The following is a 112,663-nucleotide window of genomic DNA, read 5'->3' as shown; positions in this document are numbered from 1 at the left end:
GATTTAATTGCTCTATAATAAAAAATTAATGGTTATATAATATATTGGTAGGAAAATATTAGCTTTTGGGTTCATTTGAGGTAGTTATATAGATCCAAATCACGAAATGGTAACATTCAATAGTGATCTATGCAAAGCTATGCTCGTCTCTCAATTTAGACATGTACTGATACAATTAAGTGATCAATTCAATGATGACGATCGCCGATCGGAGTCACGGCTATAAGGATATTCGATGAATGATGGTTAAGTTTGATATCCTTGATTTGATCGTAAATCAACGGTGAGAACGTCTCAACTTTAAATTAGTATAACTTACTGCTTTATAAAATAGTTAGGAAACTTTTATTTTTGTCTAAGTTCTTTACACATCACATGTGCCCACTTGTAGCTCCAAACTAACCGATTTGATATATGGTCTCGATGATTCCATCCAGGAGAGATGTCAAGAACAATCAGGTGAATACTTTTTTATAGCCTCACAGTGGATGACCCCACAAACGAATGACATAAAGTCCATTTAATTAATTAGGCTACTTTGAAGGTGATTTGAGTAGTGGGGCTTGATAGACTAGGGATATCGTTTGGTCTTCCTGAGTATAGTAGAAATGCCGATTTGACTTTGATTATTCTTATCCATTGATTCTTATGTAATTAAGGTAATTGGTTAATTTGGAATATATTGATGGTATAGTTCAGATATTGCCCATTAGTCATCTTAGTTTGAGGTGGATTCTCACTATGTTTCATTATTTTGATTAATTGATGATGGGTTGCTTAAATCTTGGTGTTTGATTGGGCCCACAACTTAAGTGCTCAAGCATATTTATTAGGTTATTAGGAGTATCTAATTCATTTTATACGATTCTCTAGTGGTAACACCTATGTATATGTTAAAATTAAAGTTACTTAGTGTTACACTCTAGCTAGGGGGTAGCACCGAGAAAAAAAGATAGTGGATGAGGTGAGACCCTAGACTCACCTAAGACGGTGCGACCCTTACTATGGGTTCCACCTTAATGTGTGTATTCTATAGTCACATCGTCCATCTATTTTTCCAGATCAGTTTAAGGCATATCTTAAGAATAAAGCCAATTCAGTTATCAGGTGGACCATACCATAGGAAACCATCGTGATTGAACATTAATGGGCCAAAAAGTTTTGGATCAAGTTTATATTTGTCTTTTACCTTCATCTAAGATTATTTAAGCTTATCAACAGATTGGATGACAAATAAACAATACGGAGACATTAAAATGTTCTTAAGAAATTTTTAATGGTAGGAATTTGAATCATTACTATGTCTATAGTATGGTCGACTTAATAATTGGATTTGCTTCATTTGGGAACAATGGCGTAAAATGATATGAAAAAAATAAATGGATGGACATTGTGTGTCACGCCCCAAACTCGAAAATCGGGCTCACAAAATTTTCAATTGCCGAATCCGGTGCCGACTATAAGCCCCGTATCCTAAACCGTACCGTTCCGTAGACTTTCGCGGTCTTCCCAGTCGAATTTCGGTAACCTTCAACCCTTAACCGGTATTTGCGCGCGACCCTAATCCACACGCCGTCAACCCAAAACTTGTACCCTAGCGACCGCGCCGTCGCCACGGTTCCGATGCCGGGTCTCACTCGCCGATCCGATACTCTGGCTAGGAGATGTGGGCCAGCGTTCGGTGCGAGAAAAACGCCGCGCGTGCGAATTCCTAAAAAATCTCTACGAGATATCACCTCAATCAATCAATCAATCAATCCCATCATGTCAAGTACACATCACCTCTCACCCTTTCCCAAGCAACCCCAAAGTCAAAAAGTTCTTACACCACCCATGCCTTTCTTACACCAAGCAACCACAAAAGTCAAAAAGTTCTTACACCCATCACTCACCACATCCATCACCCCATCGCTCCTTCACCCATCTCTCTTTACAACTCTCTCTCTCCTTCATTTTCAAATCACAATCCAAGCAACCCAAAAACCTCCATACGTCCAAGCTCTTCTACTCCAAGAGAGCCACAAGTGTGGCCCACCTTTCTTACCCTTTCATCTCTCATCTCAACCATCCAAACCTCATCTTCTCCGTTGAAATCAAAGCTAAGGAGCTAAGGAAGCCAAGGGAGCAAGAAAATCGAACGGTGGGTGCTTCTATAGGCTAGTTTTTCTTGTTTTCATGATAGGCCAAGTGAGGCATACCGATCGATGGTATGGATCTTACTTTGGATCTTAAGATGTGGCCAATAGCCCACCTTGATTATTAATATCATTCCATGATGGGACCATTCTCCATGGACCCCATCATGACGTTACTTTCTAGTTTGAAAATGGGTCATCTAGACCATCTATTTTTCTGGAGGAGGAATCTCCATCGTTGGATTCTTTTTTTTAATTAATGGGCCCACATATAATGGGACCCACTTGATGTATGATTGATTGCAACGGAGGGCCCATAGTGTCGAGGTCCCTCCATCACACACGTGTCCCACTCTCTTTTCCTCTCTCTCTCTCCCTCTTTTTTTCTATTTTTTTATGTGATGATGATGTGGTTGTGTGGCCCACCTGGATGGTCCCCACCACGAGATATGTATTTTACACAAAACACTTAGAAGTGGGGCCCACCTTATATGTGTTGTACCCACACCCTCCATCATTTGGTGGCCCACCTCTGTGCATGTGTAACGCCAAGCCGTCCAGCGTCCCTAGACGCTGGACAAAAAGGGAAAAGCACAAATATTAGCTTGTTTCCAAGCTTATGGGGTGGCCCACTTATATAGGCCCCACCTTGATGTATGTATTCAATCCACGCCGTCCATTCCTTTTCCAACCTCATTTTAGGCGTCGAACCAAAAAACGGAGTCAATCCAAGGTTTTGGCGGGCCATACCATAGCAAATGGTGGTTTTCATCGTTGAAATCTTCCCTGATATTTTTATACACCAAAAAATACTCAATATTGGACTCATATAGCCTGTCATGAGATATGGAATCTAATGGCTGGGTTCGATTTTCTGGATGTGGACCCCACCTGTGAAAACCCACAAGAAAACTAAAAATAAAAAAATACATATCACAGCAGCAGCCTACGGGCCCAGCCGTGGGCCTCACCATGATGTATATCTGTCATCCAACCCATTCATTGGGTGGGCCCCTTCCTGAAGTGGGCCCCCTCCAAATTTCGGCTGCATCCAGCGCTCAGGTGGCCCACATCATAGGAAACAGTGGAATTAAATGTCTACCCTTGAAACCCTTTTTTGGGTCACCGAATTTTCGGACTCAATGTGAAATTTGTTTTTACTCTTTATCCAGGTCTCTGTGACCGTATGGACAGATTGGATGGCATACAAATGTTGTGGTGGGCCCCACTTGGGACCCACAATGATACATGTGTTTTATTCCCACCACCCAGGAACGGTGGAACCCACTATGGGGTATGTGTTTTGGTCATGTCGTCCACCCATTCTAGAGGGACAGGGGGTCCCACTGCTGTTGACATCAGCAGGGTCTGTGAGACCCACCATGATGCATGGGTTACACCCAATCCGTCCAACCATCTTAGAAGCTCATTTTTATGGCATGAGCTAAGGAATGAGTCAGACCTATAGATCAAGTGGACCCCACTTTGGTATATGTATGGGGCCCATTTTAAGTTATTTGTGGCAGTCCATTGAGACCCCACCTTGATATTTGTATAAGGCCCATCTTGGTTTATTGGTGCGACCCATGTGATTAGGCCCATTGTGATGTATTTTAAGGCCCATGGGCTATGGCCATTGCAATGTACATAAGGCCCATTAATGCGGCCCATTTGATGAATGTAAGGTCCATTAATGCGGCCCATTTGACGAATGTAAGGCCCATGTGATACGACCCATTTGATGTATTGAAGGCCCAATGGGGTGCACCTAAGGTCCATTGTAATGTATGATCTCAATATGGTTTATGTAATGATGTTTACGACGGGCTTTGCCTTGGGAGCAATATTGGTTTGACGTCCACATTGCAAGTATAGTATTGGTTAAATGTCCACATTATGACTCTCTCTAAGGCCCATTGTTAGGCCCGTACATGTAATGTATAGGCCGTCTAGGCCCCTCTTCGTTGCGAACAGAATTCATCGCCATATAACATGCTTAGTATAGTCTCATGATTCATGCTTATAGGCACCATATGTATGCTTGATATGAGGAGTGATTGATCATAGCATATGCCTTTGGGCAGATTGTTTATGAGCTCCCGGATAGGCAGTGCTGCCCTACATGAGCACATGATACATGCAAGATTGTCGCATGATTGGATAGTGTGATTCATGCATTTCGCATTGGGTGATATGGTTACTGTACGCCTTAGCGACATCAGGGTCGTAGCTTCCACATGCATATCGTGGTTGGCAGGATTGGATATCAAAAATCTTATTCTACATGGGGTGCTATAGATATTCCTAGGTGAAAGTCCCTAAACCCTTATGGTACCAAGAGGTTGCTCCAACGTCTAGGCCGAGTGGGTGCATGAGCGCCGAGTGCCGATTACCAGACGGTTGCGCTTTCCACTGTGTCGTGGTCAGTTGAAAGGGGGTGCGGCCTTACCCGCCTGAGAGGAGGGGGCAAAGCTAAGCTGAGTTTGACCAGCTCGAGGAATAGGTCCGCTATCGACGAGCCGAGCCTGATATTGGCAGGCGGATAGTGAGGTCTTTTCCACTCACCTTATTGTGCGCGATGGGGCGGCAATCTAGCTTGGAGTGTACTAGACCCTGGTGATATTCTAGAGTTGAGCTGTATTGATATGTGGACTTAGATGAGGATTCGTATGCTTGAGTTGTATTTCGCACCGCATGACATTGGTATGGCCGACATCATCCATGCCTCGTATCGCATAGCCTCGGTATGGCTCATGGCATTCATGAATTCATCAGCATATTCCGCATTACTTTGATATTGCATAACTACTACCTTGCGCACATACTTTCACCGCCCTCTAAGCTTTCTATAAGCTTATGCATGACCGTTGTGTGCAGGTGACGTTGGAGCGCAGCAGCGCTGAGGCAGGAGCGCTTTGCAGATCATCTTGGAGCTTTTTGTTTATTATCATTATATTTCCCTTTATGCTCATTGTACTTTTAGAGTTTTTTATCATAGTGAAAATGTGATGGAGTTTTTGGTTGTTGTTTGTGAGTTATGCTTATTACGAATCAAACTGGTATTGAAAATCCTCCTCATAGCATCCCACGATCGGAACCTGGTGAATGAGCGCTGTGAGCCGAGAATGGGGTTCTATGGAGGCTGTCGGCGCCGGATTCGGCGATCAAAAATTTTGTGAGCCCGATTTTCGAGTTTGGGGCGTGACACTGACAGCCTCCATAATACCCCATTCTCGCCTCCCAACGCGCATGTGCTAGATTCCGATCCTGGAATCATACAAGGAGGATTTTTCAATGTATATTTATCTCGTAAGAAGCATAACCACAAGTATACCCAAATTACAAGAGCAACATCATCACTACATATCCACTAATATAATCATTCAAGTATATTGCTGAAATGGAAATACAATATAAAGATATTAAAAAAACTCCAAAAGCTCCACCGCACGCTCCTACCTCAGATTGGCTGCATCCTAACATTACCTGCACGCATTTATCGTGCATAAGCTTATAGAAAGCTTAGAGGGTGGTGAAAGTGTGTGCGTAAGGTAAGTGTCAAGCATACTAATACAATGCTATAAATCATATAATATCGGAATAAGAATGAAATACTGACAAGATCATGAATCATACGATATCAGAGTAAGTGGAAATATACTGGTAAGTTCATGAGTGCTATCAGTCGTACCAAGGCTATGCGATGTAAGGCATGAATGCTAACGACTATATCAAGGCTATGCAATGCAAAACATAATAAGACAATAACAGATGACGAGGATGCGATGTAATATACAAATCCTGACGAGCCACGAATACCATCAACCCCATCTAGGCCATACATCAAACCTGTACGTATCACGTGATCATGTGGGGATAACTTTATCTCACAAAGAGTCCCATAAACATCTCAGCCCAAAAGCATATACTTTAATCAATCATCCATCACAATATGCATGCGAATGATGGGGGTCCACAGAAGAACGGCGGATCTAATACAAATATCAAGATAAGCTCATCACTGATTTAAAATGCGTCTCGATAATTAAGGAAATAATCCAACTTATAGCTACCATAACATCGGACGATGCAACCGATGTGGGACAAAGTTCTACCTTCATTGTGTGTATAGTAGCATGCCAGCACAATAGCCTGCATATCACTAGTAGCTCGCCCAGGCTCCTCTGGCCCCGCCCACATCAGTGTCCACCCACGTGCGCCCACCCACGTGTGATCACAGTGATGGAGCATCACAATATCCCCCACCGAGGGCAGATCCGAATCTAAGTGCAATAAGTGGGCTTCCTTACCCTCTCTATCGCACAATAAACTGGACTTTCTTATGGGCATAATATATACATAAGGTGGCTCTAAGGTGTAGGTATCGTGATGTTATGCTGTCATATACTCGACAATCGGCATCGATGATCGGCCTCAATAATCAGCCTCGATAATCAGAATTGGAATTGGTGAGAATGGGCCTAACAAGGCCTAAGGGAAGGTCACAATGTGGACATCCAACCATCATTGCTCATCAATGTGGATATCTAACCAACATTGCTCCCAAGGAGTGGCCTACATATAGAGCCAAAACATATAATGAGCTCGTGGCCTCACATAAGTGCCATATACACATCGCATGGGCCACATCGCATGGGCCTTGAATACATCACATTGGGCCTCGCCCACGGGCCTTGAATACATCACATTGGGTCTCACCCACGGGCCTCGAATACATCACATTGGGCCTCGCCCACGGGCCTTAAATATATCAAATGGGCCTCAACCCATGGGCCCTAAATACATCACAATGGGCCTCAACCCACAGGCCCTAATACATCACAATGAGCCTCAACCCATGGGCCCCAAATACATCACAATGGGCCTCAATCTACGGGCCCTAATACATCACAATGGGCCTCAACCCATGGGCCCCAAATACATTACATCGGGCCTCATCAAATGGGCCCTAAATACATCAAATGGGTCGTATCAACGGGCCGAATCAAATGGGCTTCATGTATATCAATCGGGCCCACCCTTATGTATTTTTGAGATCCAACCTATTCATAAGTTAACATAGAGGTAGATGAAGTAAGAGCAAAAACATCAACTTGATCAGAACTACTGTGGCCCTTGCGAAGTTTTGAACGGTGGACGTCATTGTCCACTACTTTAAATGGTGGGGTACACTTGAACTTTAGATCTGACTTATTTTTAGTCTCAAGCCTGCAAGACAAGCTTGCCAAAGGATTGGACGGTTTGGGTGCAACACATGCATCATGGTGGGTCCCATAGGGATGGACAACATAGATAAAGCACAAGCCTCATGGTGGGGGTCCACACTATTGGAAGGAGTGGATACAATACATACATCAGTGGGTCCCACGTGGGGCCCACCATAATGTTTATTTTCCACCCAATCTGTTGGTAAGGTCACGCAGACCCGGCTGAAGACGAAAACAAATTTCATGATGATCCACACTTCCGTGAAGCCCAATGGGTTTCAATGGCAGACGTTCGATCCTCCACTATTCCCTGTGATGTGGGCCACCTGAGCACCACATACGGCTAATTTTGGGTGGGGGCCCACTGCCCTAAGGGGCTACCAAATGCACGGTGTGGATGTTCTCACACATCACGGTGGGGCTTACATTTGGGACCCACGTCCCTACCCTTTCAGCGCCTAACGCAGCAGGACGCTAGTCCTGCTGCCTATTTTTTTTTTTTATTATTAAGGTTTTTCTTAGGTGGGGCCCGCATCAGATGAATCCACTCCAGCCATTGCATTTCATGGCTCAAGACCGACTAAACAAGCCCAATATTCAGTATGTTTTGGGTCAAGGTGGGTCCTAGTCGATTTTAACGGTAAAAATCAATATTTCTATGCTATGGCCCACCAGAGAATCGGATCGGCTTCATTTTTCGGCTCAACACCTAAAATGAGTTGGGAAACATGATGGACGGCGTGGATCAAAGCCATACATCAAGATGGGGCCTACATGAACAGCCCTCTCCAAAGCTTGTCGAATCAAGCTAATATTTTCATTTTCAATTCACGTCCAGTGTCCCTGGACACTGGACAGTTTAGGGCACACCACATATATAAGGTGGGCCTTGCTCAGGTGTGCCACCAAATGCATGGATGGTGTGGATAAGACATACATCAAGTGGGGTACATCTAGGTGGGCCACACGGCCACATCATCACATAAGAAAAATGAAAAAGAGAGGGAGAGCGAGAGAAAGAGGCACGCGTGTGATGGAGGGACCCTACCACTATGGGCCCTCCCTTCCATACATTACAACATAAATCAAGTGGGTCCCATTACATGTGGGCCCACCGATCAAAATTCAACGGTGGGGATTACCTTTCCACCAAAATGAAAGGTCTAGATGACCTCTTTAAATATAGAAAGTAAACATCATGATGGGGTCCATGGAGATTGGCCCCATCATGGAATGATCATGAGAATCATAGTAGGCCATCGGCCACATCTAGGGTCCAAAGTGAGATCCATACCATCAATCAGTAGGTCCCACTTGGCCATCATAAAAACATGAAATATAGGCCTATAGAAATACCCACCGTTTGATCTTCTTGGTCCGATGGAACGCCAATCTTCTTGTGTCTCACTTTAATGGAGGGTGATGAGATATGAAGGGCTAGGATGATAGATTTTGGGATGGGAAGTGGGCCACACAACTCACTTTTCTCTCTTGAAATTGCTTGGACGTCCACCATTTTATTGCTTAGAAAATGTGTTGAGAAAGAGAGAAAGAAATAGTGGTTGTAAAGGAGAGGTGATGTGTAAGACCCTTGTCCTAGTCCGTACCGTACCGTTGGCTTTCGCGGTTCTTCCGGTCAAATTCCGGCAACCTTCGCACCGTATCCGACGTTTGCGCACGATCCTAAGTCAGGTCCCGCGCACCGATGTCGGCTCGATCCGAAAGTTGTATCATAGCGACCGCGTCGTCGCCGCGGTTCCAATGCCGTGACTTGCGCACCGAACAGATACCCAGGCTAGGAGATGTAGGCCAGCGTTTGTTTCAAAGAAACATCGCGCGTTGCGAATCTCGAGAAAATCTCTACGATATGTCCCATCAATCAATCAATCAATCAATGTCAGGTACAAGTCAAGTCACACTTTACCCAAGTACAACAACCCATCCCTCTTTCTCCACAAAGTCAACTCTCTCTCTCTTCACCCATCCCTCTTTTACCCATTTTTTCAAACAAACACATGCTTCATTAATTACACCCATCACTCCATCACCTCATATCACCCATCACTTCTCTCTCTCCCTCATTTCTTCTAAGAAAAAATTCACACGTCCAACCCCTCTCTCCCAAACCACAAGTGTGGTCCACCTTCTCATCTTCCATCTACACCTTCTCATCTCTCATCCACACCATCCAAACCCCATCATCCACCGTCCAAGGCAAAGGCAAGGAGCATTTGAAGCCAAGGGACCAAGAAGAAGGAAGATAAGGTGGGTGATTTACCATTATTTTAAATTTTAGGGCCCACTTGTTGATGGGACCCATTTGGATGTATGTGATTTAAATTAAGAGGGCCCATAGTGGCGGGGTTCCTCTATCTCACCGTATATGTCTCTCTCTATTTCTCTCTCTCTCTCTCTCTTTGTGATGGTGTGGATCCCACTAATATGTGTTATATCTACCCGTCCATCTACATCAGACGGTGTGGCCCATCCTATTGTAGGTGATGATCCACACCATCCACTGTTTGGATGGACCCAATACATCCTTCTTTCTATATATTATATTTTATATAATATATATATGATATACATAATATATATGTATTGTATATATATAGAATATAAAATATATACCTATACATATAGGTGGGCCACGTCCAAGTGGGACCCACCATAAAAAAACAAATTTCTTTCCTAAGAAACTGAATCAAACAAATGCTTTAAAAATAAATAAAAATAAAAATAAAAATAAAAAATCAGCTTTTGAGGTGATTTAAAGATAGAGATGGTGGTCACTAACCATTAATAGAATTGAATAAAAAGTGAAATTTTTTAGCAGAGATGAATCAATCTATTTACCTGGCGGGCCATGGTATAGGAAACAGAGTTCCTACCTTTGAATTACTCCCTGATGCTCCTGTATATCTGAAATAGCCCAATATTAGACTCCATGGGATTGTATCGATCTACAGGGACCAGTGGCTGGGTCGGATCGATTTGATGTGGGCCCTACCCCAGGAAAACCATGGAAAAACTGGTTTTCAAAAAAAAAAAGAAAAAGAAAAGTACAACAAGCAGCAGCGCTGCTGCTGTTGTCAGGAGCACGCGCAGGCAATGCGCCTGCGGCGCTGGCGGACGGACGAACGGACGAGGCAGGCCCTCACGGCCCAACCGTGGGCCCCAACTTGATGTGTTTCGTCCATCAGCACTGTGCATTTGATGGGTCCCCACGGACCAGCCGTCCATCCCAAAAATCAACCGTATACGGAACTCAGTTGGGCCATACCATTTAAAATCATGTGAAGACATGCTGAAACATATAAAATCAGTTGGTGGGGCCTACCTGATATTTGGATGCAACTGAAAATTGGTCTGAACGGTTAGCCAAGTGGGACTTGCATAATGGGTGGGCTGGATTTGTGAACCACGTTTCGGTGGGCCCCACACCCACCGCCAGGTCCAGGTGACCTTATAAATAGGTTGGACATTAGAAGAAAAAAAAAGTGTTTCGGTGGGCTCCTTGCCCACATGACCTCACCAACAGGTTAGATGACAAATAAACATTACGGTGGGCCCCTCCCTGACCGCGTGGCCCTGTGAACGGGTTGGGTGCAAAATAAACATTCCAATGGGCCCCTGGTCCACACGACCCTATCAACAGGTTGTATGGAAAATAAACATTACAGCGGGCGCAAGTTGAGTGGAAAATAAACATTTCAATGGGCCCCATCCGAGTGACCTTGTTAATGGGATAAATGGAAAATAAACATTATAGTAGGCCCACTTGGGACCCACTTAAGTATGTATTGTAATCCACACCCTCCATTAGGGTGGGTCTCACCATGATGCATGTGTTTCATCCAAACCGTCCAATCATTTGGAAAATATTTTTATGCCATGTGATAAGGCCCATCTTAGTACGTTTGTGGGCCACCCATTGAGGCCCATCTTGATACATACAAGGCCCATGCGACTAGGCCCATGTTGATGCATTTGTGGCCCGTCATTGAAGCCCACCTTGATATGTATATGTGAGACCCATGTATGAGGCCATTTGTTGTATTAGAAGCCCATGGGTCGAGGCCCAATATGATGTACATAATGTCTCTTGTAGTGTGACTCCACCATAGCATATGTATTGGCATTTATAACTGGCCATGCCTTGGGAGTAATGCTGGTTTGACGTCCACATTGATAATGTTGGTTAAATGTCCGCATTATAACTCTCCCTAAGGCCCACTGATAGGCCCATACTTGTGGTAAGTAGGCCATCTAGGCCCATCTCCGTTATACACAGAGATCATCTCTTTATGCATGTTTAGTATAGATCCATGATTCATGATCATCCGCATCACATGTATGCCTGATATGAGGAGTGACCGATCATAGCATATGCCTTCGGGCGGACTGTTTATGGGCTCCCTGATAGGCGGAGTTGCCCCATATAAGTGCATGGTACACACAGGATTGTTGTATGACTGATAGTGTGACTCATGCACTTGTATTTGTGTGATTGTAGTTACTGTATGCCTTAGCGACATCAGGGTCATAGCCTCCATAGACACATCGTAGATGACAGGATTGGATACCGAAAATATTTAGTTCTAGCATATGGGCGCCATAGATGTCCCTGGGTGAAAATTCCTAAACCCGATGGTACCAGAGGATGACTCCAACGTCGAGACCAAGTGGATATATAAGCGCATGAGGGCCGAATACCAGGAGGCCGCGTCTCCCATTGTGTCGTGGTCGGTTGGAAAGGAGTGTGGCCTTACTCGCCCGAGGGTAGGGGGCAATACTAGGCTGAGTTTGACCAGCTCGTGAATGGGTCCGCTATCGACCTGCCGGATAGGTATTGGCAATACTAGGCGGATAGTGAGGTTTCTTACGCTCATTTGGACTGTGTGGCTTGGAGAGCGGCAGTGCCTCTTGGAGTGTACTAAACCCCGGTGATTATCCAGAATGAGAACTGTACTGATACATGATGAGGATTGGCATGCTTGAGTTGCATTTCGCATCGCATGGCCGTGTTATGGCCGATAACATTCATATCATGCACCGCATAGCCTTTGTACGGCTGATTGCATTCATGTGCTCATCACCATGATTCCGCATTACTCTGACCTTACATTTTGAGCACGCTTATATTGCGCACATACTTACACCACCCTCTAAGCTTTTCATAAGCTTATACACGATTGATGCATGCAGGTGACGCCAGGACGCAGTCGCAGCCGTAGTTGGAGCGTGCAGCCGAGCTTCTGGAGTTTTGTTTCTTTCGTTTGCATTGTATTTCCCCTTTCAGACGCATTGTACTCAAAAGTTTTTGATCATAGTAGATTTTGTGGTGGTGTTCTTGTGGTTATTGTTCATGGGTTATGCTTTTAGTTATGCTCATTATGAATAAGACTGATGATTATAAATCCTCCTTGTAGTATCCCATGATCGGAACCTGGTGAATGGGTGCCGGGATCCGAGAATGGGGTTATACGGATGCTGTCGGCGCCGGATTCGGCGATCGAAAATTTTGTAAGCCCGGTTTCTGAGTTCGAGGCGTGACATGATGGATGTGAGTGATGAATGTGAGGTGATAGGTGTACTTGACATGTATGGGTGTGTAAGAGAGAGGGTGAGAGAGAGTTGACTTTGGAGTTACTCTTGTACTTGACATGAGGTGATTGATTAATTGATGAGATATGTTGTAGAGATTCTCTTGGGATTACAAACACGCGGTGTTTTCCTCGAACTGAACGTGGGTCCACATCTCCTGGCTAGGGTATCGGATCGGTATGCAAGATGCGATGTTGGAACCGTAGTGAAGGTGCGGTCTTAATGGTACAAGTCTCGAATTAAGCCGACTCAGATCTACGGGATATGACTTAGGGTCATGTGCAAACATCGATTACAGATCGCGGGTTACCGAAATTCGACCAGGAGGATCGTAGAAGCCTACGGAATTGTACGAGCTAGGATACGGGCCTTACAACTCTCTTCTCCTAATAAAAATTTTATGCTCAAAATTTAAAACACGATACAACTAATACAGAGTTCACAAGGGAGGGAAATCCTATCGCTATAAATATAATCATCAAACACCTAAGAGATGGGGGCAACGCCTACAAATATCAGCCTCTTACTCGCAAGACGCCTCATCAACACTACAATGACCTCATAGAACATCGGATCTCGGATCAAAAAAGATCGAAATTGAAATACTAATCAGCCTCACGATCTTAACGGTAGGGAGGTATGTCAGAAAATCTCTTAGTTATTCGAACTCGGGAATCTAACCATTCTAAGTTCTCAGCAATCATAAAGTGAAGGGTAGCTATCAGCAGATATGTGATGTTATCTTCAGGTATTCCCAAGTTATGCTTTGATACCATCTTCTGTCATACCCCAAACTCGAAAATCGGGCTTACAAAATTTTCGATTGTCGAATCTGGTGCCGATAGCCTCCATAGTACCCCATTCTCGGCTCCTAGCGCGCATGCGCCAAATTTCGATCCTGGGATCCTATAAGGAGGATTTTCTGACATACATTTATCTCGTAAGAAGTATAACCGCAAGTATACCCAAATTACAAGAGCAACATCATCACCACATATCCACTAATATAATCATTCGAGTACAATGCTGAAATGGAAATACAATATAAAGATATTAAAGAAAACTCTAAAAGCTCCACCGCACGCTCCTACCTCAGATCAGTTGCATCCTAACATCACCTGCATGCATCTATCGTGCATAAGCTTATGGAAAGCTTAGAGGGTGGTGAAAGTGTGTGCGCAAGATAAGTGTCAAGCACACAAATACAATGCCATAAATCATACAATATCAGAATAAGAATGAAATACTGACAAGATCATGAATCATACGATATCAGAGTAAGCGAATATATACTGGTAAGTCCATGAGTGCTATCAGCCGTACCAAGGCTATGCGATGCAAGGCATGAATGCTAACGACCATATCAAGGCTATGCAATGCAAAACATAATAAGACAATAACAAATGACGAGGATGCAATGCAATATGTAAATCCTAACGAGCCACGAATACCATCAACCCCATATAAGCCATACATCAAACCTACGTGTATCACGCGATCATGTGGGGATAACTCTGTCTCACAAGGAGTCTCATAAACATCTCAGCCCAAAAGCATCTACTTTAATCAATCATTCATCACAACATGCATGCGAATGATGGGGGTCCACAGAAGGACGGCGGATCTAGTCCAAATATCAAGATAAGTTCACTGATTTAAAACGCGTCACGATAGTTAAGGAAAGAATCTAACTTATAGCCACCACAACATCAGACGATGCAACCAATGTGGGACAAAGTTATACCTTCACTGTGTGCACAGTAGCCTGCCAACACAGTAGCCTACCAATCACTGGTAGCTCGCCCAGGCTCCTCTGACCCTACTCACATCAGTGTCTACCCACGTGCGCCCGCCCATATGTGATCACAGTTATGGAGTGTCACAATATCTCCCACCAAGGGCAGATCCGAGTCTAAGTGCAATAAGTGAGCTTCTTTACCCTCTCTATTTCGCAATAAACTGAACTTTCTTATGGGCCCAATATATACACAAGGTGGCTCCAAGGTCTACGTATCATGATGCTATGCTGTCACATACTCGACAATCAACATCGATGATCAGCCTTAATAATCGATCTTAATAATCAGAATCGGAATCGGTGAGAATGGGCCTAACAAGGCTTAAGGGAAGGTCACAATGTGGACATCCAACCATCATTGCCCATCAATGTGGACATCTAACCAACATTGCTCCTAAGGAGTGGCGTACATATAGAGCTAAAACATACAATGAGCTCGTAGCCTCATATAAGGGCCATATATACATTAAGTGGGCCGCATCATATGGGCCTCGAATACATCACATTGGGCCTCACCCACGGGCCTTAAATATATCAAATGGGCCTTAATCCATGGGCCTCAACCACGAGCCCTAATACATCACAATGAGCCTCAACCCATGGGCCCTAAATACATTACATCGGGCCTCATCAAATGGGCCCCAAATACATTAAATGTGTCGTATCAACGGGTCGAATCAAATGGGCCAAATCAAATGAGCTTCATGTATATTAATCGGGCTCACCCTTATGTATTTTTGAGATCCAACCTATTCATAAGTTAACATAGAGGTAGATGAAGTAAGAGCAAAAACATCAACTTGATCGGAACTGCCGTGGCCCTTGCGAAGTTTTGAACGGTGGACGCACTGTCCACTACTTTAAATGGTGGGGTCCACTTGAACTTTAGATCTGACTTATTTTTAGTCTTAAGCCTATAAGACAAGCTTGCCAAATGGTTAGAGGGTTTGGATGCAACACATGCATCATGGTGGGTCCCATAGATGGAATCTGTGACCTATAATCAACGTTTGCGCGCGACCCTAAAACGTATCCCATAGATTTGAGTCAGCTCGACCCAAAACTTGTACCATTGCGACCCCACCATCACCGCGGTTCCGACGTCACGTATTACGTGCCGAGGCAATACCCAGGCCAGAGATGTGGGCCTGCGTTTAGTTCGAGAAAATACCGCGCGTTTACAATCCCAAGAGAATCTCTACAACATGTCCCATCAATCAATCACTCAATCAATCAATCAATCACCTCATGTCAAGTACAAGAACAACCCCAAAGTCAACTCTTTCTCATCCTCTCTCTTACACACCCATACATGTCAAGTATAACTATCACCTCAAATCCATCACTCACATCCATCACCTCTCTTACAACCACCATTTCTCTCTCTCTTTCTCAACAAAAATTTCACGCAAAAGTGGTGGACGTCCAAGCCTTTCTAAGAGAGAAAAGTTTATTTTGTGTGGCCCACTTCCTCTCCCAAGATCCATCATCCTAGCCCTTCCTTTCTCATCATCTTCCATCAAAGTGAAGCACAAGGAGATTGGCATTCCATCGGACCAAGAAGATTAAACGGTGGGTGTTTCCATAGGCCTAGATTTCAATTTTTTTATGATGGGCCAAGTGGGGCCTACCGATTGATGGTATGGATCTCACTTTGGACCCTAGGTGTGGCCGATGGCCCACCTTGATTCTCATGATCATTCCATGATGGGGCCATTCTCCATGGACCCCATCATGATGTTTATTTTCCTTGCATGGATAGGGTCATCTAGACCTTGCATTTCGGTGGAGAAAGGATCTCTACCGTTGATTTTAATCGGTAGACCCATATGTAATGGGACCCACTTAATGTATGTTGTAAATCATGGAAGGGAGGGCCCATAGTGTCGGGGTCCCTCCATCTTACTCTCTCTCTCTGTTTTCCCTTTTTGTGATGATGTAGTTGTGTGGCCCACTTGGATGGACCCTACTTTGATGTATGTCTTATCCACACCATCCAACCATTGGTGGCCCACATAGGTAGCCATCTGTAAGTGGGGCCCACCTTATATATGTGTTACCCAAACCGTCCAGTGTCCAGGGACGCTGGACGTGGCCATGCACGTGGAAGTGTGGACTGACAGCATGGTGTATGACGCTGGGATGAAAATAAAAAAATTTATGTTAGTTTGATTTTTAAACTCTTTTGGTGGACCGCTCATGCAGGCCCCACCTTGATATATGGAACTAATCCATGTCGTCCATTCCATTCCCCAACTTATTTTAGACGTCGAGCTAAAAATGAACCCAATCCGAATTTTCTAATGGGCTATAACATAGAAAAACAGTATTTTTACCATTGAAATTTACCCTGATGTTTCTGTACATCAAAACATGTCGAATATTGGGCTTGATGGGTCTGCATTGGGCCATAGAGACCAATGGTTGGGTTGGATTTTACTTATGCGGTCCACACCTAAGAAAAACCTCAAAAATTAGGTTTTGTTTTTAAATGCAGGTGCAGCAGGCGCTACTGCTGTGTTGAGGATGGAAGCGGGTAGGGATGACGAGTCCCAGCCGTGGGTCCCACCGTGATGTGTGCAGACATCAACACCGTGCATTTGGTGGCCCCCCTCCTGGCTGTGGGCCACCCTAAGGATCAGCCGCGTATGGAGTTAGGTGGACCATGCTGAAAGCAGTGGTGGATTGAACGTCTGCTATTGGAAACCTCTGGTCCTTGAGGTTTTGTATAAAAATAAATTTTATTTAATTATTTTAATGGGTCTGTGTGACCTTACCAACAGATGGATGGGAAATAAACATCATGATGGGCCCTACATGGGACCCATCCTTGCCGTCTGAAGCAGCAGCCGCTGCCAGCTACTGCTGGTGCACTTGTAGCAGCAACACGTGATGCATGTGCCACCTACGGTGTAAATTCACACCATCCATTAGTTGGTGGGCCACGTGTGTGGACCCCACCATAATGCATGTGTTGCATCCAAACTGTCCAACCCTTTGGCAAGCTCGTCTTGCAACTTGAGACTAAAAATGAGTTAGATCTAAGTTCAAGTGGACCCCACTATCAATGTGGACAGTGATGTCCACCGTTCAAAACTTCTAAGGGCCACAGTAGTTCCCAATTAAGTTGATATTTGTCTTCACTTCATCTATCATTATGTTAACTTATGAATAGGTTGGATCTCAAATACATCACGGCGGGCCACACCGTGATGTGTCCAGCCCTTTGAGCAGGTGGACCACACTGTAAAGAAATAGTGGGATTTGAACGTCCACCATTAAAACCCTTGGGCTACAGGGTTTGGACCTATATGATATTTGTTTTCCCCTCTTAATCCAGGTCTTTTTGACCTTATGATTAGATTGGTTGGGAAATAAACTTTATAGTGAGCCCTGTGATTTATTTAACTGTGAAATTATTATCTCCATTGCTATTTTTGGTATGGTCCAAATGATCCTTCAATATGATTCATTTTTGAGAATTTATAAGGCCCATTATTGAGGCCCACCTTGATGTGTACAAGGCCCGTTGTTGAGGCCCACCTTGATGTGTATAATGCCCGTCCGTTAAGGGCCACCTTGATATATATGAAGCCCATGTGATGCGGTCCATTTGATGTATTTGAGGCCATGTGATATGGCCCATTTGATGTATTTGAGGCCCAATAGGATGTATATAAGGTCCATTGCGTTGTGTAATTCCACCATGGTTTATGTAATGATGTTTCTGGCAGGCCGTGCCTTAGGAGCAATGATAGTTTGACATCCATATTGTAAGAATAATGTTGGTTAAATGTCCGCATTATAACTCTCCCGAGGGCCCATTGATAGGCCCATACTTGTTGTGTGTAGGCCGTCTAGGCCTATCTTCGTTATGAGGATAGTTCATCACCTTATAACATGCTTAGTGTAACTTCATGACTAATGCCAATACGCATCATATGTATGCTTGATATGAGTAGTGACTGATCATTGCATATGCCATTGGGCAGATTATTTATAGGAGTCATTGATAGGAGTTACTCACATGAGCGCGTGGTACGCATGAGATTGCTGCATGACTGTACGGTGTGACTCATGCATCTCACATATGTGTGACTTGATCATTGTATGCCGTAGCGACATCAGGGTCGTGGCCTCCACAGGCACATCGTTGATGGCTAGATGGGACATCGGAAATACTTGGTTCTAGTACTGTGGGCACTTAGGATGTCCTTGGGTGAAAGTCACAGAACCTCCGAGGCCAGGAGATGCCCCAACGTCTAGACTGAGTGGAAACATGAGCGCCCAAGTGCCGAATACCAGTAGGTCGTGTCTTTCACTGTGTCGTGGTCGGTTGGGAGGGGGTGTGGCCTTATCCGCCCGAGTGAGGGGGTTGTAAGCTAGGCTGAGTTTGACCAGCTCATAAATGAGTCCGCTATTGACGAGCTGGGTAGGTATTGACAGACTACTGGTCAGGTGAATAGTGTGGTCTCTTCCACTCGCTGGGTTGTGCCGCTAGGGAGGCGGCAGTTAGTGTGGAGTGTAATAGACCCTAGTGATTCCCCAGAGAGGAACCGTACTGATATGTGGACTTGATATGGGGACTGACATGATATTATGACACCCCATCACTATTGCACATGTGGGCGGGTGCACGTGGGCGGACGCTGATGTGGGCGGGGCTGAGGCCTGGGTGAGCTACCACACTGGGCGAGCAACCAGTGGTTGGCAGGCTACTAAGTAGGAGTTGCATACTCATTCATTTACCCATTCACTATCCACTCGAGCTGGTGGTGCGCAATTATTTGTTACGTGTACCTTCGCAATGGCTAGGATTTCGGTTGGGGCGCGCAACTAACCTGAGATCAGGAGTTTACTACATTGTGTTTGACTATCCAAATTTAGGTATGAGACTGGTTTAGATAAAATTTCCTTGTGATGGACCCCATAGCCTGCGATACTTCGCACTATCATCCCGACTTCACTCCAGCTTGGTCATTTCATTCACATCGCATATTACATTTCATCTACGGCATATGGCATTTTGGATTGCTACGTTTCTACACTTATATGGCTTAGACGGACTTAGCAGGATCTGCATATTGCATTGCATCCGCAATATATGATAATTTGGCTCATTATGATCTGCATTGCGTGCTCTAATATTATATGACTCATGAACTTTTCAGTATATTTCCGCTTACTCTGATATCATATGATTCATGATCTTTTTAGTATTTCCGCTTATCCCGATGATGTATGATTTATGGGCTTTAATGTATACTTGACACTTACCTTACACACACTTTCACCACCCTTTAAGCTTTTTAGAAGCTTATGCACGATAGATGCGTGTATGTGGCGTTAGGTTGCAGCAGCGTTGAGCTTGGAGCGTGCAACCGTCTTCTGAAGCTTTGATTTTTGACATATGTATTTCTCTTTCAGCATTGTATTCAATTGTTTATATTAGTGGATATGTGATGATGATGTTGCCTTTATGATTTGGGTATACTTGTGGTTATGTTTCTTATGAGACAAATGTACGTTGGAAAATCCTCCTTATAGGATCCCAGGATTGGAACCTGGCGTATGGACGTTGGGAGCCGAGAATGGGGTACTATGAAGGCTGTCGGCACCGAATTCGGCAATCGAAAATTTTGTGAGCCTGATTTCCTGGTTTGGAGCGTGACACCAAAGGATTGGACGGTTTGGGTGCAACACATGCATCACGGTGGGTCCCATAGGGATGGACAATATAGATAAAGCACATACCTCATGGTGGGGGTCCACACTATTGGAAGGAGTGGATACAATACATACATCAGTGGGTCCCACGTGGGGCCCACCATAATGTTTATTTTCCACCCAATCTGTTGGTAAGGTCACGTAGACCCGGTTGAAGAGGAAAACAAATTTCATAATGATCCAAACTTCCGTGAAACCCAATGGGTTTCAATGGCAGACATTCAATCCTCCACTATTCCTTGTGATGTGGGCCGCCTGAGCACCACATATAGCTGATTTTGGGTGGGGGCCCACTACCCTAAGGGCCCTACCAAATGCACGGTGTGGATGTTCTCACACATCACGGTGGGGCCTGCATCTGGGACCCACGTCCTTACCCTTTCAGCGCCTAACACAGTAGGACGCTGTTACAGCAACAGCAGCAACGCCTGCTGCCTATATATATATTTGTTATTTTATTTTATTTTATTAAGTTTTTTCTTAGGTGGGGCCCGCATCAGGTGAATCCACTCCAGCCATTACATTTCATGGCTCAAGACCAACCAAATAAGCCCAATATTTAGTATGTTTTGGCTCAAGGTGGGTCCTAGTCGATTTTAACGGTAAAAATCAATATTTTCTATGCTATGGCCTGCTAGAAAATCGGATCAGCTTCATTTTTTGTCTCAATGCCTAAAATGAGTTGGGAAACATGATGGATGGCGTGGATCAGAGCCATACATCAAGGTGGGGCCTACATGAACAGCCCTCTCCAAAGCTTGTTGAATCAAGCTAATATTTTTATTTTTAATTCATGTCCAGTGTCCCTGAACGCTGGACGGTTTGGGGCATAACACATATATAAGGTCGGCCTTGCTTAGGCGGGCCACCAAATGCACGGATGGTGTGGATAAGACATACATTAAGTGGAGTACATCCGAGTGGGCCACACGACCACATCATCACATAAGAAAAATAAAAAAGAGAGGGAGAGTGAGAGAAAGAGGCACGCGTGTGATGGAAGGACCCTGCCACTATGAGCCCTCCCTTCCATACATTACAACATAAATCAAGTGGGTCCCATTACATGTGGGCCCATCGATCAAAATTCAACTGTGGAGATTACCTCTCCACCAAAATGAAAGGTCTAGATGACCTCCTTAAATTTAAAAAGTAAACATCATGATAGGGTCCATGAAGATTGGCCCCATCATGGAATGATCATCAGATTCATAGTGGGCCATCGGCCACATCTAGGGTCCAAAGTGAGATCTATACCATCAATTGGTAGGCCCCACTTGGCCCATCATAAAAACATGAAATATAGGCCTATAGAAACACCCACCGTTTGATTTTTTTGGTTCGATGGAACGTCGATCTTCTTGTGTCTCACTTTGATGGAGGGTGATGAGAAATGAAGGGCTAGGATGATAGATTTTGGGATGGGAAGTGGGCCACACAACTCACTCTTCTCTCTTGAAATTGCTTGGATGTCCACCACTTTGTTGCTTGGAAAATGTGTTGAGAAAGAGAGAAAGAAATGGTGGTTGTAAGGGAGAGGTGATGGATGTGAGTGATGGATGTGAGGTGATAGGTGTACTTGACATGTATGGGTGTGTAAGAGAGAGGGTGAGAGAGATTTGACTTTGGGTTGCTCTTGTACTTGACATGAGGTGATTAATTGATTGATTGAGTGATTAATTGATGGGATATGTTGTAGAGATTCTCTTGTGATTGCAAACACGTAGTGTTTTCTTCAAACTGAACGCAGGCCCACATCTCCTAGCCAGGGTATCGGATCGGTATGTAAGACGCGGTGTTGGAACCGCGGCAATGGTGCGGTCGCAATGGTATAAGTCTCGGATTAAGCTGACTCAGATCTATGAGATATGACTTAGGGTCGCGCGCAAATACCGATTATAAATCGTGGGTTGCCGGAATTTGACTGGGAGGACCGCGGAAGCCTACGGAACAGTACGGGATAGGATACAGGCCTTATAGTGTGGATATAGAATATTTTAGGAAAAAACATGACAAGTCTGATAAGTCAGTTTATATCAGAATGACATGGCCCAGACTTACTAGGCACCGAGCCTGACCGAGGCCTACATGTCCAATGCCTTAAGGCGAGACCTCTAAGGAGGCCGAAGTACCTTAAGGATCCCTCGGGGGATTCCCAAGGGCCAATGCATACCAACTCATTTCATGGGTCGACCATCATTCAGGCACAAGCTGATCAGGCATAAGCCAACCTAGCTTTGGCTCGACCTCAGTTCGACCTACCTTTTAAATCGGTCAATAGAGCAGCCATCGACCAACAATAAGTCGATTATGGATCGACCGAGTCTGACTAAGAGTCAGATGAATGGCAGAGAAAGGGTCGACCGGTGCCCGAGAACATCGACGCTCCGGGGTCGGCCAATGGCTTGCCGAGCTACTTATTCTCAGCTAGAGGCTTATCATCGGATCTCGCCCTGAGCCAAGCCAAGAATCGGCCAAGAGTCGGCCCGTATTAAAAATCTTCCTCTAAGATCTTCGGAAGATAATCTCCAATCGCCAGAATACAGGGAATCGAGTATTCTCAGGATCTATCCCATTTAGGAAGGATCTCAAAGTTACACGGGATCGCTTCTCCTTTATAAGTAAGAAACGCCTAATGGTGAAAGGGACACACACATATTCTCACCCCTGAGCTATTACCATATTCTTAGACCCAGAATCCAAGTCTGACTTAGGCATCGGAGGGTCCCCTGAATAAGTCGGGGTTCCTTTGTCTTCTTCCTGTACAGGTGTCCCAGTAGTGGAAAGGGGGTGAGCAAAAAATAGCATCAATAGAATACATACATCAAGGCGGGCCCCACAGTAACAGTCCCATCGTCTTGGGTGAGGCTAGGCCTCAACTAATTCTCTCCCGAAAAATGGATTCTGATTATGATCCTCTGCCAAACCATTGCTATCCTGAGGCAGTTGCAAACTCAGTGGGCCCACCATGATGCATACATTTTATCTATGCTGTCGATCCATTTTGGATCATTATTTTAGGGCATGATCCCAAACATGGGGCATATCCAAATGTCAGGTGGACCATATTATAGGAAACATTGGTGATTGAACGACAACATTAAAAAGTTTATAAGCTAGTGATTATTTTGGACCAGACAGTTTTGGATCAAGCCGATGTTTGTGTTTTCCCTTCATCCAAGTTTGCGTGACCTAATCAATAGGTTGGATGACAAATAAATTATGGTGGCCCAAATGCAGTTTTTAATAGTAATTGTTCAATTGATGATTTTTTCTGTTGTGGGGTCCATCTGATTTTTAGATCTTCCTCATTTTTGTAGCTTTTGCCCTGAAAATTTTATCCACAAAGGATGGACAGCGTGGATTAAAAAAAAAAAAGAAAAGAAAAGACACTGTGGGGCCCACAGCATGGCCCATGTGTACATTAGACTCCACACCATCATCCCATGTACCATGGATTCCGCACCAGTTCATTTCATTCAAAAGAAAGGGTAAATTGGTCTCTTTACAGACCAACAGTGTAATTCGTAAGCATTCTAGTAGTCAAAATCAAGCCAAACGGATTTTCGGCCATATTTCAAAAGGTTGAGTGAGTCTTAGAAAGAGTTTAAAAGGAGGCCTGTTTTTAACTATTGTTGAAAATATAAACAGCCTTACTGCAAAAGCTCTTAAAATTGTAATTCCATATGCACACATAGTGCTTGTTTTACAAAGAGAGCACGCATGCTGATGCTACAATCAACATCCCCTTTCTATTGAGGAAAGTTGGTTTATTTATCAATGGGCCTCCACATGGAATATACGCACGGCTGATTTTTCTCCTTTCAGGTATTTGTGCCATGTTAGGGCATGCCAATTCACGTGACTTTCCTACCGCACTTATTACATGGAGTATGTGACAAAAATTGTGGGCCCACTGTGGAGTGCAAGAGTTAATTTGCAGTACTCTTCTGATATGCGATATGTGCAACGTGCGTGTACCAACATATCATAGGAGCCCCTGAAGTATAAAACTCTTTGGGCCCACCATGGTTACCATGTGTCATCTACTCCATCCATGAGTTTCTCGAGCTCATGTTAAGATGTGATCTTAAAAATGAAGCATATCAAAAACTAAGGTGGGCCTCACCACAAGAAATTTTAGAGATTGAACATCCACCATTGAAACATTATTTAAATCGATTGTGATGTTTATATGCCATTCCATGCATTTATATGGTACTTCCTACTGGGATGGAGGGAAAACACATATATAAGAATGATTCCAAACTTCTATCCTCCCCGAGCGATCAATCTCTATTTTAGAATGTTATTACTTGAATGAATTTCAGATCTACCTTATTTTTAAGAATATATCTCAAACATGAGTTGGAGAAATTAGTTGATAGAGTAGACGTCAGACAGCTATCACAATAGGCTCTATAGAGTTGTGTTACACGGGCTCCATGTGACTAGTTGGTATGTGCAACCCATTTCCCATTTATCGAATCGAATCGAATCTCTGTGATGGGCCTTTCTTATATCAGAGTTGGTCTACTTATCAATTGGCCTACACGTGTGCAACAGACATGATCTTTGTGCCATTTTATATTGTAAGTTCTGCTTGATTGTAATTATCATTGGAGAAGTAATTCTTATGATAAAAGCCATGGAGTAATTAACTTGGGTATGGGATATAGACAATGAAAGCCTAGAGCAAGGATTGTCAACTGGTCGGTCCAAACCAGGAACAATTCTAGCTCGAAATCCTCTAGACTAACCCATGCCTGGCCCATGTCTACAAACAAATAAAAAACATTTTCCCATGCCTAACCAGTATGGCAATGCATGTATGTGACCAACCGTTCCTAAAAGAGGCGTTGCAGAAAAACAGGAACGGTTCAGAACCGTTTTGGGCGCTGTTTCAAATTTTAGAGACGGACTTTTAGGAACGGTTTTAAACCGTTCCTAAGGTTGTAAACGATCAGATTTGAAATCTCAGGAACGGTTCTTAATGCTGCCTTATTTTAGGAACGGTATTTTTCATTATTTAGAAATGGCCAATAAAAGCTGTACATTAATTTTTATATTTAAAACCCAAAGAATATTAAGTACAAATAAAAATTAATATTAACCAAATATAGTACAACTTTATAATAAAAATTATATATATTTACAATGGTCCGAATAGTTAATAAATAAATAAATAAATCCTCCATGATGTGCTCCACTCCTAGAGAAAACATAAGGACTGAATATATCACTTGCACATGCTAAATTTGTAAAAATAAAATGTAGATAGTAAAATTTAAATGAGTTATCTCAAATTATTTCAATACAAGTAAATATAAAAATATTACAATTTTAATTCAAGCTAATCATGCATGTTATATCACTCATGCATTATACTATATATAGTAGATAAATGACCCAAAAGGTCAAAATCTCATTTTGAGGGAGTACTTCTAATGTGCTATATATATACATTTACCACAGCCCTATGCTCACATATAAGCCCCACCGTTAACATAATGCATATGATATGCTGTGTGTGTGATTAACGATATATGGCTAGCGGAATTGGGTATGGCCGTAGCCCAAGGTAGGTTAAAAAATATTTGGACTTTTATATCTAAGCCCAAGCCTATCCCACAGGACTAAGCGTGCCCAAATCTGCACCAAGTACTTGGCCAGCCCGAAAGCCTACAGTGGGCTAGCCGAATTGGGTTTGCTAGAGGAAGCCCAAGCTCGGCTCATAATTATTTGGGCCTTTATATCTAAGCCTAGGTCCATTCCATAGCCGTTATTAAAGGGCTAGTGTTAGAGATGTACACGAACTGAGTTAGCTCAATTAGCTCGCTTGAAAAACTTTCAACCTGAGTTCAAACTTGCGCGAGCTCGGCTTGACTCAAATCGAACCCCAACTCGAATCGAACTTGGATCAAACTAGTTCGGTGACTCGGTTATTTTAATATTGATGTTGCTCAAAGTGTTTGATGAAACGACTCAACAAAGTGTCGGTTAGTGACGAGTAAGGTATGTATATGAAACAAATACCCTTGTATGTTGATTTTTATGTTGCTTGCTGAGTATTCGATGAAATACCTGTAAATCGATACTGCTGTTTTACATTCCGTGAGAAATTGAAAATGCACTCTATATGTTTGAGAAAATGCCACATAGGCTCGATCTTGGCTCGAATTGACCCAGGCTGCTGACTGAACTGAGTCGAGCTAGCCAGTCAGGCTCGAGGATGGAGCCAAGTTGAGATAGGCTAGTGGCCGAGCCAAGTCGAGCTATGCCAAGCTCGACTCAATCTGACTCGTGTACCGCTCTAGCTAGTGTTCATTTACGTGCCATCACCGTCTAAACACTGAATTTTTAAACTATGGTTCAATCACAAACAGAGGGACAAGATGGATGGTTTCAATCTATATAACGTGTGCCACGTATTCCGAATGACATCGAGGCACAAAAAATGTTATGCTCGAATGTGCTTGGTTCAAAAATTTCATGATATTAGGTACAACCAAACACTCTAAAAAAAATAAAATCTGTTAATAGAGCAAGCCATAATTACAAGTACTTTTTTTCCCCAACAATCGATTGTACCTGCATCCCATTCTCCTAAAACTGAACATGTATTACAGGGAGACAAGGAACTCTGAGAGAGAGAGAGAGAGAGAGAGAGAGAGAGAGAGAGAGAGAGAGAGAGAGAGAGAGAGAGAGAGAGCAGGATGGATGGGGCCACTTGAATTGGTAGGAGACCTTATGAGTGCACTTCACTGGGACCCTCTTGGGTCTCATTATCTTCCAATGATCTCCCTGTAGTTTCAGGGGTGAAAAAGTAGGTCACAACAGCCCCTAAAACACCAACCCCACCAAGAATCATCAAGGAACTGTGCATCCCAATCCCAGGATCTCTAAGTCTCTCATCGGTACTCTGTGAGGCCCACAAGAATCCAACGGCCCCTATGATGGCCCCCAATTTCCCAAAGGCCCCACTGATCCCATGACATGTCGATCGGAACCTCGCTGGGAAGAGCTCAGCCGGCACGATGAATGTAGTCGTGTTCGGCCCGAAATTCGAGAAGAAGAATGTGAGACCTAAGAGAGAGTAGAACCCCGGGTCCGGGTCCTTGTACCAACGATCGTTATACAGGCGGCCGAGCACAAACAAGCAAATGGAGATGATGAGGAAGCCCATGATCTGGATCTTCACTCTCCCCATACGATCAATGAAAAGGACAGAGGCCCAGTATCCAGGGATTGTCGAAGCGACGGCGATGATCGCCTGGAGTTTCGCAACGTCAAAGGCCGCATCGTAGGCATTAGGTGGAGTAAGCTTACCAGGAGTGGGCGCAAGGTCTTCTTTATAGGTCTTAAACTCGGCACTGTAGATTAGCGACTGGAAGAGGTTGCTAGTGTAGAAAATTACATCGACCAAAAACCATGCGGTCGAAGTGGCGAATAGATCACGTCCATGCTCACAGATGAACTGCTTAGAGAAAAGACCGTAGGATGGCGGTTCTGGCGCACGAGAGTTGGACTCTTCTCCGATCTGATGCAGCGTCATGTCGAGCACCTTCTCCATGTCCCTGACTGCTTGTGGGATGTTCTTCTCTACCAGTGCTGTGTATCTGCAAAAATTAAGTTTTTATTATTTAAGGATTCCTAATAATGAAGCATGATTGATGTTGTAATTCCTTAAGTAAGCAAAATCTTGAATCTATAATCCACCATATTAAAAAGGAAATTGGAAGTTTTATTATTCAATGATCCTTAGGATTCCAACTACATCGATCAAAACCAATCCTAATTTAATTAAACTAGAATTTTAACTAAATTAGAATTTATCTGAAATAGTAAATTTTACTAAAAATGGATAATTCTAAATTAAGTATGTAAGATGATTTTTAATATGATTATAAGCAATTCATAAGAATGTTGTATAATGTAAAAATCTAAAACAAAGAAGATGCATCAAAATTAAAAGTTATTAAAAATAATATTTTTTTTTCTTTAAATCACAAATTTAAATGGAAGGAATCATTTTCTCATGAAGTAACAAATTAAAAGTTATGGCCGATTTATAATTCACATTTCGAACAATAATTTCTCTATTGAAATGAATTTCTTCAAAACGAATACACTATATCATACCTTATGTTGGATTAAGCCCTTTCAGTCTAGGCATGCGAAGAATGTATCTATGCCACATCCTGCATCAATGATCTCAACCATCAATGGATAGGAGATTGTGTAGAGAATGGCTTTGATTCACATTCAAAGTGGGATTGTTGGGTGTCCCACTTCAAGTGTGCATAGAGATTCTCAGCGCAATCTCTACTCATCCATTTCAGGCCACACTTATAAGCATAGTTTGAAAACCAGGTGGGTCAACCCGGAACTCGGCCGAGTCAACCAGTGTTGGTCAGCAACCCGGTCCCTGCTTCAGGAAAATCAGGCCCGTACCACGTCAGGAAACTAAAGCATGCTTTGTTTTTGTGATTTTGTTATTACTTTCTCTGAGGAGGAAAATTTCTTTTTCCTAGTTATCCGTTGAATAATTTTTTATTTTTTTTATATAAAATAATAAGAAGAAAAAACTGTAGCTTTATTTTATTAAAACAAAATTATATTTTAACCCACCTGGTAAACTCACCAATTCCCAGGCCGACACAGATCTGGTGAATGGCTGAGTCCTGGTTGGCAAACTATGGGTATATGTTGAACGTGGAAACATTGTCAAATGGCAAGCTAGTTTAAACTACCTGTTATATTTTACAGGTGTGGCCCACTTGATGAGTAGACCAGCACGATACTTTCTCAATGAGATGGGTCCTCATGCAGCTCTCAGCAGGGCCGTCATAATCAACACGCCGGGCCTGACAGGCTGGTGGGCACATTCAAAATGTGTGGTCTGAGCCTGGCCCATTGACAGCCCTAGCCCCAACACATGCCAAATTGGCACATTTGCTTTATGTAACGGTGGCTGTGGGGGCGAGAAAACCCCTGCAAAAAACTTATGCTAATGGATCAGGGTCTGTTAATGATGCAAATTGCCGATACGACGGGCCTCGATGTTGGTAATGGATACCCAAAAATGATATAGAAGCATTTTGACTTTTTTATTATTCCAAATATTAAAGATCAAAGGGCTAAAATATTTCAATTTAAGAGATTTCATATTTTTGGTTGTCCTCCATCCAAGATGAGGCCCATCTTATCAACAGTTTGGATCAGCAGAAGATAACAGATGATCTCACCTATTGCAGCATGTCTCAATGTAATCTAGCAAGAGAAAAACTTTGATACTCTGGGAGAGTGTGACAGATAATGCACAGACACCAACAAATTACTTAAAAAAATCCAAACGTCGAGTACATGAAATTCAAATTAAACTGTGTCTAAATTTTGGATACCGGTTTAGATAGACACACTTTGTGATTATTTTATTATCTGACCGTCAAATCATTGACATTTATTGGATGGTTAAAATGAAAAATATCCAGCGGTCTTATTTCAGCAACCAAGCATCTATAAATCAGAGTGAAGATTGTTCAAATAATCTGATTTTGGACAGTAACTTAGCGACAAATGGCACAATTTAGTATGTTTAATTTGAATTAACATATGAGACATGTTGCACTTCTATGTGGCTGCATAGAAGCGCCACACAAAGCCAGAGTATCTAATGACTCTCTTTGTAGGAAATATTGGTTTGCTTTGATGCTAGCCTAGGCATAGTGGTAATAGGTTAGCCATCATGGTTAAATGACTCAGCAGCACGGACCCACCCGTTATGACCTGAGTTGAGTCAGGCTGATATGGCCCAACTCACCCGAGTCTGGGGTGACTCCTGGTATTGAACCGGATCGGGTCTGACCGAGTCGGAGTCTACTTGAACCAGAGTCCGGATTGTATTTTCCTTTGGGGTTGTAGCTGTTGATGGAGGTTATTTTTCATTGATCCCAACGTCTATATAATGGCCCATACCATCGTGGATGGGTGATGCCCAAAAAGTCTTCAAGATTGGAAAATGCTATAGATGGCCCACCAGATCAACAGCTTAAGTAAACGGTTCATTAACAACTCAAATGTACAGTAACTTTGCGTTGCCGTCCATTGAGATTGAAATGTATGTGACTATTTCTCGATCGACAAAAAATACTCTTCATATGGACGTCGTTGAAAGACTCCGGCCTTACCCTATTTCAATCCTGACTGTCCGAATCGCTAGTATAATCATGGATGGAGCACATCCCAATAGTCACGCCTACAAGATGACACTAGCAATCTGATATGATCATTGAATTTGGACTGTCAGTCATTTCTCATTTTAACAGTCCATTCGATGGCCTTAAATTGGACGGTTAGGATCATGTAACAAGTGCAATTTTCTGGCCATGCTCCATTCATGAGAATGAAAAATGACCGCGGAAGAAAGGATAACCAACGATCGACATCCTACATATACCAACCACCTGATGAGTAGGCCAGGGCACATTCACCATGGGGCCTGGCTCACGGAAATGGTGGACCATGGTCCATAACACACAAACGATAAACCATCTAGATCATCATACCTAGCAGTTTCGGGCATCATCATCCGCCAGTAATATGTTAGCATAGCCGGGACCGCGCCAAGCATCAGGATCACCCTCCATGCCAAATCCGCCGCACCGGGCGGCTTCGGATCCGCCGGTTCCGATGGTGATCTTGGTATGTGTTGAAACACACGGCAAACAATCATAGTGATCGCCGAGCCGGTGAGGATCCCAAAGCCCTGCATTGAGAATACAGCGGCTATGAATGATCCACGTGTCCTCTTATTGGCGAATTCGGACATGATCGTCGCCGATAACGGATAATCGCCACCGATCCCCACCCCAAGCCAAAACCGAAAGAAGGAAAGGCTCGTCAACACGCATGTCCTGGTTCTACATATTGAGAACCCGCATCCAATGGAGCTAAACACCATGAGCATGAGCGCAAGGCCATAGACCCGCCTCCGACCGATGCGGTCGCCGAGCCAACCGAAGACAAGCTGGCCCACCACAGTGCCCAAAAGTGGAATCGCGATAGTTGCTGACGTGACTAGGGCTGGAAGAACACCCAAGCTGTTTTCATCAATCCCATCGTAATAGAGTGCGCCGATCAATTTCATGATCGGCGTTATGCAGAAAAGATCATACGAATCCGTGAAGAGGCCCATGCCCGCTATGATGATCGCTTTGAAATGGTAGTATTGCGTTTTTGCAGTATCTAGAGCGGAGAGCACCCTTAGCCCCCGCATTTTCAGAGATTAGAGAAGCCCTGAGAGGAGATTGAAGTACTTGTTCTTGATTGTCACCTTTAAAGTTCAAAGAGTATTTGTTCTGTTGATAGTCATCTTTACTTAACCTTTTTTTTCTTAGAAACGCGTAGATGGATATGGCGAAGACCTTTGAAGATTCTTTTTAATAGTTTCCGGTCGTCAAGATGCCTATCTGGACTGTTTGGTTTCTTGTTTTTAACTCTTATTTTTACTCTTTGGATGGGAATTGCATTTTTTTTTCTTGGGTTTCTTCGTCAGAGAGGATTTTCCAGCTAGTTTGTATATGAGAACTTGGTGCAACTACTTGTATGTGCTGCTACTGTAGCATTTGTATACAATCTAATGTATCTAGAAGGGTTGTTTATACCTTGTGTATGAGATGATACAAAAGCAAGCAAATGGACGGCCCCAAAACCTCCAAACTCATGCAGGGTTGCTTCTTGTTTTCATGTTGGGCCCCACATTCAATTGGTTGCAAAGAAGTCATCTACAAATATAGATAACTTATATAGATTTTAAATGAATTTAAAATTGGGATTGGTTATCCCTTTACACAAATGACGGAGGGTATTCTTTAATGCATGAAATTAGTGGGGCAAAACTGTCAGTTTATTAATTAGCCAATTAGCCAATTGGTTGTTTGGGAGTTTTCTTGAAAGATTTAAGATTTTCTAAATTTGTTGGTTGATTGGATTAATCAAATTTATATTTTAGGAGAAAGGTAACAAGTCCTGTGAAATTACATAGGTTGGACTATTCAAACCATTTAATCCATGGTCATCAAAATTAATAGTTGAAAAAAAAGAAAAAAGAATGGTCAAATAGTGGATCTAAGCCATCCATCATGCATCCGACCTTTGATTTGATAACATCCAATTAATATAGTTGAGAAGATAATTGTCCATGTTGATTATTGTTGAGGTCAAAATCTGGATCACCCTCATCTTCGTGTGATCAAATAGTAACTGTAGGACAACCATAGTACTTGGGTGATAAAATTCCAAGCAGGGCAACCTTATGTCATAGTTAGTATTTGAAAGACCTAACTGAATTTATTTTCAAAGAAAAAGAAAGGAGAAAAAAAAAAAAAATCTACAGAAAATCTGGACGGTTTAGAAGAGAACTTACCTTAGAAGAAAACTTACCTTAGCTATATTGCACAGATCTGATCTATCTCAGTCTCTCCCCGGCAACAGCGTCGAAAACTTAATTGCTTGCCTCAAAGTGCAGAGGTTTATAAGTAATATCCTGTGAATACAGGGTCGATCCCACAGGAAGATGAATTGCGAGAAGAAAAAAATCAAATGCAAAACAAAATAAGTAATAAAAACTAAACTAATGATTTAATTTTAGAATTTTTGAATGGATGTAATTCCACTGAATAAAATAACACCCAAGCTTCAAAGTTCCACACATAGGTTAATGTTCCAAAATCATGATGACTTGGATAACACAACTAGGATCTGAGCACTATGGTCAGCCTAATCGGAAAATAAAATACTTTAATATTTTAATAAATGATATAAAAGATTAGAAAATAATGGATTTGCACCATTGATATATATTCTCAAGCGCCAGTGATTTTAAGTATTCAATATCTATAGGATAATGAATATCAAAGAAATATAACAGGTCGAGAACCTCTTCTATCTAGGAAATCTGATTGATCTAGGGTAAGCCTATCCATTAATGTGAATCTCATATGATGAAAACATATGGATCTTACAAGAGGATAAAAAACAAAACCTAAATAATAGATAACATGCATACACAATTCTTCTTATCATTAAAACAATCAATCATCATAATCTTAAAAAATTATTAAACCCATGTGCTTCCCTTCTAGCTTAGGGTAGAAGGAACTTAGAAAAATATAATTAAATTGCAAAAATAAAAAGCAACAAGAAAGAAAAAAGAAAAAAATACAAATAGAAAAGATCTAAAATATAAAAAAAACAACTTATAAAGCTTTAATAAAACTAAAAACTCTTTAAAAACCTTAAATATTGTTCTTAAATGCTTCTAATAATGTTTAAAAATGCCCTAGGAAGCCCTATTTATAAGTAGGGAACTCCAATTTTCGTATAAAGTTGAAAAATCCTCGAAAACGACTCAAATATACGTATTTTTTCAAAATAGACTTCTCGCTGCATAGTTCGTTTAAAACAGACTTCCTGCTGCACAGTTTTTCAAAATAGACTTCAGAGCTTTAGAATACACTTTTCAGGACGATTTCAGGATTCTTCACTTCAAATCTTCGATTCTTTTCATTCCTCACTTGGTTTTCTTGAATCTTTGGCATGTGAATTCTTCAATCTTGGTTTCCTAAGATCCATCGCTTGCCTTGGTGATTTTTGAGCATCAAATTCTTACTTTTTAGCACCCTTTTTCAATCCAAGCTCTTAAATTCATCTTGCAACACATACATGAGTAAAATAGATATTAAGATGATTTATGTTCATAAAACCAAGATATAAATGGGAAAAATTATGCAATATTTGAGTCTCAACATACCCTCAACCAGCATTTTGCTAGTCCCGAGCAAAATAAGCGAAGAAAAATAAAAATAAAAATAAATTTTAAAAAAAAAAATTAAAATGAAAAAAATTCTAATTACACCACTTTCACAGGTAATCTAGATTGCATTTAGCATATGTAACAAGCCTTTAAACCCCTAGGTTTCCCCTAGTGGACGAGTTATAGTCTCGTGAGGGTTTCCAGAAATGTTACCCACAAACATTGAAAACAAGAAAAATATTTCAACACTAAAAAAATTTATACAATTATGCCCCTATTCATCATATGAATTCCAAAACAAAACAATACTTAAGTCTGAAGTTAGTTAGAATGTCAATTTTCTAATCCATTACATCCTTGAGTTCAGAGACCTAATTAAAATTTAGAATAATTATGATGCAATATCCTTAGGTGCTCCGTGACACTAGTCTAACTTTGAGAAATATGCATGTTCCCTATCCTAACTCCTTTCAATCATCCCAAGAATATGAAATCTCTAGTTATCTCATTTTTTTCATGATATTTATTCTTTTATCATTATATCCTCATTATTATAGACCACCCTTAGATGAAGATTCCCATTGGGTTTGCTTCATAACCTAAGGTATCGTACTTGTAATGGTAACAGTAATGGATACTTAGGTATCCTTACTCCAGATTACTGACACGATTGTTATGGTCATTGCATTCATGCTCTATGATAAAAATTTCTTTTTCCATCACTTTTTTTTTCTTTCAATATTCTCTCTTTTAAACATATATCAATGGTACTAGTTCATTCAATCTTGTTTGAATCAAAAGTTGTTATTCTAGTTCACATATCATATTCCTCACTTAGTTAGATAGGGTGTATTGTGAATTCAGTATATTGAATTACAACTCACTTTAAACTAATGATTAGATAATTGAACTCAAGTTTATAATTTTCAGTTGTCAGAATTCTGACTACTATCATCCTAAAATAAATATTAACTTTGCCTTTGAAATTCGCATAATATCATATTTACATTCTTGTATATAAACATATTATTTTGAAAATGTTGAAATTTTTTTTCCATAAACCTAAAAAAAAAAACTTAAACCTAAGTGAAACCTAAAAATAATAAAAATAATAATAAAATAAACTAAAACCCCCCCAAAAAAAAACTTTCACATGGATGACTATTCACACCCCTCAACCTAAATTCTACATTGTCCTCAATGTAATGATAACGTAATGCAGACAACATAAAAATAAAAGAAATGGTGGATAGTACCTACCATAAAAAAACTCACCTGCTATGTGACACTAAAAAAAAAATTGAATATGATACAAATCCTACACAAATGCTCCGTCAGACCAGGAGCATCAATTTGAATATTCTGGCTCATGAAGAGGGAATGACTCCTCTCCTAAATGAAAGTTTTCCATATAAGGCTTCAATCTCGGACGATTAACCTTATACACATTGCCATTACGTGGATTCTCAATTTCAACAGCCCCATGAGTATAAACATTCTTCATAATGAAGAGGCCTATCCATCTTGATCTCAACTTTCCCGGAAAGAACTGGAGACGAGAATTGTACAATAGGACCTTTTGCTGAGGTTCAAAATTCTTCCTCAGGATATTTTTGTCATGAAAAGCTTTGGTTATCTCTTTGTAGATTTTAGAATTTTCATAGGAATCTCTCCCCGGCTCCTCTAATTCATTCAAATCTAATTTCCTTTGTCTACTTGCTTGATTCATATCAAAGTTTAATTTCTTTATTACCCAGTAGGCTCTATGTTTCAATTCCACAGGTAAGTCACAAGCCTTCCCATACACCAATCTGTATGGAGACATTCCAATTGGGGTCTTATAAGCAGTCCTATAAGCCCATAAAGCGTCGGATAGTCTGAGGGACCAATCCTTCCTATCTGGCCTTATAGTTTTCTCTAAAATGCATTTGATTTCCTGATTAGAAATCTTAGCTTGTCCACTCGTTTGTGGGTGGTATGGGGTGCTCACTCTATGCTTGATGCCATATTTCTTCATCGAAGCCTCAAATGTCCTATTGCAAAAGTGAGACCCACCATCACTAACGATGGCCTTTGGAGTTCCAAATCTAGAAAAAATATTTTTCTTGAGGAATCATATGACCACTTTGTTGTCATTGGTCCTACTTGAAACTGCCTCAATCCACTTTGAAACATAGTCCACACCAACCAATATATAAAGAAATCTAAAAGAAGATAGAAATGGACCCATAAAATCAATACCCCAACAATAAAAAATCTTCAATGGTAAAATTGAGGATGAAGGCATCATGTTGCGCCAGGATACTCTTCCCAACTTTTGACATCTATCATAAGCAACACAGAAAGCATGGGTGTCTTTAAACATGGTGGGCCAGTAAAAACCACATTGCAGGATTTTTGCGTTGGTTTTCTTAGCAGAAAAATGGCCACCACATGTTTCCATGTGGCAAAAAGAAATAACACTTTCAACTTCATCCTCTAGGACACAACGTTTAAAAATTTGATCAGTCCCATATTTATATAAATACAGGTCATCTCAGAAGAAGTTCCTAACTTCGGTTTCAAAACGCTTCTTATCTTGTGACTTCCAATGATATGACATTTTTTCCGTTACAAGATAGTTCACTATATTCGCATACCAAGGCAATTTGGATATCACAAATAATTGTTCATCAAGGAAAGTGTCCTGGATATGCATCTCCTCAGTGGAATCATCTAACACCAATCTAGAAAGGTGATCAGCCACTACGTTTTCTACTCATTTCTTATCTTTTATCTCTAAGTCAAATTCTTGGAGTAGGAGGATCCATCTTAAAAGTCTCATCTTTGCATCCTTCTTAGATAACAAATATTTCAAAGCCGGGTGGTCCGTAAAAATGACCAATTTGGATTCCAGCAAGTAGGACCTAAACTTATCCAAAGCAAAAACTATTGCAAGTAACTCTTTTTCAGTTGTTGAGTAGTTCACTTGGGCCGAGTTTAGAGTTTTACTCGCATAGTGAATAAAGTAGGGCCGTTTATCTTTCCTTTAACCCAAAACAGCCCCTATGGCATAATCACTTGCATCGCATATTAGTTCAAAAGGAAGTGTCCAATCTGACACATGATAGGTGCAGTGGTAAAGGATGATTTAATTTTATTAAAGGCACTTGCACACTCATCTGTCCACTTAAATGGAACATCCTTTTGAAGAAGATTAGTCAAGGGTCTAGTAATGACACTAAAATCTTTGATGAATCTTCTATAAAAACCAGCATGCCCTATAAGTGATCTAATATCTCTAACAGTTTGGGGGATAGGTAAATTAGGTATAATGTCGAGTTTTGAGCAACCTACCTCGATTCCATTTTTGGAGATAACATGGCCTAAAACAATTCCCTTTTGAACCATGAAATGACATTTCTCACAATTTAAGACAAAGTGCTTCTCTTCACACCTAGACAAGACAAGAGATAAATTGTTGAGGTATTTCTCAAAACTACTCCCAAATATAAAGAAGTCGTCCATGAAAACCTCAAGAAACTTCCCAACCATATTTGAAAAAATGCTTAACATACACCGTTGGAAAGTTGCTGGGGCGTTACACAATCCAAATGGCATCCGTTTGAAAACAAACGTGCCAAATGGATAAGTGAACGTGGTTTTCTCTTGGTCTTCTAGGGCTATCTCTATTTGGTTATATCCGAAATATCCATCAAGAAAACTATAGAAGGAGTGACCTGTTACCCTCTCTAAAACTTGATCAATAAATGGTATAGGGAAATGGTCCTTCTTTGTGACTTGGTTCAATTTTCTATAGTCCATGCAAACACGCCAACCAGTGGTGACACGTGTTGGTATAAGTTCATTATTAGAATTCTGCACAATAGTTATTCTAGATTTCTTTGGGACTACTTGAGTTGGACTCACCCAAACACTATTGGATATTGGGTAGATGATTCCCACATCCAATAATTTGATCACCTCATTTTTTAAAACTTCCATCGTGTTTGGATTGAGACGCCTTTGAGGTTGTCTAATTGGTTTGGTATCATCATCGAGGTGGATCCGATGGGTGCATATGGAAGGGCTTATACCCTTGATGTCAGAAACGGTCTAGCCCAAGGCTCCTTTGTGGTCCCTTAGAACTTTCAACAATTTAATCTCTTGATCATTTTCTAAAAATAAAGAGATCACCACAGGATGAGTTTTATTTTCACCTAAGTATATATACTTAAACTCATTTGGTAGTGGTTTTAAATCAAGCTTTGGAACATTGGTTGGTGATGGCAGAGGTCGCAAGTTCTCGATAGATAGGATTTGAGTACGCGGTCTCCATTGGTACATACCAATGTCTTGGGTGGTAGTGCTCTCATTATCATCAGAAATTTCAGCAAGCACTTTTTCTAAATCATAATTTTTCAAGTCCCCAATTACTTGAATCAATTTCTCAGTCAGACTAGGTTCCAATTCCTCTTCTTCTATCAAGCAGTCCATGAAATTCAGCTCATGGATCTCATTATTATCAATGGGCTGCTTACATAGATTGAAAATATTTAGCTGTAGAGTCATATTACCAAAAGACAAGTTCATCATTCCATTCTTGTAATTTATGATTGCATTTGAAGTTGCTAGGAATGGGCGACCTAAAATGATGGGAACTTGAGCGCTAGCATTTACACATGGTTCAGTGTCTAGTACAATAAAACCCACGGGGAAGTAGAATTTCTCCACTTGGACTAGCACGTCCTCTAAAATTTCCCTAGGTACCTTAATAGAGCAGTCAGCGAGTTGGAGTGTAATCGTGGTTGGTTTAAGCTCGCCTAACTCCATTTATTTGTAAACCGAATAAGGTACTAAGTTGACACTTGCACCCAAATCTAGCAAAGCATGCTCAATTTGAAAATTCCCAATAATACAAGGAATAGTGGGAATTCTCAGGTCTTTGTATTTGGGTACAACCCTTTGTTGAATGATAGCGCTCACTTTCTCAGTAAGGAAGGCCTTTTTGTGCACATTTAATTTCCTCTTTACAGTGCACAAGTCCTTGAGATATTTAGTATATGATGAAATTTGTCTAATGACATCAAGCAGAGGAATATTGATAGTAACCTTTTGGAGCACATCCAACACATCTTGATATTTCATGGGGACAGTTGAATTCCGAAGTCTAGATGAGAATGGAACTGGAGGCTCATATGACTTAGTCTCTTTATCCTTTTGTTGTTGCGGCTCTTGAACCATAGCCGGTTCATCATTTTCTTGAAATAGTGGCTCATCCTCCGGTATTTCTACCGGTTGCATTATCTTGTTATCTACCTCTTTTCCACTTCTCAAGGTAATGATGGCCTTAGCTTGTTCATGATATAGCTCACTTGGATTTGAGTCTCTAATGAAATGTGTGTTTCGAGGATTTGGCATAGGTTGAGAAGGAAATGTGCCTTTTTCCATAGCATTTAGTTGAGTCTCAATCCTAGCTACAGCTGTCTTTAATTCCTGATTTGATTGGATTAGAGACTGATTCATTTGAGCTTTAGAGTTCATGAATGTGGTTAATGCATCCTCCACAGATGATCGCTTTGGTGGGGGCACATATGGTGCATTGTTAGGTGCCCCAAAGAAGTTATTTTGTGGAGGCATTTGAGGTGCATTGGGCGTATTAATTTGTGGTCCATTCCTCCAACTAAGATTAGGATGGTTACGCCAATTTGGATTATACGTGTTTCCCATTAGTTGCATAACTGACCTTTAAATAATTATTTATAGCATTTGCTTGATCATGCTCATGCGTGATATTTTGTACAACTGAGATTATTGGACAATCCTTTGTGTCATGGTCTGTACCACCACAAATGCTATAAAAATTACCTAAGGAAGTGTTTGGTTTAACCATATCAACCTTCCTAATTTCCAAGGCTTCGACCTTTCTAGCCAATGCAGCGAATTTTGCATTAAGGTCGTCTTCCTCTCTTAAGACATACATTCTCACTTTCTCTCTAGGAATGGGTCTAGTTTGGTCTGATTTAGCAGAGACATCCCATATCTGCGTATTCTCTGCTAACATATCTAGAAAATCCCAAGCCTCATTATGATCTTTGTCAAGAAAGGTTCTACCACACATCATCTCCATGAACTGACGGGTATCCATGGTGAGCCCCTTTCGGAAAGCATCAATCACATGCTATGGTTCATAACCATGATGTGGACAAGTAATTAGAATGTCTTTGAAGCGCTCCCAAGCTTGAAAAAATAGTGCATTCCTCTTTTGGGAGAATGACATGATTTCTTGTTTTAGTGCATTTGTTTTGTGCTCGGAAAAAAACTTTTTCAAAAACTCTCTACTTAAGGCTTGCCATGAAGTGATGGTATTAGGTCTTAGAGAGTTGAGCCATGCTTTGGCCCGATCCTTTAGAAAAAATGAGAATAACCTAAGCTTAAGTACATCCCTATTGCCATTGTTTACTTGTAACGTTGCAATTACTTCCTCAAAGTCCTTGGAGTGCAAGTAGGGGCTTTCAGAATCTAAGCCATGAAATTTAGGAATTAATTGAATCACACCTGGTTTAAAATCAATGTTCCCTGTGTGAGCAGGGAACACTATGCAATATGGTAAAGTTGATCTTTCAGGGTGTAAATGTTCACGTAAAATCCGTGGTTGGTTTAACACATTCGTATGAACTTCATTTTCATCCTCAAGAGGAGGATTATGTTGATTTTCTCTATTTTAATTTATAGTTAGATCTGACAGATTTGGATTTAAATTATCAACTAGGTCTGTCATAGAATCCAAGTGATATTGAGTGTCTCTTCTAAGTGAATGATCAAGGCCTGGAACTAGTCCCCCTTCAGAGGAGAGTCGATTGTTTTGATCCCTACTCCAACGGGACATAAACCATCCACACCACACAATATATACCACTAATTCAAATCGCAAATATAATACTTAAAATAAAAATAAAAACTTAAATCAACAACCTAGGTGGCAGGGCCGACCATGAGGGTTCAGTCCACAAAGCAAAATAAATCAACAACCCAGGTGGTAGGGCCAACCATGAGGGTTCAATCTACAAAGCAAAATAAATCAATAACCCAGGTGACAGGGCCGGCCATGAGGGTTCAATCCACAAAAAAAAATAAAAATAAATAAATAAATAAAAGCAAAACTAATGCAGAAATTAAACTATGCTAATCTGAAAAATAGATTCAGCGGATGATCTTTGTGATCAAATAGCAACTGTAGGACAACCATAGCACTTGGGTGATAAAATCCCAAGCAGGGCAACCTTATGTCATAGTTAGTGCTTGAAAGACCTAACTGAATTTATTTTCAAAGAAAAATAAAAGAGAAAAAAATAAAAAATAAAAATCTACAGAAAATTTGGAGGGTTTAGAAGAGAACTTACCTTAGAAGAAAACTTACCTTAGCTATCTTGCACAGATCTGATCTATCTCAGTCTCTCCCCGGCAACGGCGCCAAAAACTTGATTACTTGCCTCCAAGTGCAGAGGTTCATAAGTAATATCCTGTGAATACAGGGTCGATCCCACAGGGAGATGAATTACGAGAAAGAAAAAATCAAATGCAAAACAAACTAAGTAATAAAAACTAAACTAATGATTTAATTTTGAGATTTTTGAATGGATGTAATTCAACTGAATAAAATAATACCCAAGCTTCAAAGTTCCACACATAGGTTAATGTTCCAAAATCATGATGACTTGGATAACACAACTAGGATCTGAGCACTATGGTCAGCCTAATTGGAAAATAAAATACTTTAAATATTTTAATAAATGATATAAAAAATTAGAAAATAATAGATTTGCACCATTGACATATATTCTCAAGCGCTACTGATTTTAATTATTCAATATCTATAGGATAATGAATATCAAATAAATATAACAGATTGAGAACCTCTCCTATCTAGGAAATCTGATTGATCTAGGGTAAGCCTATCCATCAATGTGGATCTCATATGATGAAAACATATGGATCTTACAAGAGGAAAAAAAAACAAAACCTAAATAATAGATAACATGCATACACCATTCTTCTCATTATTAAAACAATCAATCATCATAATCTTAAAAAATTATTAAACCCATGTGCTTCCCTTCTAGCTTGGGGTAGAAGGAACTTAGAAAAACATAATTAAATTGTAGAAATAAAAAACAACAAGAAAGAAAGAAGAAAAAAATGTAAATAGAAAAGATCTGAAATAAAAAAAACAACTTATAAAGCTTTAATAAAACTAAAAACTCTTTAAAAACCCTAAATATTGCTCTTGAATGCTTCTAATAATGTTTAAGAATGCCATAAGAAGCCCTATTTATAAGTAGGGAACTCCAATTTTCGTACAAAGTTGAAAAACCCTAAAAAACGCCTCAAATATACGTATTTTCTCAAAATAGACTTCTCGCTGCATAGTTCGTTTAAAACATACTTCCTGTTGCATAGTTTTCCAAAATAGACTTTAGAGCTTTAGAATAGACTTTTCAGGATGATTTCAGGATTCTTCACTTCAAATCTTCGATTCTTTTCATTCCTCACTTGGTTTTCTTGGATCTTTGGCATGTGAATTCTTCAATCTTGGTTTCCTAAGATCCATCCTTTGCCTTGGTGATTTTTTATTATCAAATTCTTACTTTTTAGCACCATTTTTCAATCCAAGCTCTTAAATTCATCTTGCAACACATACATGAGTAAAATAGAATATTAAGATGATTTATGTTCATAAAACCAAGATATAAATGGAGAAAATTATGCAATATTTAAGTCTCAACACTCGGTCCTTCTAGCAGACAAGGTCTCAATTAGAGTGGTTACAAGCCTTTGTCGAACAGTGGTTGTATTTATAATCCAAGCCGAGTTGGTGGACAAAGGTCTCAATCAGAGTGGTTACAGGCCTTCGTCAAACAGTGGTTGTATTTATAATCCAAGCCGAGCTGATGGACTTGGCCTCTTGCCAGTTGGACGTTCTGAATGACTTTTTCCCGAGGTCCGAGGTAAAGCGTTGGGCCTATTTTATTGATCCAAGCAGCTTTGCGGCTCATCGGTGAATCCTTCGGTCACGTGCATTACCTAGGGTAGTCGTTTGTCCTATCGGGTCAGCCGGACGTCAGCCCTCGGAATTATAAGGGACTCGGATCTTCCCATAACAATTATAATAGCAAAATGTTTGATCGTTGATCTTGACAGTCCAACGTGTGGAGCCCGCCTCTGGTTGCCTCTCTAAAAATAACTATAATATAATGATCCTAACCATCCAATCAATGGATATGAAATATTTGGTCGTTATATACTAGAAGAGGTCCTATCCATGATCTGGACTTTCCATCAGGTGGGGCCCACCTTATGTTACCAATCCCTCCTAAAAGATCACTTTGGTCAAATGATTCAAACTATCCACATAGTGGATGGAAAATGGATGTTCCATATCATACCATAGAAATTGTCTAATCATTGTTCATCATATAGGCCCACTATTGAACCCCCATCCCTCTTATATGTGATCCGGACCATCCATCATTGATTTCTTGTCCTTCTTAAAAATCACTTTGGTCATATGATTTTAATAATGTTATTGATGCAATAGAGAAGTTCTGGTCATTGATGTAAATCATCCATTTGATTGCTTGACTCTCTTAAAAGCCATTTGGTAAGGTGATCTGACCAATGGTTGGCAAGATGGATGGTCAATATTAATAATTAAAAACAAGGTTTAATTGTTGATCTAGACCATTCATGATATGGTGCCTATGGTTGATGTAATCCATTAAAAAAATAAAAAATAAAAAATAAAAAAATATCAATTTTTACATCATGACTTTACCCATTCCATCAATTGATAACAAATCCATGATCCATATCTATTGTGTGAGGAAATGTCCCATGCATGATCCGTACCCTCTATCATGTGGGGCCTTTTTTTATTTTTATTTTTATTGTTGATCCCTCTTAAAAATCACTTTGGATCATATGATCCTAACCATCATCTATCAATGACCAAGAAATGGCCGATGGTTCATATTTATTGTATTAGACAAATGTTTTAATTATTATCTGCCACGTGGGTCCATTGTTCATTACCCATCACTCTCAAAATACTTTGATCCAATGATGCTAACCAAATCAATATTGGTTTGGAAATTTGTATTGGGTTTTGAAAGAAACTGTATTTTTTTTTTCTTTTAATGGATTTTTGATACACTTAATAAATCCACATTTAGATGTCACCAACTCCAAAACTATAAGCGTAGAAAGAAAAATGGAGACCGACACTGAATGCCAATCTTTTGAAGGGAAAGTCTTTCCCTGATCCATTTCAAATGAGAAATGAAGAAAACCCCACATACGCCCATCATTCGCCAAACCATACACCAGCGACTAAAACGAGTCGAGAGGCCCAGGTCCCACTGCTGTTGGGCCATGACCAATGGACAAATTGCTACTCTGCAAATGTGAACTAAAGCAAACGAGGCCGGTTCCCATACAACTCCTAGAATAGGCTTATTTTACCAGTGCTGGAGGTAGGGCCCACGGGATGTGCCTGTGCCATTCAACCCTTGTATTATGTGAGCCTACAATGAAAGTTGGACCCCCGAAAATAGACCAATGAATCCAACCATCACACGGCATAAATGGGCCCACCGTATTCTCTGTGCCATCCAACCCATGTACTTGGTGAGCCCCAACGTGATAACAAGATGCCCAAAAATCAGGCCTATAGAATAATTAGGTGGGCTGCACCATAGGAAAAACATCCAACTTCACATGGTAGCGGTTGGATTAGCATGGATTTTGGAGTCTCCGTTCTCACGGTTGGATGTCATGCACACACTCCTGTGGGCCATGCAGTCTTGACTGTTTGTATGATTGGGAACATATTGTCAAAGGTGAAGGTGCAATAGTCCAACCGCCGTCCCCAATTTCTAAAACATATAAAATGATGGTGTTCCCCAGCACCACGCCTAATCGTGTCCTGACATTGGCACAGTGGGACAAGTCATTTTCAAAATTTGGACAGCACACAGAAAATAAAAGATGGGCCCATGGGCTGCATCGCCCCTTACTAAGAAAAGTTAGAAAACATTAGAGAACTCCGGCCCCACTCGTCGGGTCATGTCCTAGTTGGCCTGATCTACCCGACCTGGTTTTAGAGAACTCTGACCCCACTCATGGGTTGAGTCAAGTCCTACTTGGGACCCTTTTTTGGATCTGTTGAGAAATCAGGTTGGCTTCCGATCTCACCTTATTGGACCCACTTAAAATACAACCTAATTGGGTTCGCAGTTGGATCAATTTGGGTCTAGTTAGTTTTAATGGCATTCTTATATAAAGAGAGCTGATTTATAGAATGTAAGTGTTAGGGGACCGTAGAGAAGCACATAGAGATTAATCAAACAAAGTACTTCAATTATATAATCAAGTTCAATCACAAACAAATTAAATTTTATGTGGAAAAACTCTTTTGGGTAAAAAAATCATCGCGCAAAGCGATAATAATACATTATAAAAGCAGAAGTTACAAGAGAGAGATTACTCGATTCAAACAAGCTTCGAATTTCCTCAAGCTATGCCATTAAAATTTTAGAACGAATTAGAAACCTTTTTTATATACCAAATCCTAATTACACTCATATATATATAGACTATACGAGAATCACAATCAAAATTAAAAATAAATCCCGCACTTACCCAATTCTTCATATATGCTCGATGACACCTTCGATGACACTTTGATGGTATTGACAGATTGTCGATGACATCAAATGCCTTCAATAACATCGAGAGAGTTCCAAAATTGTCCAGCAATAAAAGATGGTTACCTCGGAATTTTCCAATGGCACATTCAATGCCATTGACAACTCGTTGATGGTATTGAACCTCTTCGATAGCATCGAGAAGGACATCACAAGATATCTAGTAATCAACATGGGATTTTTAGATTTTCTCAATGGCATCGAACAGTTGTTTGATGGCATCGAACAACATTCGATGAAATCAAATAGTTTGTTGATGAAATCAATAGAACCTGTTGCTGAAAAATTCGATACATCAACAACAATAAGTGCCAAACTAACACGAGTGCAATCTAATTAATACCTTGGGTGGCACAACCATGTAAACGGTCTAATTTGCGGTAAACCCAACTCACAACCCATATTCAAGACCCAATGATTATACGAACCTGACCAGATTCAAGTTCAAGTATTTAAGAATGATACCCAAACCGTAAAAGGAACCGAATCCAGTACAACCTGAGCACTGTTAACCTAAGCAACGAATACCATAGGGTCCTGACCAAATCCACGGTTAAAATACTCTGGTAACTCAGTTAGACTCGTCTGGCCCTCCGACTCGCCTGACTCAGGTGACTTGGTCAATCGAACCAGACCAGTTACTACTAAATACATCCGAGTCTTAAAATGCCGCCCCGGACCTAGAGCAGGGTCATTTATTCTGTCAATGGGTGAGATCGGCCCTAAAATTGAAAGTCCATCCACGAAAGAGGCTACAAATGACCCGACCATTTAAAAATCGGGCTGGACCCAATCCTGCCCCGAACTGACTGGTTGCTACGTGCAGAGTCAAGAGAAACAGCTGATATATTTCTAGCCGGCACACTGAATGTCCAACATACCCCTGATTTTTTTAGAAATATAGAATTCCTCATCATTTTCGGTCTCCTCCGTTTGGATAAAATACACCCCCTTGAAGAAATTGATGCTGCTATTGCGTGTACAAAGATAATTTGTAAATGAGCATACGTGTCAAAACGCAGTGCAAAATCCAAACCGTTCATCATGTAGGTCCCACTGTAAAGATGCGTTGACCCATAATTCACACCAGTCCACCAATTGGTTTGGCCATGGTTTACCAAATAAATGGATGGCTGAGAAATAGTTGGCAAAGTTTCGCCTGTATCTAACATTGTGGCCCACCTAGAGAGAACATCAGCTTGAATTTTGAACCAGATCATCTAAACGGTCAGACCTATCTGATAGACAGCTTCTTCTTCTTCTTTTCCTTTATTTATTTATTAAATTTTTTTTTTTTGAGACGGCTTCAATCCTACTCACTCATGGCATGTAGATTGGTTGCCTTGTACACGTGTCAGTGCATCATCTTTAGGTCATATTTAACGGTGATCTGATGAGTTTTAATGGTATTATTTTGATCAAACTTCGCCATGGTCACTTATCAAGTTTATTTAAATAAACAGGTCGGCTGGACAAAAAAGTAGGAAACTTCATAGAGGCCTTCTTGAATATATCATTTTAACCATCCATCGACAGTGAAGAAAATAGATGGCTATGGTCGATTATACTGGAAAAACTTTCATCTTTGATCTGGGCCTTCCATCTTGTAGCCCCACCTTTTATTATTCTACCATCTTATCAGCAGCCTTTAAAAGAAGAGCCCATATTAATTAGTACTTTTTTTTTTTTCCTTATCATTATATGGGCCATCTATCATGTAATCCCACCTTTAATTAACCGTAACTTTGGAAAATTACATTGATCAGGTGATTCTAACCATCTGATTAAGCAACTAATACCATGTCTTATTGTTACGAGAAGAGCAAAGAAGCAACAACTCTCTTTGTAACACTAATCCATGTTTAGAAATTACTAGTAAGGGCGTGACAGTGGGGCCTTATATATCTACTCTCCATCTGTTTTGCCAGCTCATCTTTTGGCATTGGACTAAAAATGTGCCAAATCCTAATCTCAAGTGGACCACATCACAGAAAACAATGGTCATTGAACGCTCATTATTAAGAACTTCATAGGGCTCCCTGTAATGTTTATTTTCCATTTAACATGTTGATAAGATTATATAGATCGGGATGAAGGGAAAACACAAATATTAACGCCTGGTGTTCAGTTATCATATTTCCTTTGGTGTGATCCACGAAAGATTTAAATCTACTTCATTTTATGTGCTAATGCTCTAAAATGAGTTGATAAAATAGATGGACAGCATGGATATACAACGCATGCATAAAAGTGGATCCACGGTTACCGTTTGACTAAACAGGCTCTTACCTGACATTATTGGTTGAACCCAACCCCATATGCCTAGTGCCCACCATGATGTTTATTAGAAATCCACCATGTCCATCCATTTTACCAAAAGATTTTAGGTGGTGGCCCAAAAAATAAGACAGATCTAAAGCTTAAGTGGGCCACATTTAAAAAAATTTCATTACTTCTCGTGAAAACCCGCACTCATGCACACTTTTATATGTTGGAATATTTGGTTGAATTAAGTAGACTATTAAAAAATTGAGAACTAAAAAAGAAAATAAAATTTGAGAAAGAACTTATTGGATTGAGTCAAGGCACGACGTAAGTCACTCGGCTTGAAATCTAATTTGCTCCCCTTGGACAACGTCCCAAGTGCAACAGGTTTCCAGAGCAATCGACCTCCAGGATACAACGACTATGACCCGGTCCCAGCGGTGCACTCACTGTACACGGGCTCGAACCACTTGCAGTTTAATCCGAAAGTGCTGAGTTGACTCAGCGATGAACTCAGTAGAAAAATGCTTAAAACCAAATATCAGAGAGCGTTTTATAAGAGAAGAATTTTTCGTATATATCAAACTGGAATCGGTTGTCTTTATATAGACTCCGAAGTGGTGCATAAGCACCCTTTATAAAAGGTTAGGTCCGTTGGGTTTAAACCCAACAGAGGCGACCAACCGGAAGGGACGCATCTCTCTGGTTTAAAACGAAAAGGCGCAAGTGCGAGTACACTCCCGCACATACAGTCCTGCGAGTACCCATACACACACCCACGCGAGTACACACACACCGCACCCGCACCCGCGCCCGCGCCCACGCCCAGCCAGCTCAGCCCAGCCCAGCCCAGCCCGTCCTGTCGCGTCGCGCACGCACATACGGATACGGACTCGGCTCGGCACGGCTTGGCTCGGCTCGGCTCGGCGCCCGCGCGTGTGGTTAATGACATAGATTAGAGCTATTGGCATAACCCCCCCACAGTACCAAATTCACATGCCCCCTGAAAGGGGCTCAAGCCCTAGGCAAAAAGACTATCTTATATACAAGATAGTTTACTATGTCAAATCCGATGTGGGATAAAACCCACAAATCAAAAGTACTGCAACTTTTCAAAATTGGAGGGAAATTACCGAAAATTTGAAAATTCAAATTTTAATGTTATTTTAAAACAAAATACAACAATCCCCCACATGTTGAGGTGATTGTCTAGATCGTACCGAAAGAGACTTTCGAGGTTAAGGTCGAACTTCTAAGTTGTAACGGTGTTTCCATTGCTTTCATTTCATCTTAATGGGAATGACCTTATAAATAGTTTGGATGGCATAGAACTGTGGAGCCTAGTAAGGTTTCAACGGTGGGCATTTCTTTCCCTAAATTTCCCCCTCATATGACCCACTTGAGTTTTTGATCCGGCTAAATTTTGGTCTCATGTCCTTAAATTAACTTGCAAAACGAATAGACCGGGTGGATTTCTCACAAATATTACGGTCAGCCCACCTGGCATCCCAGGCAGGAACTTCCTGCTATGGACGGAGAAATCCACCCTTGATGGCATATAAACATCTAGGTGGAGCCCAGTAAGGTTTCAGCGGTAGGCATCACGGTGAGCCCACCTAACATCTGAACTTCCTGAGAAAGGCTTTGGCAGTAAATCCGAGATTACAGAAATCTGTGAAAAGGGTAAAATCATCGTTTCATATTTCATGCAAGAAAATCTTCAAATCGTACGTCTTCCAATCTCTGCCTCTTGAATGCGGTTTCCTTCAGGGTTACAGTTATTCTATTAACCCTAATTACAGGTAATTCACGTCCAATCCCAAGGCAAGAGGGACCCACTCGCATATTATTAGAGCCTATCATGCATTGGAAGGTCCAGATGGTTCACCTGGCTCACCCCACCATGCGCCCAACTAGCACCAAAAGTCCACATTCAGCTTATTAATGCATCAACTTAATCTTTTAGTCTGGACCTAACCATGGTGGACAACACCATTTGAACGGCCCATGGATCTCTCGCACAAGTGGGCCTGGTCCTAAGTTTCACATTAATCCAGATCGCACATTTTTCTGAGATAAAGCACAGCGGTCACCTGATTCCATGCCTTGCTCCACAATTTTATGGAAACAAGATTTCAGATAAAACAATGTTTCCTTTCCTATGCTTTCCACAAATCTCTACAGCTATAAACCTAGGGGCCTATGGCTTTTAGAGGTCCAGCTCGGCAAAACTCCGTGTTGCCCAAGCACAGCTCATGTTCAAAAACAAATTAAAAGTGCTAACCATGCCGAACCAATATGGCAATTTATGTGCCATAACCACTTTCAAATGCCTAATATGTAAAAGTAAAATGAAGAGACTAAATTCCAAATGAAGATCTAAAATTGTTTCAATACAGAAAGGGGCGGGGGTGGGGGGTGGGATTTGGAAAAATCACCCATATGTATATCTAATTATATCTTGCATATATATTACAGTACACAAATGAGGTCCCCTCTGTTCACAGTATGAAAAAATTTCATGATATCTAGTGCAACCAAATACACTACAAAAACTTCTTTTAGTGCAGCAAGCCATAATTACAAGTATTATTATTATTATTGTTGTTGTTGTTGTTGTTGTTTTGTCCCTAAGAATCCATCGTACATGCATTGCATTCTCCTAAAACTGGACATGTATTATAGGGAGACAAGTCTTAGAGAGAGAGAGAGAGAGAGAGAGAGAGAGAGAGAGAGAGATCTAATGAACAGTATGAATGGGCCCACTTGTATTAATGCTAGAAGACCTTATGAGCTCCACTTTACTGGGCCCCACATGGGTCTCATTATCTTCCAATGATCTCCCTTTAGTTTCGGGTGTGAAAAAATAGGTCAAGACAGCCCCTATAACACCAACACCACCTAGAATCATCAAAGAACTGTGCATTCCAATCTCAAGCTTATAAGGCTCTGTAATCTCTTTCTTATCGCTACTTTGAGAGGCCCAAAAGAATCCAACAGTCCCTATGATGGCCCCCAACTTCTCGGCAGCCCCACTGATTCCATGGCACGTTGATCGGAACCTCGCTAGGAAGAGCTCTGCCGGCACGATGAATGTGGTCGTGTTCGGACTTAAATTTGAGAAGAAGAACATGAGCCCGGGGAGAATGTAGAACCCCACGTCTAGTTTCTTGCACCAATGATTGTCATATAGGCCACCTATAACAAACAAGCTGTTGTGCAGTATGCCAACAACGCAGTGAACCGAGATCCAATTTCTGGTCTCACCCACAAATGATAAACAAGAAGAAATATAAACTACAAACAGAATCAAAACATTCCAAACAAACCACAAGACAAGATATATGTGGAAAAACTCCAAACAAGGATGAAAAACCACAGATGCAAACTTCCACTATGCAGAAAAACGAAGATTACAAGGCAATATACTAACCTCTCCTTTGAAAGTACAGAGAAAACCCTTTGCCTACACCTTAGAATTATTTCCCATACATACCTAGAAAAGCCCTAGGGACACCTATTTATAGTTTAGGCAATTTTCCTTTCGCACCTCTACGAAAACCGACTCAAAAATCCGCAGTCCACATCAAATTTGGAAACGAATCTGTGTAACCTCGACCGGTCGAGTAGACCCTCAACCGGTTGAGCAGACCCTCGACCGATCGAGCTTGGGCCACGACCAATCGAGCACCTCGGAACCCAAAACCTGATGCTAGCTAGACTTTGAGTCGAGCCAGTCCTCGACTGGTCGAGTGGGCCACTCGTCGAGTAGGGCACTCGACTAGTCGAGCGACTCCCAGATGTGGCTCCACATCTCAATAATCTCCCACTTGGAGACACATCGACATAAACCTTCGTCTTCTACATCCGGAGTGCATCACCTCCCCGTCTTCAAGCCTGAAGACCAATCAAAGCTGAACAGAGCTTCAGCTTCTCCTGTGTGACCGCCTTGGTCAGCATATCCGCAGGATTCTCACTTGTATGAATCTTCTTCGGAGCAATCGATCCATCTTCTAGTAATGAACGTATGAAGTGATATCTGATGGCAATATACTTAGTGCTTAAATGAAAGGCTGAATTCTTAGCCAAGTGTATTGCACTCTGACTGCCACTGTACAGCATGCAATCTGCTTGCTTCTTACTAAACTCTTTCATGAAACCTTGCATCCACACCATCTCCTTGCATGCTTCTGTAACCGCAATATATTCTGATTCCGTCGTACTGATAGATAATATCTTCTGTAACTAAGAGACCTAACTGACTGTAGCACTACCCAAAGAAAAAATATAACCTGTAGTGCTTCTTCTACTGTCGATATCTCCTGCTAAATCTGAATCAACGTAGCCTTGTAGCTTGATTTTCGATCCTCCATAACACAACCTTACATCTTTAGTACCTACCAGATATTTAAGGATCCACTTCATAGCTTCTCAATGTTCCTTCCTAGGGTTGTTCATGAACTTGCTAATAACTCTCACTGCTTGAGCAATGTCTGGCCTTGTACTTACCATAGCATATATGAGACCCCCAATAGCTGACGTGTATAGGACTTTAGCCATGTAGTCCCGTTCCTCCTACGTCTCTGCACCTTGCTCCTTAGATAGCTTGAAGTGGTTGGCTAACGGTGTGCTAACCAGCTTAGCACCTCCCATATTGAATCGATCAAGTACCTTGGCTATGTACTCTACCTGTGACAAAACTAATTTTTTATTTTTCTTTTCACGTTTTATCCTCATTCCTAGGATTTATTTTGCAGCTCTTAAATCCTTCATGGCAAGTTCTCTAGACAGTCGTCTTTTGAGATCTGAGATGTCCTTCATGCTTGAACCGGCCACAAGCATATCATCAATGTACACAATAAGGATGATGTACGACATATCAAACTTCTTCAAACAACAACAGTGGTTTGCATGACATCTCCTAAAACCGTTTCCCGACATGAAACTGTCGAACTTCTTGTACCACTATCTCAGATACAGTGGGCCCTATCCAGGCCCACGTGACTTTATGAATAGATTGGATGAAAATAAATATTATGTTGGACCTTAAGTTGGGTGGAAAATAAACATTATATTGGGCCTTAAGCTGGGTAGAAAATGAGCATTTTGGTGGGCCCCACTTAGGTAAGTATTGTAAACCGCACCCTCTATTAGTGTGGGCTCCATCATAATGTATGTGTTTCATCCAACTGTCCAACTGTTTTGAAGATAATTTAAGGCCCATTTTATGAGGCCCATTGGGATGTATGCAGGCCCATGTGACTAGGACCATGTGGATGCATTTGTGGCCCGTCATTGAGGCCTACCTTGATATATGTATATGAGACCCATGCATGAGGCCCATTTGATGTATTAGAGGCCCAATGGGATGTACATGAGGCCCATTTCATGGTTTATGTGTTGACCCTCATAGCGACAGTGCCTTGGGAGCAATGTTGGTTTGATGTCCACATTGAATGGATAATGTTGGTTAAATGTCCGCATTATAACTATCCCTAAGGCCCACTGATAGGCCCAAAATTATGGTAAGTAGGCCGTCTATGCCCATCTCCATTATACCTAGAACCCATCTCTTATTACATGTTTAATATAGATGCATGATTCATGATCATTCGCACCATATGTATGCCTGATGTGAGGAATGACCGATCATAGCATTTGCCTTTGGATAGATTGTTTATGGACTCCTTGATAGGCGGGGTTGCCTCATATAAGTGCATGGTATATTCAGGGCTATGCATGACTGATAGTATGACTCATGCACTTGCATTTGTGTGATTGTAATTCTTGTATGCCCTAGCGACATCGGGGCCATAGCCTCCCCAGATACATCGTGGATGGCGATTGGACCGAAAATATTTGGTTTAGCATACGGGCACCATAGATGTCTCTGGTGAAAATCCTAAACCCGATGGTACCGGAGGATGACTCCAATGTCGAGAGCCTGAGTGGATATATGAGCGCGAGAGGGCTGAATACCAGGCGTCTCCCACTGTGTCTTGGTCGGTTGGAAAGGAGTGTGGCCTTACTCGCCCGAGGGTAGGGGCAATACTAGGTTGAGTTTGACCCGCTCGCGAATGGGTCCGCTATCGACGTGCCGGATAAGTATTGACAGACTATTGACCAGTCGGATAGTGAGGTTTCTTACGCTCACTCGGACTGTGCAGCTAGGAGAGCGGCAGTGCCATTTAGAGTGTATTGAACCCTGTTGATTATCCAGAATGAGAACTATACTGATATATGATGAGGATTGGCGTGCTTGAGTTGCATCTCGCATCGCATGGCCGTGTTATGGCCAATAGCATTCATATCTTGCACCGCATAGCCTTGGTACGGCTGATTGCATTCATGTACTCATCAGCATGATTCCGTATTTCTCTGACCCTGCATTCTGAGTACGCTTATATTGCGCACACACTTACACCACCCTTTAAGCTTTCTATAAGCTTATGCACGATTGATGCGTGCAGGTGACGCCAGGACGCAGCCATAGCCTTGTCGCAGCCGAGCGGGAGTTTTGTTTCTTTTATCACATTGTATTTTCCTTTTCTATCGCATTGTACTCAAAAGTTTTTGATCTTAGTGGATTTTGTGGTGGTGTTCTTGTGGTTATTGTTTGTGGGTTATGCTTTTGTTATGCTCATTATGAATCGGACTGATGACTTGAAATCCTCCTTGTAGTATTCCAGGATCGGAACCTGGTGAATGGGTGCCGGGATCCGAAAATGGTGTCCTTCATGCTTGAACCGGCCACAAGCATATCATCAATGTACACAATAAGGATGATGTACGACATATCAAACTTCTTCAAATAACAACAGTGGTTTGCATGACATCTCCTAAAACCGTTTCCCGACATGAAACTGTCGAACTTCTTGTACCACTATCTCGGGGCCTGCTTTAGGCCATATAGACTCTTCTTCAGTCTGCACACTTTGTTCTCCTTTCCTGGTACCATGTATCCTGTCGGCTGATGCATATATATCTCTTTTTCAAGTTCCCCATGAAGAAAGGCTGTCTTAACATCTAGCTACTCTAGATGTAAGTCTTCTGTAGCCACTATACTCAAGACCATGCGAATCGTAGACATTTTCACTACCGATGAAAATATTTCAGTGAAATCGATACCTGCCTTTTGTTGAAACCCTTTCACAACCAGTCTAGCCTTGTACCGTTTCGAACCATCGCGCTCCTCCTTCAGTCTATAAACCCACTTGTTATGAAGAGTTTTCTTACCCTTGGGTAGAGTAACTAGCTCCCATGTACGATTAGATTCAAGAGAGTCCATCTCATCATCCATGGCCTGCTCCCACTTAACCCGTGTATCTGACTGTAATGCCTCTTCAAAACACTCTGGTTCACCATTATCTGTCAGCAGTATATAATGTAAGGAGGGTGAGTATCGGACTGTGGGTCTCCTCTCCCGAGTAGACCTCCTCACAACCAGTGTATGCGGCTCTGCCTCATAATGCTCCTGTGCATGATCATCCTGTGGGCTGTAACACCCGTGTCCGGTAACTTTTCCAACTCTATGAATTCTTTCTCCTCGGCCTTATTTTCTTGCACACTGTCCTTATGCATCACTTTTTCATTGAAGACTACGTCCTTGCTTTTGATGATTTTTCTGTTTTCTACATCTAAAAACCTTTAGCTAAAATCATACTGCTCGTAGCCTATAAACGTGCATCTCCTAGACTTCGCATCCAACTTATTTCTGTGCTCTGCATTAATGTGAACATATGAAGTGCAACTGAACACTCTGAGATGTGCAAGGTTCACTTCTTTCTCAGTCCATATTTCTTCTGGTAGCCCATCATCCAATGGTGCTGAGGGACTTCTATTGATGAGATATACGGCAGTATTCACAGCATATGCCCAAAAGGTCTTGGGCAACCCTGCATGTAATCTCATGCTCCTAGCGTGCTCAAGGATGGCCTTGTTAATGCGCTCAGCCACACTATTTTGCTACGGTGTCCCTGGAATCGTTTTCTGATGTTTGATTCCATTTGCTGCACAATACTCTTCAAATCTCTTATCAAAGTATTCTCCCTCATTATCAGATCTGAGACATTTTACTATTTTACCTGTCTCGTTTTCTACCATAATTTTTCACTTCTTAAATACATCAAACACATCAGATTTGTGCTTTAAGAAATAAATTCACAGTTTTCTACTAGCATCATCAATAAAGGAAACAAAATAATGTGAACCACCAAGAGATGATACCTGTGCCGGTCCCCACATATCAGTGTGTACAAGCTCCAACAGATGCGTCTTTGGAGCGCGTCCTGTCTTCTTGAAACTTACCCTCTTCTGCTTGTTATACACGCAGTCCTCGTAGAATTCCAAGTCAATAGACTTCAGCTCTGGTAGATTTCCTTTTGACAATAGCACTTTCATCCCTTTCTCACTCATATGTCCTAACTTCTGATGCCATAACTGCCCATTCACTCCAGTTGATGCGACTGCGAGTAAACTATACGATCCTGAAGTCACGTATAAGGTACCTTTCTTCTTGCCTCGAGATATCACCAAGGTACCTTTTGTGATCTTCCAGGAATCGCTGGTGAATGTCGTCACATAACCGATATCGACCAACTATCCCACTGAGATCAAATTCCGTCTCAAACTCGGTACATGTCTGACATCCTTCAATTTCAAAGCCGTTTCATCTTTCTAATTTATATGAATGTCTCCCTTTCTAATGATACTGCACGGCTCATCATCACCCAGGTAGACTCTCTAGAAGTCACCTGATACATAATTACGCAGAAATTCCTTACATTAAGTGGCATGAAACAAAGCACCTGAGTCTATAACCCAAGACTCATTCATCGCATTAAGAAACAAGATCAACGCCTCTATGTCACTCTCCTCAGATAGATTCACTGAATCTTTCCCGCCTTGAGAGCTTCCTTCTTATTTCTTGAGCGCCCTGCAATCACGTTTCATATGCCCCTTCTTGCCGCAATGCCAACACCCGTCTTTGTCTTTCGGTCCCTTAGACTTCTTCCTCGACTTAGAACGTCCGTGTTTATTGCCTCCTTTGTTCAGCGATCTTCCTCTTCCTTCAACGTTTAGAGCATTCCCTGAATCCCCTGAAACTCCTGATGCCTTTCTTCTAGATTCTTCATTGAGAATTAGACCGGCCACATCATCAAATTTCAGTTTTGTCGATCTTGAAAAATTACTCACAGCAATCACCAAACCATCCCAACTGTCTGACAAACTAGACAAGATCAATAACACCCTGACCTCATCCTAAAAAATAATGCCAACGAATTCCAACTGGCTTGTGACTGTATTGAACTCGTTTAGATGTTCAGCCACGCTCCCACCATCTGACATCTTCATGTTGAATAGCTGTTTCATAAAATAAACCTTGTTGGATGCTGAGGGTTTTTCATACATGGTGGCTAGGGCTTCCATTAATTCTTTTGTGGTTTTCACCTTGGATATATTGAAGGCGACGCTCTTAGACAAAGAGAGTCGGATCGTTCCTAAAGCCTTCCGATCCAATAAAAATCATTCATCATCTGTCATCTTTTCTGGTTTCTTCTTTTTTCCTCCTAGAGGAATATAGAGGTCCTTCTGATACAGATAATCTTCCATCACTCACCACATCCATCACCCATCGCTCTCTCTCTCTTTCCTCTCTCTCATTTCTCAAACTCACCTTTCCCAAGCATGAAAAATCACACGTCCAAAGCTCTCCCAAACCTCCATGAGAGAGAGCTTTGTGTGTGGCCCACTTCCTACCCCTTATCTCTCATCTCAACCATCCAAACTTCATCTCTTCCATTAGAATCGAAGCTAAGGAGCAAAGAAAGACTAGGGAGCAAGAAGGAGACGGTGGGTGATCTTGGATCTCCATTTCTTTATTTATTTATTTTTTGTGATATAAGGGCCCACTTATGGTGGGACCCACCTTGATGTAGGTTTTGTATCAAAGAGGGGCCCATGGTGGCGGGACCCCTCCATCCTCGCCGATGTCTCTCTCTCTCTCTCTCTCTCGCTCTCTTTCTCATATATTGTGGACCCCACTATGATGTTTGATCCACGTCGTCCCATCCGTAGGGCCCACCTTGCTCACCATCTTTGGGTGGGCCTGGATGTAGGAGAAACACAAATATCAGATTGATCCAAATCTGGTGGGCCACGTCCAAGTGAGACCCACCATGATGCTTGTGTTGTATGCACACTGTCTAGCGTCCAGGGACACTGGACATGCACTGTCAAGTGAAGTGTGGACTGACGTAGGGTGTACTAACAGTAAAGTGAAGTGTTAACTGACAGTGGAGGTTTATTGATGGTGGGTGTGCTAGCAATGAAGTGTGAACGGTCAATGGGGTCCATGGGACCCATCCACGCCGTCCACCTGTTAGATGGGTCATACCGTGATGCGTGTGGGGTCTCCACCGTCCCTGGACGGTGGGACCCACCCCACGTGTGGGGCCCTCCTTGATGCACGTATCCACGCCCAGATCTATAGCTAAAGTGGTAGATTGAGTGAAAGGTACCTCGTTTTAATGCAGAGGTCTTGGCATTGATTGCCTGTGCCGGTGGCTAACAGGGGGGGTGTGTGCTGACGGTGGGGTCCATGGGACCCACCCACGTTGTCCATCCATGGGCCACACCATAGGGTATGTGTTTTATCCACACCGTCCACTGTCTTTGGACGGTGGGACACACCCCACGTGTGGGGCCCTCTTTGATGCATGTGACTGTCCAGGCTGTCCAAGGGCCTGGACGTCAACACATATGTATATATATTATATAGTTTATATTATATTATATATATATATATATATAAAAGATGGTGGGCCCTACGTGGGACCCACCTCTCCCTTTAATGCATAAAGCTGCATTGGCAGCAACTATACCATAAAATATACATCATATATATTATATATTTTATAATATACATAAGGGTAGGCTCCACATGAGACCCACCTCTGCCTTCCTAAGGAGCTGTAGCTGTAACGTACAACAACTATATGCGGTTGTATACGTCCAGCATGGGACATGGACCACACCATAATTCATGTGTTGTATCCACCGTCCAGCAAGTTGGGAAGGTGGGACCCACCAGCAGGAGAACAAGTTGGCTAGGGTACCTCATACCAGTTGCATGGCTGGTGAGTTGAAGTCAGCAAGTTATGTAGCCCCATGATGCATATGTTTATCTACACCGTCCACTATTTGGACGGTGGGGCCCATCATGCATGATGCATGTGTTGTATCCATACCATCCAACCATTTTGAGATATCATTTATGGTATGAGGTAAAGGAGGAGTCAGAATTAAAATTCAAATGGGCCCCACCATTGAAATAGTGGACAGTGACATCCACCGTTCAAACTTCTTAGGGCCACGATAGTTTCCAATTAAGCTAATACTTATTTTCATTTCATCTATCTCTATGATAACTTATGAATAGGTTGGATCTCAAAATACGTAAGGGTGGGCCCAATTTGATATACATTCGGCCCACTGATCGGCCCAATTGATTCTACCCATTGGATCGGCCCAATTGATTCGGCCCATCGATTCGGCCCAATTCGATGCAGCCCATTGATTCGGCCCAATCCGATTCGGCCCATTTGATTCGGCCCATTTGATTTAGATTCTACCATGATGTATGTGATAATGTTTTTGGCGGTCATGTCGTGGGAGCAATGTTGATTAGATGTCCACATTGATGGGCAATGATGGTTAGATGTCCTCATTGTGACCTTCCCTTAGGCCTTATTAGGCCCATTCTCTGCGTGGGTTAACCCAAATAAGTAGCCCCCATTTGTCGTATGTGATTGATCGATTCTGATTATGGGTATGTGACACCATAGCATCATGATACATGTCCATACACATCATCTACATGCTTATGATGAGATGAGTGATTGATCATAACATATGCCATTAGGCAGATTGTTATGGACTCCCTAGTAAGGGAAGTTGCTCGCACGAGCGCGCGGTACGCATATGTTTGCTGTATGACTGGATTGCGTGATTCATGCATCTTGCATTGTATGACATAGTTACTGTACGCCCTAATGACATCAGGGCCGTAGCTTCCACAGGAGTATCGTAGTTGGTAGGATTGGATATCGAAAATCTTCTTCTACATGGGATGCTATAGATATCCCAGGGTGAAAGTCCCTAAACTCTTATGGTACCAGGAGGTTGCTCTAATGTCTAGACCAAGTGGGTGCATGAGCGTCTATTGCCGATTACCAGAAGGCCGCGCTTCCACTGTGTCTTGGTCGGTTAGAAGGGGGTGCGACCTTACCCGCCCGAGTGGAGGGGGCAAAGCTAGGCTGAGTTTGACCAGCTCAAGAAATGGGTTCGCTATCGAGAGTCGAGTCCGATATTGGCAGGCGGATAGTGAGGTCTATTCCACTCTCCTTGTTGGCGCGATGAGGTGGTAATCTGGTTGGAGTGTACTAGACCCCGGTGATATTCTAGAGTTGAGCTGTATTGATATGTAGACTTATATGAGGATTGGTGTGCTTGGTTTGCATCTCGCATCACATGGCCTTGGTATGGCTGACATCATTCATGCTTTGCATCGTATGACCTTGGTACGGCTAATAGTATTCATGGATTCATTAACATATTCCGCATTACTTTGATACTACATAACTGTATTACTACCTTAAGCACACACTCTTACCACCCTCTAAGCTTTCTATTAGCTTATGCACGACCATTGCGTGTAGGTGACGTTGGACCGCAGCAGCGCTGAGGCAGGAGCGCATAGCAGATCATCTTGGAGCTTTTGTCCATTATCATTGTATTTCTCTTTATGCTCATTGTACTTGTAAAGCTTTTTATCATAGTGGAAATGTGATGGAGTTTTTGGTTGTTGTTTGTAAGTTATGCCTTTGGTTATGCTTATTATAAATTAAATTGACGTTAAAAATCCTCCTCGTAGCATCCCAGGAACGGAATCTGGCGAATGGGCGCTGGGAGCCGAGAATGGGGTACTATGGAGGCTGTCAGCGCCGGATTCGGCGATTAAAAATTTTGTGAGTCCGGTTTTCGAGTTTGGGGCGTGACAATCCCTCTCCTCTAGATACTCTCAGGACTCAAAAAAGTCCTTTAAGGTTTAGGCCTTGGCCTACTCAATGACAGTCTTAGTCTTGGTCCTAAGCCGAGATAATTTCTCCTCGGAGGCATCTAGAGCCTGACGACTCGGCTGACTCTCCTCCCTAGCCTCTTGCAATTGCGAGGCCAAACGAGCACCCTCGGCTCTAGAGTCGTTGATGACCTTCCTGGCAAGCCCTAAGTCGCTGACCATTATGTTGAGTCGAGTCATGGCAGCTTTGAGTTATGCTTCCGCCTCCGCTACCCGTTTCCGAGTTGCTTCAGCCTCCACTGCCCGACTCTGAGCTTCGACCAGATCCATGCTAGCCTTGAGCAAACAAGGAGCGAACTGTAAAAGAAAAATGTAAAGCCAGATTAAACTCGAAGGAATCAGCAATATAAGTGAGAAGTTCAAGTCTTACCTCGAGGAGAATCTTTGCAGCGTGAGAGAGAGTCCGCCTTTGGGGAGCTTTGAAGAGGGCAGCGAATTCTTTCTCGCTCCCATGAGAAATTGCCCAGGAGACTATGTTCGACACAGCCCGCTAGAAGAACGACGTCTCCTGTTGAGTCATCTCCCCTCTTGAAGGCTCACCTCTCCTGTCCTCCCTCATCTGTTCCCGAACCTGCTCAGCAACAGGTCCTGACTCAGGAGCCACTTGAGGCTCGAGAGCTACCTGAGCCTCGGATGTTACCGCGTCCGCCACTTCCGCCCCCTCCTAGTCGGGGATTATTACGGTTGGGATGGTTGGGGCAGTTTGCTCTTTAGCCTTCAAAACCGTCTTCGGCTTCTTTGGAGGTGGGGGCCGAGCCTCTGACCTTAGAAGGGCCTTCATTTTGAAAGGCGGACGAAAAATGGGCCTTGCTTCAGCCATCTCTGTATCAGAAGCAAGACGAGTTAAACAAAACTCAAAGGAAATATGACAAGAAAACCAAAAAGTACCTGTCACAGTCGAATCCAAACCCGATTCAAAAAGACACTCTGGCTGGAGAAGTCTCTTCCAAGACCGCTGTTCCGGACTTAGTGCCTTCAAATCCTTGATTCGAACTAAAGCACCAGCTCCGAGCTTCGGCCTTCACTCGGGAATATCGGCAAAACATATCCTATCAGACTCAAAGACACTAGTACGAGAAGATAGACGAGAAGTGTTTGCCGAGTCACTTGCTTGAGAGAACGCCCGAGGAACACGAGATTCGATAAGTCCTGGCTCGGCAGTCTCTCAGCGCCCACACGCCCAAAACCATCTATCTCTCCAGTGCTTGTTGGAGGTAGGTGGGTCGGTTATCAAAGGTCCGCCCTTGTTCCGCCAAGCACACAAAAAGTACCAGCCGAGCTGTTGCGGATTCGGCCATACTTGAAACAGATAGAGAAACTTATCGATAGTCAGTGGGGGCTACTCTGTCTCAGCCCACAACACTAAACATCCGAACAAGCTCCTCCACCCGTTCGATATTATCTGCCCGGGCACTATCTGAAGTCGGGAAAGTAGATCCCGACCTATTCCTTGGAGGGGCAGACGTAAGCCGCATTGCAGAGCAACTTGAAAGATAGTAACTATCCCAGTAGGAGGACGGTCGGGTAATTCACTCAGCAAAGAGAGACGGATAATAACCGAGTCTAGGACATGATACCCGGCCCTAATTCTGTCTAGATCCGTCTCAGTTAAAACCGAAGGGACCGGACCCCTCTACTCATCTCCAGCCTCTCCTCCCTCGACCGCCGATTCAGCAGCTCTTGCCGATCTCCGGGTAGAGACTGACTCACTAGCTCCTTCGGCCTCCCCATCCTCTTCCTCTGATTCCACCTCAGGAGGATTTGGTCTGCCTGGGGCAATCGCCAAAGACGCCCTACCGCGGGAGGAACCCGCAGAAATAGGACGTTCCGCGGAGGATCCAACCACTCTTTCAAAGTGCTGGAAAGCCTCATTGGCACCAACGGCCATCTCCGCTAGCAATGAAGGTGATTCCGAGACATCCCAGAGACACCTCGCTTCACCCTCTTCACCGGAAACTCCCTCCCAGGGGCTTGTGGAGCCATGCATTGCCATCAAAACTGAAAATAAAAGGGAGGGAGAGAGTACAAAACTCACCGGAGATAGTAAGGAGGGCTGAAGTGAAGACGAACGTGGAAGCGAAAGTTAAAAATCCAAGGGGAAAAACAGTAACAAGTAATGGAAAACGGGAAAGCAATGGAAATCAGAGGGAAAGGAAGAAGCGTGAAAATGGAAGATCCTCGTCCCTCTCCTCTTTATATAGCCGTGCCACGTGGCTAGGACATTTAAGGAGGAGTCAAATCGGCGGTCGCTTCGACTCCTCCGCCCGACACGTGGCGCATTCCGAACAATGCAATAACTACCATAGCCATGTGTCCAGCGCCTATAAGCGGGAAGAAATGTTCCAACGGTTGCCCGCTTGTGCGACCTCGATCGACAAATCGTCGTGTGCTCCAGACGACGTAAGACTCCTGCTAGCATTAAATGGTCCATCATAAAGTCGGTCCCAGCTCAAGCCGACTCAACGATTACTCTACTCCATAGCGTCAACAACGTTAACACAAGGAGTAGGGGGCTTACTATTGGGGGAAAATATGACAAGTCCGGAGACCCAATTATGGAATGGACCAACTCTACTGACACTGCCCAGGATTCCGAGGCAACAAGCCTGACCGAGGTAAATAAACTAAATGCCTAAAGAAGAGACTTAGCTCGGATTGTAGAGAATAAACCCCGACCGAGACTTACAAAGTCATGAGCCACAAGATTAAGTATATAAGATGTATAAAGTTGACTCGGCAAACGATGAAGCAACATCTAAAGAGGCCGATAAAAGCTGAAAGCTTAGAAGCCACCCGATCGACTATAAAACCGACCCATGTTTGGGTCAGTTATAGAGTCGGCTATCGAATTAAGAAAGGACATTAATTACAGGTGGGTTCCGTTTCATCTGACAGATGGCGAATAGTTTATTCTTGTAGCCAGCCGAGGCCCACTCGTCACTAGAGGCGGTTAGGGCCGAGTCAAGCAAGGAAAAGACGATGTAAATGGAAATACTGTCCCGAGAATCCAGTAGAAGGATCATCGATCCCAAAGATCTTGAGATCAGATGGAGTTCAAAAACAGATCAAAATCAAACCTCCTAGAAATCAGGAGAAGAATCCCTGTACGTTGGGGCCCTCCCATTCCTATAAATACAGGGGACCTCCAAGATGATAGGTATGCAGAAAACTCTCCTAAAAACCTCTTACTACGACCCCATCACTGACTTAAGCATCGGAGGGTCCCCAGCTCTAGCCAGGGTCTTCTTTGTTTCCTTCTTGTGCAGGAAATAAATCGGAAGAGGAGGCAATCAATTTTTTGCATCAACAATTTCTATAACTCAAATGATCCAAAGATCAAAAGTTATACTCGAAACTAAAACTTACTATTTATAGTAAAAATGAAATTAAATGAGACTTTTGAGAATTTCACAAATCTGGCATGGGTAACCCAGCATGAGAGAGCTGGTTGGCTTAAGTAGGTTCTTCCATCCAAAAATCATATATAATACGTAGAAAAACTCATCCCAATTTACCGAGCCTCAAATGCGAAGGCAGCTGGTTGAACAAGATTTCAATAGAAGTACATGAGAGAGAACAAGATTTTCAATCCAAATACATCAAACTTTCCCATTGTGCATATGCTAGGGCCATAATTTGGTGATCCAGACCATTGAGCTTGTGTCCTTTCATGACCCAGATATTATCTTCAAGCGGACAATGCCAACCTTTTAATTGTCTGCATGCAAATAAATGCTCGACAAGAAATTCACCAAGTAATCCACATTCAATCGAAAAAAAGGCTAAAGATTGGGTGACCGGGAAATTTCAATTTGGGAGATATTCAGGTTACCGTCTGACAATGATTGGGCCATCAGTTCAACGGTATTAATTTGATAATCCTATTCTTGCATCTGGTCAAATATTTAGAACTTGGCCACTCGACTCAACAAAATTTTGAACTAAGACACTAGGAAATATGCTCGTGAGACAGATTCTGACCCCGAATAAACAAGACTAGTGGAGTTGACTCACTTAACTCGGTCAATTCAATGCGAGTTGTGACGACCTTAACTGAGTCGTTCACCTGGTCACCAACCCACCCAACATAGGCTGCACCAATGTACCCTGACTAGGCAGAGTAAAAAAGTTCACAGGCCTGATCGTTGGTCCAGATCCACAGCCTAAAATATTAGATTGCCCAAGACTCACCCCATAAGATCATTGGCACATGATGAGAGTCCTAGGACGATTATGAGAAAGCACAGCTTCTGTACGGATGTGGATTGAAGGACGAGGATTTCTTGATTTCGAAGGAAGTTAGGTTCTGGGATGCTAGGTAGGTTCCACACTGATGTTTGCCAGAAATCTACCCCGTTGATCTGTTTTGTGAGATCATTTTAGGACATGGGACAAAAATTAAGGTGGATCCAAAAGTCAAGTGGGCATATGAGAGGAAACAGTAGAGATTCAATGACCACCATTGAAACGTTTGTATGGCCACAAAATTTTGTATGGATGGCATATAAACATCAAAGTGGAGAAAATTAAAACCCTAAGTATTTATTTCCACATTTTGTTTTTATGTGTAGGGTACTTGAGTTTTGGATCCACCTAATTTTTGGTACGCAGATTCACTGACGCATCCAACCATGTGCCCAACTAGTACGGTCAAATACGTCCACCAACAGTCCACATTCAGCTTATTAATGCATCAACTTGATATTTTAGTTTGGGCTTAACCATGGTGGGCCACACCATTTGAACGGCCCATGGATCTCTTGCACAAGTGGGCCTGGTCCTAGCTTCACAGCGTCTGGGCTTTCTTCTCACGCTGCTGTGGTATTCCGGACCGTGGGATTGAGTCAACGACAAGGATGGGCCATCCATTGGTGGAGCGCGTGTTGCGCTTCCCATTGTTCCAGCAATGGCACCTCTCTTAAAGGGCTGATTCCCATTTTTATCTTTTGGAAACCATGGAAGAGTAGGAGTATCTGTCGTTTTGAAAACCAGGCGCCTTCTGCCCAGGATATCATCGCTGGCACCTTCTTTTGGATCAATTGGGTCAGCAGTCTCCTGCCGTTCCCCAACCAGCTTAAAGCGTCCACCACAGCTTTGTTAAAGTTCTTGAGCATCTGGATCCCGGCCACTAATTCCCAGAAGGTGTCAGTTGTAAAATGGGCTAGACCGCCGGCGGGCTGGATAAAACCGAACGTGGATGGATCAGCTGGAGGCTACTCGGGCCGCTCGGGCAGGGGAGGTGTAGGAAGGGACAACAATGGTAAATTCATTTTTGATTTTTACGGAGGGTATGAGGTGGGCACTAACACTAGGACAGAGATTAAGGCGATCTTGGATGATTCCAGCATAGCGAAGCATCGCTATTTGGGCCCTGTCCAGTGGCAAGAGTTCCTACTGGTCCATCTAGTACTGGAAGACGAGAGAGGCTAATTCGGTGGCTGCTGGCTTGGCAAGGCTAGGTAGTGAATGTTAGCAAGACCACGACTTCCGTTCTTGGGAGGCCCTTCCGCCCACGATCCGAGACCTTCTCTTTCTCGACAAAACGGGCTTAGGAAATCTGCAGATGTCCTAGCCTTGCTTTTTCTTGGTTTTCGTGTTATATAGTCATTTGATGGGGGGGCCATTTCTTTTTGCTATCGGTCTACCCCGAATCATGAGGTGTAAGCCGCTCGTGGCAACTATTTCATTGAATATATCTCACATCCCACATTTTAAAAAAAATAATAATTAAAATAAAAATAAAAATTGATCCAGATTGCACATTTTTTTGAGATAAAGCATGTCGGTCACTTGATTCCATGTCTTGGTCCACAATTTCTTGGAAATAAGATTTCATATAAAACAATGTTTATTTTATTATTCTTTACACAAATCTCCATGACTCTAAACAAGCCCTAATGGAAAAGTCATGAAGTAATAAACTTGGATGAGAGAAGTCTCGTGTTTGAGATTCTTATCGAGGGTGATTAATATAGGAGCAGTTACTCGTGCCCGAGAATTTCGAGTGCTAATCTATCCGGGTCACTCTCAGTGGACCTTACCTTGTTTTATATATATATATATGTATATATATATATATATATATATATATATATATATATATATATATATATATATATATATATATAAGAGAGAGAGAGAGAGAGAGTCATGCTCCCCTGCGCACCTACGCACGTGCGCACGTTTGCACACGTGTCATGGGTGTCTAATCTGAACGGTCCATGTGATGCAGAATCCCATGAAACCCCTTATGACAAATTTTCACCCTGATCTAAATTTCTGGTGGGCCATAGCAAAGAGAAATGCAAATCAAGGGAGGAAACTGTTTTCATTTTTCATGGTCCATAAAAGTTTTAGATCGAAGTAAAACTTGGTCCCGGGGGTTTCAAGAGGTGCTGCTTCACATGAACGGTTCAGATTTCAGATCTACATCACGTATGATGGGTTCTCAAAAAAGTTCGTATGTAGTACGTACGAACTGGTTCGCAGGTGAGCATTTATATATATATATATATATAATATCTAAATCCTGTTACATTTATGAAGGTAATCATTCACGAGAGTAAAATCAATTGTATTTATTATTAGAGTGAAAAAATTTAACAAATTATCAAATGCCCTATCAATGAGAGCTTATTACGTCATCAAAGTTTACAGCGGAAAACAAATAAAACTAAACGTGCACTATTCTTCTTCTCTATTCGAACTTGTCTTTTACACGGTCGCCATCCGTAACATCAACCTGTAATTTACTTGCAGTATTTGTATAAGATAAATGAATTAATTGACCATGCTCTATCAAATCGAGCTTTTAGAGCAAATGGTTAATTGTCCTACATCAAATGGACAAAAAACAGCCTAGGACTAAGTCTATTAATAGGTCCAGGTTGGCCAAACTCCCTGCTGCCCAATCCTAACTCAAAATCCTTTGGGCTAACCCAAGCTCGGCTCATGTTTAAAAACAAATTAAAAGTGTTAACCATGCCTAACCAATATGGCAATTTATGTGCAATAACCACTTGCAAATGCCAAATATGTAAAAGTGACTTAATTCCAAAGGAAGATCTCAAATTGTATCAATACAGATAAAATAGAAGGTGCATCCAAACACGCTTCAAAAACTTCTTTTAATAGAGCAAGCCATAATTACAACTATTATTTTTTCACTAGGAATCCATTGTACATGCATCGACATTCTCATAAAACTGAATATGTATTACAGGGAGACAAGGAAGTCTTTGAGAGAGAGAGAGAGAGAGATCTAATGGACAGGATGAATGGGCCCACTTGTATTAATGCTAGAAGACCTTATGAGCTCCACTTTACTGGGCCCCACTTGGGTTTCATTATCTTCCAATGATATCCCTTTAGTTTCAGGTGTGAAAAAATAGGTGAAGACAGCCCCTGTAACACCAACACCCCCTAGAATCATCAAAGAACGTGGCATACCAATCCCAGGCTTATAACCAGGGTCTGTAATATCTTTCTTATCGCTACTTTGAGAGGCCCACAAGAATCCAACAGTCCCTATGATGGCCCCCAACTTCCCAGCAGCCCCACTTATACCATGGCACGTTGATCGGAACCTCGCTGGGAAGAGCTCTGCCGGCACGATGAATGTGGTCGTGTTCGGACCAAAATTCGAGAAGAAGAACGTGAGCGCTAGGAGAATGTAAAACCCCGGGTCTAGGCGCTTGCTCCAATGATTGTCATACAGGCCACCTATGACAAACAAGCAAATGGACATGATGAGGAAACCCATGATCTGGATCTTCACTCTCCCCACACGATCGATGAAAAGGACAGAGGCCCAGTATCCGGGGATCGTCGAAGCAATGGCGATGATCGCCTGGAGTTCCGCGACATGGAAGGCTGCATGATAGGCATTAGGTCGATCTTTCTTGTCAAACTCAGCTTTATAGATTAGTGACTGTAAAAGGTTGATAGTGTAGAAAATTACATCGACCAGAAACCATGCAGTCGCGGAGGCGAATAGATCGCGTCCATGCTGACGGACGAACTGTTTAGAGAAAAGGCCGTAGGACGGTTGTTCCGGCGGGCAATCGGACTCTTCTGCAAGCTGAGGTTCTGGCCGGGAATCGGACTCTTCTGCGATCTCAAGCAGAGACCTGTCGAACACCTTCTCCATGTCTCTGACTGCTTGTGGGATGTTATTCTCTACCAATGCCGTGTATCTGCAAAAATTAAGTTTCCTTATTTAAGGATTGCTATTAAAGAATCTTGATCTCAACCATTGGTAGACAGGAGATTGTGTACAAATGGCTTCGACCCATCCATTTCATGGTGGGCGGGAATCTAGATTCACATTCAAAGTAGGATTGTTGGGTGTCCCGCTTGGAGTGTGCGTAGAAATTCCCAGCGCAATCTCCTCTTTGGTTATTGGAACATGGTCAAAGTTGCGGTCATATAATTGAGCTAATACACTTTTAAATCAACAAATGAGACATGTTCCACTTCTATGTGCCTGCGTAGAAGCATCACACGAAGCCAGAGTATCTAATAACTCTCTTTGTAGCAAACCAAAGTTGGCATTGATGATAGCCTAGGCATATGGCAATAGATTTGCTATCATGGTTAAAAGACTCAGCAACACAGACCGACTACTGGAGTTGGGCCTGAGTCGGGGCTGAATTGACTCAGCACACCTCTTTTTTTTTTTCCTTTTCTTTTCTTTAAAGGATAAAATCTTCATATATTTGAACGACTTTACATCAGAAAATACTTCGGGCAGCCTCTGAGAAAAAAGGACGGAGAGGAAGCCCAGGAAAGAAAAGAAAATCAAAAACTAAACTGGGCGGTCCGATTCTCTTAGCTTTTTCCTGATTTTTTTTTCCTTCATATGATAGGAGTATCTGTTGGGGTGGGCCTCCCGAATGTGAATGGCTTGTAAAGCAGGGTCTCTTAGGCCCTTTTTATGGCCTGAGCCATCCGCTCAGCTTTTGTAAGCTTAGTTCTCCCTATCAATGAAATTTTGAGAATCTTTTTAATTTAAAATAAAAAAATAAAAAAAAATAAAAACACCGAAAACCTACAAAGATGGAGGACTGGCAGCTCCTACTCCCCCACCGGACACTGCCTAATGGATCCCGACCCCGAATATGATGGGGAAGCTCAGCTCACCTGAGCCCGGGGTGACTCATGGTACTTGAAAGGGATCCGATCCGGCTGACTGAGTCAGACTATACTCATACCAGTCACCATCAGACTTGTTCGAGTATTAAAACCAAGTTTTCTATATTACGCAATATGATTGTGTTTTACGTTGGGGTTGTAGCTGTTGATGGGTTTTTTTTCTCATTGATCCAAAACCATCTATTTAATGGCCCATACCATCGTGGATGGGTAATACCAAAAGGATTTAGATTTGGAACATGACAACTGTGGCCCTCTAGATTAATGGTTTAAGTAAACAGTTTATGAACAAATTCAATCTACAGTAACTTTGCCTTTGCCGTCCATTGAGAGTGAAATGTATGTGACTATTTCTCCGCAACAATAATATATATATATATATATATATATATTCTTCATATGACGACCTGTATTTCAATCCTGTCCGTCCGAACTGCTAGCCTTATCAAGGATGGAGCACCTACTTATAGTCACGCTTACAAGATGACACTGGCCATCTGATACTGACCATTGAATTTGGACCGTCAGCCATTTTTATTTTACTAGTTCATTCGATGGCCTTCAATTGGATGGCTAGGATCATGTAACAATTGCAATTTTCTAGCCAGGCTCCATTCATGAGAATAAAAAATGACCGCGGAAGAAAAGATAACCAACGATCGACAGTCTACATATGACACCCACCTGATGAGTGGTCCTGCCTAATATTTAGGCCAGGGCACATTCACCATGGGCCTGGCTCACGAACATGGTGGACCATGGTCCATAACACATAAACGATAAGCCATCTAGATCATCATACCTAGCAGTTTCGGGCATCATCATCCGCCAGTAATATGTTAGCATAGCTGGGACTGCACCAAGCATCAGGATCACCCTCCATGCCAAATCCGCCTCACCGGGCGGTTTCGGACCCGCTGGTTCGGATGGTGATCTTGGTATGCGATCGAACACTGTGCAAACAATCATAGTGACTGCCGAGCCGACGAGGATCCCAAAGCCCTGCATTGAGAATACAGCGGCTATGAATGATCCACGTGTCCTCTTATTAGCGAATTCGGACATGATCGTTGCCGATAATGGATAATCCCCACCGATGCCTACCCCAAGCAAAAACCGAAAGAAGGAAAGGCTCGTCAAGACGCATATCTTGGTCTTACATATTGAGAACCCGCATCCAATCGAGCTGAACACCATGAGCATGAGCGCAAGGCCATAGACCCGCCTCCGACCGATGCGGTCGCCGAGCCAACCGAAGACGAGCTGGCCCACCACAGTGCCCAAAAGTGGAATTCCGATAGTAGCTGACACGACAAGGGCTGGAAGAACACCCAACCTGTTTTCCTTCCCATCGTAATAGAGTGCACCGATCAATTTCATGATCGGCGATATGCAGAAAAGATCATAAGCATCGGTAAACAAGCCCATTCCTGCGATGATAATCGCTTGGAAATGGTAGTATTGTATTTTTGCAGTATCTAGCACCGAGAGTACCCTTGGCCCCGGCATCTTCAGAGATCGATTGGAGAAGATTAGAGAAGAGATTGAAGTACGTGCTATGCAGAAAAGATCACCTTTAAATTTTAAAGAGTACTGGTTCTTGATAGTCACCTTGACATTTTTTTACTGTGAAACGCGTAGAGGAAGACTTTCGATGATTCTTTATAGCTTCTTGTCACCAAGATGCCCACCTAGTGTTTGTTTTTTTGTTTTTAACTCTTATTTTTATTCTTGGTGATGGGGATTGCATTTTTTTTTCCCCCTAAGTTTCATCTTCTGACAAAATATTTTCTAACTGCTTGTAGATGAGAACTCCCGTGCAATAAGTTGCATGTGCCACCACTGTAGTATTTGTATGGAATCCAACGTATCTAGAAGTGCCCTCGTATCTTGCTACTGTATGACCCAAAATCAAGCAAGATGGACAACCCAAAAGCCTTCGAACTCATGCAGGGCCCACCTGATTATTGGATTGGCTATCCATGGGGCTTCTTATTTTCATGTTGGCCCCATAATCGACTAGTTGCAAGAACTCATCTACAACAAAGTCCTTGCTACATATATGTAGCACGAGTAATTAACTCAGACCATCCTCAACAAGTACATTGCTATTTAGATTTTACATAAATTTAAAATTGGTATTAGCTTTAGAACTTTACAGATATGATTTAGGCCCTGCTTGAATGCATGAAATTAGTGACGCGAAATTGCAAATTAGAAAAGTGAATAACTGAATTAAAGAGATTATTGGTAGAACGTCAGGAGACGATGTTATGATCCCAAAGGTTTAATAACGTAACTTTACACATTCCATCAGTCATGGAAGGGGCAGCCATTGTAAAGGGCAACTTGGACCAAGTGAAAGCTGTCACGGCATAAAAAGGGCTACCCGTGCAACAAGAGTGCAGTCGCCGGGTGGAAAGGGCTACCTGGATAACTACAGTGTAGCCACCATCCCTTGAAAAGGGGCTAAAGTGAGTGCTGCCATATATAGAATGGGCCCTCATGGACATCGACTAACGAACATGGTAGAATGTTACAACCCCTAAGGTTTAATAGCCAGACTTTACATGTTCCATCAGTCACGGGCTCGTGACTTTTGGTGAATTGGTTAGGGTCTTAACAGGCGAATCAAACTCCTATTTGGAGAATGTTGGGCTTGAGGCTATAGAGGTTAGAAGGGTGTATGCTGTGTTTCGAACCAGAGCTGAGCTCCCAAGGGAGGCAAGGGGAATGTTAGCAATCAAAATCTCTAGTATTGGGAAATTTGTTGGAGAGGAGGAGACGAAGAAGAGATTTTCTTAGACTTGGAGTATTGCAAGTAGAGTGCTTTTGTATATTTTGAATTATGAAAGTAGATATTATAATGCTTTGAATTATTGGAAGGAAGGATTTTCCTTCTTATTTTTGTTGTTGTTTCCTCCATGTACATCAAGTCCATTTTCATACTCTTGAGGAATAATCTACACACAAGAGTAAAGATCATTAATTACTTAGGAAACTCAAAAGACACTTTCTAGACTAGTCTAGGAAAACACTTTCTAAATGCTTCCTACATACATTCTACATATTTCTCAAATATTTTTATTTTCAAATTATATTTTCAATACTCCCCCTTAATTTGATAATCTTGCACTCCCATCATTTTTCTGAATTTGATAAACTTTTCTATTGTCATGGCCTTAATAAAAATATTTATGAGTTGATCTTCTGACCTGCAAAACTTCAGCTCAATTTATCCTTCTTCAACTAACTCCCTGATGAAGTGATGATGAAACTTGATGTACTTTGATCAACGATGGAAGACTGGATTCTTTGTCATGGTAATTGCCGACACGTTGTCATAGAAAATAGTAGTAAGCGATTTTTGTTCATTTTGTAAATCGCTCAAAATCCTTTTAATCCAAATTGCTACACATGTTGCTCCGGTAGCTGAAATATATTTTGCTTTGGCGGATGATAACGCAATTGTCTTCTGCTTCTTTGATGTCCATGAAATAACCTTTGATCCCATACAAAATACATATCCTGAAGTACTTTTTCTATCATCAATTAATCCCACTCAATCACTATCTGTGAATCTAATAAGCCTGTTATCTTCCTCTGTCAAGTATTTGATGCCATAACTTTTAGTTCCCTGGATATACGTTAAAATTCTTTCTGCAGCTTCAAAATGATTCTTTTTAAGCTCACTCATGAACCTTGAGACTAGGCTGACTGCATATACAATATCTAGCCTAGTATTTGAAAGATAGATCAGTGATCTAACCAAACTTCTGTAAATTGAGGCATCGACCTTCTGTGCTCCATCATTCTTTGACAACTTCTAATTTATAACCATTAGAGTTGCGACAGATTTACATTTTGACATGTTGAATCTCATTAAGAGATCATTGACATATATACTTTTCTTGTAAAATAAATATTTCACCATGGTTTTGCCTTACTTGGATGCTAAGAAAGTATCTCATAAGTCGAGATCAGTCATCCCATATTCCTTCATCATCGTCGTTTTGAATTCTTCTATCATCTTTTGACTGGTGCTAGTATATATAAAGTCATCAACATAAAGGCAGACAATAAGAAAATCATGCATACCTTCATTCTTTACATTTAAGGATGGCTCACTTAGACTTCTTTTGAAGTCATTTTAATGAGAGTGTTTGTCGATCTTGCTGTTCCATGCTCTTGGCCGCTTTGTTTTTCTGAAAATGCTTTGAATTTAAGAAAAATGGTGAAAGCCTCTGATTTTTGTTCAAGAAAATATATCCATATCATCGTGGTATAATCATCAACGAAGAGTAGAAAACATTTCTTCTTGTTAAGAGATGGCAACTGCGTAGGACCACAAATATCAGCATGTACAAGTTCAAGAGAAGCTTTTGCTCTCCATCACATACTTGTAAATGGAAGCCTGTGAAATTTACCATATATGCAACATTCACAAACTTTATCTTCTTTATTAATAAAAGGTAGACCGATCACCATATTCTTCTGCTTTAGTAATTTTATGCCTTTGAAATTTAAATGCCAATATCTAAAATGTCATAGCTAAGTTTCATCAATATCTTCAGATTTTAATGCAAAATTTCTTTTTAGTGGCATGTTGAAAGGAAAAACCTTGTTTAGTGTCATTTTTACTTTTGCCACGATTTGCTTATTTTTCTTATCCAAGATCATGCATTCATCTTTATCAAAATTGACCGAATATCCTTTCTGAATTAATTGTCCAACACTTAGTAAATTTTGAGCCAAGCCAAGAACTTAAATAACATCATGAATAAGTTTAGAATTACCTCCCTTTGTTTGCACTGTTATGACTCCCTTTCCTTCAATATTTTGAAGCTTTCCATCTCCAAGCTTTACTTAAGAATGTACCCCTTCATTCAAATCAACAAAACAACTCCAATTTCCTGTCATATGGTTACTGCAACCTCTATTCAAATACCAAATATCATTTGATTCTTCTTGAGTATTCAAACAGGAATAAAATAAATTTTCTGATTTTTCTATCTTTTCAAAAAAATTTGCTTCATTATTTGTCTTATACCAACAATCTTTATTTATATGGCCCAATTTTTTGCATATGTTACATTTATTGTACCAACAATCCTTGTCAATATGATTAGACTTTTTACAAATAAAGCATTGAGAATCATTTTGCTTGTTACCTCTTAAATTTCTTTGATTGTTGAAATCAAGCTTTCTTCTACCTCTTCTACGGCCACAGTTAAAGTTTGTCCTCCCGCGACCTCTTCCAGATTGTCATCTTTAATTTGAATATGCCTCTTGACTTCTCTTATTTACTTCCATATTCTTCTTTTCCAATATATTTATTTTAGATTGAAAATCTTGTTCAACACTTTGCTCCACGAACCTGCTCATCCTTTGTTTATGTGCTTGAAGAGAACCCATCAGCTTATATAAACTTAGATAAATCTTTAGATTCTTTTATAGCAACTACTACATGATCAAATTTTATCAGAAGAGTTCTTAAAATCTTTTCTACAATTTTTTTATCTTAGATTATATTTTCGTAACTTTTAATTTGATTAATGATACCAGAAATACGAGTGAAGTAAGTTTGAATTGACTCACCTTCCTTCATTTGTAAATTATCGAAATCTCTCCAAAGAGATTGAAGTTTGATAGTGATCACCTTTTCTGATGCTTAAAATTATTTCTTCAAAGATTTTCATACTTCTTTTGAAGTTGTTGCAGGTAAGAGTCTGGAAAAGATGCTTTTGCTTACTCCTTGTTGGATGTAAAGTAGAGCTTTGACATCCTTCTTTTTATTCTCCTTGAATAATCGTTGTCTTGCATTTGTCCATGTTGCTAATGCCGCTACATTTTTTAGTACTTCATATCCGTCTTCCGCCAACTCTCATAAGTCTTGTGAGATGAAGAGAGTCTTCATTTAAATGCTCCAATAGTCGTAGCTTTTTCCTTCAAATATCAGCACCATATTTTGTGAATAATTGAAAATGGTGTTGCTGGAACTTGCTGCCATATATGTCTCTTGAACCTTTCTCTAATACCAAAATCATTGGAGAAGGTGAGAGGAATAAGAGATTTTCTTGGACTTAGAATATTGCAAGTAGAATGCTTTTGTATATTTTGAATTATGAAAGTAAATATTACAATGCTTTGATTTGTTGGAAGGGAGAATTTTTCCTTCTTGTTTTTGTTGTTATTTCCTCCATGTACATCAAGTCCCTTTTTATAGATTCTTGAGGAATAATCTACACACAAGACTAAATTCTCTGCAACTTTCTGTAAAGATTATTAATTACTTAAGAAACTCAAAAGACACTTTCTAAACTAGTCTTGGAAAACTTTCTAGACACATTCTAAATGATTCCTACATATATTCTAGATATTTCTCCGATATTTTTATTTAAAAAAAAAAAAAATCAGTTGAAAAAAAGCTGTAGCACGGGGTCAAGATTATATACTCGGTCCAACTCCATGTAAGTATGGGTCTATCATAGATTGTTGTAATTGAATCTTATAGGTTGCTTGCTGAGTCAGGTTCGATGCTTTAATACTTCTCTAGCCTCTGAAAATTTCTGCTGCTCCTGTCTGCTTATTGCACTGTTTGTAGCCTATTGAGCTATTCGGGCCACTTAGCTGAGGCTGGGCTTTCAAGATGCCACCATGCTCCTTTTAGTCTCATTGCTCATATGCTATGTGTTAGAATATATATATATTTTTTTGTAAAATACACTCACATCCTGATACACCCACGCACTCATATCACAATGATTTTTTTAATTACCACAACAGGCACTTGAACTCATAATCTTGTGTTGAAACTCTTGGGAGTCTAACATTGAGGCATGAGTAAGTACCTAATTTTAGGACGGAGGCATGAGTAAGGACCCACCCTTGTTGAATAAGTCGAGAGTAACACATTTCTAGCCGGCACAATAAATGTTTGAATGTCCAAAATAACCTTGAATTTCCATGAAAGGACGCGGATTTCCTGCGAAAGCCTTCCGCGGGAAGTTCCTTTGCTTGAAACTTAGGTGGGGTCCACCGTGATGTTTTTCAGAAATCCACTCCGTCCATCCGTTTTGTGAGCTCATTTTAGGAGATGAAACCAAAATTGAGAGGGATACAATACTCAAGTGGGCCGTAGTAAAGGGAAAGGTGGTTAGGGAAATTCTACCGTTGAAACCTCTCTAGGTTCAACAGTGATGTTTACATGTCATCCATACCGTTAATAACGTCATTTGTACTGGGATGAACTGAAAACACAAATAATAGGCATGATTCAAAACTTTTTTGGCCCCACGAATATTTCAACTGTGGACGTTCAATTATCACGTTTTTGGCCCACTTGAGCATTGGATACGGTTCATTTTTGGCCTCATGTTTTAAAATGAACTCAAAAAATGGATGGACGGATAGGATTTCTAACAAATATGACAGTGGGCCCCTACTGAGTTCCCAGCGCAGGATCTTCCTGCAAAAGGCTTTCGCATGAAATCCGTGTCCTTTTATATATATATATATATATATATAAAAGAAATTGACAATAACCTTCGAAGAAACCGATGAAGCTAGGGCCTGGCCAGAGTTTCTTAAACCCACACGCGCGTACAAAGACACACCATTTGTAGATGCCCTTGCGAGTCAATGTGGAGTGCAAAATCCAAACCGTTGATGATGTAGGTCCCACTGTAAAGATGCCTCGGCCCATAATTCCGCCCAGTCCACCAATTAGTTTGACCATCGTTTACAAAATAAATGGACGGCTGAGAAATAGTTGGCAAAGTTTCGCCTGTTTCTAAAATTGTGACCCACCTAGGGAGAATATCAGATTGAATTTTGAGCTAGATCATCTACATGGTCAGATCTATCTGATAGACAGCTTCAATCCTATTCACGGCATGTATATGGGTTACCTTGTACACGTGTCAGTGCATCATCTTTAGATCATATTTAACGGTGATCTCATGAGTTTTAATGGCATTATTTTGACCAAACTTCGCCATGGTCACTTATCAAGCTTGTTTTAAAAAAATAGGTTGGCTGATTTAAAGACAAAAGTAGGAAAGCTCATAGAAGCGTCCTTGAATACGCCATCTTAACCATCCATCAACATCAGCTACCAAAATAGACGGCTACCACCGATTATACTGGAAAAGTTCTCATCATTGATCTGGGATTCGGATTCCTCCAGTACTGAGGTCGGTATTGGTTGGTGCTGGAAAAGCTCTATTAGCCCCACCATGATGTATGTGTTTTATCCATACCCTCCATCCATTTTCATTTTATGGTATGACCCCAAAAATGAGGCAGATCCAAATCTCAGGTGGACCACACCACGGGAAACATGTCCGAGCCATTGATCTAGACCTTCTATCTTTTAGCCCCAACTTTTATTATTCCAACTCAATGACCATGTTCAGGTAATTCTAGCCATCTGATCAACAGCCAAATTAAAGAAAGAAAAAAAAAAGAGCCCATATTAATTGGTACATTAAAATAATAATAATAAAAAAAAAAAAAATCGTATCGTGGATATATGGACCATCTATCATGTAATCCGCACCTTTAATTAACCATAACTTTCAAAATTACTATAATCAGACGATTCTAGCCATCCGATTATTCAACTAGTACCATATCTCATTGCGACAAAAAAGGCCAAGAAGCAACAACTCTCTTTCTAACACTAATCCATGTTTCAAAATTACAAGTAAATGATTTGATGTAATTACAGATATAGGCCAAAGATATAATGGTATTACAAAAAGCTATAGATTTCTCTTGAGAAGTCGCCTCGAATGCATTATCAACATCTAAAATATAAAAGCAGAAGATTTTACTAAGGCTAAGGACGGTTTTAATGAATTTTACAGCCATCGTCGCTTAGCTGGATTTATGGGTCATCAGCTATATATGTTATTACCTGCATGGTGGAGGTATTTGGGTTCCTCTGTATGCAGCTTTGATGTTTCGGCAACTGGATACGGCCTTACGGGAGCTGCCTGCGGCATTGGATTGCATGCCGTTGTAGTCTAGATGAATGTTCTGGAGTTTTACGTTCTTGCATGGGCTGTTTTTGCTACAGTGGAGTGTTACGGCAGTCCGAGTGGCTGACGTTCCTCTAATGTTTTGGAAAGAGATGTCTCTAAGCTTCACAGGCGTAGACGACTGCTAGTTTGTAGTTGAACAAGATTTCAATTGAAATACATCAGAAATAACAAGATTTTCAATCTAAATACATCAGAAACTTCCCTATCGTGCATGTTTTGGGGCCATGGTTTGGTGATCTAGACCATTGAATTTGTGTCCCTTCATGAATGGACGATGCCCAGATAATTATATTCAAGCGAACAATGCCAACCTTTTAATTGTCTGCGTGCAAATGAATGGTCCACGGCAAATACACCAAGTCAACAGAAAAAAGGCTAAAGATTGGGTGATCAGGACAATCCAATTTGGGAGATTTTTGGGTCATAGTCTGTCCATGATGGGGCCATCAGATCAATGGGATTTGATAATCCAGCTGTGGGCCCCACGCAACCTCGAAAAACATATGCTAAATGACATGGCGCTGTGATAGAATTAAGTCAAAATGCTTTTGAAAAAAGAAATATGCATGATTCTCCTGATTGAATTTTCCTAAGACATTAGGACCATTCACTGGGTCGGATCGAGTGGGCCTCAAAGCCAAATGGGCCTACCTGGTTCACTGCTAACCTTAATGCATATAAATTTGGCATGATCATATTTCCCGTGGGTGTAAAATATTGCCAAAAATAGAGATTTTTTAATCTAATAACCGCCATCTTTAAAATGTGGACAGTGGGTAGGGGTGTACACGAACCGAGCTAGCTTGATTAGCTTGCTCGACTCGACTCGAAAAAGTTCGAGCCGATTTTTTGAGCTCGAAAATGAGTTCGAGCCAAGTTCGAGCTGGCCCAGCTTGAGTACTCGACTTGGATCGAATCGAACTCGGATCAAACCAGCTCGGTGACTTGGTTACTTTGCTATTGATGTTGCTCACCAAGTGTTTGATGAAATGACTCAACGAAATGTGGCTAATGGCAAAGAAAGTATGTACATGAAACAAATATTTTTTTTTTATTGGTTTTTATGTTGCTTAGAAGGCATTTGATAAAATACCTGTAAAATTATTGCTTCTGTTTGTAAAACAGTGGGATTTTGAAGTTGCAGTCCAGGTGTTTGTGAAAATGCCTCAATGAAGAACTCGGCTCGATCTTGGCTTAAACTCGGCTCGAGCTGGCCCGAGCTGCTGACCAAACCGAGCTGAGCTGGCCAATCAGGCTTGAGAACCGAGCCGAGCCGAGTTTGAGCTGAGGTCAGCTAGTGACCAAGTCGAGTCAAGCTGAGGCCAGCTTGACTTGGTTCAACCTGATGTATACCCCTAACCGTGGGCTTCATTAGTTCACGTGCTCTCAGCCTGGGGAGCGGATTACCTTTTCCCGGGTTGGTGGGTGTTACCCTTACCGTGTGGGGCCCATCGTCATGAATATTTTTCATATCCACGCCGTCCATCCATTTTCTCACCTCATAAAAATTAAGCAAGATCCAAACCTCCGGTGGACCATACCAGAAAAAGTGGTGAGTAACCATTCCAAGCTTTATAATAGGCTACAAAAATCTTAGATCAATCTAATATTTATATATTCCCTTCATCCAGTTCTGGTTAACCTTATGAATGGGTTGGATGGAAAATAGACGTTACAGATCTTTTAAAGGTGGTCCTTAGGAAGATTTTAATGGTGAATGTTCAATCATCACCATTTCTTGTGGTGTGATCCACATGAGATTTGGATATGCTTATGTTTTGGGATCGAGCCTAAAATGGTCTGAAAAAATGAATGGACGGAGTGGATATACAACATATCATCGAGGTGGGTCCTACGGTAAGTATAACACCCGCTAAGCTGTTACCCAGGTAACACCTAATCCGCACCCCTGGCGCTGACCCTATTCTTGCATGATATCCGGTCATTGCTTTAAAACTCAGCCACTCGACTTCGCAGAATTTCAAACTACGCCACTAGGAAATGTGCTTGTGAGAGAGATTCAACCTCGAGTTGACTCACTGACTCAGTCTAGTCAATGTAAGTCGTGACAACCTGACCCAAGTCGTTCACCTGGTCACGAACCCGCCCAGCATGGGCTGCACCAATGTACTTATGTTCACCTGACTAGGCATTCAAAAGGCCTGATCGATGAAAGTCATGCATGCGCAAAGGTGGTGCAGGTTAGGATCACATAATCACGTACCGCGGAAGCACATTTTCTGTACGGACAGTAGGTCTGGTCGATGATGATGGGATTTCGAACGTTGTTCATGACTATGTTCCGGAATGTCATGTTGTTAGCAGAACTGCTCCCCGGTGGGTTAGACCATGTCTTTATCCGGACGCCATTTTCAGTCCCAACAAAGGTGCAATCTGCCACCACCAGTCCGCTCACATCGATTTCACGATGATATCTTCCCAGGCTCCCCACACTACAACAAGAACGTCCCAAAAAACAAGTAATTAGTTCAGACAACATCCCACCTGTTGGTGCATGATCATACCAGCATTAGTTCACCGAATCCCCCTAGCAATGACGGAAGAGCAACCCCATATGAAAGATGTCCACCCACATGGTATTAGACCAATTTTTCTATGTGGCCTCATACACTCGAGATCCAAAACTACATGGAAACGGATTGGCTACTCTTGCCACCAGCCCAGTGGCTGGTGGTCGGTGCTCTGTGGGCCCCACCATGATGTATGTGTTTCATCCATTCCGTTCATCTATTTTTACAGATCATTTTAGCACTTGATCCCAAAAATTAGAGGAATATAAATTGCAGGTGGACCATACCACAGGAAAACAATAGTGATTGGATATCCACCATTAAAATCCTCCTAAGGCACACTGTACTGTTTATTATTAGGTCATACAGACCCAGATGAAGGGAAGGAAAAAAGATCAGCTTGATCCAAAACTTTTATGGCCTCCAAAAAGTTTTTAATGGTCGACGGTCATTCAACACTGTTTCCTATAATGTGGTCCACTTGAGATTGGGATATACCTCATTTTCAGTCTCATACCATAAAATGATGTATAAAAATAGATGGACTAGCATGGATGAAATATATACATCGTGGTGGGGCCACGGAGCACTGGCAATCCATGTGCCCTGTAAATAAGAATTCCTGACCTCCTGTTCTGCATGTAACATCAGGATTGCAAGGGATTTCTATTAACTCTATTTATAAGAAATTCATCAGATGTACCCCACCATGTGCCTGCTCAATTTAGTTAAATAAGTAGACCAAAAGTACACTTTCAGCCTATTAATGCATCCATTTGATCTTTTAGTCTATGTGTAACCATGGTTGGCCACACTGAATGAATGGCCCATGGATCTCTTGCACAAGTGGGCCCGTTCCTAGCTTTTCATTGATCCAACATATGCATTATTTTGAGAGTAAGAAGAGCGGTCCACCTGATTCCATGGCCTGGTCCACAAGTAACACCTCTGATGAAAAGGTCTTTGCTGCCATGTCCGACGGAGATGCAGTCGTCACCGGTCCCGATCTTGGCTGAGTCAATGGTGATGCCGGTGCTCCGCTCGATATGGATGCCGTCTGTGTTGGGGCTCTCATCTGGTGCAATGATTTTGAAACCCGTGGCTCGGAAGTTGGTGCAGTCGACCAAACCATAATGAAAGTGTTTGCTGTTCAGCGACGTTATGCCTTTCACTAGCGTGTTTCTCATCTGCACGAACTTGAGTGACTGCAATTACAACAAGCAACAGAGAATAGGTGAAGAGAGGCCCAGTCCTAGTAGGCGGAGCTCACATGCGGCCCAAATGATTGTAACCATCCATCTGTCATCATGGAACTTGAAAACCAGAACTCGACGGTCCACACGTGCTGGATTAGGCATGTGTCATGCAAAACAAATCTAAAACTACACATCTGGTGGGCCCCGTAATCAAACAACACATTTATAGTGAATGGGAACATTTACAAGTGTTTTTAAACGGTCCATTCTTTTTGTACAAAGGTGGGCCCCATTTGATGAATGGGCCATCTTAGACACCAGCCGTAGATTTCAAGCCCAAGCGGCCAAGTTTTGAGAGAGACGTACCGTTGGAAGAAGTCTGCATGTCCTGCTAGTGGGGCATTTATTGTACGGCCAAGCTTTGGCACCTTGGCCATCAAAGGTCCCACCTCCACTCAAAGTCAACCTATCTATCCATCCAAACTGCACCCACTCCTCTGACGGGCGGAACTTATTCAGGTCCGCTGCCTTTATATAACCCTGCAAACGGCCAACCCATATTTTTAGGATTTTTCTCATCATTCTCAAATCCATTTCTATTGAGATAAAAATATTAGAAACAATTTTAAAAATCTGAGATTACATCTTAAACATACACGTGGCAGGCGGATGGTTAATGGGGATCGTCCATTTCGTCGATCCTACATTGGGGGACCACAGTTTTAAACCAACCGGACGATCTTAGCCATCGCTTCTTCTTCTTCTTCTTCTTGTTTTTTCCAGGAGTAACGGTCAGATATCCAAGCAGTAAGGTTTTCTGAGGTGTTGAGTGTTCACTGCAGGGGCCACTATATGGACGGTCCCGATTCAACGTGCCCTGCCACGTGTACATTGAGAGGTTTGTGTTGAAATTTTAACGCGAAGGCTTCCACTCAACCATTTCCTACGTATAAAACTTGACTGGGTAGCTGCCACATGTAGAGTGGGGTCCACCACCAGATCGAGGCGGCATCGACCTACTTGGGTGGGCCCCACACCTTATATAGCAACTTCTCAATCATCAATACCTCTTCATCCACTACTGATGGGGATGTGATGGTATGGACAGCCAATGATGAACATGCATGATGGTGGGGCCACCTGAGAACGGCCCAGATCTCACACACGCGTGACATGCGAGCAAGTAGTAGTAAGGTTTAGAATCTTGCCTGCACGTTCATTGTTATGGATGGTACGTTCTTGCATGGGCCATGAAATTGAACTGGGCCGAGCAGATACGTAGCTTTAGGAATCAGGAGCCTCGCAGCGCCAGTGGAACTGCATGCTGCCTTCCAGGCGGCCATAAAAGCCTGCAATCACCAAAACAAACAAACATCATATCCCTACGTACATGGTAGAAAAATCCAGTAGAAAACGTTAACGTGCGCCCAAGGAACATTTTGTAATTAAGGGATGTTTGGTTGCACCAAATTTTATTTTCTATTGATATTTGGTGCAGCCAAACGCTACATAAAACACATTACGGGAGATGAAGCAAAACCCAAAGATCCATTTTTAAAAAAATGATATTCACCAAAAAAGAGATGGATGATCGCACACAATCATAGCATGATACCTGCATTCGTTATTCCAGCCCTGTTGGACATGGTGCCAAAAGATGAGCCCCAGAACCACAACGATCAGCTGGCCTGAAATTCAGGCCAATCCACTCATCAGGTGGGCCACACCACCAAAAAAATTCGCCTTCTGCTGTCCACTGATTTCAACGGTGCGGTCCCAGCTGATCGTCATGACGGGGCCCACCTTTTCCCTACGGCTTGGATGCTGTATACACGCGGCTGGCTGTCTGGCTGGATAAACGGTGCAGCATCGTCAACATAGCAATGCTGGCCTGTATAGATAGGTGGAAATAAAAAAGCAATTGAGGAAATGAAATCAAGTTCCTTAGATGTGACGGTTTCCCTCGCTTTCAAGAGGGGAGGATTGAGGAAATTGATTTCCTTTCTCTTTAGATTTCCTTTTCCACAGTTTTCCTTTCCTCGTCTACTTTTGATTTTCACCACCCCAAAAAAATAATAATAATAAATAAATAAAATAGAAAACCCAGACCTTGCTATCGTCGGTTCTACCGTCGGCGCGAGCACCATAGTCCTTGACATTGAAATATCCAGAGCTCCCTCTTTTCGCAGCTTCAGCAATCCCATTAAAAATATATAGAATGCAGACGAAGAAGCATAACTCTATTAACTGGATTATCATTTCGTTTTTATTTTTTTATTTTATTTTATTTTATTTTATTTTTCCTTTGTGGGAGGGAGATCTGAAGCTCTCTGGGTGTAGTGGGCGTTTGTAATTTATAGGGATTTGAATTTTCAAAAAAGTGGGTTTTGGACTTTGGAGTTCCTTAACTGTCGTAACTCCCTCCCCACTAACATCATTTGTTCATAACCGCCGATGGTTATTATCCTTGGATGAGAATGAAAGTCCGCTTCTACCGAGTAGAAAGAATGAGGAAACGGTGGAGACCCTGTCCACCGTACTCGTGGCAGTGGGACGTCATGGCCTACGGTTAACCGGCATTTCCCCACACGTTTTTCTTATTGACTTACGACTGCTGTGCTTTTGCTTACCACCGTCCGTTTGGTAGCAAGAAATTGGATTTCTAGGATCCTTTGATTCGAATTAGGCTGTAACCATGGTCCATCCGTGGTAGGACGGACCACCTACGTTTAGGTGGACGGGGCTAGTTACCGGGGATTTCCTGGAAAGCCTTTCGCAGGAAGTTCCCACGCTAGAAACCTATGTGGGCCCACCGTGATGTTTGTGAGAAATCCACCCCGTTCATTCGTTTTGTGAGATATTTTAGGACAAAAGTTAAAAGGTGTGCAGGGTCCAAGACTCAAGTGGGCCGCAAAAAAGGAAAAGGTGGGTAGAGAAATTCCTACCGTTGAAACCTCCCTGGGGTTGATAGTGATGTTTGCATGCCATCCATGCCGTTCATAACGTCATTCCTACTGGGATGAACTGAAAACAAGAATATTTTCCTGATTCAAAGCTTCTTTGGCCCCCACAAATATTTCAACTGTGGACGTTCGATCCTCACGTTTTTGCCCAGTTAAGTCTTGTATCCTGCTCAGTTTTGGATTCATTCCTAAAATGAGCTCACAAGACTGATGGACGGTGTGGATTTCTCACTAACATCACATTAGACCTACCTAGGTTCTCAGTGCGGGAACTTCCAGCCAAAGGCTTTGGCAAGAAATCCGCGTCCGTTGTGGCAGTGGATTAGGTGCGGCCCTTACCGTGGGGCCTACCTTGATGCATGTATTCTATATCTACGCCATCCATCCGTTTTTCCATATCATTTTGAGCCACGATCCCAAAAATGAAGCAGATCTGTGGAAACAGTGGTGAATTGATTGAGCGCTCCACCACTAAAAACTTCCTAGAGCCCACCGTAATGTTTATTTGCCACACAACCTGTTGATGAGGTGATATAAACCCGGATGAAGGGATAAAATAAAAACAAATCTCAGCTTGATTCAGAATTTTTGTGGCCCACAATAAGTTTTTAGTGGTCAATCACCACTATTTATATGGTATGGTCCACCTAAGATTTGGATCTGCTTCATTTTTGGGATCATGCCCCAAAATGATATGGAAAAACGGATGGACGGCATGGATGTATAATACAGCATCAAGGTGGGCCCAACAGTGAGGGCCGTACCTAATCTAGCTCCCCTTGGTTACGAGGCAACCTGATCCGTAGTGCACGGGCGCGCATGTATTACATACATCCCATCCATCCATTGGACTTTATTGAGAATGAGTTGGGCCCCAGAATCACAATAGTCCGATTGGAGAGAACCTGTTTTCGCAGTCGACAGGCAGGATGGGCCGGGCCCATTCAAAATTTTGATTTTTGCCCGGCCCGAGCCCAGCTTATTGAGAGCCCCAGTTGGTATTCACAGCATTTGCATACGCACATGCTTTAGTTTTTACGCATTCATTTGCACTGTAATAGTTTTTACCGTGTTTTATCATAGAGCTTTGCTAAACGCACGCGCGTGCGTAATAAAGCTTGTACAAGCACCACACGTGCCCGCGTGGCATGATAGGTATGAGATCCAATCCGTCCTATCAGAAAGGAAGCACTATACAGATGCCCTGGCCCAAGATTTAGGTTACTCCATTGGTCAGGTGGGCAGCAGTTTGCAAAACAAATGAACGGCTCTGAAAAACTTAGCTGAAGTTCTCTAATCCATCCACCAGTTTCTAACATTGGGGCTACGTGCTGAGTGGACCAGATTTGCTTTCCGCAAAACATGTAGGTCGGACAGACTTGATGGATGTATTGGATCTTGAACATACAGATGGATAGAAATATTCCCAAACACCTTTACACCATCTTCTATTTTAAAAGTGAAGCTACTGGTGGTGTTACGAAGCAAATTGTTCAAGCGTTGCTCTGTCTTGCTCATAGATCGTATTTGTATGGCTTTCATGGCGGATGAAACCTTCAGCTCATAGCAGCTACGACCAAGGCCCATTCTTTGATCTCAGGCCCGTCAAAACTCTGCTATTTAACGTCAGGACAGGACCATCCTTCCATCAAGACCTACACCATGGATGATCCGTAACCAAAAGTCACCAACTGGATGATTCTATCGATCCTATCAACACCAACAAAGGGACGGTGAGCTATATCGCTGCACTTTTTACACAAGGCCCATCCACAATGGGGAGCTTTCCAATGACCGTTGTCATCAGGGAAATCCCAAATCACATCAATCAGACCATCTTAACCATTCAAGTGATCTCAGGATGGGTTTTAGTCCCAGCAACCCAGATCTACTCAGTTTGATCTTGAGGTGTATTGGCCTGACTCGCCTGGACGCGGTTTGGCTAGTGACGCCGCCATCAGCCAGGTGGCTAGTGGTCAGTGCCATGTGGACCCCACCGTGATGTATGTGTTTTATCCGCACCATCCATCCATTTTGAAAGATAATTTTAGAGCTTGATGCCAAAAATTAGGTAGATCTAAATCTCAGGTGGACCACACCATGGGAAAACAGTAGTGATTGAATTTCCACCATTAAAAACCTCCTAGGGCCCACTGCAATGGTTATTTGACAGCTAACCTATTGATTAGGTCATACAGACTTGGATGAAGGATAAAAATATATCAGCTTGATACAAAACTTTTGTGGCCCCCAAGTGGCCCCCAAAAGTTTTTAATGGTGGGCGTTCAATCAATACTGTGCAGTCCATTTGAGATTTGGATCAACCTCATTTTTGGGCTCATACTATAAAATGATCTGGAAGAATGGGTGGACAGAATGGATGAAACACATATATCATGGTGGGGCCCACAGAGCACCGACCACTCGCCATTGGCTAGTGGCAAGGGGAGTAGCCAATCCCTTTCCGACTCGCCCAGGTCAGGGGCGATCAGGTAACTCATGGTATCATATAAGGTAGTATCTGAATCAAAGTCAACTAGGACACGCTGCATGCATTGGACTTGTGCCGGTCTTAAAGCCATGTCAGTAGCAAGATTGCAACCATCCACCCTCAGAAGTGATACTTGCACCATTGTCCGTCCATTATGAGGTAACTAGCTGAATGCATTAAAAGCAAAAATGGGTCAGGGGACGGGTGCAGCTGCAGACATTCTCGTGTGCGTTTGTGTGTGTGCCTGCATACTCTCACACACATGCCCCACGAAAAGAACTGCACTTGGCACAACAGACTTCTAAAAGAAAAAAGGATTAAAAAAAAAAAAAAAAGAGTCAAAAGAATGCATCTCTTTTGGTAGAAATAAGTTAATTCAAACCTTCCCTCACATGGACCGACCCTTTCTACCAAAAGAGAGCCTTGAAAGCGCATGCACTATTCCTCTCTGGGGTAAAGCCAAACACTAGGATCTTCCTATAACTTAAAATCAAACACTAACAGCCCACTAACATCTGTCTATGATTTGAAACCAAACACTACAAGTTCCTGTGTAGAGAGAAAAGGAGGATCAGCTGTGTACCTGCACCCCAGAGACCTTGGGTTCCCTGTACTTCATTACAATGGCTTCCAAGATACCATCGGACCCAAAGTTAGCAGTAAACAGCCTTGGGTCCACCGGCCCGGGTAAGCGGAATGAAATGGTGAATGGGCCAGGGGGGCAGAGATGCTGAGTTGTCATCTGAAATACACGTGAGTGTCTCATGACAACTCTCTCACCAGTCGTCGTCAAACCCTGGAGTTGAACTTTCCCATCAAACTCGATCTCACAACTGAACTGACCTGCTCAGATCAAGGGGCTACAAATTAGTGATAGAAGCAGTAACATACAAACAGCATCAACATCAACTAATCCCTGACATTGTTTCCAGCAAGTCAATCTTATCCAGGTAATACCAGGTGATGATATTTCAAGAGGATTTTATGTGATAGTCGACATGAGGATGTGTATAAAGAGTATCTTCAGGTAAACATGGTTCGGGATCTAGACCGTTGATCCATTAACAGTTTCATGCAGTTGTTGTATCATGAGCCAAAAATCTCCTAACCCACTGGTTAGCAGCCCATCAACTGAAGAGAGGAAATAACAAAACTCTTCACATTCTGCAGAAAAGAAGGAAAAAAGAAAAAGAAAAATTCGATGGCTAGGATCTCAAGACTGGGAGCATTTGGGGCATTGGTCCATATCGACACTATGGATACCTGCAGAGTGGACCCCACTGGTACAAACTGCATACCTTGGATTCTATGAATCCCAGGATTGAGGATCACAAAAGCTTGTTAAGATGGTGGCTATATTCTTTCCAGAGTCTGGTTCATCACACACATTTACTCATCATATGCCTGAACTGACAATCAGGCTCATGAAGTTTATTTAGAACAATAGGTATTGTTCAAAGAGAAGGTTTCAGAGTCCAACAGATGGGACCCCAAGTTACAGTCCACTTGATGAGTAGATAGGGCTGGTTTTTGCACTAGGCAAGCCTCATTACGGGTCAACCTAGTGGAAGGGTTGGATGTCACATGCACTTAACAGGTTTGAAGTTATCCTCTGGGTGGACCGTAACTTGTGGTCCAACCAGTTGGACTTGAAACCTCCTCTTGTTCAAAAGAAAACCAAAAAGAGCACACGAATATCTGCAATAATATACAAGAACACCTCTGCAAAGCTTCTTCTCCAAACATATCTTCTATCATAGCACATGGAGTTATTAAGATCACCAAGATACTGAGAGTGATAAAAACATAAAATGGCTACCGCTATGAAAATCACAAAATGAATTAAAGATGGGATGTTTTTTTGTCAGCACCAAGAACAGAGCATAAAAGGGCAAAACAACTTACATTGGTCTTTCTTGACACCAGGTAAAGCAACACGAAAAAGATAGGCATCCTTACTGATGCCAATATCAACAAGTCCAACAGGTGGTCCAGCCGTCCCATCTTTTGCTGTCCCAGTTAAAAAGACAGATGTCTTGGGGTTCCAGTGTTCTATTCTGGGGGTGGATGCAAGCACCACCATGGCGGGTGCGGCCAAATCAATGGCCTTCACAGGAAACGCTTCTTCAAATGGAGGTGCAACATGATCATCATACAAAGGAGCGGCGCTCTGACATGGCGTTGGCATCAGCAGTGGGTCTTTCACACGCCTTTTTTTCGAATTATTCCTACGCCTGGAAGATTCAGCTGCATTTCCATTTGGAACATCTTTCGTTGATGTTTCTGCATAACATAGAGTATAGTTTGGTGATGGCTGGCTTTCGTCTCTGTCGGTGCGATATCCGTGGTGATAGAATAGGGCTTCATCCCTATCAATCTTCAGATCATTCACTCCAGCTAACCACCTGAACCTTTCAAGATCTGCTGGTTTAATATAAGAAACATCAGGATCACCAATCATTACGACCCCCTTGAAGATCTTGAAACTCCCTTTGAATCTACCCTGCCTGTGAATATCTCGAGGGAAAAAGCTTGTAAACTGGCGCTCATCCTCAAGAATGTCCGAGTTGGAAGGATGCATATCACCCTTGAAATACATGTACAGGGACTGCAACTTCAATACAGCACTGGGATGTGCGTTCCTCAGAATATAATAATAAAGGCTCTCAACTTCCGAGAGCTTTAGGAATGCTGCACCCAAATCAGTGATATCATATGGTGGAAGGCCTTCAGCTATTCGTTGAGAGGCTGACCGCCTTGGGATGTCTGTTTTGACATCAGGGCCCAAGTAAGTGCCCATAATGAAATTCACCAAGAAACATTGATCATTTGTGGATGCTTCAACTGAAAGTCTAGATATAGGCCTGACAGAATCCATCTTGTCCACTTATGGCTGCTTTCGCATTTTCCGGGGTGGCCTATCTCAGCAAGTAAGAAGCCACATGGATCTAGCCTAAGCCCCTGCATAATGGTAAAGATGAACAGATAATAGAAGCTCTTAGAGACCAGAAGAATGAAGTTGAACCAAGTTTCTGCAACATTAGACATCACTGCTGACTCCTCGAGAGTTGGATTACATGTATGAAATTGCTGCTTGGTAACTGTAAAATTGTAAAATTATCTTTTCTGAAATAAAAAAGTGAATACACAAGCTTTGCTAAGTGCACACACGTGCAATAGAGCTCCTGTACAGCCACTCATGTACCAGCATGGCACAATCGGTCCAAGATCCAATCCATCCATCAGAAAGGAACCACTATATCGATGCCCTAGTCCAAGAACCAGGTTGATCCACTGGTTAGGTAGGCCACAGTTTGCAAAATAAATGTACAGCTTTGAAAAACCTGGATGAAGTTTTCTAACCCATCCACCTGTTTCCAGTATTGGGGCCCACAGGATGAGTAGACCAGATTTATTTTTTGGGAAAACATGTAGAAGGTCAGACCAACCTGATGGATGGATTGGATGTAGAACCTATGTGCCAGCTGTGCCATGCTGGCAGATGTGTGAAGTGCACACGGGTGTGCACTAAGCACAGCTCGTGAATACAAAAGACAACAAAAGATAACAAAAAAGGAACATGAGATATTTCCAATACCAAATCATCATCATCATCTAAGCCTTTGCCCAATTAATTGGGGATATTTCCAATGCAAAATATGCATGAAAATTTGGTATCAAAATTGGAGGTTAGCACAGAACAATCTAAGCCAAATATGACCTGGCAAACAAAATACAGAAAACCATGCATCAAATCAAAGCCCTTCATTTGATCCTAGAAACTCCTTGATATCAGCATGATCCAGAAATCTAAGATCCAACATTAAAAAGACCAAATCCAGCACACATGGGATTTTTCCAAAGATTCTAAGGTGAATGGGCAGGTTAAAGATCATGACAAACAGTAAGCCATTTCACGTACACAGGTTTGAGGAGATGAGAGGTGCAGAGAAAAGAGAACATGTGAGGTTAAAATGCTAACAAAGAAATGGTCAAACAGCATTAAAAAAACCCATTCTGAAAACCCTAAACACATTCCTCCTAAGTGTATCTAATATATCACACCCGCGTGCACGTAAAATACACACAGACAGACAGAAAAATGATATTCATGTGGGGACATGTAAGCAAAATGTTAACTACTCTACTTACCACATGTCAAGCACTTATAGGTTCTGATAATTTTAAACCTCTTGATTTTATTTATTTTGTTTATTTGTTGAAAAGTAATTTAAAACTCCTGATGCAAAGCATTCCTCCAAACCTCTAATTTAAATATATATATATATATATATATATATATATATATATATATATAAATTAACCTAAAATCTCATTGACCAGAACCATGTAATTGAGCACTATATCCTCAGCAAACAGTGTGCACTAAAGGATCTCATCTTAACTCAACTGCTGCAACTGAAAAAAGGTAATGGCTTAATGCCAACTCCTATTGGAGACCCACCGCTACAAGGAACTCACGGCTCTCACAACATGCCTTAAGTGGAAAATAACTATCTTTTCCAGTGCTTCTGCTCTATATTAAACTATGTCATGTCTGGGCCATATATTGTTCAACTACATAGTCACTTCTATGTAAAGATGTGTTTTCAACTTCCTGTGAATTCCATGAACATTTCAAGACTAGCATATTACCATATATGGCTGGTCTCTCCTGATCAGTGTTTTGAAAAGCGGTATCGTGATGCGTAGCGCTCAGCCCTCTATAGCGTGTGGCGTAAGCTACACAATACTTCTATTTTTTTAATTTAAAAATAGGACAAATATAATAAATATTGGAAAAAAGAAAAAGAAAAATATAAAAATGCCTAAAAGATGATTCATTTTATCAATTATAAGCATGTTCAAATGATTTGTTAGTTATCATTTATCAAAAGCCAATCCACATATATAAGCCAAATCAAATAATTATCACATCAACAATTTTCTAAGCAAACCACTTTAATTAATAATGTCTAATTGAAACCATAAGTCACAATTATGAAAAGAAATAAAAATCACATAGATTAAAAGTATCAGTACAATACAAGTGTCACATTCCTCAACATTAGATACAAAGAAAATATTAAAAAAATAAAATAGTAAAAAAATACATTGTAGCTTACGCTATGTACGCTACACGCTACGTAGCTGGGGTGTATGCTACAACCCCTGTAGCGTACGCTACAGGGGATTTACGCTATTTAGGACGCTACGTAGTGCTATAGCCACGCTACACTACGTAGCGTACGCTACAGGCGCTATTTGAAACACTGCTCCTGATACAACACTGGGCCTTGTCTTACCATTAACACTTTCACAAATTTGCGCAGCTGAAAAGACAGGATATTCCTAGATAGCACTAATTGTTGCTTTGGGTATGCTCTAGAGTTTATTTGACAAAGCGACAATGATGCTTGTAACCATAGAATTTTCCAACTCCTAATATTAATGAGTTACCTTTCATGCCACCAAAAAGCTTGAATTGTCAAAATGGCAACAAGTGTTTTTGGATCTCTTGTCACTTGTACCACTAATCATTTTGCAAGATGATGAACTAACTCAAAAGGTCACCAGGAAGAACGGTAAGATTCAAAGGATCATCCTAGTCATGCAACTCCAAACCCTTAGAAAGGAAAGATATCTGCCTCAAAAGATATGTTCTTTATCTCCATATCCCAATGATAGAGGAAGTAGAGGCCGTTAGCCGAAGCCTTTAGAACTGAAAGGCACTCCCAGAGTAGATGCCATCAAGAGAAGGGTAAATCACAACTCAACTTTATGATTTAAAAAAACAAAAAACACAAAATAATAATAATAATAATAATAATAATAATAATAATAATAATAAAAGGAAAAGCAGATTAAGCTGTGGAGCAGAAGATGATCTAAAAAGAAAGTGGAAGATGTGCATCACCAACCAAGCTGGAGAGAATGATAAACATTATGGTTTTGCCATATATCCACTACCAAAGTATATGAATGCCATAAATGGTCAAAGCTTTCCAAATCTTCACAAATCACAAACACGAGTGATTCCTAGTTGGATCATCATCTAACCTCATCCACTAATCAAGAAAATCTGATTTTGATCCAAGCCGATATGCGGTAGAATTTCTCACTAGTGATTCTGCTCTAATTTTATGAGAAAACCAATTAGTGGTTAAAAAGTAAAACCATATCACACTTGATCAGATGCACAATGCTGCCTAATAATTTACTCAAATAACAGATAGATGCATGCAATAGTAAGAAGGTTACGGTGCAAAGCACATTTAAAGAGCTTATAGAACTTCAAAAGGAGTGAAGCAGTTACTCAATGTGCATTTGCAAAACAGAACTCAATTGATATCATCACTTTCTTTTGCAGTGACAATGATACCAACATCACATGTCCAGCTAATGATGTTATTTCAGTTATTTCAATATTCACTCATCTGGGTCCTCCAATGTCCATCATCATCTAATTAATTTCTTCATCATTCTTTTGTTTGTTTTTTTTTTTTTTTTTGGAAAGGTAATATTTTATTTAAACGAGCCAAAAGACTCAAATAACAAAGCTAGAAACAACCACCCATTTTGTTGCTCGATACATGAAATCCACCCTATTATGTACATTTTTGCCCTACTTCCAACTCGGAACCGCTCTTGTTTTGGAAGCATCACCCATTTCTCTCCCCCCATATAGCCCAAAAGATTGCCATCATTATTATCTTTCACACCGCCATCTCCTTTTTCTTCAAACCTTCTCCAGACCAAGCTAGTAGAAACTAGAAAGTCCTACCATAGAACCCAGCATCACCCAAGTAAATCCAGAGGAAATGATAAACTTTTCCCACACCTTGCAAAAGAGCAATGGATGAACAGTTGGTTTACTAATTCCACCACTTTCATACAATTAGGAATTTTTTTAGATCTTTTCTGCGAATTATCAATAGTAAGGATCTGATTCCTACCTGCAACCCATGTAAACACCACCGCTTTAGGAGGAGCCTACGAGACAATAAAAACGATAATGCACAGCTACCCTCTCTCGAGGTTGTTTGCCCAATCACCCCGTAAAAAGATTTAACCAAAAATTGGCATGGTTTCTCCTAGGACCACACTATGGAATCCTTCTCTCCTGGCACCACCTGTATACGATGAAGCCAATCCAATAGCCATTGCGGCTCTGCCTAGAGATGGGAATGCCTTTAGCAATGGGCATTCCCCACTCCATAAGTCCTTCCAAAACTGAATTCTTCTCCCATCTCCCAATGAGAATCGGATCTCCACTTTAAACCCGTTCACCAATTAGCTCGTTTAATGTTGAGCACTTAAATAGTGACATGAAATAAAGTGCTAGGTTTGACATAGCAGCCTTTATCAAAGTTAGCCATTCCCTTAATGACATGTTTGTTTTTCCATCTGGATAGCTTCCTTTCTATAATTATATCCTTTCAATGACCTTGTCCCAAAGTTGTTTAGAATCCTAAATACATCGAGGGAAGAGATCCAATCCTGTATCCAAGGATTCCTCCCATTGCCACCACCTCTTCCTTTGAAGAACACACCCCAAACAGCTCACTCTTAGATATGTTGACTCTCAACCCTGAACTACATCAAAACATCTCACCAAACAACTCACTCTTGGATATGTTGACTCCTTCATCATTCTATTACCAAATCTCTCTTTGTTCCCAGAAAATCTATCTCTATGAAAGGAAGAGCAACATCTACCTACAGATATATCACAAAAAAAAAAAAAAAAAGGATTTGAGAAGTGTGATGGAAAAGAATAAGACACATGCTGATACAGGTCAAAATTTTGGAGATGATGGGAAACCACAAGAAAACCAAAAAGGAAATTAAAAAAGCATACGCCAAGGAAAATTCTAACAACACATGCAAAATGAGAATAAATAAATCTTGTATTTAGGAAATGCAGTCTAAGGATGACATATGGATAATCTAGAAGATCTAGAAATTCTCTAGAATATTTTGGAGATGATGGGAAACCACAAGAAAACCAAAAAGAAAATTAAAAAAGAATATGCCAAGGAAAATTCTAACAACACGTGCAAAATGAGAATAAATAAATAATCTTGTATTTAGGAAATGCAGGCTAAGGATAACATATAGATAATCTAGAATATCCAGAAATTCTCTAGCAGAGTTTCCATGGAGTAAATTACACAAAACCTGTTGCAAGAGTTTGTCACAAGAAGCTACCGCAATAACTAAACTCTTCATCTTCTAAAATCAGTGATTGTTTACTCTCTTTTCTTCTTGTTCCTTTTTTTTTTCTTTTTTCTTTTTTGTTTCTTTTTTTGAGAAGTAACAATCACTTTATTAACAAGCTCACGAAGAAACGAGCAAAGAATACAACACCCACCAACCACAATCAAACAGAAGATGCGGCCGACGCGGCCTTTACATTAATAGCCCATCCCGCTATAAGAAGTTTAACTCTCCTAATTACCTCATCAGCCCCCACCCTAATATTTCTTCAAAAAACACTCATTTTTAGCCCTCCAAATGGCCCAACGCACTGCCATAATGAGCAGTCTCCAAATTGCTTTTCTGAATTTCCCCACTCCTCTGCCATGCCAAGCCCAAAGAAGATCCCCTACTGATGCCAGCATAACCTAGTCTGTCTGAAACAGAGAAAAGAAGCGACTTCACACCTTTCCGGCGAAGGCACAATGAATGAAAAGGTGGCTCGCCGCAATGAATGAAAAGGTGGTCGATGGATTACTCACTAGACATACACATCAAGCAAATATTAGGAAGAATCATGGCCTTTTGTGTAAGTTGTCAACAGTGAGAATCCTATGTGGACAAACTAACCAAAGGAAAACTGCAAGTCGAGGAGAAGCACCGTAAAACCAGTGATGGAACGGATGGACAGGGAAGTGACTCCTAAGGCTCTGAAATCAAAATATAAAGTGACTTACTAAGAATTTCTAGGAGGGATTTCTAGCCCAAAAGATAGAATCCACCTCCTAATCGCCGAATTTAACATTCATAGCATATCAAGAAGGCTCACGAACTCAACAGTTTCTGCTTCCATTAGGTTCCTACGGCATAGAGGGGCCCACACCACCTAGCCACCAATAATAGAATAGCAATCCGTAACGACGCTGAAGCAGTCAAGAGCAACACAGGCAATTCTCAAAAATCAAGCTTGAAACACAAGCTCGCCAACACTAAATATCTACGCAGAAATGAATGCAGAGCCCATTCCAAATGGCAAAAGACATACCCTTCTAGACGAGGTGCTCAATAGCGGTAACCGCTTTCCAAATAGCCGAGGCCTTGTACTACGAAGAACCCCTAACGAACCACCCACATTCCTTAGTGTCATACCTTGTGGCCACCAATACTCTCCAAAGCCTAGCCTCTTCTGCTCCAAATCTCGATATCCACTTCCTTGGCAACACTATATACATGTCCCCCAACGATTAATACATGCCCCCAAAATAGGCCTCCACACCTCATCCCATTTAAGGAGATGAAACTTTCTACCTTCGTTAGCACCCTTCCACCAAAAAATCACGCCTCAATATTTCAAGTCTGGAAAGCACAAACTTTGGGCATTTCAAAATAGGCATGAAGTATATGGGCATGTTGGAGAAAGTCGTCTTGATGAGAGTTAAGTGCAGATAATGGCATTTCCAACAAGCCAATCTCCTCTCGATTCTCTATCACCCTATCCCAAAGATGAATAGCCAGATTCGCAATACAAAGTGGTACCCAAGATAAATTAAGGGAAAGGACCCTGTCTTGCACCCAAAAAATGCTAGCAAGTTTCTCGAGCTCTTCCTTCCCGACATGAATACCAAGCATTTCCAACTTTGAAACGTTCACCTTCAAACCCCTAATTCTAACCTAATAAGGAAATAAACATCATTGAAAATTTTCTAACCTGACAAATTCCAAAATAACTTGGAAGTAGTGTGGGTGTGGGTGTGTGTGTGTGTGAAGAGAAGGTCTCAAGTCCAACCAGTTGCACCACAGGCTATGGCCCACACAGCGGATAACTTCGAACTCATTAAGTGCATGGGTCATCCAACTCGTGCAATAGATTGGCCACTCCATGAGGAACTCTTTCTGCGAAGCCCTATCCACTCATCAAGTGGACCAAACTTATATTTTTCTATGTATCAATTGCTATACACTGTTTTCTATGGTGTGGCTCACTTGATGAGTGGATAAGGCTAGATTTTTGCCCAAAGAGTTCCTCATGGTGGGGCCAATCTATTGAAGGGGTTGGATGTCCAGTGCACTTAACAGGTTGGAAGTTATCCACTGGGTGGACCATAAACTATGGTCCAACCGGTTGGACTATAGACCTTCTCATATATAAAAGACTTGCAAAGAAGACAGATTTTACTGGAAAGCTACCCCAAGTTCTCTACACATGTAACCAAATCCCTCTATGAAAAAAATTACAGGAAAAAAAGAAAAAGAAAAAACTAATCTGCCCTCTGCAGATTGACTACGTTGCGTGACTGCAAATTCTAGGAAGCACTCATTCACGTGCTTCCTTAATTATGGGAAAAAAATGGAATCCTAAATACTCAAAATATTCCTAGAAAATAATTGGATCATCTCATTAAGCAATTTCCTGTGACCATGCTCTGAAGGGATGCATCCTTGCCAATTCTTTGCAATACCAATATGCTTAAAACACCCTTTTCAACAAATCTCATATTTAAAACTGCATTCTATGCACGGGCATAGTCTTCACTGAACCATAATATATAATTTATATTGACATATTGTGTGTCCATCAATTTGCACGTTGCCAAAATCTCAACATGCCTTCGTAAAATTTCATATTCTCTTAAATGCCTCAGGAGGGAGGGCACACATGAGCAACTAGGTCTTACGAAGACTTAGAACTGCTGCTGTGATTCAAAACATCACTGTCGACAGACCTGAATCTACAACAAGCCTGATTATAAGCATTGCCAGCAAAAAACATAGGACATCAGAACTGCCTTGTATGACTGGCAGACAGGGATGTCATATGGAAATAAATACATACACGGACACAGCATCCTTAACGCAACTTAGCAGTTTTCAGAAAGCTTGGACACTGTAACAGGTACAATCATCCTGACAATATATGAAATTACATTATTATTCATACTATTTTAAAGATGAGAACATTAAAAAGAAAAGAAAAAAAAAACAGTACAAAAAAGTATTATTCACGATCTTCATCTCTTCATCATTTTGTATCATATTCTTTTATGAGATGTGCTCCAATGCTCTCAGAGCACTACAAGTTATAGCACTCCCTAGTTGCATCAGGTAATTTGGACAGTTCAATAGAATGATCTTAACCGTCCATCAATTCTAGAACATGTTTCAACAGTTACCATGCAAAAATAAGACTGATCAGATGATCAAGTCCTTTAATCTAGCATTCAATTTTGTAGCCGTCCTTTTTCCTACCCATGAAAAGGATGTGATTAGGATTGCCTAACAGAAGTGATTCTTCAGAATCTTAAGCAAACCATGATGGGAATCATAAAATAGATGGATTGAATTGTTAACTAGACCTATTTTTGTACAAATGATCTTGACCGTTCATATTATTAGTGGCCATTGATCAAATGGTTAAGATTGTTAGATTGGTGTGATCTTCCATGGTAGCCCACGAAATGTGGGTTGGACATAATGGACAATCTAGATCAATCGGTTGAATTGATTAAGTGTCCCATTATAACTAGGAGCACTACAACTTATGTTGCTCTAAGAGTACTGGAGCATCTCTCTCTCTTTTTATTTTAATAATATATTTACAATATAAGCTATAATGTGTTGTAAATATAGTACTGCCAAGTATGTACTAAATCATTATGAAACAGTATATACAACAATAGCCATTTACTTCCATATCTGTACCTGTATACATATTGTATCCTCTGGATAGTAAAGTCCGGGGATATTGGTATCCAGGTACCATAGACAGAGATTACCATTATACAAAAACTCACAAGTGACTGATCTACACAATGGCACTCCTCTACTGGCATTTACAGAACTAATGGAGGTCATCAAAAAGCCGCTATTTGCAGACTGTATGCTAAGCAATGAATAAGGAAAGACTGGAGGTTAATTGGTTCATGACTTTCACGAGTAATTGGAAGACATGCTAGGTTCACATGAGTCTTGAAGTGGGCAGCCTGCATGTAAAACTGTCAACTGCTTCATCAACAGTGTTTGTCGTATCGGTATCGTTACATGTATCGGTGACTAGGGATGCGGAAACATGTATAGATATCACCGATACTCGAAAATGTATCACTGACTGAGGGAAACATGGGGAAATTGGTCGAATTTCTCAACGAAGCTTCAGGAGATGCTAATATATATATATCATATCGGTATCGTTACATGTATCGGTGTCTAGGGATGAGGAAACATGTATAGATATCACCGATACTCGAAAATGTATCACTGACTGAGGGAAACATGGGGAAATTGGTCGAATTTCTCAACGAAGCTTCAGGCGATGCTAATATATATATATCACTGCAAAAGGTGCATGCATAATAAGTTTCCCTTTAATGAGGGCCTAAAAGCATGTAACGTTGACTCAGGGAAACATGGGGGAAATGGTGGAATTTTTCAATGATAATTTAGGAGAAGCTAAAATACACATTTAAATATTTAAGAATCAATAATAGTGAAAAGGACACATATTTGCATATTTAGGAATCAAAAAATGTTTCCCTTTAATGGGAGCCTAAAAGCATGTACCGTTGACTCAGGGAAACATGGGGAAAATGGTGGATCCATCTGTCCGTCCACACATGCCCATACAAGCGCACATGCATGATCCATCCATCCATCCATGCATGCGTAGTTGCGTATGCGCACGCGCACGCGCACACGCACACATACATCCATCCATCCAACCACCTATCCAGCCATGCATGGCATGCATACATATATACATGATCCATCCATCCATGCATGCATACATATACACACATACAAATGTGCATTTAAGCATACAACCATGCCCCCATTTTTTTTTTAAAAAAAAACGAAAATAGAAATTTTTATTAGTGATATCGATACATTGGTGATATTATCGAAATATTACCAATACATTGGCGATACAAGTGATTCCTGGAATTTACACAGTCAAAAACATTAGCGATATCGATACATTGGCAATACTTAGTGATATATCGCCTACACCTGGAATTTCTAATACTACCATTGTTATGGGTATTGTCAAGCTGGTGATACCGATAATATCAGCAATATTATCATTTATATAACCAATACTCAAAACAATGCTCATCAATCAAGACACAATGGAGTCCTTGCACAATAGACAACAAGTTAACAACAACAACTGCGCAGACGTTGACAACCCTAATGACGATGAATGTCCACCATCACTAAACTCATCTAAATAAACCATGTCAATCCATCAGCTTAGGCTATCAATAAACCACATATATGTATGTATATTTATATATAATGGGATATTAAATAACTCTAAATAACCCCTATCCATCTTATAGATGCATTGCAACGATAAAATTTGAGGATTAAAAATACCCATCTAACACAACACGGAGTCGTCTACCAAAAGATTTAACACAAAGGTGCAGTTATGGCCATAGTTGATGAGCAATAACCAAAGTTGGATACAGTTGCATACTAATTATTTAAGGAGGGAGAATGCTAACATCCCCACCTTCATGGAAACATCAGCAATGTCCCCAAAGATTTTTTTAAGTCGCACGTGGGACGTCCAACCTGCTCGTTAGATGAGCGGGTGGAGATAGTGTAGCATGCATGAGTAATCCATGGTTCAATCCTAGTAGTGTTACCTTTCAAGATAAAAAGTGGGACAGCCAACCCGACCCCAATTAGTTGGGATAACACTTAGATAATGATGATGATGATGATATGGTACGGCCAACCATTGATCCAAACAGGTTGGTCCATTCAATCATATAATTGGGAGCAAGCCATGGTGCAAAAATCATACCATGTACAGTTGAGATTGAACAAATAAACAAAATATGCCAACATCATCATGAAACATCTATTCAATATATCCCACCATGGATGCTTATGATTTAAAACAAGATTTTCCATTTGATGATGCTAAACATCCAATCCATGGCTCAGAAAAAGCAGATGGTTGTAACAAAACTGCCCACATTCAAAGGGTTGGGATTGTCGGATTGGTGTGACTTTACACCATGGCTAGCTCCCAATTGTAAGATTGAATGGACCGTCCAGACCAATGATTAGCCATGCCACGTGACTGAAGGCTTTGGGAATGTTTCCAGGGGGGGAGGGGGATGTTGGAATCTCCCTTAAAGGAAAATGATTATAAAAATATCACTATAAAAGTGGAACAAACAACGGGCATCTATCAGATGACGTTAGGGTGTGAGATATTCCAATGCCATGCAAACAAGAGACCAAATCAAACTTAAGAAACAAAAAGAACCATGCTTCATTAAGGCACAGGGGCCTAAACACTCACTATATAGTTGTAGATAAAGAGAGACCCGAAAGTTTAAGGAAGAAAATTTTGTGAAACTTCTATAGAAGCACCATCAGTTGGCGATACACACATCACACAATCATTGATGCAATTACAAGACCAAGCATGCAATCAATGATAAATACACAACCATCAATGTGAATCAACCATAACTTCTGGTATCGCATTCTTTACGAGATTAGAAAATGCATATCTTTGATTAATGCACGAGACAAAAGTAAAAATAGAAGTAGATATCAATGCTCTCAGAAAATGCCACTAGGAACATCACCGATAGGCACTGATACAAAGTCTAGACATGGAATGTTAGGCAGTATTTCTTAAATGGTGGTGACTCATCCACCATACACATTACATACATGTAAGCCAATCCTGACTCTAGATCGTCCAATTTGTGGGCCCAAAGGTCAATGGAGCATAGCTCCACAGTCGTGCAAATCGGATGACCTTAAGCATCTGCTAATTTCCATTCAATTTCAACTGCTGGCCATTTACTTTTCATGGCCACAGATTGAATGGTTTAGATTATCCATTCCCAGCAGTATTCAGGAGATGATCCATCCAAATCGCGGCTTGAAATTGGATGGTCTGTATTAACATAAAGATATTGCACACTTATGGTGGATGCGTTGCTCCCACTTAGAAAATGGTGGTAAATGCATTACCGGTCCATCTTTATATATAACGTCAGCATGAATCAACTCTCCTTAACTCCTGCTACTGCACACAACCTGGAAACGATTTCTTTCTTTCAGAACTAGAAAACTGACTTCCCTTTGATGGATGAGAAAACTTGAAATTGAACACACAATGTAAAATAATAATAAATAAATAAATAAATTGTGTAGACTCACCAAGCAAACCATTAATGATTTGAAATAAAGCATTAAATCAGTACCCAAAAAAGAAAGCATTAAACCTGTTCAATTTTAATTTGATTCCAACTGCTACTAGAATCTTACAAAGATCTTTCTTTCTAAGATTGGAAAAGCTTGTTTTGTAATTAGTGCATAAGAAAATATTTAAAATACATTTACATGATAAACATGCCAAAGAAACGCTTTAGAAGATGAGAACTCATTTTTTTTTACTTTTCATGACTTTGACGCAAAAAATCCATACAGCAATCAAGCAATGATAGTGAGCATGAGCATTTTCCTAGGCAAGCTAAGATAGAACCTGCAGCCGACATTAAGCACTGCCTAATAGGGTTACGTGAGACAATATTTAAAATGCTTGCTTTGTCGTTAACGCATGAAACAGTATCATCAAGACAAGGATATGAAGAACATGCAAATAAATGCTTTAGAAGAAGACAAAGTATTTTAACTTCTAACCGTTTCAACACAACAAGCTAAAATGGCACTCAAGCAATGATAGAGAACATGTCTTCTTCTTCTTCTTCTTCTTCTTCTTTATTATCATTATTATTATTGTTATTATTGCTATTATTGTTATTATTATTTACTCTTTTTTTTTTTACAGTAGGTAAGCTAGGATAGAGCCTGCAGCCGACATTGAGCAATGTCCAATAGCGTAACAGGATCAAACACCGACATAACATAGAAAATGACGTGCAAATCCCTGTTCTCCCTTTAAAGCATGAGACAAAACTTAAAACAGAAAAATAAGATAAAAGCGGGTACCAATGCCTTGCGGCAATGCCATAGAATGTCATCAATAATATAAAATATAATCACTAACACGAATAAACCATAGCTTCATTCGAACAGGTACTAGCATCCTGGAAAGAATCACTTTTTTTAAGGATAGAAATGCCCACTATCTCTCTACTGCATGAGATCCATGTATATCTATAGGTGGTGCAAATGGAAATGAGGGGTCTAACACAATGGTTTTCAAAAGTCAGATTCGCCAACACGTCATCGTCATCATCATGTAAGCCTTATCCAAACTAATTGGGGTCAGCTACATGAATTCTTTCTCGCCATTCCACCTTATCAAGGACCATAAATTCAGTTAGACCATAGTTCATCAGGTCTTTTCTTCCTACCTCCAACTACATCCTTCTGGGCCTTCCCTTTGCCCTTTTAAAGCCTTCAACTTGTACCAACTAACTCCTAACTGGCACAGTTCATTCACCAACTCGGCAACACATCCACATAAATTATTTAAATATTAAATATTATATTTTACTAATTGTATTGTAATTATTTATATGTAAGAAAAGGGCCAAGAATAGACCATAATAGCAGACTAACAGTCAATTATTTATATGTGATGCAGGAAGTATCCTGACATAAAAGATATAAAAAATAATTTACCAATAAAAGAAATTATTAACTAACCACAGTTTACAAACAACAACTAAACATAAAAAAATATTTTTAACATGAGCCGTGTCTAGGAATGTTGGATGCAGACAGACATGTCAATATGGCACAGTTTCAGTGAAGTTGAATGCCCTTGTATAACATAACTTCAAGGAGAAAATATGATAAAATGGGGGACTCAGGCTTTAGAAGAATTGAGTATATTATTACTTTGAGAAGTCCATCACAACAAGTTCAGACTGACTATTATGCAATGATAAAGGACATGCCATTTTTTTTTATCGGTGAGAGGGGTTCGAACATGCAGGGTCATAGTTTGGCAGTGAGCACGTCCAATTGGATTACTGGATCAACTGCAACAAAGTTAATGGCATGGAAAAGTTTCAATATCATTCCAAAAGATCCCTTTTTTTTTTAAGACTAGAAAATGCAGAAACTTGAAGGCAAAACAAGATAAGATTTTAAAAAATAAATAAATAGATATAAAAAAATGGGTACCTGCTTTGGAAAAATGCCACTAAGAATACAATTAATGATGTAAGATGCGAAATCAACAACGCAATGTAAATCACTTCTAACTCGATTTGAACAGCTACGGGAACCCTGGAAAAGATTGCTCTCTAAGATTAGAAATGCCAATCATTAATGCATGAGAGAAAACATAACACTTCATTCAGATTCTATAAATCGGTTCACTGGAAAACACATTTTTCATGGCCCCCGCAGAGAACATGTTGGCAACATTCCCAATTTGAGCGGTTATCTTCCATGAAACCAAGTTGCTAAAACTAAATCTTAGCCATTTTCTTTTGAGGACTCTAATTTTGGGGAGGAAAAGGTGGCAAGAGTGGAGAGAGTCCTAAGCTGTTGTCAGGTGTGAGCCCACAGAGCTTCCAAACAAAGCCCAAAAAAGAACATATTCCCAATAAACTGGATATCAGTGCTTTCCAAGTGCCCATGCAAATACCATCATAGGCATGAATACAATCGGTTATAACTTGATACCAACTGCTTCTCTCATCTTGGAAAGGAATCGAGGATTGCTTTCTTCCTAAAATTAGAAATTTTCAACTTTCTATCTATCGCATGTAATAATTAGAAATATGGAAACACAAGGAGAAATGGCAATTCAGTATTTTAGAATCACCTAACCTATTTAATTTATCCAACTCCCTTGCCACTAACTTCATGGAAGCAATAATAAGAACATGACACGTGGAAAGCATGAATTGCTTGACAACATTAATAGAACAAAATAGAGGAGATACTCTACAAGACCGACAGGGTATGATAATCTATACACACAGCATCCATGTGATCTGTACACATGTCATTCATTTGAATTGACCAATCCATCCAATCATTGGTCCCACTGTAGATGGGCCGTATCCCAAATTATACTGATAGGACAATCTTAAAGTCTAATTAATGAACATCTGTTCATTCAATTTAGACTTTTTGCCCATTTCCATTTCATTCGTCCATTTAATGGACATTAACTGGACAGTGAGGATCAACCTCATTCAATGTGATTTTGGTTTATGATCCATCTACAACAGCACCTACTACTTAAGAAGGTTTGGATTGAGGCATACATGCGCCCTGCATACAATGGCTGCTTGCATGTTTATGGATCATTATCTCTCAGACTCGAGTAATTCCTCAATAAAATATCAGGACTGTTCTTATCAATTCAACTTACTAACAAAAGAAAAAGAAAATCTATCAAGATTACAACTCAGCGCACTCGACAAATATTCCATCTCACCGATCAACAGCTTTAACTAAAGCGAATGGACCAATCATGTGAATTGACCAATCCATCCAATCGCTAGAAGCACTGGGGCCGTACTGTAGATGGGGTGTATCCTAAATTATACTGATGCTCAAGACCACTGCTTTCTTTTTCCTGAAATTAGAATCCTTTCACTTTCATTACAACCGACTTCATCCCCAGATTTCTGGCGGATCGCCCGACGTGTTCTGCAGTTGCTCCAGCAGCATACCGAGAAAGACGAGACCCCCCCTTTGATTTCCTCCAAACAACCTGCAGAGGCCCCAGTTTTTTTTATTCCCCTAGCATCCGTCACGGTAACAAAGGTATTATTATTGTGGATCGGTGGTAAATGGACAAAATCTCCTATCTTAAAGTCTATTAAATGGACATCTGTTCGTTCAATTTGGATCTTTGCCTATTTCTATTTCATCCATCCATTTGATGGACATTAACTGGACAGTGAGGATCATCCTCGTTCAATGTAACTTTGGATTATGACCGATCTACAGTGGCACCCAGTACTTACATGGTTTGGATTGAGGCATACATGCGCACACATACAATGGCTGTTTGCATGTTCACAGATCACTCTCAGAAAGTAATTCCTCAAGAAAATATCAGCACTGCTCTTATCAATGAAACTTACTAACAAAAGAAAAACAAAAACGAAATCTATAAAATTAAAACTCGTCACACTCAACAAATACTCCATCCCACCGATCAACGGCTTTAACTGACGTGAACTCGAAACAGTACTCAAAAAAGCCATGCAAAAGAAAGCAGCGCCCAAACAGAAAAAAGGAACAGATCCTTCTTTCTAATCAAGCAAATTCCAAACAAAAGTACTCTAATAAATCATCCAAACACAATAAAAACTAAAAATTTTAAATTTAAATCAGAATGAAACAGTACGCAAAAACGAACAAGCACCGATAATTGTTTAAAAAAAGAAAAACAAAAACCATATTCCATCTTCCACCGCAACAAACCCTAAATTCGAGATCCCACGCAATCGCAATCCGAGAAATACCATCTCAGGGTCACGAGAGCTCGATCTCGGAGATTTCTCCACAAAACTGAAGATTTATCAGCTCGCATGCAATAAAACCCTAATTCCTTCCCTTATAGAGAAGATCCGAACCATCGGCAAAAGAGAAAACGCCAGAAATCAGACATGCAGCTTATAAAAACGAAGAGTCTGACAATCGAAGAAGAACAGAGAGAGAGAAAAAAAACTGCCGTAAAATTACCGCTATCTGGACAGAATAGGGAATTCTAGGGTTTTCTGGGGTCAGAGAGGGGATATGGCGGACGAAGGATTCGTCTCCCGTCAGCCTCTCTCTATCTCTCTGCCTCGCTCGCTCAGTCTGGAACGAGAGCTCTTTTCTCTCTCTGTCTCTCGCGTTGAGAGCGGGTTTCATTGCTATTTTGTAATACGTACTGCCTGTCTCCGTTTTGAAAATCTGTCCGCATAGGCTGCATTTGTCCCATTCCGAGAATGCCTGCTTGCCATTTGGTGGTTGTGTGAGAAATTACGGAAATCTCCTTGCTGATGATGGATCAGTTAGCGTTTCAATAGGCCAGGCCGCGTTTGGGTGGAATTGAGATCATGATGCAGGAGGAAGTTTTGTATCGTCGCTGTCGGTGATTTGTTGAAGGAATCGTACGGTTTTGGTCTTGACTTTGGACAGACACGCGGCCTAGACTTTTTTAAAATTTCTATGATTTTTAATGTTAACGGTGGACGTCCACACATGTGTTAAATGTGCATGTTGTAATTGATTTGCCCAAGGCCCGTTTGAACTGTGAATTACGTTAGTAATATATTATAAAAGTGTTATTGTTATGATTTTACAACTCCATCCAATGCAAATGGAATAAAAGATCAGAAAATAAAATAAAAAATAATAAATGCAATCCTTGCATTTTTAGCATGGTATTGTACTGGAAATCTCTTATCCAAATACATGTTAGTGTATTCTTTCTCATGATTTTGCATTGAAGACAATTTTATTATACTTTTATCCAAGTATGGGAATTGCCAATCAAATTACTTGTTTTTAGGTGGCAAATACAGTAATTTGTAATTATATATATCACTTCTACAACAGGTTATTGATGGAAATTAGAATCTAAACAAGCCCTACGAATAAGTTTTATACCCATTGAATTTATTTAACCTACGTGTAAATATATATAAGTTTTGCTAACATCCCAAACCTATTTAAATAACAGACATGGTGACCTAATATTAAGTTCATTCATGAAAACTAAGAGCAAGTGATGGTACAAAATCATGCCAATCAAGTGATTCTAAGCTTCCAATCAATTGCGTGGAAATGGACAACCAAGGTTAACTGGAGAAACAAAATAGGTCCAATCATCATCTTAAAACATCTCTGGATAGATCCCACTTTGTATTTCTTATATAAAAAAATAATATTATAATGTGATGATCTTGTTCATGGTTGTATTAATAACTGAATGGTTCAAATCAATGCTAGGTCACCCCATGTGCTAGTTACAAAGTTTGGAGACGTCAAGCAACATTCCTATGAAGGTCAGGATGTTAGTTTATGTGCGTGTATATATAAACGATGAGTTTTGAATATCTTATTAGTATGATTCAAACACCATGGCTTGCTCCTAGGTTTATTAATGAATTCATGGTTCAAATTAGTGATGGGTCACCCCATGGGTTAGTTAAAAAGTTCGGAGACCAACAACATCCCAATGAAGGTGAGGATGTGAGTGAAACCCTATGTGTGTGTATGTATAAATGATGGGTTTCAAATCTTTAGCACAATTGGTTAGGGTGATAGTATTGTTTACAATATGCTTTCGTTCACGATGCTTTGCAGATCTCTTTAGCGAGAAGGTTTTGCTAGTTTTCATTTACCACCTCTATAAAAAAATCAATGAACTATTTTAGTATTATTTTTCATGAGTAGGAATTTAGTCCTCGTTAATTTGTTTAGGTTACTATAAATTCAAATAAATGACGCATGCAATGTTACAGGTCATCTTAAGCGATGAGATGGGGAAAATGTTTATCCTTTAAAATCATTCTTCATGTTCAAATTAGAATCCATGCATGCATTAAGTGGAATGATCACATGTCTGAACATGCGGTAATTACTCCACATTCAAGTTGTGCGGAGCCCACCTATGACTCGCATGTGGAATCAAAACCATACATTTAGTGGCTCTTTATGTTCAACATGCACTCAAGAATCATCTTGATACAAAATTCAGATGGGACACTATGGGGAGCAACATGCAATCACACCTGTAGCCTATACATTCACTTTTGTGGCCCAACTGAGTTTTGGAATACATTGAGTTTTTGTTTGCCTCTTTGTACTGGTGGGGCACATCCAATGACTGGGTTGGATACCATATTCAAATGGAAGTTATGTGTGGGCATCCCTATCCCAAATGTCCCCCCATTGTTTTCTTTGGTCTGGCCTCTTGAGTTAGAGATCTGGCTAGATTTTGAGATCTAACCCTAATGTGGGGGTTCATTCAATCAAATAGTTGGATGGCACCACATATCATGGTGAGCCCCACACAACTTGAAGGAATGGTAATTACCATGCGTAGAAAAGTTATGTTAGCGCCTCTTAATGACTATCCCCATTCATAGTAACTGCTCTCAAAGTTTATGATAAATTAGCCATCTCTTGACATTTGTAGCAAACTAGTGTAGATTGATTACCACCTGGTTTTGACAATTTAGTCAAGCTGATAATCTAATGGGAGTAACCTTTAACCCGAATGTCTATGAATCTTAGGGTCTATTTGGATAATGGAAAAAGAAAAGAAAATGAGCTAAAATTGTAATGAAACCAATGATAATTTTTCAAAATTTCCATGAGATATGGTTTCTGACAAATTTTGTGGTAGAAGCATGTTCGGATGGAAAGTGAAGATATGGTAAAGCTCTCACATTGGTTACCTTATAAAATATGCGTGAGAATTTGACTATAGTATTTGGATAATGACTCATTTTTTACTATTCAAATATTATGAAATGTTCCATCATAGAAAAACTCATCCATTTTCTTTGCTTTTCATGCTGCCCAAACAAGCCCTTTGCTGAAATTAGGATCTCCAACCAATTGTTTATTCCCAGATGAGTATGAGAAGATGAAGGGCAGGCCAACTCCTACAACCTAAGTTTCTAAATGATCAAACATGGGTGGAACTCAAAAACTATAACAACCATTGCCTGTTCTTTCATACTTTAGGCGATGTTTGTTGCACCAATGACATTTGGCGCAACCAAACGCAATCGATCTAAACTATAAAAAAAATTATTAGAGAAAAAGGAAAAAATCAATTACTTGCACTTCTGCAATAACTGATACTATTGCGGTATCTTTTATATCTTACTCTACAAACATTTCATATATTTTGGTGAGCATTTTTAGAATAAAGTAGACAGTCAAATAGCTTTTAGAATAAACAGGGAATCTGGGTTCATGCCCACAGCTAATGGTAGATAAGGTGCGTTTCAACCCCAAGGTCTCGGGTTGGAGTACCACTTGTCTATTTTGAATTTAAAATAATAATAATAATAATAATAAATTAAAAATTAAAATGTCAAAGTGAAATTGGCAATATCCATCGTAGTGATATGGTTTTCAAATGGTAAAATTCCACCATTAGATAGATGATCAAAACCATCAAAGACATTAACCTCACCATAGATCCATGGTGGACAGTCCTAAAATGTTTTCTTGGTTTAAACATCCCAGCTGTTGTATACTATGCGAGGTATCACCTGCAAAAAACATAAAGAAAATTAGAGATAAAATACACCACAAGAGCATGCTAATTGTACACGAGAAGGAATCCAAAAAAAGTGGGTAAAATTCAAGCCATTTGTTTAATGGAAAAATCCCAATTTACAATTTATAAGTATGCAGATTTTTAAAATTGTATAAATATTTCTATGTATTTAAATGTTTTTATTTAATGCTTAGTAAAATTTTAAAGACCACAACTAAACTAGAATTAGCTATTCAACCCAGCAATAGTGAGGCTTGCTAATAAAGCGGTGTCACCGCCTTCCTTGGGTTGCACCATGATGCATATGTTGTATCAGCGTTATATATCCTTTGTTGGAGATATCATTTCAAGGGATGAGCCAAAGAATTATGCAGATCCATAGTTGAAGTGGACCCCACCATGAAAGACAGTAAGCCCAGTAAC

At 41.1% G+C, this 112,663-nt stretch overlaps 4 protein-coding genes and 1 non-coding gene across 8 annotated transcripts; 1 reads left to right on the top strand and 4 right to left on the bottom strand.

The window, feature by feature from the left end:
• Positions 1-27,014: 27,014 nt before the first annotated feature.
• LOC131219390 (probable inorganic phosphate transporter 1-10) lies at positions 27,015-31,920 on the bottom strand. Of its 2 annotated transcripts, XM_058214507.1 has the most exons (3): positions 31,899-31,920; positions 31,064-31,855; positions 27,015-28,114 (listed from the first exon to the last, which is right to left on the bottom strand). In XM_058214507.1, the coding sequence occupies exons 2-3, from the start codon at positions 31,771-31,773 to the stop codon at positions 27,244-27,246; spliced, it is 1,581 nt and encodes a 526-aa protein (XP_058070490.1). In that variant the 5' UTR covers positions 31,774-31,855; positions 31,899-31,920; the 3' UTR covers positions 27,015-27,243. The 2 variants fall into 2 exon arrangements, with proteins under 2 accessions (XP_058070490.1, XP_058070484.1); XM_058214501.1 differs by lacking the exon at positions 31,899-31,920 and having other exon boundaries at positions 31,064-31,882.
• Positions 31,921-40,481: 8,561 nt separating this feature from the next.
• On the top strand, positions 40,482-40,588 carry LOC131223221 (small nucleolar RNA R71). Its single transcript, XR_009160344.1, has one exon. It is a non-coding gene; the product is annotated as a small nucleolar RNA R71 (small nucleolar RNA).
• Positions 40,589-51,021: 10,433 nt separating this feature from the next.
• Positions 51,022-72,135, bottom strand: LOC131219379 (probable inorganic phosphate transporter 1-9). Of its 2 annotated transcripts, XM_058214493.1 has the most exons (3): positions 71,414-72,135; positions 69,181-69,653; positions 51,022-51,518 (listed from the first exon to the last, which is right to left on the bottom strand). In XM_058214493.1, exons 1-3 carry the CDS (start codon positions 72,118-72,120, stop codon positions 51,061-51,063), a joined length of 1,638 nt encoding a protein of 545 aa, XP_058070476.1. In that variant the 5' UTR covers positions 72,121-72,135; the 3' UTR covers positions 51,022-51,060. The 2 variants fall into 2 exon arrangements, with proteins under 2 accessions (XP_058070476.1, XP_058070468.1); XM_058214485.1 differs by lacking the exon at positions 51,022-51,518 and having other exon boundaries at positions 68,556-69,653.
• A 7,221-nt stretch (positions 72,136-79,356) lies between these two features.
• Positions 79,357-86,153, bottom strand: LOC131220728 (exopolygalacturonase-like). Its single transcript, XM_058215578.1, has 6 exons — positions 85,495-86,153; positions 84,594-84,734; positions 83,752-83,925; positions 83,105-83,394; positions 81,883-82,111; positions 79,357-79,776 (listed from the first exon to the last, which is right to left on the bottom strand). Exons 1-6 carry the CDS (start codon positions 85,642-85,644, stop codon positions 79,528-79,530), a joined length of 1,233 nt encoding a protein of 410 aa, XP_058071561.1. The 5' UTR covers positions 85,645-86,153; the 3' UTR covers positions 79,357-79,527.
• Positions 86,154-89,175: 3,022 nt separating this feature from the next.
• On the bottom strand, positions 89,176-109,029 carry LOC131219369 (increased DNA methylation 3-like). Of its 2 annotated transcripts, XM_058214474.1 has the most exons (4): positions 108,697-109,029; positions 104,041-104,106; positions 90,745-91,800; positions 89,176-89,682 (listed from the first exon to the last, which is right to left on the bottom strand). In XM_058214474.1, exons 3-4 carry the CDS (start codon positions 91,715-91,717, stop codon positions 89,411-89,413), a joined length of 1,245 nt encoding a protein of 414 aa, XP_058070457.1. In that variant the 5' UTR covers positions 91,718-91,800; positions 104,041-104,106; positions 108,697-109,029; the 3' UTR covers positions 89,176-89,410. The 2 variants fall into 2 exon arrangements, with proteins under 2 accessions (XP_058070457.1, XP_058070447.1); XM_058214464.1 differs by lacking the exon at positions 104,041-104,106 and having other exon boundaries at positions 108,697-109,028.
• Between the last annotated feature and the right edge of the window lie 3,634 nt (positions 109,030-112,663).

This window comes from Magnolia sinica, chromosome 1 (assembly GCF_029962835.1).
Source record: "Magnolia sinica isolate HGM2019 chromosome 1, MsV1, whole genome shotgun sequence".
Classification (NCBI taxonomy): domain Eukaryota; kingdom Viridiplantae; phylum Streptophyta; class Magnoliopsida; order Magnoliales; family Magnoliaceae; genus Magnolia; species Magnolia sinica.
The sequence above is the reverse complement of the archived record's forward strand: the minus strand, read 5'-3'. Positions and strand labels throughout refer to the sequence as shown.

Coding starts and splice junctions, on each gene's coding strand:
- LOC131219390 (XM_058214507.1), bottom strand. CDS start 31,773: ATGCGGGGGCTAAGGGTGCTCTCCGCTCTAGATACTGCAAAAACGCAA. Junction 28,115..31,063: donor ATGATGCCCGAAACTGCTAG/GTATGATGATCT, acceptor TAATTTTTGCAG/ATACACAGCACTGGTAGAGA.
- LOC131219379 (XM_058214485.1), bottom strand. CDS start 72,120: ATGCCGGGGCCAAGGGTACTCTCGGTGCTAGATACTGCAAAAATACAA. Junction 69,654..71,413: donor ATGATGCCCGAAACTGCTAG/GTATGATGATCT, acceptor TAATTTTTGCAG/ATACACGGCATTGGTAGAGA.
- LOC131220728 (XM_058215578.1), bottom strand. CDS start 85,644: ATGATAATCCAGTTAATAGAGTTATGCTTCTTCGTCTGCATTCTATAT. Junction 84,735..85,494: donor GTAGAACCGACGATAGCAAG/GTCTGGGTTTTC, acceptor TGGTGATTGCAG/GCTTTTATGGCCGCCTGGAA. Junction 82,112..83,104: donor GGACCAGGCCATGGAATCAG/GTGGACCGCTCT, acceptor TTCTTGTTGTAG/TGTGGGGAGCCTGGGAAGAT.
- LOC131219369 (XM_058214474.1), bottom strand. CDS start 91,717: ATGGATTCTGTCAGGCCTATATCTAGACTTTCAGTTGAAGCATCCACA. Junction 89,683..90,744: donor TGGTGTCAAGAAAGACCAAT/GTAAGTTGTTTT, acceptor TGATCTGAGCAG/GTCAGTTCAGTTGTGAGATC.